General features: G+C 44.6%; 4 protein-coding genes, 1 pseudogene and 1 gene segment (V, D, J or C); 4 read left to right on the top strand and 2 right to left on the bottom strand.

Annotated features, from left to right (window-relative positions):
- Nucleotides 1-4985: 4985 nt before the first annotated feature.
- LOC114607972 (uncharacterized) lies at nucleotides 4986-16345 on the top strand. Its single transcript, XM_028751667.2, has 8 exons — nucleotides 4986-5068; nucleotides 8202-8251; nucleotides 9196-9294; nucleotides 10274-10550; nucleotides 11725-11871; nucleotides 11997-12126; nucleotides 13665-13857; nucleotides 16067-16345. Exons 1-7 carry the CDS (start codon nucleotides 5032-5034, stop codon nucleotides 13831-13833), a joined length of 909 nt encoding a protein of 302 aa, XP_028607500.2. The 5' UTR covers nucleotides 4986-5031; the 3' UTR covers nucleotides 13834-13857; nucleotides 16067-16345.
- An 8954-nt stretch (nucleotides 16346-25299) lies between these two features.
- LOC114582786 (histamine H2 receptor-like) lies at nucleotides 25300-35484 on the top strand. Its single transcript, XM_028704053.2, has 4 exons — nucleotides 25300-25518; nucleotides 27615-27937; nucleotides 30710-30886; nucleotides 33141-35484. The coding sequence occupies exons 2-4, from the start codon at nucleotides 27666-27668 to the stop codon at nucleotides 33802-33804; spliced, it is 1113 nt and encodes a 370-aa protein (XP_028559886.2). The 5' UTR covers nucleotides 25300-25518; nucleotides 27615-27665; the 3' UTR covers nucleotides 33805-35484.
- EIF2AK3 (eukaryotic translation initiation factor 2 alpha kinase 3) lies at nucleotides 34963-74326 on the bottom strand. Of its 2 annotated transcripts, none has more exons than XM_028702245.2 (17): nucleotides 73888-74326; nucleotides 66135-66264; nucleotides 60021-60215; nucleotides 58072-58202; nucleotides 56825-57059; nucleotides 56446-56608; nucleotides 54621-54758; nucleotides 52406-52528; nucleotides 50780-51000; nucleotides 49469-49578; nucleotides 47955-48077; nucleotides 47416-47565; nucleotides 42139-42913; nucleotides 40176-40343; nucleotides 38629-38730; nucleotides 36451-36513; nucleotides 34963-36005 (listed from the first exon to the last, which is right to left on the bottom strand). In XM_028702245.2, the coding sequence occupies exons 1-17, from the start codon at nucleotides 74184-74186 to the stop codon at nucleotides 35841-35843; spliced, it is 3291 nt and encodes a 1096-aa protein (XP_028558078.2). In that variant the 5' UTR covers nucleotides 74187-74326; the 3' UTR covers nucleotides 34963-35840. The 2 variants fall into 2 exon arrangements, with proteins under 2 accessions (XP_028558078.2, XP_028558076.2); XM_028702243.2 differs by having other exon boundaries at nucleotides 49469-49581; nucleotides 73888-74325.
- A 3430-nt stretch (nucleotides 74327-77756) lies between these two features.
- On the top strand, nucleotides 77757-97873 carry RPIA (ribose 5-phosphate isomerase A). Of its 2 annotated transcripts, XM_028702598.2 has the most exons (9): nucleotides 77760-78040; nucleotides 81225-81285; nucleotides 85279-85334; nucleotides 87893-87952; nucleotides 88782-88846; nucleotides 90570-90638; nucleotides 94132-94273; nucleotides 95011-95110; nucleotides 96729-97873. In XM_028702598.2, the coding sequence occupies exons 1-9, from the start codon at nucleotides 77861-77863 to the stop codon at nucleotides 96824-96826; spliced, it is 831 nt and encodes a 276-aa protein (XP_028558431.2). In that variant the 5' UTR covers nucleotides 77760-77860; the 3' UTR covers nucleotides 96827-97873. The 2 variants fall into 2 exon arrangements, with proteins under 2 accessions (XP_028558432.2, XP_028558431.2); XM_028702599.2 differs by lacking the exon at nucleotides 90570-90638 and having other exon boundaries at nucleotides 77757-78040.
- On the top strand, nucleotides 81715-82184 carry LOC144325151 (small ribosomal subunit protein eS12 pseudogene; annotated as a pseudogene).
- A 15001-nt stretch (nucleotides 97874-112874) lies between the features above and the next one.
- On the bottom strand, nucleotides 112875-124568 carry LOC144325150 (Ig kappa chain V region Mem5-like). The segment is given in 4 exon segments: nucleotides 112875-113259; nucleotides 116638-116675; nucleotides 124051-124345; nucleotides 124433-124568. Coding segments are annotated over 4 exon segments (708 nt in total).
- Nucleotides 124569-143183: the final 18615 nt, after the last annotated feature.

Here is a 143183-nt window from a genome sequence, read left to right as displayed (position 1 = left end):
TCAACCTCCAGCCCTTTTGCTCAAGGAGATAAGGGGAAATAAGCAGGCAGGATTCTACCCAGTTTGCTCAGAAAACCTGTCTGTGCTTTCCATTGTTCTGATACTCAATAAATGTTGTTGTTTAGTCGTTTAGTCATGTCTGACTCTTCGTGACCCCCTGGACCAGAGCACGCCAGGCACTCCTGTCTTCCACTGCCTCCCGCAGTTTGGTCAAACTCATGCTGGTAGCTTCGAGAACACTGTCCAACCATCTCATCCTCTGTCGTCCCCTTCTCCTTGCGCCCTCCATCTTTCCCAACATCAGGGTCTTTTCCAGGGAGTCTTCTCTTCTCATGAGGTGGCCAAAGTATTGGAGCCTCAGCTTCACGATCTTTCCTTCCCGTGAGCACTCAGGGCTGATTTCCTTAAGAATGGATGCGTTTGATCTTCTTGCAGTCCATTGGACTCTCAATAAATACAATAAATACAAAGGGACTCAATAAATACAAAGGGTGAAAAACAAGCAGCCTTTGGTACTTCTAACTCAACATTGAGCTACTGCCTTTCCTCTTCATCAACAGATATGGGCCGTCTGAAGGCAGCAGTCTGAAAGACAGCCTCCTGCCCGACAGTCCCTATCAGGTGTTAAGATGGGCAAAAGGGACCCTCTTGCGAATTCTGCCACCCTCAGAAGCTCCGGCTGGCAGTGGCCCAGGAAAAGGCATTCTCTGTGACAGTTCCTAAAGCTGCAGAAGTTCCTCATCGAAGAGGTTGATCTTCATTATACAATGGTACCTCGGGTTAAGAATTTTATTCGTTCTGGAGGTCCGTTCTTAACCTGAAACTGTTCTTAACCTGAGGTACCACTTTAGCTAATGGGGCCTCCCGCTGCTGCTGCTCCACCAGAGCACAATTTCTGTTCTCATCCTGAAGCAAAGTTCTTAACCCGAGGTACTATTTCTGGGTTAGCGGAGTCTGTAACCTGAAGCGTCTGTAACCTGAAGTATCTGTAACCCGAGGTACCACTGTACAGTTTTTAGCAGATGATGATATACCTCTTCACCCTCGCCAATGACAACTGCGATGAACATTTTTGTGGACCAACCCTAATTCTGTGGTTGCGTTTTCGCTTCTATTGTAAGCTTTGGAAACTGCTTTATTGATGTATTCTAGTTGGTTGTAACCCACACTAGAACCTTAACACGAAGGGCGGGTAACGTATATTAAAATAATAACGATGACGAAACAACAACAGCTTTTGTGCATTTATGTATTTGTTGTACCTAGTGGGCTGTATGCCCCCAACTTTGTTTGATTTTCAGCTCTACACAGAAATGGGTAACTTAAGCCAGTTTGAATGAGACCTGCCAAGGAAATTGAAGAACATTTTAATGCATGCAACAACGGCAGCAAGAGTCTTAATTGCACAAGGATGGAAGAACGAAGAAATCCCGACAAAAGAACTGTGGCAAGAGAAACTAATGGACTATGCGGAATTGGCGGAATTGACACACAAACTGTGTGATAAGGACAACTGTGACTTTAAAGAAGAATAGGAACCTTCTACAAAATACTTGAAGAAACAACAAACTGAATTGGACTCCTTGGCAGGTTTTGAATAAACATACACAAACTTATTATTGGTAACATAAGGTAAAGGGACCCCTGACCGTTAGGTCCAGTCGTGGCCGATTCTGGGGTTGTGGTCTCATCTCGCTTTATTGGCCAAGGGAGCCGGCGTACAGCTTCCGGGTCATGTGGCCAGCATGACTAGGCCGCTTCTGGTGAACCAGAGCAGCGCACGGAAACGCCGTTTACCTTCCTGCCGGAGCGGTACCTATTTATCTACTTGCACTTTGACGTGCTTTCGAACTGCTAGGTTGGCAGGAGCAGGGACCGAGCAACGGGAGCTCACCCCATTGCGGGGATTCGAACCGCTGACCTTCTGATTGGCAAGTCCTAGGCTCTGTGGTTTAACCCAAAGCGCCACCCGTGTCCCTCTTATTGGTAACATATAGATAGATAAATTAAGGATCTTTACAATTTTATAATATGCAGAGATTAACATGTGCTGAGAAACCAGAGAGAGGGAAGTCTAGGGGGTGGGTGGGTTTCTGGTTTGGGGAGGGAAAAATAGGGGGGGGGATGAGGATGATATGTTTTTGATAAATTGTTATGTCGATATTCTTAATTATTTTTTTAAGTCACTTTGAATGAAAAGTTCTCTGAAATGTGTATGTTTGTATATATTGGTTTCTGCATGTGCTGTAGAGGGAAGTGAGGGGCAGATGGGACTGGTCAATCTGAGAAGGTAACTCATCTAGGAGAAGGAAAACGCTTCTCCCCAACCTCTGCTGCCTTGTGGAACATCTTCAGCAGAAGAAAAGGCTAAGGAATAACTCCTACACAAATCGGGAGTGGAGTCCCTAAGATGGTTGGAAGGCACCTTATATGGCCTCCTTCCTGCAGCTCCTCTACCAAACATCTAGCTGTGGTTGCCTGAAGGAGTTTTCAGTTGGAGTCCCTAACACCTATCACAGCTTCCATTTTAACAACTGGTATTCAAGGAATTCTGCAAAGGAAGGAGGAAAATTCCGTTTTGTTGACGTGGGAATTTAAGTAGTACTCTTGGGGAACCTGCTTCCTTATAGGGTGTTTTTGGTTTACGGCAGGGGTTGGTTCCTAATTAATTGAGCGAACGCTTAAATCCCAGGCCTGGGGGGTTTCCCATCGGGGCCTTAGCCAGATTAGGAAGGAAGTAGATTGTAATCCCTTTAATGCGAGCTGAGATCTTTCTCCTGTTGTTTTGGGCAATCCTAGGCAACCGGCAGGATCCCAGATTTCAGAAAAACACTACTTTGTTGTTGGAATAGTAATATTAAGTAAAGAACACTGCAAAATGTCATTCCTTAAAGTTCCGCAGTGCTACATTTTCACTTGGGAGGAAGTTCTGCCAGCACCAGTGAAATTTACTTCCCAGTAAACACCGTGGAGTTTCCACAAATTAAAGATTGAAAGTACAGTGGTACCTCGGGTTAAGTACTTAATTCGTTCCGGAGGTCCGTTCTTAACCTGAAACTGTTCTTAACCTGAAGCACCACTTTAGCTAATGGGGCCTGCTGCTGCTGCCGCGCTGCCAGAGCACGATTTCTGTTCTTATCCTGAAGCAAAGTTCTTAACCTGAAGCACTATTTCTGGGTTAGCGGAGTGTGTAACCTGAAGCGTATGTAACCTGAAACGTATGTAACCTGAGGTACCACTGTATGGGATATATTGTATAGGATAAAGTTAATACACTCCAGGCATTAGTCAGAAACAATATTACTCAGATATTACCCATTTAAATTAATGCACCTGGTTCCTAATTTTAATGGGTTTACTCACAATGGGTTTACTTAGCTGAATGCCACGCAACGTGAGCTTCTGATAAAGCCGTAAAGGGATTATTTCTTTTACAAGCTTGAACTGTTTAGGGGTTCCAAGCAGTAAAAAAAAATTAAAAAATCAAAATCAAAGGGGGAAAGCCCAAATTTTTATTAGGCATAGCAAGCCCTCAACCAAGGCCGGCCCACCCATGAGGCAAGGTGAAGCGATCACCTCAGGTGGTAAGATCCACAGGGGCAGCAGATCTGATCTCCAAGGAAGGCATGGCAGCCATCCCCAGTGCTGCCTCTACAGCGACCTCTTGGGAAAGAGGAAGCACTGCTGGTCTCCTTTTTCCCTCAGAGATCTTCACTCACCCCTTCTTCCCAGGTGGAGGGTGGGGCGCCATTTTGTGGTTTGCCTCAGGTGCCAAAATGTCTTGGTCCGGCCCTGCCCTCGGCTATGCCAAAAGTACAGGTGAAACTCGGAAAATTAGAATATCGTGGAAAAGTTCATTGACCCTGGACTTAATGAAGCACAGTGGACCAACACCAGCCGATGACATGGCTCCCCAAATCTCTTTTCTGATGAGAGCAGCTTTTGCATCTCATTTGGAAACCAAGGACCCAGAATGGGAAGGCACACAATGCCAGATGCTTGAAGTCCAGTGTGAAGTTTCCACAGTCCGTGTTGATTTGGGGAGCCATGTCATCAGCTGGTGTTGGTCCACTGTGCTTCATTGAGTCCAGGGTCAACGCAGCCGTCTACCAGGAGATTTTGGAGCACTTCAAGCTTCCTTCCGCAGATGAGCTTTATGGGGATGCTGACTTCATTTTCCAGCAGGACTTTGGCACCTGCCCACATTGCCAAAAGTACCAATACCGGGTTCAGTGTCCATGGGATTACTGTGCTTGATTGGCCAGCAAACTCGCCTGACCTGAACCCATTGAGAATCTATGGGGCATTGCCAAGAGACAGATGAGAGACATGAGACCAAGCAATACAGAAGAGCTGAAGTCTGCTATTGAAGCATCCTGGTCTTCCATAACACCTCAGCAGTGCCACTGGCTGATAGCATCCATGCCACGCCACATTGAGGCAGTAATCGATGCAAAAGGGGCCCAAACCAAGTACTGAGTACATGTGCATGCTTCTACTTCTCAGAGGTCCAATATAGCTCTATTTGCAGTCCTTGTTTTGCTGATTTCATTTAATATTCTAATTTTCTGAGACTGTTAATTTGGGGTAGGCTTGACATATCTCGCTTTGCATGTCATGAGTCTATCTCATATCTTAGTTTCACCTTTTAAGTTGAATTACTGAAATAAATGAACTTTTCCACAATATTCTAATTTTCCAAGTTTCACCTGTATTTTGTAGCATACCATTTGTAACATACCAAACACATGTTTAAATCTGAACTCTCTCAAAACTAAGCCTCGCCTATTCCTTCAAATACTATCAGGAGGAGAATTTTTGACTTTTGTCATTAGGTGGTGTCTCTTCTGGCCTGAGGAACCATGGAGGAGGAAAGAGGCAGGGCCATTTTGTTTCCGTGGCATCAGATTGCTCTGGAACGTGCTAAGAGCTCCAATACCTCATAAAGGGCGAACATTCTTCTGCCTCTTCAGAAAGAGCCCAGCCTTATACTCTTGGCCTAGCAAAGCCCGGTCAAGCAATACCACCACAATGCCAGAACAGCAGCAGTCAAGACCCCAGCTCAGAGGTAACGGCTCTTTCACTTCCTTAGGTGTGAGAGCCAGCTAGCAACAAGGTGCTGAAGTGTCCCCAAAGCCCTCTTAGCTATAGTGTGAAGTCATTGGTGTTGACTCTCCATCGCCATACGCTCTACCATAGTCAACTTCTTTGTGGTGCCAAACCTTACATGGCCACAGAAGGCATGCAAGTGTTTGGCCCAGGAGGAATTCTGAAAGGGCTTTTCAGTTGAGGGTAGTAGACACCAAGAAGGGACACGGGTGGCACTGTGGTCTAAACCACAGAGCCTAGAAGGTTGGCGGTTCGAATCCCCACGACAGGGTGAGCTCCCGTTGCTCCGACCCAGCTCCTGTCAACCTAGCAGTTCGAAAGCACGCCAGTGCAAGTAGACAGATAGGTACCACTGCAGCGGGAAGGTAAACGGCGTTTCCGTGCGCTCTGGTTTCCATAAGTTGTTCCATTGTGCCAGAAGCAGTTTAGTCATGCTGAAAGTGAGATGAACGCTGCAACTCCATAGTCACCTTTGATTGGACTTAACCATCCAGAGGGCCTTTATCTTTACCTTTACCTTAGTAAGGTAAAGGTAAAGGGACCCCTGACCATTAGGTCCAGTCGTGTCCGACTCTGGGGTTGCGGCACTCATCTGGCTTTACTCGCTGAGGGAGCCGACGTACAGCTTCCGGGTCATGTGGCCAGCATGACTAAGCCGCTTCTGGAGAACCAGAGCAGCACATGGAAACACCGTTTACCTTCCCCCCCAGAGCGGTACCTATTTATCTACTTGCACTTTGATGTGCTTTCAAACTGCTAGGTTGGCAGGAGCAGGGACCGAGCAGCGGGAGCTCACCCCGTCGTGGGGATTTGAACCTTCTGATCAACAAGTCCTAGGCTCTGTGGTTTAACCCACGGCGCCACCCGCGTCCCATACCTTTACCTTAGTAGACACTACTCTTACCACTAACACTCCTCTCCAAGTGACCCTCCTCAACCTCCCGTTTTGGTCATTGTCTCCCACAGAGTATTTCCTATCAGAAGCAGGGCGAGTGCCGCCGCCACGACATCCATGCAGCACAGCACACAAGCCCTCCACCGTCCTGAGAAAAACCCCTTAATCCTGATTTTATTTTATTCTTTGATAGATTTACAGAAAGGAAAACACATACGAATAAATTAATTTTAAAAAGGCACAAGATTAGACATGGACACACGCAACATTTATTATTATTTAAATCAAGACTCATTGCGCTGTGCTCCAATCCTGCTTTCTTCCTGCCTAGGGAACAGTAGCATTTTTATAATGCATATGCATTTGGGTTTTTTCCCCCCTTTTTCAAAATAAATTTATTTAATTTTCAAATTTTCAAATTTTCAAATTTTCAAATTTTCAAATTTACAAACAACCATCGAGCAACCAAAACAAAAAGAGAATTCCATAAATTCCCATGGACTTTCCTCCTCCCCTTTGTAGGTCCTTATATTATCTTTTCTTTTCTCCTGCATCTTCTCTGTTGATCCAATTCAATTAAATCTCCATTATAGCCACAGTCCAACATTCAACTACAAGTGTCATTCTGGCCCTACTAATAATTTTAATTTCTTACAACGATTTTCAAGATAAATTATATATTTCTCCCGTTCCCTATTAAAATTTTGGTCTTCCCAATTTCTGACTCTTCCGGTCATTTTTGCCATTTCTGCATAGTCCATCAGTTTGACCTGCCATTCTTCTCTGGTAGTGACTGTGTCTTCTTTCCATCTCTGGGCTCATAATATCCGGGTATGTGCATATGCATTTCGGATCACATTGTGTGAACATAGATTAAAAACCTGTCATTGGAAACCTTGTGCGCACAGAGGAAACAGGACTGCGAAGGCGGCCTCAATTGCTCTCCTATTTGTGGTAATCTGGGGCCATTTCCACCATCTCTCCCATACACCATTCCCAAGGGTCTTCCAGCCCTCAGGAGCAAATTTCCCAGGAGCCCATGGGGACGCTACGGTTGTTTCTCTGTGTGTTTTAACTTGGAGCAAGGCTTCCCTCTTCCATTACATTTTCCCATCTAGAAGGCTTCTGTCTGTTGATCAGACAGAAGAGAGATCTGTATTGGCTCCCAGTACGTTTCCGAGCACAATTCAAAGTGTTGGTGCTGACCTTTAAAGCCCTAAACGGCCTCGGTCCTGTATACCTGAAGGAGCGTCTCCACCTCCATCATTCAGCCCGGACACTGAGGTCCAGCGCAGAGGGCCTTCTGGCGGTTCCCTCATTGCGAGAAGTGAGGTTACAGGGAACCAGACAGAGGGCCTTCTCGGTAGTGGCACCCGCCCTGTGGAATGCCCTCCCTTCAGATGTGAAGGAAATAAGCAACTATCTTCTTTTTAAAAGACATCTGAAGGGAAGTTTAGGGAAGTTTTTAATATTTAATGCTGTATTTTTTTTAACACTTGATTGGAAGCCGCCCAGAGTGGCTGGGTATAAATAATAAATTATTATTATTATTATTATTTATCAGGGGAAATTCACCAGCAAGGGGAAAGTTTTCCCCACCGCTCTATAGAAATGAGAGCTTATACTTGGCCAAGAGCCAGGGCCGTCTTAAGCATATCCGGCGCTGTGGTACAAAGCTCCCTCTGGCACACACACACACCTGTTTCCCAGAGTTTTTTAGGGAGGACAGCGCTGCCGGCGGGGCTGGAGGAGATGGGCAGCAGCTGGAGGGTGGCTCCTCCGGTGGGGAATAGGTGGAGACTTGGGGAATAGGTTGAGACTGGACGTGATGCCTCTTGGCTCAGCTGGCCACTTCGAGCCACAGTGGCCACAGCAGATGGAGGCTCCGGGCGTGGCGCTGCTTCGGCGCGGCACAGCAGAGGCGGGCGAGGGTGGCGAGCTGATGCCGGGAGGCGCCGCATCCAGCCTCTGCCTCTTCCCTGGCGCCCTTCAGAACTTGGTGCCCTGGCGCCCCGCGCCACTAGCCTCTATGGGTATGACACCCCTGCCAAGAGCTCTCATCTAATCCGACAGCGGCTAAAGAAAGCGCACATTCCAACACCAGCCGTGCAAAGTTCTGCAAACCATCACCAGGCACATTTTGAACTGTGGTAAGTCATACCTTTAATGGCTTCGTTGCCATTTTTCTTTGTTCCAGAGAACCAGTGCAACATGACGGACATAATGCAAAGAATTGCCCTTTCCAAGGTAAGACATAAATTGGTGTTTTTAGACCATGGCGCCAAGATTGAAGGTTCAATCTCTGTGTGGGACAGGTGCATCTTGCTGCATTGCAGGGTGTGATTCTCGGGGTCCCTCTATGATTCTGTGATGCTAAAACAGGCCAAATTTTCAAAACCTACTTTAGGGAGATTAAAGGTAAAACGCTTGCTAGGCATATATAAAACAGGGAATCAATCTCCTGGGTTGTTTCTACCCAATTTGCAATGGTGCTGCAGATGTGGGGAGCTCAGTCACAATTTTTCCCATGTGCAAAAAATGACACACACACCCTCCTGATTTCACCAAAATTGTTGTTTTTGTGCACTTGTTGCATTGCACATTCCTGTACATCAACCCCTTGCTTTTGATTATAGAAGGTAAGGTAATGCAATGCTATATCAGGGGGATAGGTGAATACTAAGGGGGAAATGGCTCAGTAATCTTATGTTGTTTGTTTACACTAGGGACCCCAATAGTTTGGCACCCTTGCTTTAGAAGCAGACAGCGGAAAATAGGGAAAATGCAAAATCCGTCACTTGTGTCTCAGGAATCTTTAGCACAAGCCTACCTGGCTTAAAATAATCAGGAAAATCGAGTGGTTTGGAATATGTGGCTTTCCCTTCCTATAGACTTGGACTGACATGGCTGCTACTGTTACAAGCGTCGCTCTTTTTCTCCATGGCTGCTTCTCCCACACCAGTCTAGGCATGTGGAAAAAGGCTTCTTTTACCCCGGTGGTTTGCCTTCCTTGCAAACCTTCCTTCCTATTCTCTCTTTGCAAAGGGGAAAGGGGGGAAAGGGGGGAAATTTGTGTGTCATGGAAGAACTTAGAACCTCTCCATTCTGCTGCTGCTTTAGTGAGCAATAATGGAAACCGTAATAATTTGAATGACCCCTTTCTCCCCCCCCCCTTCTCCCCCAATGCTCAGCCACCTGTGAACAAGGATATGTACAACACCTTGTACACGAAGGACTACATACACTATGATGACTATCACTACCAGGTGCCGACAATGGATGCCTCACAGGTAGGCAACGTTCTTCTCAACCATTTTCTGATTTGATCCCAGAATGTCCCGCTTCTCCTTAAGGTAAAGGTAAAGGTACCCCTGCCCGTACGGGCCAGTCTTGACAGACTCTAGGGTTGTGCGCCCATCTCACTCAAGAGGCCGGGGGCCAGCGCTGTCCGGAGACACTTCCGGGTCACGTGGCCAGCGTGACAAAGCTGCATCTGGCAAGCCAGAGCCGCACACGGAACGCCGTTTACCTTCCCGCTAGTAAGCGGTCCCTATTTATCTACTTGCACCCGGAGGTGCTTTCGAACTGCTAGGTTGGCAGGCGCTGAGACCGAGCAACGGGAGCGCACCCCACCACGGGGATTCGAACCGCCGACCTTTCGATCGGCAAGTCCTAGGCGCTGAGGCTTTTAACCACAGCACCACCCACGTCCCATCGCTTCTCCTTAGGACGTCCCTATTTTCATCAGAGAAATGTTGGAGGGTATGGAGTTATGTGACCCCCGGATCAAGGAGATATGTAACTACACAACATTTGGAAGACATCTGAAGGCAGCCCTTCAGTGGTACCTCGGTTTACAAACAGTTCTGTTTATGAACTATTTGGTTTACGAACTCTGCAAAACCAGAAGTAGTGTCCCGGTTTGAGAACTTTACCTCGGTCTACGAACGGAAGCCGAACGGTGAAAGGGCACTGGTGGCGGGAGGCCTCATTAGGGAAAGCGCGCCTCGGTTTAAGAATGGATTTGGTTTAAGAACGGACTTCAGGAACAGATTAAGTTCATAAACCGAGGTACCACTGTACAGGGAAGCTTTCTAATGTTTTGTTATATTTTTCTATATGTTGGAATCCACCCAGAGTGGCTGGGGCAACCCAGTCGGATAGGGCATGTCTATTTTCATCAGAGAAATGGTGGAGCATTGTGTCTGCAGGAAGTTTCTAATGAATCTTCCCAGCCAGATCCACAGCTTGTGTGAATTGTTTGTGCAGATGCTGAAACTGGAAGCCCAGCTGAAGGCCAAGGAGTTCCATACACCTGTTGAGCCTGAACCCGTGAAGTACGTTGAAGCAGCTGGCTGCCAAGAAGTTCGACCACCTTATCCTATGGACCTGGGCCGGAGGCTGACCACAAGCCAAGCAGCTCCACCACCATTTCAGCAGGTCCAAGAAGACCCACAGGTCTGTCACCTTCTTCCCAAACAAAGCGCAGTACAGAAGATGGAGGCGGAGAGACTAGCTCAACAGGCAGATGCATGTATTCCGCCAGGTAAAGAGTCCTGCAGTTCTTTGCCATGTGAGTCTTAAAAACTTAAGGAGGTCACTGTGAGATCTAGCCAAAGCCACATCTAGACCAGCAAGCATGACCTGAGCACTGTAGCATGCATTCTCACATTCATGATCTCCAGCGACTGCCTGTAATACTGGAGGCTATATCATTATGTATTATAATATTCATTTCATTTCTATACCACTTCATATTTTTAAGGAAAACCTTTTTAAATAAAAAAAATATTAATTGTTAAGTGGGGGTGGGGGGAACCAACACAATATATTTCGCCATTTATAGCCTCCATAAATTTGTCTACCGTAATTCTGTTTTCAACCTGTCCAAGTTGGTAGCCGTGACTACATCTTATACAGTGGTACCTCGGGTTACAGACTCCGCTAACCCGGAAGTAGTACCTCGGGTTAAGAACTTTGCCTCAGGATGAGAACAGAAATCGTGTGGCAGTGGCGCGGCGGCAGCGGGAGGCCCCATTAGCTAAAGTGGTACCTCAGGTTAAGAATGGTTTCAGGTTAAGAATGGACCTCTGGAACAAATTAAGTACGTAACCAGAGGTACCATTGTATTTTGATTATCCAACCCAAAGGGCAGATATTCTTTCCATTCTTTACCCACTCAGCTTTTGCAACTAAGGGACCCAACACTGTTAGCAAACCTTTCTTTTCTAGCATTTATTTTTTTTAAAGAGAAAGCTGTGGTTGTTTTCCCATCACCCAGCAAAACCTACAATAGCCTCTTAGCACAGGTCATTGTTGTAGTAGCAGATTCCATAGTTTAAATATGTTTTTTGCAAGAAGGGTAGGGTAAGTAAGATATAGGGTGGATCTACACAGGGAAAAAATACTATAAATAAGCCAGAAATTAAATTGCTGTAACAAAAGAAGAAAAAAAACCTATGTAGAAATTGCATAGAAAAATTATTTGCTCTCTGGCGCCATCTGGTGCTGCATGTTTAGAATGCATTCAAAGTGTTGTTTTTTGACTAACGTAGCTGAGTCCATAGAAATGAAGTCTTCCTGGGAAGCTAAACCTTTCCTCTGAGTATGACTGATTCTTTGGTGACTAACAGGCAATATAATCTGCCTTTTGGGCATGAGTGAAGAACAACTTATTTTGCAGTGCCTGTCTTACAAATGTGGATTTGCCCCTTCCCCAGATCAAGTACCGTCTCCCTGCATCTGCCCAGAACAGGGCCAGAATTGGAGCGACTATCAACAGTTTCTCTTGGAAACGCAGCGAGCTACTCAGATGCAACTTCGTGAAATTAAGAAATCACATGTGGGATCTACTGTGTTTCAGCCAGGTCAGTTCAGTTAACTCAATATTCCCAAAGAAATACAAGATGATGTATAATACTCTTAATGACAGCAGAAGACAAACAAACTGTGCCAACTCCACTTGGTGGCTGAATATTCTCTCTTTTCATAGAAGTTTATCCCAGGACCGAACCAAGTACTTACCAAAGAGATTACGTCCCCTGGCCCAGACTCCGAAGTGGGTTTTGTAGCGCAAATAGGAATTTCTCCAATCTTGTCTTTGATGATGGCTACTACACAGAGTAAGAATCTTTGCAAATACTTTATTGGTGTGGTGGTGGTGACTAAGGGAAGCTACAGAACAGTAACATGTACACTCATACATTACATTATGGGTCTCAGGATCCGTTCAATGCAAGGTCTCTTTTGTTGGCGGTTTGCGTGTCCCAAAGGATATCCAAAGGAGATGGACAATTATAAGATGTACAGTGGTACCTCAGTTTTCGAGTGTCTCGGAAGCCAAATGTTTTGCCGAAAACCTGGAAGTAAATGCTTCCATTTTCAAATGCGCCTCAGAAGTCAAATGGCTTCCACTGTGTGTTTTTCAATTTTCTCAATAGAACCTGCAGCCAGCCCTTTGGGCCTCGGTTTTCGAACGTTTTGGAAGTCGAACGGTCTTCCGGAATAGATTACATTTGAGAACCGAGGTACCACTGTCCTTTAAAATGCAGTAAATTCTTCAAACCACTGCATCATGAATGGTGGGCGTTTGTTCTTCCAAACTCAAATCATTGTACCCACAAGGGCATACACCAGGGGTCAGCAAACTTTATCAGCAGGGGGCCGGTCCACTGTCCCTCAGACCTTGTGGGGGGTTGGACTATATTTTGAAAAAAGAAAAAATGAATAAATTCCTTTGCCCCACAAATAACCCAGAGATGCATTTTAAATAAAAGGACACATTCTACTCATGACAAATCACGCTGATTCCTGGACTGTCCGTGGACCAGATTTAGAAGGTGATTGGGCCGGATCCAGCCCCCGGGCCTTAGTTTGCATAACACAGCTGTCAACTTTTCCCTTTTCTTGTGAGGAATCCTATTTGGAATAAGGGAATTTCCCTTAAAAAAAGGAAAACGTTGACAGCTATGTTGCCTACCCATGGCTTACACCGTATTTCTGAAAGAGGCGTTCTCAGCACTGTGTTGCCAGAATCCGTCTGAACTAGTCCATCAATTTGGCCTTAAAACTCTACTAAAAGGCTGCAGAAATTAAATAGCCCACTTCCAGAAGTTACTGGTGCTGGAGCCATTTTCTTCATGCAATGGGATTCCCATGAGCAACAATGCAACTGAGCAGAAGGCTACAAAGTTATCTGACTTAGTTGAAATATACTCAGAGTCAAGAGTGGATTTCATGCTCTTTATTCAGCTCATAGTGGTGAGGAGGAATGAATGTCCCCCTCAAAGTATCTGCTTTATATACATTATTTACACAATGGGCTGCATGTGATTGGCTAATTCCAGAATTCTCTTGTAGGCCAATCAGGTTGTGGATTCACTTCCATCTGGAGCTGGATTGGGTGGCTCCTGCAGACCAATCATACTGCTCCGTTGTTCTAGGACCAATCAGAATGCTGCATTCTGAATCCTATTGTTCTAGGACCAATCAGACTGCTGCATTTTGGATCCTATTCAACTCAGTACATAACATTAGCCATATGGCTTCTAAAGTTAAGAGGATACACACACACACACACACACACACACACCGGATTCTCCATTTTATTCTGCCATGACTCTCCCTCACTCTTTCTCTCTCCTCCCTCCCCCCAATATAGGAACCCTTGGGTATCAGAATACATGGACAACTACAATATTTTCTTGAAGAAACTGAACTGGAAGAATCGGAACCCTGTGTCATCTTTCTGCTCAGCAGTCAAGCCTGTAACCAATTTCTGTCACCGGATGCCCTCTCAAACACCAATAGCAGTGAACACAGCACCTTGAAAGTGTACAGCGATAGTTATTATGGTATGTTTTAAATTGGACCCTGTGGTATCAGGGGTGCCATTGCCAACAGTAATTGAATGTGGGGGTCCAGTCCACAGTGTGTGGATTTGGCTGTCGGGTCTACTTACAAAAGAGGGCACACACTTGCATAAAATTCTCGTGTTCTTTGCGTCTTGTGCAAATTTGTGTCCTCTTTTGCAAGCAGGGTGAAGGGCTACCCCCACCCCCCACCCGTGCCGGATTTACGTACTGTATAAGCTAAACAAGCTATACCTTAGGGCTCCACTCTCTTGGGGGCCCCCAAAAAAAAATTAAAGGGGAAAAAACTGGATGTACATTTCCAAAATACAGTGGTGCCCCGCAAGACGAATGCCTCGCAAGACGAAAAACTCGCTAGACGAAAGGGTTTTCCGTTTTTTGAGTCGTTCCGCAAGACGAATTTCCCTATGGGCTTGCTTCGCAAGACAAAATGTCTTGCGAGTTTGTTTCCTTTTTCTTAAAGCCGCTAAGCCGTTAATAGCCACTAAGCCGCTAAGCCGCTAATAGCCGTGCTTCGCAAGACGAAAAAACCGCAAGACGAAGAGACTCGCGGAACGGATTAATTTCGTCTTGCGAGGCACCACTGTATAAGATAAAAAACAAGTAAAATGGCTTTAGATACCTATTAGGTCCATAAATTACCATATAGCATATATTCAACATAAAAAACAGCAGCAATTTGTTGTTCACAAAGGACAGCTGGACATATAAAGGGCCCCATTACCTTCAGTACCTTAAAGGTAAAGGTAAAGGTACCCCTGATTGTTAGGTCCAGTCGTGACCGACTCTGGGGTTGCGGCGCTCATCTCGCTTTACTGGCCGAGGGAGCCGGCGTACAGCTTCCAGGTCATGTGGCCAGCATGACTAAGCCGCTTCTGGCGAACCAGAGCAGCACACGGAAATGCTGTTTACCTTTCTGCCACAGTGGTACCTATTTATCTACTTGCACTTTGATGTGCTTTCGAACTGCTAGGTTGGCAGGAGCAGGGACCAAGCAATGGGAGCTCAGTCCATCGCAGGGATTCGAACCACTGACCTTCTGATCAGCAAGCTTAGGGCCTCATCAAACCTAAATCCAGCCCTTCCCCACCCCCAACTAATCAGTGGCCACATCCAAGTTATAAAACATCGGACAGACAGTGTGTCACCAGGTGAAGCTTTTTCTAGAATTATTTCCACACTAGAAAATGGCTATTGTGTCAAATTTCTGCCTGTTTAAAGACATAATATCCCTGCTTTCTCTCTGTGCCAACCCTAAATCATGTAAAGAATTCTAGAAGTGGTAAAACAGTTGTGATATTGTAGATCAGGGGTGGGAAACCATTTTTTGGCTTTGCAGGTTGGGTAAGGCTATCCACCTGTCAGTCATCTAGCACCACAATCATGTGATTTGATGCTTTGAAGTCCCGAAGTCAGAGCTTCAAATCACCACACACAGCCCAGTTCGCCCTATAAGAACTGAAATGCAGCTAGCCTTTGAAATCCGCACGTCTCCAAATTTTGCAATGCAGTTCTCCAAACAATAACATGTGGGGGGAAATCTGTGAAACGGCATCTAAAAATGAACATATCAGTGAAAGTAACATGCAAAACATGGCACTTAAGGCTGGAAAAATCAGAAACAGAAAGAAAAGGGAGTGGACAAATATATCCATCTCTGCTCCCAAGTGAAACTTGCATAGGAGAATTTTGTAGTGAAACGTTCACAGAAGGTATGAGGATTTCTTATCTGGAAATGATCCAGCTGTGCTAAGATCATTTAAACTATTGCAGGATCAAAAGAGGTCTCAGCAGTTCTTAACACTTCAGTCTGTTGGCTTTGATTGTGAGGAGATACAGCAAGCAGATTATTTTATATTTAAGCATGTATGCCTTGCTGGTTCAAACAAATGCCCATCTATGCTAAAGTGACACAGAAAGAGATGGATTCATCAATCCCTGGCTCAATTTAGCTAGCACAAATTTGTCAAATACTGTATTGAAGCCCTCTATGCCAGTGATGTCACATCTTGTGGCAGTGGGTTCCATAAGTTAATTATGTAATAGGTGAAGAAGAACTCCCTCTCTTTCCTTCATAGAGCTCTGCATTTATTCCCATTGTGAAAGTTATTGTTTTAGCTTCTGGAAGCATCCATCCCTGAAATGCACCCTAAATATATTTATTTTATTTTATTTTTCTTTCTGGTTATAGTTCCGCAAGCAACACAGGATACCAGCCATGGACATTTGGACACAGGACCTTGGAGGCCTGAAGACCTGTTATATACCAGAGACAGTTGTTTATATTTAGTGTATTTATACATTTGTGTATATCATAGCAGGGATATGATATACCTGCATACCAAAGTAAAACCAGAGCCCTAATTTGAACGGTGTATTGAAATGGACAGTACCACTGCGCAATGCATATATCTTAGAATCAATAATCAAAGATAGAATTGTTCAGGTCACTGTGCCTTTTAAATAAACAACAAATGGACAAAACAAACTGGGATGACTTGCTGCACTCATTTTGCATAAGACTGTGTTTCGCCACCTGAATGGTTCTTCGTGGCTGGCTGGGGGTTTTTTTAAATGAAATTGTTCTGTTCTTATTTTTAGCTGTAAGTCACCTTGAGTCCTGGTCAGGGGAAAAGGTGGGGTAATACTAATACTAATAGTGTGTCGTCCCCCCCCCCAATTCAGCATGCTTCTAGGAGTTCTCTGAACCTTGCATGTTGGACTCTCGAAATCCATTTGGGATAAACATCCTGAGCAGTTTTGAGAATTAGATTCAGGTAGGTAGCCGTGTTGGTCTGACGCAGTCGAAATATATAAGAAAATTGTCCAGTAGCACCTTTGAGACCAACTAAGTTTGTTCTTGGTATAAATGCATGCACATGAAAGCTCATACCAAAAACAAACTTAGTTGGTCTCTAAGGTGCTAAAGGTAAAGGTAAAGGGAGCCCTGACCATTAGGTCCAGTCGTGGCCGACTCTGGGGTTGCGGCGCTCATCTCGCTTTACTGGCCGAGGGAGCCGGCGTACAGTTTCCAGGTCATGTGGCCAGCAGGACTAAGCCACTTCTGGAGAACCAGAGCAGCGCATGGAAATGCCGTTTACCTTCCCGCCGGAGCGGTACCTATTTATCTACTTGAACTTTGAGGTGCTTTTGAACTGCTAGGTTGGCAGGAGCAGGGACCGAGCAATGGGAGCTCACCCCGTCGTGGGGATTTGAACCACCGACCTTCTGATCGGCAAGTCCTAGGCTCTGTGGTTTAACCCACAGCGCCACCCATGTCCCTCCTCTCTAAGGTGCTACTGGACAATTTTTTTATAAGCTTTGAGAATTCTTAGCTAGGGTGGGGTGGAGGGATCAGGCCTTTACATTCATCTTAGGTTTCAAACAGAAAGACCTGGCGCTGTTCCAAATGCTCCCTCTCAGCCTTCCAAAATCCCAGCCTTAACTGCTGCCCTTGTCTAGCAACAAACTGAGTCACAGAGGAGCCAAACCAGGTGTACAATTTCTAGAATTGCATATGCTGCCTTCCTTCCTGCAGGTGGTGCTGTTTCCATGCTGATCTTTATATAACCAATACTAAAAGTTTTCAGAGAGGATAATTTCAATACAGTGGTACCTCTGGTTATGAACGCTCTGGTTACAAATGCTTCAAGGTTATGAGCTCTGCTAACCCGGAAGTAGCTGCTCCTGGTTGCAAACTTTGCCCCAGGTTGCGAACAGAAATCACGCACCAGAGGCCCCATTAGTGAAAGCGCGCCTCAGGATAAGAATGGTTTCAGCTTAAGAACGAACCTCCAGAACGAATTAAGTTCATAACCAGAGGTTGTTTAGTCATGTCCGACTCTTCGTGACCCCATGGACCAGAGCACGCCAGGCACTCCTGTCTTCCACTGCCTCTCGCAGTTTGGTCAAACTCATGCTGGTAGCTTTGAGAACACTGTCCAACCATCTCGTCCTCTGTCGTCCCCTTCTCCTTGTGCCCTCCATCTTTCCCAACATCAGGGTCTTTTCCAGGGAGTCTTCTCTTCTCATGAGGTAGCCAAAGTATTGGAGCCTCAGCTTCAGGATCTGTCCTTCCAGTGAGCCCTCAGGGCTGATTTCCTTCAGAATGGAGAGGTTTGATCTTCTTGCAGTCCATGGGACTCTCAAGAGTCTCCTCCAGTACCATAACCAGAGGTAACCAGAGGTACCACTGTATAAATAACCCATATTGCATAAGCCTTGGCTGCATCCCATACACCAATCTGCCTCCTCAGTGGTCTTACATGGGAGGAGAAAGACAAATACAGTGGTACCTCGGGTTACATATGCTTCAGGTTACACACTCCGCTAACCCAGAAATAGTGCTTCAGGTTAAGAACTTTGCTTCAGGATAAGAACAGAAATCGGGTTCCGGCGGCACGGCGGCAGTGGGAGGCCCCATTAGCTAAAGTGGTGCTTCAGGTTAAGAACAGTTCCAGGTTAAGAACGGACCTCCGGAATGAATTATGTACTTAACCCGAGGTACCACTGTACCTTGTTTAAAGGAATCACAAAGCTGCTTTTCCAACAGTTATTAAGGCATTTTCCGTGTAATAAGCAGCCACTTCTGCAAGTGATGCTAAGACAGGGAATTAACAGAGACTCACCTGGCACAGACTGAAATTCCCATCTCTTTCAGATTGAGCAAGTGCAGAGCAGGAGCGATTTGGATCAGAAACAGAACATTGGGGGAAGAGCTTGCTGCCACACAATCCCCCCCCCCCTGGCTGCTATTTTTAGAGAAAGTGTTTGTGTACCATTCTGAATGCACAGTCCTTAACAAGGCAAATAGTAGCTGTTTTGGCAGCAACCTTTACTGGAAAAATGGAATGGGGTGAAAGGGTTAAACTGCCCCCCGCAGTCGCAATGCAGCCCAGTGTAATTTTTTACTTGAGGAAGAGACAGCCATGGATTTGTGGTATCTCACATGGTTTGGTGCTTTGGCCTTGAGGTGTTTTTTTGTGAAGAGCAAAGATTCATACAATTACATCCCAAAATGTGGACAGGCTGCTTGGACAAGCGAAACCTGTCTCCTTGCCCATCCTGGCTCATGAAAGCGAGCCAGGAAGGGTTGGGCAATGGGCTCTGCAGGGTGGTGAACGCTTCCCTCTGTGAGGGAGTCTTCCCAGGCCCTCTTCAAGAGGCGATTGTGGTTCGAGGACCCGTACCCCGTGCAGTGGAATGAAACACAAGGACACGTGATATAAGGTTAATGGGCAAGAAAAGGCCACAACTTTATTGATTACAGCAAGTGAAAAGGTATTGGCTTAGGCATTGGATTACGTCAGCTGACTCCACCCCCTCAGAGAGGGGTGAGTCTGAAACAAGGGGGGTTTATTCACCAGTAGGTGGAGCCTGTTGATGCTAATCCAACTATAGGCTCTCCCCTGATGTCACCGAGGGTCGTGCCATGGCCTCCCGCCAAGCAGGCATCGGGCAGAATACACAACCACCAGATTCCTTTAACGGAATACCCAAAAATTGAAGGCATAGGCGATGGCCACACCTAGCTCTTCGACACCACAACACATTATTCCAATGCCTAACCTACCCACCAATGCCACGAAAGTTGTGACGATTGCTACGAGGTAGGCGAAAAAACCAAATAGCCTAATGCCAAATGGAAAAATTCCTACCATGCCCCCCGGACAACCAGGGCGACCAACCTAAGGTCCATAGCAAGGCCAAAAGAAAACTGGAACCCTGCTCTAAGGGAGTGGAGGGTGGGTGACTCGCGACGGGACAACGAAAAGTGAGGGCTGGAGGCTGGCGCCGCAGCAATTTAGGCTGCTGTACACCCCCCCCCCTTGAAGGCACCTGGTTGGGTGCCTGGCCGAGGGCGTGGGCGCCAGCCAGGTGAGTGGGAGGCAGGGGGCAAACGCCCCCTGCTTGAGGCAGAGTCCGGCTCCCGGCCACAACCACTCCCCTCTCTTGCAGGGAGGAGAGTCTTTATCCAACCGCTTCTTAAAAAAACATCTTTGGACCTGGCCACTATGGCCAACCATCGCTCCGTCTCAAATTTGTGAAGGGAGCTCTGTGGTGTGGCAAAGGTTCAAAGCTCTCATGCAGGGAGAGAGGGAGAAATCATTTTGTTTGACAAGGAAAGGGAAGGACTAAGCTAAACAACAATGGAAGCCACAACTACACTAGGAAGGCCAGGTCTGTTTTCAGTATTGCCGCTATCTCAACGGGAGAACGTTCAGGCCATTCGTTTTATCACCTTTTAAACACGGGACTATTTTCAGATGTCAGCATTCGGACATGCAGGTGGAACTCGGAAAATTAGAATGTCGTGGAAAAGCTCTTCTGCATTGCTCGGTCTCATGTCTCTCATCTGTCTCTTGGCAAATCTCTTTTCTGATGAGAGCAGCTTTTCATCGCATTTGGAAACCAAGGACGCAGAGTCTGGAGGAAGAATGGGGAGGCACACAATGCCAGATGCCTGAAGTCCAGTGTGAAGTTTCCACAGTCTGGGTTGATTTGGGGAGCCATGTCATCAGCTGGTGTTGGTCCACTGTGCTTCATTGAGTCCAGGGTCAACGCAGCCGTCTACCAGGAGATTTTGGAGCACTTCATGCTTCCTTCCGCAGACGAGCTTTATGGGGATGCTGACTTCATTTTCCAGCAGGACTTTGGCATCTGCCCACACTGCCCAAAGTACCAAAACCTGGTTCAATGCCCATGGGATTACTGTGATTGATTGGCCAGCAAATTCGCCTGACCTTGCCAAGAGAAAGATGTGAGACATGAGACTGAGCAATGCAGAAGAGCTGAAGGCTGCTATTGAAGCATCCTGGTCTTCCATAAGACCTCAGCAGTGCCACAGGCTGATAGCATCCATGCCACGCCACATTGAGGCTGTAATTGATACAAAAGGGGCCCAAACCAAGTACTGAGTACATATGCATGCTTCTACTTCTCAGAGGTCCAATATTGCTTGTTTTGCTGATTTCATTTCATATTCTAATTTTCTGAGATTGTTAATTTGGGGTAGGCTTGACATATCTCGCTTTGCATGTCATGAGTCTATCTCATATATTAGTTTCACCTTTTAAGTTGAATTACTGAAATAAATGAACTTTTCCACGATGTTCTAATTTTCCGAGTTTCACCTGTAATCAGCTCCGACATCACAAAAGAACGCTGTGATTTTGCCGACAACTAAATTGCAGCAACACGATAGCCCCCATCTTGCCATGTTTACCAAGACGGAAGTCCGGCTATGTTTTTTTAATGCTACTTCTGGCAGAAATGTGCTTAGGATAGACCTATGTCAAGTGTGTTTAGGAAGAGACCACCCTTCAGAAATCATAGACTTGCAGAGTTGGAAGGGATCTGTAATGTACTAAGCTTGGATCCTAGAACAATAGGCAAGTAGGATCCTAGAATGCAACAACTGATTGGCCTGCAGGAAAAGACCAATCAGGCTCCAGGAGGGAAGCAGACTCAGCCAATCAGACGGGACTCATTGTGTAAATAATGTATATAAAGGTTTGGGGGGCAATTCAATCACTGTTTTACAAGCTGCAATAAAGAGCATGAAATCACTACAGGACTCCGAGTACATTTCAGGGTCCCAAGAATCATCTAGTCCAACTCCCTCCAATGCAGCAATGAAAGAGGGGGGAAATATTTTGCCTTTTAAAACCCCATCATGGTTTCTGGTTCATTCCACACTGCCAGATGCTCTCAGCTTTCATCTTTTAAAATTATGAACCTTGAGAGAAATCAGGTTTGGAAGCCGTTCTATTAGATTTCTTCTGCTCCAAACATCCTGTCTTGCCTGCTTTATTTCAATTTCCTGTTGCATCGCTTTCGAGTTCATGCTATTATTCCTCAGACATGCTGGCATTTGTGCTATTCTTGGTTCTGTGAAGGTTTTTCTCCTCCACGATGCCCCTATTTCTGTTCCTGCCGCTTCAAAGTGGCCTTTAAATTATTGTGCTACAGTTTACGAAAGCTCTGTGCCAAGCTAACAGCTTTCTTCCTTTAGTTCTTCCTTCCACACGAGGGGTAGCTAACTTGCAGATTTCCAAGTAATGTTGGCTCCCCATTTCCCATCATTCCCGGAGCGTGGCCAGCTATGATGGGAGTTGTAGTCCAACAATACCCCTGTTCTACATAGAGTTCATGCAGTTCAACAAACAAACCCAAGTCTCCAATATTATCTCCATGGAGATTTATGTGGGATTTATTTCTGTCATGCTCGTTTATAAGCCCTGCTTTCCTTTAATGCAAAGGTCGCCGACATGTCATCTTCCGAGCTTTGTTAGACTACAATTCCCATCATCCTTGGTTGGTTAGGACTGAGGGGAGCTGAAGTCTGCAATATCTGGAGTATATCATGCTGGCTTCCCCCGCTCCATTCACCCCTTGCCAACAACAGCTAATTCAATTTCTTTTTTTAAAATGTATTTTATTGGCTATATTAAGAAGGTTGATTGCCAAAGAATTGAAGCATTTGAATTATGGTGCCGGAGACTCTTGAGAGTCCCATGGACTGCAAGATGCTATTACTATCCTAGCTGCGGTGACCTCATTTCAGAAAATTCTTTTCCCCCCCCCGATTTTGGTACTTCTTTTCCTAAAAGGCCCAGTAGGTAAGCCTCTGGTTTTTCTTATTAATGAGATTTTAAGCATTTTTTTCAACTCCTCAGCATCAGGTGTTTCTATGAGGTGTGATGTGATAGATCCTCTGATCCATGGGACCTCATCCCAGGGGGCCATACAAGTGCAGCTAAAAGCATTCTGTTTGAATTTCCCAATGAAAATTTCTGCATTCTATCATTTCCGACAGCTTTGCAGACCTTGATTTCTTTCTCTGTGATGATCTTTACATATGTAGTTGCAGTCTATCCCTGAATGAACCATGACGACCACATTTTAAAGTACAGTGGTGCCTCGCAAGACGAAATTAATTCATTCGGCGAGTTTTGTCGTCTTGCGATTTTTTTCGTCTTGCGAAGCACGGTGTCGGGAAAGTTTTGGAAAAGCTTCAAAAACCTCAAAAAGCTTTAAAAACCTCAAAAAAGGCTACCACACCGCGTTCTATGAGTTGCTCCTCGAAGTCAAGTCGCAACTGTATTAACGGTGTTAAGAAAAAGGAAACAAACTTGCAAGACGTTTCCGTCTTGCGAAGCAAGCCCATAGGGGAAATCGTCTTGCGAAGCAGCTCAAAAAACCCTTTCGTCTTGTGAGTTTTTTGTCTTGCGAGGCATTCATCTTGCGAGGTACCACTGTAAAAGATCCCTGTGCACTCAGTTTACAAACCGTCTCACGGACCATTCGGCTGCCCAGGTCCATCAATAGCAATTGGCCAGGTGCCACAACGAAGGATGGCGTTGCAATTCGGTTGGGAAATGGCCACAAACTGGGTCTTTTTTCCAATTTTTTTTGAAGAGGACAGCAAACCCATTGCCAGAACAAATGAGTGTGAGGAGAAGCCAGATGGAGAACAGTCTGTTAAATAAGGAAGAGAACAGTTATGTAAATGATAAAAAGAAATGGTTTGCTTGATTTTATACTAGTAGGGTTTCCAGTAACAGGATGAAAGTAGGTAGTTTTAGGATTCTAAATTATCGATTGTGTTCAGTGGGTCTTGCTTCCAGATAACTGCAAAGGACTGGAGCATCAGCAGGTTATTTCCTAGTAGTGGGTTTAGTTTAAATTTGTTATAAGAAACAGACATTAAAGGCAGCAAATATGAAGATGGCATTCCTCTCATATTTTCCCAATTTGCAAGGAGTGTCTCAGTAAGTGGGCACATTTTTCCATTATATTTTTCACCCCCCCCCCCAAAAAACCAGAATCATGCCCCCTCCTTATGGAAGTAAAGGTAAAGGTAAAGGGACCATTAGGTCCAGTCGTGGCCGACTCTGGGGTTGCGGCGCTCATCTCGCTTTTTTGGCCGAGGGAGCTGGCGTACAGCTTCCGGGTCATGTGGCCAGCATGACTAAGCCACTTCGGGTGAACCAGAGCAGCACACAGAAACACCATTTACCTTCCCGCCGGAGTGGTACCTATTTATCTACTTGCACATTGACGTGCGTTCAAACTGCTAGGTTGGCAGGAGCAGGGACTGAGCAACGGGAGCTCACCCCGTGGCGGGGATTCGAACCACCGACCTTCTGATCGGCAAGCCCTAGGCTCTGTGGTTTAACCCACAGCGCCACCCGCATCCCCCTTATGGAAGTAAAGTGGTCTATATTCAAGGGCCAAACTACATGCTATATACTAACAGTGCTGTGTGCAGCTTTGCCTCCCAATTTCCTTGAATTTCTAGAGGAACAGGAGCATTCAGGAAGGTGCAGCAGAGAAATGGGGTTCATTCCTTCCCATCAACAGCTCCTCTCTGAAATGTCCAGACACCCCAGGCTACAAGTGATGGGGAGGAGACCCTATTCTTGCTCGCTCCAGGTCTGACTCCAGTATCATTGGGGCTGCCCTTGAGACTGACCCAGAAACTCCAGCGGGTGTAGAATGGCGCGGCGAGACTCCTTACGGGGTCTTTGCTGCGAGATCACATTCACCCGGTGCTATACCAGCTGCACTGGCTCCCGGTGGAGTACAGGATCAGGTTTAAGGTGCTGGTTTTAACATTTAAAGCCCTATATGGCCTAGGACCCTCGTACCTACGGGACCGCCTCTCCTGGTATGCCCCAAAGAGGACCTTACGGTCTTCAAATAAAAACATCTTGGTGGTCCTGGGCCACAGAGAGGTTAGGCTGGCCTCAACTAGAGCCAGGGCTTTTTCGGCTGTGGCTCCAATCTGGTGGAACGCTCTGTCACAAGAGACTAGGGCCCTGCGGGACTTGACATCTTTCCTGCAAGACAGAGCTGTTCCACCAGGCCTTTCGTCAGGGCGCAGCCTGACTCCCTCCTTTGGCAATCTTCACAGATCTTTAGCCTAATGGTTGCCATCAATTTGAGTTGAATTAATTTTATAATGAAATGATTTTAGAATGTTGTACTATTTTATTGTTGTTGGGGAGGGCGGGATATCAATAAAATTAATTATTATTATTATTATTATTATTATTATTATTATTATTATTATTATCATCTATCGGAGTGAACAGGATACGGCCTTCAGGAGAGATCTTCAGACCCAGTAACCGAAAGTCAGCGCACGAATTTCATAATTCTCCTCCTCTTCCCATACTTTTTAGATATATAGTCTGTTAAAAGTACGAGCCATTGTTTTAAACTAAACTTCCAGTGTTGACAGAAAGACGGTCTTTGTGTGTGTGAATTCAGGGAAACCTTTTGTGGCAAGAGGTTGTACGTTTGAGGGAAACAGGTCCTCTTGTGATGATCTGGTGTGAGTCACTTGAAAAAGATGCTTGTATTTATACCTCCCAACCGCCTGACTCTTCATCTCTTCGATTCAGCTGCCGGCATAGAAAGTGTAGGCAGTGGAAGTTTTTTCCCCATCCTTTTTTCAAATGAGCGCTGGGAGAAATATCAGATTACAACAAACTCTGTTGCAGAGGAGGTGGATTAATCATGCACACTGGCTGAAAGAGACTCTGCTTTTTTCGGCAACCCAGAGAACAGCCTAGTGCTGAAATCAGATTTTTAAAAAATGTAATACCATCATTACCAAAGAGAGACGAGAGAAAGGTGAGTCCCTTTAGCATCAGACTTCCTTCATTGTCATTGCATTGCTGCATTTAGTTTCCTATCCAGTGCTGATTTTATCTGGGAGTGTATTGTGGATGTGTGTTTTCCTTCTTTCAAATTCCATCTGATTTTTACCATACAGCTTTAATGGCAAAGGAGGAAGCCGGTTTGTATCAGGAACGTTGTACATTACAGAAATTCGTGTATATGTTGTTTCGATGTATGTACTGAAAAGCAGAAGGTGAGCAGAGCTGTGCATTTTTTAATCAAATATCCGAAAATATTGGGCATTTTGACTGCTTCTAAAGTATATGGAAGTTTTGCAAACATGCAACTTCAAAGGCTGTCGTACGAGTCAGAAAAGAACAAAAAAGAGCAAAGCTTAGAAGCATACACACTCTCAAAGGTCCAGCAGGTTTGGTGGTTGGTTATTTTGGGGGGGTTTTTTGCATTGCTCTCAGTCACTAATGTATCCAGCAGTATTTCATTCGAAGGACAGAATCGTGTCTTTCTTTTCCATCCAAATCTTGGAGCCAGTCCTCCACGCTTCCCTGATCTGAAGGATAATCAACCATCTACAGCCTAGAAACACCCATTTTGATAGCCAAATTTTGATTTGGGGGGGGGGGGGATTTGGTCCTGTTATTATTTTCAAGTATTATTCAGTGTTGTGCCTGCTCTCCCTACTCTGAAGATGCTGTCCTCAAAGAGGACATTCATGGTGCCGTAGGAATCAGAGACGACGGTATTAAAGCACCATCTCCTTACCCACTACAATATCAACAAATTGGGAAAACAGGGGTTTCCTTGCTTATTGTGGCCGGTTCCTGCTGAGGAGGTGTGCCACATACAGTTGACTGATTGCTGTAATTTGAAGCTAATGGATGAAGTGGCTCATTCACCACAAAAGTCTTTCATCCGTTATCCTGTGCACACTATGAATGTTGTTGTTGTTTAGTCGTTTAGTCGTGTCCGACTCTTCGTGACCCCATGGACCAGAGCACGCCAGGCACTCCTGTCTTCCACTGCCTCCCGCAGTTTGGTCAAAGGAATAGATTTCTATGAATAAAAAGGTACAGTGGTAGCTCGGGTTAAGAACTTAATTCATTCTGGAGGTCTGTTCTTAACCTGAAACTGTTCTTAACCTGAAGCGCCACTTTAGCTAATGGGGCCTCCTGCTGCTGCCGTGCCGCCAGAGCACGATTTCTGTTCTCATCCTGAAGCAAAGTTCTTAACCCAAGGTAATATTTCCGGGTTAGCGGAGTCTGTAACCTGAAGCGTCTGTAACCTGAAGCATCTGTAACCCGAGGTACCACTGTAAAGGTAAAGGACCTCTGACAGTTAAGTCCAGTCACAGACGGCTCTGGGGTTGCGGCGCTCATCTCGCTTTACTGGCCGAGGAAGCCGACGTTTGTCTGCAGTTTTCCTGGGTCATGTGGTCAGCATGACTGAGCTGCTTCCGGCGAAACCAGAGCAGCACACGGAAACGCCGTTTACCTTCCTGCTGGAGCAGTACCTATTAATCTACTTCCACTTTGAAGTGCTAGGTTGGCAGGAGCAGGGACCGAGCAACGGGAGCTCACCCCGTCGTGGGGATTTGAACCGCCAACCTTCTGATCGGCAAGCCCAAGAGGCTCAGTGGTTTAGACCACAGCGCCACCCGTGTCCCCTTTCTATGAATAGATAATGACAAGTTGCTCAATACAGTGGTACCTCGGGTTACATACGCTTCAGGTTACAGACTCCGCTAACCCAGAAATATTACCTCAGGTTAAGAACTTTGCTTCAGGATGGGAACAGAAATTACCTGGCGGCATGGCAGCAGCGGGAGGCCCCATTAGCTAAAGTGGTGCTTCAGGTTAAGAACAGTTTCAGGTTAAGAACGGACCTCCGGAACAAATTAAGTACATAACCAGAGTTTGTTGTTGTTTATTTGTTTAGTCGTGTCTGACTCTTCGTGACCCCATGGACCAGAGCACGCCAGGCACTCCTATCTTCCACAACCTCCCGCGGTACCACTGTAACCCAAGGTACCTCTGTATATTGAATCACCTCTGTTAGTGAATAAAACAGTCCCCCCCACCCTCTTTTCACAGACTTGGCTTCGATGTCCTTGGTTTCTTCGGCTTTAAGCCCAACAAGAAGAGATGGATATAAATATCTCTTTACTATCCAATATCTGTTCAGCCACCTTGTCCTTGGTAAAAGCAGGCGCCAATCAAACAGAAGCGGGCATTGGATTCCAGCAGGTGGCAATCGGACTGATACTCGCTTTTATAGATTTGGCGACTCTTTTGGGAAATACAGTGGTGTTTCTCTGCCCCTTGATGGAGAAGAGACTTCGAACAGTCACCTATATGTTTATCATGTCCTTAGCAATGGCAGATTTTCTTGTGGCTTGCCTGGTGATGCCATTTAGGTAAGAAATCTGACAAAGGTAAGCTGTTTCCTGGGGTTTGGGATTTAATCTATTTTATTTTATAAAAAATAACGTTCATTAAATTTTCCATTTCAACAATCCAATCAAATCACATTAAATATTCCAAATTATACAAATACATATCATATAGTCCAAATATTCTGCCAAATTATAATTTTTTGTTGGGGCTTCCCATGCTTCAGGTTCAGTGCGGTTCTAATCATCTTATAAAAGGGACGCGGGTGGCGCTGTGGGTAAAAGCCTCAGCGCCTAGGGCTTGCCGATCGAAAGGTCGGCGGTTCGAATCCCCGCGGCGGGGTGCGCTCCCATTGTTCGGTCCCAGCGCCTGCCAACCTAGCAGTTCAAAAGCACCCCCGGGTGCAAGTAGATAAATAGGGACCGCTTACTAGCGGGAAGGTAAACGGCGTTTCCGTGTGCTGCGCTGGCTCGCCAGATGCAGCTTTGTCACTCTGGCCACGTGACCCAGAAGTGTCTCCGGACAGCGCTGGCTCCCGGCCTCTAGAGTGAGATGGGCGCACAACCCTAGAGTCTGTCAAGACTGGCCCGTACGGGCAGGGGTACCTTTACCTTTACCTTTAATCATCTTATGTTTCTACTGCCTTGAGTTTCCAATAGTTCCTTCTTTAAATCTTCCTGTTGTTATCCTTCCTTCTTTCGTAGCCTCTGAGTTGTTTGACAGGTGAGTTGAAATAAACAATAATGTGCTTCTGTGTGAAATTTGTATGACTCTCCTTCCCCCCCCCCCCAGCTGGTATGTTTGTTGTTTGCAGAATGTCCTCACATGCTGGTGTTTATGCCGAATCAATCCAAAAGTCCTTCTCTGGTGGCAGACGCCATCTTCACTCAGTTCCGATGAAATAAAATCTGGGCGTTTGCTCATCAATTTTCTCAGACAGGTTGCATCAAACATTAGTCTTTCTAGGGGAGATTTGCCAAATCGGACTTGAAGTACAGATATAATAACCAATTAAGAGCTCATCTCCCCCAAGACTATTTATCTCTGCAACTCGTTCTTTCCCATAATGGCGGATCCCAATTAAAGAACGCATCACATCACCCTTCTCAGAATCCGTCCAAAGTTTTTTGGTGTCTCTCCAGCGGCTAACGAGATCCTGCTTCTTTCTAATATCAATATTTGGAGAGTCTTTTATCTTCTTCCAAACATTTCAAAAAAACAAACGCTTTAGTTATATAGTATTATTATTTCCAGGGACGCGGGGTGGCGCTGTGGGTTAAACCACAGAGCCTAGGACTTGCCGATCAGAAGGTCAGCAGTTTGAATCCCCGCGATGGGGTGAGCTCCCGTTGCTCGGTCCCTGCTCCTGCCAACCTAGCAGTTCGAAAGCACGTCAAAGTGCAAGTAGATAAATAGGTACCACCCCGGCGGGAAGGTAAACGGCGTTTCCGTGTGCTGCTCTGGTTCGCCAGAAGCGGCTTAGTCATGCTGGCCACATGACCCAGAAGCTGTATGCTGGCTCCCTCGGCCAATAAAGCGAGATGAGCGCCGCAACCCCAAAGTCAGTCACGACTGGACCTAATGGTCAGAGGTCCCTTTACCTTACTATTATTATTTCCACACAGTTTATATTTTCCCATCTCACTTGCTGTAAATAATGTAAATGGTTCTTCGGGGGGGGGGGGGAGGTTGTTAGGTATTATCATAGTAGATTGGGGTTTAATCTAGCTGCACGTTGCTATTCCCTGTGCCATTGATGCTGAAAGCATAGAATAGATGGTTAGAAATAAGCTGGAAATATTTTACCAACACACAGTGTCAGGAAAGAGCTGGGCATCTTCTCGAATGCCTTCAGTTCACACAAGGTCAAAAATAAATCTGGCCACGCTCCTGTGTGCCATTGACCATGTTCGAGAATCCAGCTGGCAGGCAAGCCATTTCTTTGCAGACAAACCAAAGTGGAATGTTTTCCCTGGAGATGCAAAGCTTGAAAATCAGTCTTGGAGAAAAAAACCAACTCAATATTTAACTGATTGTAGAGCATGCTGAGTGAACTGGCTCAAAAGGAATGCCATTAGACAGCCCTGATGCTAGCATATCTGAAGGAGCGTCTGCACCCCCATCGTTCAGCCCAGACACTGAGGTCCAGCTCCGACGGCCTTCTGGCGGTTCCCTCATCGCGAGAAGTGAAGTTACAGGGAACCAGGCAGAGGGCCTTCTCGGTAGTGGTGCCCGCCCTGTGGAACGCCCTCCCACTAGATGTCAAGGAAATACAGTCGTACCTTGGAAGTCTAAAGGAATCTGTTCCGGAAGTCCGTTCGACTTTCAAAACGTTGAGAAACCAAAGTGTGGCTTCTGATTGGCTGTAGGAAGTTTCTGCAGCCAATCGGAAGCCACGGAAGCCCTGTTGGATGTTCAGCTTCCAAAAATCATTCGGAAACCGGAACACTCACTTCTGGGTTTTGATTGTTTGGGAGCTAAGGCAATCGAGATCCAAGGTACAACTGTAAACAACTACCAGACTTTTAGAAGACATCTGAAGGCAGCCCTGTTTAGGGAAGTTTTTAATGTTTGATATTTTATCGTGTTTTTAATATTCTGTTGGGAGCCGCCCAGAGTGGCTGAGGAAACCCAACCAGAAGGGCGGAGTATGAATAATAAATTATTATTTATTATTATTATTGGACCTATGTTCGGTATTCTCCCCGCATAGTTGTGATGTGAAGGCTGGGAGGAAAACAGCGAAGTGGCCCCAGCCATCAACTTAAGCTTCATCTCTTGGTCTCTCCTTTCAGCATCGTTTATGAAGTGACTGGCATGTGGATGTTTGGGAGAGAGTTCTGCAAAGTCTGGATCTCATTTGACGTCATGTTCTGCACGGCTTCCATCGTCACCTTGTGTTTCATCAGCCTGGACAGATACTGTTCTGTCGTAACACCCTATCGTTATTCAAAGAGGATGTCGCGGCAAAGGCAAGTATGTTTGGTCCCCCTTGTTGGAGCAGAGGTGCCGAAGCCTCTTTGGAACACGGACAAAGCTTCTGTTGCAAAACATGATTTGCAGGTTTTAAGGATTGAGAAATGAAAATGCCATTGTTGCTCTTGCAACTCAGGAGGAAATGAAAACATAGGAGCCATTTTATTAATACCTTTCAGCCTCAAAATATAAGCTGTCGTCAAATATACATATATGTAATTGTTTTATGGAGGGACGCGGGTGGCGCTGTGGATTAAACCACAGAGCCTAGGACTTGCTGATCAGAAGGTTGGCGGTTCGAATCCCTGCGACGGGGTGAGCTCCCGTTGCTCAGTCCCAGCTCCTGCCAACCTAGCAGTTCGAAAGCACGTCAAAGTGCAAATAGATAGATAGGTACCATTCCGGCGGGAAGGTAAACGGCGTTTCCGTGCGCTGCTCTGGTTCACCAGAAGCGGCTTAGTCATGCTGGCCACATGACCCGGAAGCTGTACACCGGCTCCCTTGGCCAATAAAGCGAGATGAGCGCCACAACCCCAGAGTCGGCCACGACTGGACCTAATGGTCAGGGGTCCCTTTACCTTCACCTGTTTTATGTATGAAATTGTAAATAGCTTCAGGATTCCTCATGGGACGCAGAATAATAATAATAATAATAATAATAATAATAATAATAATAATAATGTGCAGTCTTATGTCTGAAGGTGAATTGCATATATTTTACCTTCATCGCCAGCTGGAACTTGTATCGCCAGCTATGGGATCTTAAAAGGGTTCTCTGGTTGAGAAAAGGAGGCTGCGTATCACTTAACTGGTTCAAAAACATTAGGATCTTCTACAAAAATTGAATCCTAAAGCCAGTGAGCGATCTGCAACCCAAGAAGTTGGTGCTTCCAATCTTTCCTCTTCCAAGAAACAAACAGGTGGCTTCAGACAAACTACTAAGCCTCAGTCTCCCTTTCTGCTGTACTTACGCAAAATTGACTCATGTGCAACCGTGTATATGTGCAGCAGCAGGAAATACATAGATGCAAACCAGGAAGTGGTGGGAAAGGTGCAGAGTCTTTGTGGCTTGCAAGGGGACGACGACTCCTCCCCTGGAGCCCGAAGAGGACTTCAGTGAGGGTGGAGGAAGCCCCAAAGAGATGGGAGACGCAGCAGGGCTTTAGTTTACGCTGCTGAGCTTCCCTGCCTAGCAAGTGATGTGCGGGGTGACACAACAGCAGCAGTCACTTTTCTGCATGGCCTCCAGACGAGTTGAAAAGTGTTATGTGGGGAGTGGGAAAGCAGGGGGAGAATGCAAGTTTAGAGGCTTTTTAGAGGGTGCTCCCCACTCGAGAGGGACGCTGGTGGCGCTGTGGGTTAAACCACAGAGCCTAGGACTTGCCGATCAGAAGGTCGGCGGTACGAATCCCCGCGACGGGGTGAGCTCCCGTTGCTCGGTCCCTGCTCCTGCCAACCTAGCAGTTCAAAAGCACGTCAAAGTGCAAGTAGATAAATAGGTACCACTCCGGCAGGAAGGTAAACGGCGTTTCCATGCGCTGCTCTGGTTCGCCAGAAGCGGCTTAGTTCTGCTGGCCACATGACCCGGAAGCTGTATGCAGGCTCCCTCGGCCAATAAAGCAAGATGAGTGCCGCAACCCCAGTCAGTCAGGACTGGACTAATGGTCAGGGGTCCCTTTACCTTTTACCCCACTCGAGATTTCCACTTATGTGCGCAGGGGCCCAGAATGCGACCCCCGCTTCAGTGGAGAGAACGCCTGTACGGCGGTACCTCTGGATGAGAACGGGATGCGACTGTGAACGTAAGATGAACGTAAGATGCGACTGTGCGTGCCGCGCAGGATGTCATTTTGAGAGACTGCGCATGCGGCAAAACCCAGAAGTAACGTGCTCCGTTACTTCCGGGTCACCGCGGAGCGCAACCCAAAAATATTTAAGCTGAAGCGTATTCAACCTGAGGTATGACTGTATAGGATAAGCAAAGGCAGAGACAACTTTACTAAGATCATGTGAACATCCTTGAACATTCTAAATCAGTCTGTACATGACAAATATTCTACTGACAATAAAGCAATGTTTTCCTTTTGGCAACCCTGGAGCAGAAGCATGCATCGAAAATCCTGATCTTTCCTTATTTTCCATCCGCAAGGTGGCCAAAAGCATTGGCTCATCTTCAGCACCTGCGCACCAGTTACAGCAAGTGGGATGCAGAAGCAGGTATCCCAATAATTCTTTGCTTTTCATTCACAGGTGCGTCATAATGACCTGCGCTGTCTGGATCTATTCTTCCCTGATTTCCTTTTTGCCCGTCATGAAAGGCTGGAATGAGATACCCGGCGTGGATTTTGACGCGAGCAAAGAGTGCGTCTTTGTCACCAACTGGGTTTTCGCCATTGTAGCTTCAGCCCTGGCCTTCTTCATCCCCTTCGCCATCATGTGCAGTATGTACTTCTTCATCTACCGCGCATCCAGACTCAAGGCCTCCCGCATCGTCTCTCAGACCCTCAACCTTCACTACCACCCACAGAGTAAACGCCAGAACAGCCTGCAGCTGGAAAACAAGGCCACTCGCACCATCAGCATCCTCATCTCAGTCTTCATACTGTGTTGGCTGCCGTATTTTGTCTTCAACGTATGGTTGGCCACCAAAGGGGCCAATTCCACCAGCAAAGTTCTTGTTGGCACTTTCAAGATCATCACCTGGCTGGGCTATTGCAATTCCACAATCAACCCAATGCTCTATGCTTTCCTCAACCGGGACTTTCAGCGAGCTCTGAAGAAACTGCTGACCTGCAGGCGCGGGTCTCAAGTGGACATGGGCGAGGATATCGTTTCGATAGTGACGTTCACAAAGACGGCTCAAGACCCCAGAGCGCAAGGGGAAAGAAGATCTATGTTCTGCAACTCTGAATAAGTCTTCACACATGTGGGCAGGAGGAGAGTCACTGGAATCCTTCATCATCCAGTATGGAAACCCTAGATATAAAATGGATTTTGGGCTGAACTTGTATTGCAAAACATAAGCATGGTGAAGTTTTTTCTTGTCCAGCAGGTGAATAGCTACAGGGGGAAATAGCTAGAATATGCCGACAAAATAAGCCATTGATTATTCTAGCCAGGGCTGGATTCAAGCCTTTTCAGTGCCAAATGTAGCAGAGTACCAGTTAGATCCATTAAGCTACAGACCTGGGTTTTAGCTTTCTATAAAACACAGCCATTCTGAAAGGTTGTCTGCAACAGCCTTTGCCACTACTGTTATTCCCTTTGGCTCAGTTTCTCCACCGCTATTTTCGATGCTGTCTCCAGCTTAAATCACCGCTTGAATCAATGGCTAGGTAGGGTTGATATTCCTTTTGTCTGTTTTGGTTCCTCACTAGTGTCCTTCTTAAACCTCTGAAGGGACAACTGCAGTAAACGTTGAGAATCGGTGGTCTAGGATTAACCACAAAATCAAGACCTTTCTGGTCAACCCCCTGGTCTTAGTAGGCATGTTGGTGTTCAGCAGAGACTATATACCGTATTTTTTGCTCTATAAGACGCACCAGACCACAAGACACACCTAGTTTTTGGAGGAGGAAAACAAGAAAAAAAATATTCTGAATCTCAGAAGCCAGAACAGCAAGAGGGATCGCTGCGCAGTGAAAGCAGCAATCCCTCTTGCTGTTCTGGCTTCTGGGATAGCTGCGCAGCCTGCATTCGCTCCATAAGACGCACACACATTTCCCCTTACCTTTTAGGAGGGAAAAAGTGAGTCTTATAGAGCAAAAAATACGGTAAATTGCATTATACTTCATAAATGGCAGCAGAAATCAGAATATACTATCTAGGATCCAAAAGGTCATGTGTGCTACAGGATGTTTTCAGTTCTTCTTCCTATTGCAGCCTGCAAAAAAAGAGGTTAGTATGGCTTGGGTAACCCTTCAGAGTTAGGTACAAGGTGAAGGATGCGATCCACCTGTGAGACAGAGAAATATTTGGCAAAGATGCATGGCTCTTTGGATTGCAGCCAATGGAAAACGGCAAAAGGAGTTACACTGGTTATTATTTAAGGGGAGGGGGAAACAACTGCATCTAAATAAAAAAAGACTTTATTAAATCAGACTTGAAAAAAGTCACAGTAATTAAATGCACCTAACAATTGTTCCAAGTGCATACTGTACACCGCCAACCCAAATGGATTGATCTTGCCATTTTATAAATAAAATTAACATATTTACAGTGAGAAAAGGGTGTTATTAAGCAATAACATCCTGGTAAAGAAATGTGTCAGAATGATTACTACAAGCCTGCAAGATTACAGTGGATGCTACATCCAGGAAATACAAAAAAATAATAATGAATTAATGCTTAATTTGTTATTGTTGTAATTCGAACCCAGGTTCAACCAGATTTTTTATTACTAAATCTTCTTCCATCTTCATCTAAACACTTTTCAATAACTTCTACCGTGTAGAAACAAATCACCATTTGCTCTAGAACTGGCTACCAATAGTAAAACTATCCTTACTTTATCCTCCAGGGACAAAATATAGAGGGTTTTTATTATATATTTTAAGCTTGTTTTAAAGGTCTTCATGTCTTAAATGAATGTAATCAGGACCTAGATGTCAGAGTTAGAGAGACCACTTGGTTCTATAAAAATACAGAATTTAATTCTATTTACATAACAGGCATCCTTTCCAAATTCCCTAGAAAATATTAGCACAATCCAAACACCAAAGGGTGTATTGCAGCTAAGGTAGTTATGGTGTGAAAGTCATCTGAAAAGCGTTAAACAGAAACGATTAGCTTCGTCCCATGATAATTTTGTGCATAAAACTGAAATGAGAAAATAAAGCTCTGAGCAGGAATATTCCAGTGACATTGCTTGATGCTGGATTATCCTGCTAGGTGACCGCTCTGAGATCAGTCCAGTGTGCTCATAATAATTGTGCCATCTTGTTTACTCAGCTATCTTGAATGTTTCATTCCAGATGTACTCATTGTCCGTGACCTTTGCCTGAGCACTGGCGTTGCTGGGAACTCGACATCTTCAAATAAAGGGTTTTCGATGATGTCTGCAGCCTCTGGTCTTTCCGTGGGGCTTGGAGACAGCATGTGTTTTACCATTGCATACTAAATGGAAAATAGGGGGAATCTGTGAGATTTCAGACAGTGGAGATGTTTTCAGTTATCCTCAGCTCTAGTCTCCTTCCCGACTACAAAAGAATACATTCCTTTTAACGTGGTGCCAGTCTTAAATAAATGATTTAACGACACACAGTACTAATGTTAGGAGAGCAAGCATAAACCAGAAATGAAGCCCAAATAAGATGCAATGGAATTCCTTTCAACTTTAATTATCTTATGGACTTCTTTCATTAACATCAATTGACGTCCCTTTTGAAATCACAATAAGACATGTGAATTTTCTAATGAAGTGATGCACCACCATTATTTATTTCGGCTTGTTAAAATGTTATCCCCCAAAATAAAAAAATATTCCACAGCTTAAAATTATAATCCAAGCGAAGTTTGAAAATAAACCACACAACCAGACCAAAGTTATATTAAAACTTACCTCCTGTGGATATTTCTGAATGAAGAGTGGTGGGAAAGTCAAATTCCTTACTTCGCTCAATGTCTGTAACAAGAGGAAAAAAATTAAGCCTCTGTATTGTCATTTGAAACATTGTTCTTTACAAGCCATACACTTGCTTTAGCTTGAAGCCCTGAACTGTACTTCTTTAGATAACAAAAGCAGAAATCACATTTTCCACAGTCCACAGAATCATGCAGATCCTAAAACCATGTAAGCTCCCCCGCATTTCTAGCAGTGCCGAGGGCCTTCTGGCGGTTCCCTCCCTGCGAGAAGTGAGGTTACAGGGAACCAGGCAGAGGGCCTTCTCGGTAGTGGCACCCGCCCTGTGGAACGCCCTCCCATCAGATGTCAAGAAAATAAAGAACTATCTGACTTTTAGAAGACACCTGAAGGCAGCCCTGTTTAGGGAAGTTTTTACTGTTTGATGTTTTATTATGTTTTTAATATTCTGTTGGGAGCTGCCCAGAGTGGCTGGGGAGGCCCAGCCAGGTAGGCAGGGTATAAGTAATAAATTTATTATTGTTGTTATTGTTGTTACAGCACTGCCTCGGTTATTTATCCCATCACACATTGAGTTTTAGATTGAAAACCATCAGAGTAGGGCCTGTCAGTTGGAATTTTGTAATTCTGTGTGCCAAAGGGTCTGCCCTGCTACTGAAATAGCAAATATTTCACGGTATGGAGAAATTATAGAAATCATGAACGTTTCTATCTGCACAGTTGTATTAAAATACTCCAGTTATTTTAGGTCTTCCTAGATCAGGGATAGACAACCTGTCAATCCGGCCCACGGACAGTCCGGGAGTCAGCATGTTTTTACATGAGTAGAATGTGTGCTTTTATTTAAAATGCATCTCTGGGTTATTTGTGGGGCATAGGAGTTCAGTTTTTTCCCCTTCCAAAATATAGCCCGGCCCCCCACATGGTCTGAGGGACGGTGGACCGGCCCACGGCTGAAAAAGGTTGCTGACCCCTGTGTCCTGGATACATAAAAATGTAAGGTGTCATCACACTTTGCAGTTCATTTGACCGCCAATAGGTGGTCACAGTAACTGCCATGGCTGCTGTAGTTCAGATTCCTGCATTATAAGGGGTTGGACCAGATGACCCCTGGGGTGCCCCCAACTCTACAATTTTATGGATGGCCAGCCCAGGAGAGCTGTTTAATGAAGGGGGGGAGCAGGCAGTGTGCTGGATCCAGTCTCTCCCCCCCCCCCCATTGAATGCTTTTGGGCTTGGTACACATTTCAGGTTCCATGGAAGCTCGTATCCCTTTTATATGTAACATTTGGGGGTTTCCCTTTAGTGGACGAACATATTTTAAAAAGAATAATTTACAAAATCAAGACCATCAATTACCAGAGCAAAGGCCCACTGTTATGCTGCTTATTTTGGGGTGGTGATGGTGGAGAGATCATTACGCAGAAGCATTTAAAATGTACCGTGGGGGTAATTATGAAAGGTCACATCTTGCTTCTGGTGCAAGAAAGCTTCCCAAAATAGGTATTGCATCCATCATTCCCTTTATATTGTACAAGCTTTCAAAAGTGTACAATACAAAAAACTGATATGAAAACCAGCCCCAACTTGGACTCAGGGTGGCGCTGTGGGTTAAACCACAGAGCCTAGGACTTGCCGATCAGAAGGTCGGCGGTTCGAATCCCCGCGACGGGGTGAGCTCCCGTTGCTCGGTCCCAGCTCCTGCCAAACTAGCAGTTCGAAAGCACACCAGTGCAAGTAGATGAATAGGTACTGCTCCGGTGGGAAGGTAAACGCCGTTTCCGTGCGCTGCTCTGGTTTGCCAGAAGGGGCTTAGTCATGCTGGCCACATGACCCGGAAGCTGTACGCCGGCTCCCTCGGCCAATAAAGCGAGATGAGCGCTGCAACCCCAGAGTCAGCCATGACTGGACCTAATGGTCAGGGGTCCCTTTACCTTTACCTTACGATCTACATAGCAACATACTTTTACGGGTGTCCCTGCCTACAGTGTCTCCAGAACACCCAAGGTGTATTTAGTTTGCTTCTCCAGCGATATTATAAACCCACAACTCCATGCCAGTAGTATTTTGCACACCCAACTTTTATCTTATTACTAAGCTAAAATCTACTTTCTCACTGGGAAGAGATAAGGATATCTTCTAGCAGAAGGTACCTACCCTGACTCTCTCCATTTGAGTGCTGAAAGGGTAAAGGAGCTCAAACAAGATCAGCCCCAAAGAAAAGATATCCACTTTGTGTGAATAAGCGTTTCCATAGACCTAGAGAATTCAAGACAAAAAAAGTGGTGGTCAAGCAATTGGATCTTTTGAACTCATACAGGCCGTAATTATTCCTTCCTACACCTGTTTCTGACCAAACCCAACAAAATATACAGAACTGGAGCGAACTGTGTATCAACTGATATCTAATCATCTTTAGCTGGTTTTAATAAACGTTAATGGATAATAATTTCATTGTAAGACACCACAATTAGTTGAAGAGCCTGAAAATGGTACACACTTACTATGCCTGTAACTCAAAAATCTACTTCATAACAGCAGCCAACTAATACAGGCAACAAAACTGAGGAATGTGGGAAACCCCTTCACACATATACACCAAGCCATGAATGGTGTGTATTTTCGAATAAAACGTTATTCGCAACAGTAACCCCTCCCTCTAATAAACTGTAACCAAGTGGCACCAACTGAGAAGAGATTGGGATGTTCAGGGGTACCATGAGGCTGCAGAGATAAGCATCTTTAGAAAGAACCCTAAGGGACTCCAGCTCAAAACAGACCAATGAGGACAGAGCATCCACTAAGAGTCCCTTGAAGGGTGAACGGATAGCAGGGACAGGATGGACTATCATGCAAGAGGGCGTGGCTGGCTGGACAGGAAACAGGGGCACTTCACACTGCAATGTTTTATTGCAGGCCACACTTGCAAATATCTGTTCCTTGACACCCTATACAGTGCTCACTGGAAGGACAGATCCTGAAGCCGAGGCTCCAATACTTTGGCCACCTCATGAGAAGAGAAGACTCCCTGGTAAAGACCCTGATGCTGGGAAAGATTGAGGGCACAAGGAGAAGGGGATGAAAGAGGACGAGATGGTTGGACAGTGTTCTCGAAGCTGCTAACATTAGCTTGACCAAACTGCGGGAGGCAGTGGAAGACGGGAGTGCCTGGCGTGCTCTGGTCCATGGGGTCACGAAGAGTCGGAAACGACTAAACAACAACAACTGTCTGAAAACACGTAATGACACCCATAAATATTTTAAAACATTATTCTACATTTACAAAAAGTTGAAGTTATATGATTCTCCAGTGTACAGAATTTTTAAAAACCAGCCACCAATGAATGTAATGAAAGCCAATATAATATTTAAAGCCTGAAAAGGCTACATACACTCTCAGCAATCCTCACTACAACCTTGTAGAATGGAACAGAAATATTATTATTATTATTATTTGATTTTATATACCGCCTTATACCTGGAGGGCCCTATTCCCATATTCTAGAGGAGTGCTGAGACTGGGGAAAAAGAGTTGTTTGTCCAATGTCACTTAGTCAGCTTGTACCCAAGACAAGATTTTAAAAAACCAACAGCTTCTTGGTTCACAGTTCATATTTACAGTCAATAAGCTGCTCTAGCATCTAGGTTTTAAAAATTAAAGTGGCATTTAGCTCTGCTGAGAAAACCCAAGGCATAGGGCGCACCTGTTCTGGGCTCATGTAGAGCTTGGTCCCAACTTGCCCCGTGTGCCTGTCATAAGCTGGCATTGGTGTTAGAACAGAGTTGTCTTCTTCGTCTTGGTCCATTTCAGTCACGAGTCCGAAATCCCCAACTTTTACTATGTCATCCATTGTGAAAAATATGTTGGAGGGCTAGAAGAAAAACAGATCGAGTGAGCACGTGGAGGACCAAGTCAATATATTAAGACCTAGCTTGCTGTCCACATCTAGCAGGTCCTGTTCAACTGTGTCAATACATTTTCCTAATTTGCTGAGCCCTACAACATTTGGGACGCGGGTGGCGCTGTGGGTTAAACCACAGAGCCTAGGACTTGCCGATCAGAAGGTCGGCGATTCGAATCCCCGTGACGGGTGAGATCCCATTGCTCGGTCCCTGCTCCTGCCAACCTAGCAGTTCGAAAGCACATCAAAGAAGATAAATAGGTGCCGCTCCGGTGGGAAGGTAAACAGCATTTCCGTGTGCTGCTCTAGTTCGCCAGAAGTGGCTTTGTCATGCTGGCCACATGACCCAGAAGCTGTACGCCGGCTCCCTCGGCCAATAAAGCAAGATGAGCGCCGCAACCCGAGTCGGCCACGACTGGACCTAATGGTGAGGGGTTCTTTACTTAAGTGCATAAGCCAGAAATAAATACTCTAGTGCCCAATAAAATGGGGAACCTGCTATTACAAGTTTTGGGATTGTAGCCAACTTAGTTCTACTCAGAGAAGGCCCACCAAGTAAGGCATGCATTGAATGGGTCGACTCTGAATTTGACTAAGCTCCCTCTTAAATCAGACTGCCTTGAAAATACTCCTTCTCGGATTCTTTTCAGTTTATAGACATGCTAGAGGATGAAGGGACATGCGAAGATATACAAAGGGGAATAAGTGAAAGCTTAAGCTGCATGTGTAACACACATCTACAACTAATGAACAGGAAGGATGCTCTGATGCAGGTAGAATGCACAATAATCATATGGAGAAAGAAATCTAAATCGATGTAACCAACTGCTTCAGATCCTATCAAGTACATTTCAAAGAGAACAATGGTTTCTTAAGGTCAGGTCAGAACAGCAGTTCCTTGAAGCTGTACAGTGGTACCTCGGGTTAAGTACTTAATTCGTTCCGGAGGTCCCTTCTTAACCTGAAACTGTTCTCAACCTGAAGCACCACTTTAGCTAATGGGGTCTCCCGCTGCTGCCGCACTGCTGGAGCACAATTTCTGTTCTCATCCTGAAGCAAAGTTCTTAACCTGAAGCACTATTTCTGGGTTAGCAGAGTCTGTAACCTGAAATGTCTGTAACCTGAAGTGTATGTAACCCGAGGTACCACTGTATCTTAAATCAAACAGAGTGAAGTTGCACAAGGAAGATGTAGCAACTACTGTGGGAGCATTGTGCTACAGTTCCCAGTTTGGAGTCTGGGTCAGCCACACTAATCCCTCATTTGATACTCTGCTAAAGGGCAAAGGGACGCGGGTGGCACTGTGGGTAAAACCTCAGCGACTAGGACTTGCCGATCGCATGGTCGGCGGTTCGAATCCCCGCGGCGGGGTGCGCTCCCATTGCTCGGTCCCAGCGCCTGCCAACCTAGCAGTTCGAAAGCACCCCCGGGGGCAAGTAGATAAATAGGGACCGCTTACTAGCGGGAAGGTAAACGGCGTTTCCGTGTGCTGTGCTGGCTCGCCAGAGCAGCTTCGTCACGCTGGCCGCGTGACCCAGAAGTGTCTTCGGACAGCGCTGGCTCCCAGCCTCTAGAGTGAGATGAACGCACAACCCTAGAGTCTGTCAAGACTGGCCCGTACGGGCAGGGGTACCTTTACCTTTAAAGGGCAAAGAGCAATGAACACTATTCATGGGGTTCCCAAGCATGCACATGCAGACTCCTAACCAGCTTGTGCTAAGGAACTGAAAGTTTATAGTCAACGGTGTTGTTTTCCGGTACAAACCTTGAGGTCCCGATGCATTAGCCCTTTCCCATGCAGAAACTGAACAGCTTCTGCTATCTGTAGAAAGATCAGCAGGCAATCTGTCCTGTCTCTCTCCTCTATCGTACATCTTCTGTTCATCCAGTCTTTGAGGTTTTCTTTCCTACAGAGCTGCATCTGAATGTAAAGGTACACTTTTGGAGTGGTAGGCATGGCTTTTTGTGCAGAGTTCTTAGAGAAGTCTAGACTTAAGGTCGTTGGTCTTGGCGGAGAAACAGACAGAGGGCTTGTTGAAGAGGACTTCCTGTTACTGGATCCTTTTGTGCTTGTTGCTTTATCCTCACAGTGGCTATTGTCAAGTGAGCCGTCCGTGTTACTTTCTTTACTAGAAGTATTATCACAACCGGAGTCTTCAAAGACAATAGACGAAGAGGTCCTCTCCCTCACTCTCACTGCTGGCATGGCTGGAAGACAAAGTTCAAAGGAGTTTCCAGGATCATTTTCATCTACAGTACTACCCTCCATATCACAGTCGGCAAGGAAGCTGTCTTGCATGTTTGACACAGGATCTGCCAACTGGCTCAAGTCTCCGTTATCAATGGCAGAGAATTCCAAAGGGGAGAACTGGCTCTCTGATGAATCCGATTGGCCACAAGGTATCCCAACAGAAAGCAAGGTCTTCCTTTCTACAGATGTAGCAATAACTTCAATGTGTTCCTTTGCAGAGAATGGCTCAGTTCTAATTTTAAATGATGGCACTTCCATTGGGCTGGGAGAACTGAGTGGCCAATCAGTACTTAATTAAAAAAAAAAAAAGAACAGAACATTACAAAACTTTTGGTCATTTAAAAATGCATTACCTAAAGAACAGTATCAGCATAGCTTTGGATTTTCTTTCTCAAAGTACTGTAGAAGTATAAACAAGTTAAACTAACATAAAGAAAACTGTCACCAGCTACTGGGAACCACCATCAAATATTTTTTCACCATTATTTTTTCAACCATCAGTGTTTTACCTTTTTTTTACCTATGGACAGTATAACAAGGAATGTCCCCCTGAACCCTTTTGATACTTCCCTGTGAGGTGGCACTCCTACCACCAAATGTTCCAGAAAACCACATCACTGATTGGACAGGACACAGCATCAGGTTACATCCTCACCCCTTTTCTAATCTCCCCCTATTAAAGAGTCTAGGGCAGGTAATTCTTTAAAAAACAATATAATCAAAATTTTAACTTACTTTATGCAAAAACAAATTTGAGATAGCCCATGTTTGCTTATCCCTAGCCATCAATCTGTTCTAGGTTCCCTTGTAAGTCAATTCCTTGTACAGTGGTACCTCGCAAGACGAATGCCTCGCAAGACAAAAAACTCGCTAGACGAAAGGGTTTTTTGTTTTTTGAGCTGCTTCGCAAGACGATTTTCCCTATGGGCTTGCTTTGCAAGACGGAAACATCTTGCAAGTTTGTTTCCTTTTTCTTAACACCGTTAATACAGTTGCGACTTGACTTTGAGGAGCAACTCATAGAATGCTGTGGTAGCCTTTTTTGAGGTTTTTGAAGACTTTGGTGATTTTTGAAGCTTTTCCAAAACTTTCCCGACACCGTGCTTCGCAAGACGAAAAAAATCGCAAGACGACAAAACTCGCGGAATGAATTAATTTCGTCTTGCGAGGCACCACTGTAAGCCGTTTCTAAGTCTACGGTGTCCCGTATTCACCTCCTTCCCAAAACTATTGGAAATAAGTGCAGGTTACTTACCTGTAACACACATTCTTCAAGTGGCCTTCTGCAAAGGTACACATACAGAAACTGCAGCTCCACAGAGCAGCATCTTGGAAACTTCTAAAGCTAAAAATGGTGGGAGACTGTTACCCCTTCCCTGGAGAAAGAAGTTCACTACATTACGCCTGTGCCTTGATGGGCAAGTGAGAGCCTTCCCATTCCTGAGTACCCACTTCTGGAGTGTCAGAGAAGAACGCAGGAAGGACCAAGTCCCGATTCAAAAAGTGATGACTAGTTGCACTTGAGCAAAGAGCCTGCAACATTCTGCCAAAATGATAACAACCCAAAAAAGCAGTTTTGTGAGACATAACTGCGGTTCACAGGTAGCCAGAGGCTAAAACAGGCAGCTGCAAGTTAAGTCCAAGCTCCATAAAGGGATGGACACATAGGCAGGAGAATGGGAGTTACAAAATAATTTCAGAAGACACTTATAAGGGATGAGACCACACTGAGTAGTAATCAATTGAACAGCAATAGGCTGATAAGCAGAAAAGTGAAGAGGCAGGGAGGAGATAGCCAGATCCAGGGCATGTTCCAAAATCAACAGGGGCAACTAAAGGCAATGCATCCTGTGCAGCCATATATGATTTCTGAGTACCTAACTTTCACAAGTTCAATAGTACCATAGGTAAAGGTAAAGGGACCCCTGACCATTAGGTCCAATGCAGACAACTATGGGGTTACGGCGCTCATCTCGCTTTACTGGCAAGGCGTACAGCTTCCGGGTTATGTGGCCAGCATGACTATGCCGCTTCTGGCGAACCAGAGCAGGGCACAGAAACGCCGTTTACCTTCCCACCGGAGCGGTACCTATTTATCTACTTGCAATGCATGCTTTCGAACTGCTAGGTTGGCAGGAGCAGAGACCGAGCAACGGGAGCTTACCCTGTTGCGGGGACTCGAACCGCCGACCTTCTGATTGGCAATCCCAAGGCTCTGTGGTTTAACCCACTGCGCCACCCACATCCCTTCAAAAGTACCATACCCCAAGGTTAAATAGGGGCTGAAAGCTTCTACTGCACAAAGAAGTAGCAGCCCAGGTGCAAATGAGCACCATGAGTCGACATGCAAAGTTTTGGTGGGCCAAAGATACTAGCATTGTTTTTATACTTCTTGTTATGTGCAAATGATGCCACTCAGTAGCTTTGGAGCACTTTGAGATACAGTGGTGCCCCGCAAGACGAATGCCTTGCAAGATGAAAAACCCGCTAGACGAAAGGGTTTTCCGTTTTTGAGTTGCTTCGCAAGACGATTTTCCCTATGGGCTTGCTTCGCAAGACAGAAATGTCTTGCGATTTTTTTCGCTCCCCCCCCCTCTTTTTCTAAGCCGCTAATAGCCTTTTAGCTGCTAAGCCGCTAAGCCTTTAATAGCTGCTAAGCCGCTAAACCGCTAATAGCGCGAGACGAAAAAACCGCTAGATGAAGAGAATCGCAGAACGGATTAATTTCGTCTTGCGAGGCACCACTGTACTTGGATCCCATGTCCCAGTAACCACAGAAGCCAAAAATGCTCATTGTGCATGAAGGGGTGTATTCTCCCACATTCAGAGGCATGGTGCCCATTGCAGGCATGTCTTAAATATTTTTCCTGTCTTCTATTTATTAATCATCACTTCATTTGACATTCATTCAATGTTTTTCTTATCATTCCATCTGCGCTCAGGCTCCGATAGTGCGTAAGTGGGTTGTGCAACTGACTCAGCTTGCCCTTCTCCCTCTGAGTCAGTGTCCAAGCCACTGTCGGTTGCCTAGGTCACAGCTAAGTCCCTGGGCTTCGACTACATAGTTTTTACAATATTCCTTCAAGCCCAAACAATGCACGGAGCTTACAAGGGTCAATGATGCCGATAGAATCCCATTTGAGAATCCAGGCTGTGCTGAAAGTTGCACTAAAGAAGTCTCAGAACTCGAAGGCCTCAAACCTCAGAAAGCAGAAATGCCAGCATCAGGGTCAGGAGACAAACCCTGTCCAAAAGCCAGCAGATTGGGTCATGCCAGGGTCATGTGAGGTTAACATATGAGGGTGCTGGAGGTGAAATAGTTAAACAGGTTACCGAATCAGGACCCAGGGGGGGTGGAGTCAGAGGGACTATAAAACCAGCTCTGGGAGGGGCAAAGGGAGGAGTTCGTTGAGGAGTTCATTGGGAGTTGGGTGGCTGGTTAGAGTGGGAGTGAATTGGGATAGAGTTTGTGGGTAGGTTGAGTTATGTAGCGAAATAAGCTGAGTCAGGAACAGTTAGGGGCTAGGAAGACAAGTAAATATCTGAGAGGTGGTTTGGTGAGTGAGAGCAGGTAGCGGAAGTTATAGGTCTGGATAGGCACCCCATGAATGTAATTGACCGATACCGTTTATGAAACCGCACGCTTGTTAAACTGCAATAAATAAACAGTTAATGTTCCAGTTTAAACCCTGACTGGACTCAGTATTGTACCAGGTTGGGCCTGGGTGGTGGCAGCAAGAAATAAAGTGGTGGCACAGGGATCAATAGACGGTGAAACGTCCAGGGACCCTGTGCGATCGCCACACAAGGGTCAATGATGCCGATAGAATCCCATTTGAGAATCCAGGCTGCACTGAAGGTTGTACTAAAGAAGTCTCAGAACTCGAAGGCCTCAAACCTCAGAAAGCAGAAATGCCAGCATCAGGGTCAGGAGACAATCTCTCTCCAAAAGCCATTACAGGTTTTTAAAGCCCATTCCCACAAAGCAACAAAGTGCAGAGTACTATTTAATCAAGCCTGCTTAGTAAACCTGAGGCAGAAAACGCACAATACCACCCTTTGCTCCTCTCCCAAGAAGAAAGGCTTGTTGTTCCTGGGGACTGGGGACCTTCATCCCACAGCAATGAGAGTTTTAAAAGGTGCCATAGTACATGCAAGGCCAGGCAGTTCTTAGGCTACTGAAGGCCTAAGAAATAACTTACAGGGGGGAAAGCCCACAAAAGCTCAAGAGAAAATTCTCCATGAGGCTCCTCTGAAACTTCTCCTAAAGGGAGGGGGTGTAGTTTCTCCCACCTTTCTAAGCTCTAGAAGTGTCTGATTGTTTGTATTAACATCTCACTTTTCTTCCATCATGGATTTCAAAGTGGGGGTTCTCAGGTAAATCTTCCGCCCAGGCACTAGCCAGACCAAAGCCTGCTTAGCTTCTACAGGGTGGATGCATCATTTGCCTGAGACCATGTCCTGTTTCCTGTGCAGATGCAGGTCCTGTATGTGTACTTGCATAAAGCCCATAAAGAAAAAAACAGAAGTTTTGAAACAAAGCAGTAAGATGAGCCAGCCAAGAGGCTGTCCAAGTACATGCATATTATATTTTAAAAGCTAGTGCAAAACAAATCCGGTAGAAGATAGGGACAACTAAACAAGGACTCATAGAACAATATACAATTTTTATACAAACTAGAAGCTACAGTGCAGAAATATAGAGCTTTCTCATTTCTTGCAGTTGGAGTACAATACTTTCCAAGGAAGTATAATGCTTTCCTGAGACTTTCCAAGAACTGAAAGTAATACCTTTCGTCTTTTAGCCACAGTTTGTCCATTCTTTCCTGCCAGCTTTCAGGCGGCGCTTCCAGCCATGCATTGAAATAGCGAACAATACAAGGATGTTCAAGTTTTGCTAATGCTTTGACTTCACGCATCACCTTCTCACGAGCCAATTCCCTAAAATTGAAAGGGTCATAATGTAAATTAAAGAAGTCAGTTCTCTGCGGGGGATGAACTGGAACGACTTTTAACTGTCATGGTTATTTTAATTTATGAAAGACAAAATTCTACCTCGAGTCTCATGCTCTGGTGTGTGGACACCACACTAGAGGTACACTTTGTAAACAACAGGTAAGTGCAGCAACTTATTATTAACACAGTTTTTTCTCTTGCTTTGTTGGGATGAGAAAAAGTACCCAAGAAAATGTTCAACAATGCCCCAGGAACTCTTTTGGTGTGCAAGACATGTCCTAGGATGAGACCAAGTAGGACTGACATGTGGACCACAGTGCCACCTAGAGATGCATCACGGAAAGGAAACTAGAAAATAAAAGACATTTACTCACCTATTTGGAAGACGAATTCTTTTAATAGCGTAGTTGCAGTCATCCACTTTATTTCTGGCTTCAAACACTACTCCAAATCCTCCACGACCCAGACACTGAATTGGCTCAAAGTCGGTTAGATATCTGCAAAAGAAAGGAAGGAAAATGCTTGTGATTAAGATTTGATTATTATGATAATGACTAGCAGTTCATCTAAAATACTGTCATACGTCGAGTTGTGTTTGCTTCATGTTGTGTTTTTTCAGGTTACGAACGCGGCAAACCGGGAAGTGTTTGCTGCTTTGTGCATGTGTGATCTGTGCGCATGCGCAGGAGCGCTCTATCGCGTCGCGCGCATAAGCGACGGTCTACTTACGGACTTTTTGGGGTGCAAACGGCACCCTGGAACGGATCGCGTCCGTAAGTAGAAATACCACTGTACTAGAGACGTATTTTGGTTTACTTTTGAACACAACAGTGGTATAAGTACATTCAGCCAAATATTCCTCTTAAAACATAGGAAGATTCCTTACACCGTATCAGCCCATTACTATGTCCAGCTGGGTATTGTTGAAGTGAGATGAGCGCTGCACCCCATAGTCACATTTGACTGGACTTAATCGTCCAGGGGTCCTTTACACCCTTACCTGTTGACAATGACTCAGAGCACCTCTCCAGGGTTTCATACAGGAGTCCTCCCCAGCCCTAACTGGAGATACCAGGGATTGAATCTGGGGCCTTCTGCACACCGATGCATGTGCTCTTATAACTGAGCTAAAACCTACCACACTGTACTCCAATGTAACATCTTCTGGCAACTAGAGCATTTTATTTATTTATTTATTTATTTATTTATTTATTTATTTATTTAAACCCTTTCCACGCAAATGGCATCTTTTAAGTAAGGAAGCCTCCAACAGCACCAACTCCATGTTTCAGAGCCACAACAACAGAGAGGCATACACTTTCCACTTAAAGGTAAAGGACCCCTGACCGCTAGGTCCAGTCGTGGCCGACTCTGGGGTTGCAGCACTCATCTCGCTTTATTGGCCGTGGGAGCCGGTGAACAGCTTCTGGGTCATGTGGCCAGCATGACTAAGCCGCTTCTGGCGAACCAGAGCAGCGCATGAAAACGCCGTTTACCTTCCCGCCAGAGCGGTACCTATTTATCTACTTGCACTTTGACGTGCTTTCGAACTGCTAGGTTGGCAGGAGCAGGGACCAAGCAATGGGAGCTCACCCCATCGCGGGGATTCGAACCGCTGACCTTCTGATCGGCAAGTCCTAGGCTCTGATCGGCAAGTCCTAGGCGCCACCCGCGTCCCTATACTTTCCACTTATTTCCTCTTTAAAAAAACTGTACCTTGTGCTATGTAGGAGGCTGCTTTTAAAACTCCCCTGAGTTTGAGGGATGGCTTGTTGAGTTTTACAGAGAAGGAGAATTGCTTTTGGAAAGAGGGACTCAGAAAGAATGCAAGTCGATTACATTCTGAATGGTGCACAGAAGAAAGGGATAGAAAAGTAATTGCTTTTACCTTGACACATATCCAGAGTTCTGAAAGTCGCCCCAGCTGTTATCCTTAGCCTGTCCAACTGCAGGTTCATATTTACTGTCCGTCTGACATTGAGTTTCAGACTCCTTCCGCTGCTGAGATAGGAACAGATTGTTTATAACTGAGCCAGCTCAATACTAACTTTATTGACAAGGATGGCAGAACAAAATTTAGAAGGTAGCGCTACATCCTGGTCACCACACACAAAAATTGGGGGAGGGGAGAAAGAAAGGACATGATTTTCATAAGCTAGCATTTGGAAGTTGTTTTTGGTAACAGTAACATAGCAGGGAGTTGCTTTGAGGACAAAGCAATAGTTTGCCAACAACATTTTTCCACACCCTTCTAATAGTAGATGAGCTTTTCCACTCTGCAGTGACACAGCAGAGGATTGTTGAAGCCCTGAAAACCTTTAAATAATTAAAAGTAACTAAGCTGCAAGATGGAATAGGCACCGAGGGAGTGGTGTCATCGTTCACAATCATAACTGCACATGGCAATTGCCACGTGCTTGACACCTGGAATAAAATTATATCATTTATAAACTACCTCAGATTCTAGATGCTGTACAACCGTTTGTCAGATAATTAGAAAAGAGGAAGGTAAAAAGATCACTACGTCTAGAACTGCGAAAACATGATCATTGCAACTCATGGAAGCTTCAAAGTACAACTTCAAAGGGAAGTTCTTGCTCTAGATATAACTACAGTGGTGCCTCGCAAGACGAAAAGAATCCGTTCCGCGATTCTCTTCGTCTAGCGGTTTTTCCGTCTTGCGAAGCAACCCCATTAGCGGCTAAGAAGATTAGCGCTATTAGCGATTTAGCGGCTTAGCGGCTATTAAAGGCTTAGCGGCTAAGCTGTTAAAAGGCTATTAACAGCTTAGCGGCTTTGAAAAAGGGGGGGGGGGGAGCGAGAGAAAAATGGCGAGACTCGCAAGACGTTTTCGTCTTGCGAAGCAAGCCCATAGGGAAATTCGTCTTGCGAAGCGCCTCCGCAACGGAAAACCCTTTCGTCTAGCGGGTTTTTCGTCTTGCGAGGCATTCGTCTTGTGGGGCACCACTGTACCTGGTTGTATAAATTTCTATTAAAAGTAATGATCAGGACAAGTGCCTGAGACAATCTAGTAGTCAGTTCTTATGACAACCTATTGATTTATATGAAACCAAAGCAAGCTTGTATCAAGTTCGTAAGCGCTGCATTTCATTACTTGAATAAATGCAATCTAAAACATGAAAAGCCTCAAAAGGGAAAACATGCAGTTACACTTCAAGAATCGATTCACTCTACTTACTCGATTGCGAACATGCGGATGGAAAAGTCTACGCACAATAAAAGTTGTGGCCACAATGCATAATATGATGGTGCTAATGATTTCTTTCCACCAGTGCAGAAGTAGAACTGGATCTTTTTTGCGGATGTTCTGCGGATAGTTCATGTCAGCAAATCTCACGGTGATCTGGGTGCTTCGTCTGTGCCTCTCTCGAGTGTAGTAGGGCAAAAAATAACCATTATCTATATATTTAAAAATATGAACAAAGGGTATAAGGATGTTTTCGTGAATCTACAAACCACCAGGTAGTACTAATCTTTCGATAAATAAAATTTCCCCTTTCAAATGTTGTTGACCAGTGAAAAACCCATGTAGCGGCCAAAGACACTGGCTAGAATCTAAAGATTATGTCCAACTTTAGGCAAATCCAGTGAGAATTTTGATATTTTGTCCTTTGAACAGTGACTCTCTATACCAGGGATTTTCAAGAAGTCAATCGCGATCTACTGGTAGATCCCCATGGGGTTTTGGTAGATCGCGGTCGATCTCTGGCTCCCTTTCCTTAGCGTTGCTAAAACTGACTCCTGTCACGCCCCTGCTGTTCTGATCTATAACGATGTTTTTGTGAGTGACTTTGCCCCTTGCCTTTAACCCCCCCTAAAAGGGAACTCCCCCCGCAAAAAAGCTTTTTAAACCCCTTTTAAAAATGGGGCTTTCCTCCGCCCTAAAAAAAGCTCCACAACTTTGAGCTGAAACCCCCCCCCCCAAAAAAAAGGGGGTAGATCACTGCCAGTTTTTAATTCTGAAAGTAGATTGCAGTAGATTGCAGTCTCTTGAGAGTTGGCCACCCCTGCTCTATACCATACTAGAAGATTTTTGAAATCTCATAGAAAGCTACCAAGTCAAACCATTGGTTCTTTTGGTTCAGTACAGTCTACAGCAAGTGTGGGGAATCTTTGGCCCTCTGTATGTTTCTGAGCTACAACCAGCTAGCATGATGGGAATTGTAGTTCTGCAAAATCTGGAGGGCTAACGGTTCCCCACACTTGGTCTATGCTAAATGGCAGCGGCTTTCCTGGATTTTAGGTCTCTCTTAGTCCTAACTGGAGATACCAGGGATTGAACCTGTGGACTTTCCTCATGGCTCTCCTTCCTTTTGAGATGGGTTTTGCAATGGAGGCTGCTCTTCAAGAACGATGCAGAAAGCCTCCTTGGGCTGAGGTTCTCTATAGGGCTGACAAACTCTTCCAGTACAGTGGTATCTCGGGTTAAGAACTTAATTCATTCTGGAGGTCCGTTCTTAACCTGAAACTGTTCTTAACCTGAAGCACCACTTTAGCTAATGGGGCCATGCTGCTGCTGCACGATTTTTGTTTACATCCTGAAGCAAAGTTCTTAACCCAAAGTACTATTTCTGAGTTAGCGGAGTCTGTAACCTGAAGCGTCTGTAACCTGAAGCGTATGTAACCTGAAGTACCACTGTATTCAGAAGACAGCCATCTCAATTTATTTAGGGGCTAACAATTAGGGTTCCACAGATACCATGATTTATTTTAACTAGGTTTTGTTACTGTAAGTATAAAAAGGAGCTAGGGGTTTCACCTATCAAAACCATGGATGAAAACAAAGCATAGCTCTCACACACACCATAGGGATACTGCAGGACGGAAAGGGCACCATTACTGTATTCTTCATGAGAAAACTTGTCATTGCTGAGACATTTGTCAAACTCATCTGATCCCACCAGCACAGGAGTTCTAGAAGGAGAATCTAGAAACAACGCATAATTTTCAGAGTGAGTCTGTTTCACACATTACATTTGAATGAGCATTCCTGCATGCATAAAACTTTCAGAAATCCTAAATAGCGCTTCTAGAAATGGCTACCATCATCCAGAGCAGGGGTGAGGAACCTTTTGGGCCTGGTGGGCCAGATCTTCATCTTCCTCCACACTGAGGACCAACATAATAATAATAATAATAATAATAATAATAATAATAATAATAATAATTTATATCCCGCCCTCCCCAGCCGAAGCCGGGCTCAGGGCAGCTTACAACAATAAAATAGTACAACATACCAAAATCATTCATTATAAAATTAACTCAAATCAAACTGATGGCAACCACTGGGCCAGAGCTCTGCGAAGATTGCCAAAGGAGGGAGTCAGGCTGTGCCCTGACCAAAGGCCTGGTGGAACAGCTCTGTCTTGCAGGCCCTGAGGAAAGATGTCAAGTCCCGCAGGGCCCTAGTCTCTTGTGACAGAGCGTTCCACCAGATCGGAGCCACAGCCGAAAAAGCCCTGGCTCTAGTTGAGGCCAGCCTAACCTCTCTGTGGCCTGGGATCTTCAAGATGTTTTTATTTGAAGACCGTAAATTCCTCTGTGGGACATACCAGGAGAGGCAGTCCCGTAGGTACGAGTTTTAAAAGTTAAAACCAGCACCTTAAACCTGATCCTGTACTCCACCGGGAGCCAGTGCAGCTGGTATAGCACCAGGTGAATGTGATCTCGCAGCGAGGACCCCGTAAGGAGTCTCGCCGTGGCATTCTGCACCCGCTGGAGTTTCTGGGTCAGTCTCAAGGGCAGCCCCACGTAGAGCGAGTTACAATAATCCAGTCTGGAGGTGACCGTTACATGGAGTGGCTACAACACAGTGGCTAGGTCAGGGCAAGAGAGGTAAGGAGCCATGGAAAGGGAGGTGTCAAAGATTACACCCAAACTCTTAATGGACGGTGCTGGCATTAATTGCACCCCCGCAAGAGATGGGAGTTGCCCCCCCATTAGACAGGTACCACATCATGATGACAGGTAACTGATAAGTGGGTGGTCCTGCCCACCCTGGAAAGTTGACCTGACGGTGGAGAGAGACAGTCAGCTTTGCTAGCACATTCCCCACTGGGAAAATACTAGTAAAGCAGCACCAAGCAGGACTGAACCTCACCAGTCAGCTCACTGATTGACAGGTGGGTGTAGTTGGGGGCTTTTTTTGGGGTGGGGGGAACTGCCTTGCAGGCCAAATCTGGATCACCTGGCAGACAAATATTGGCCTGCAGGTGGAGGTTCCTTACTTGTGTTCTATGAATTTCAAGTTTTTCTATTGCCAGAAAAAATGTACACCTGACAATCGTTAAAACGCCTCAGCTAGAAAACTCAATAAGTAGTGATAGTTTTTCCGTGGAAAATCTTTCATTTTTAGAAATGGCTTATGTACTGAAATTAGTAATCTAATGAATAAATATAATGCCAGCTAAGTTGGCTCTCTGGAATGATCAGTATGCAGTCTAATATAAGAAATTAAAGTTGCAATTAACATTTTTCATATGGCTATCCTTAGAATGAATTAACAAATAAATAAATGCAAAGCACAGCTTTGCAGGCATGCTAAAATTCCCAGCACTTTTTCAGTGCTTTCACCCCCTCCCACCACTCAAAATGTAAACAAGGTTAGAAAATAATATGCCATGCTGTGTCATGTCTTAAAATATTTACAAGTATTCTGGCAAATGTAGCTTCTATGTAAAGCAAGTGTGGGGAGCATGTGAACCTATAGATGTTACTGGACTACAACTCCCATCATTCTTGGCCATTGGCCAAGCTTGCTGGGGCTGATGGGAATTGTTGTAGTAGAGCAATGTCTGGAGGGCCAAAGGTTCCCACACTTGATGTAAAGCTTTGAATTAGTTTCAACCAAACACTTGAATCCACTCGGAGTGCAGTTTCGTGACACCCCACCATCAGTAATCAGACATCTCATGCCAACTATGTTCGAGATATACTTTCGAAAACAGTAATAAAACTCTCTATCAATTTTATGGCCTATCAACTTTCAATCTGAAAAAAAGCTAAGGAACATCACTTACGAATCAATGGTTTCCACTTGATTACAGGCAAAGGGATAACAGCATTATCATTTCTGGACTCCAAAGCTTTAGGGTTGGTTGGGAATTTATCAGAAATTCTGACCGATGACTGAAGGTACAGCTGGCCTTTGTACATTCCTGCATAATAAACCACAGATCATTGTTTATCTCAGGGATTATCATTTTACTTGTGTGCACCTTTAAGAATAGAGGGGAAGAGACTACAAACGCCTAAGCCATGAATTCTAGAGCAATGCAAAAGATCCACTGCCTACATTGTAAGACGATATTATTACATCTACCTACCATATTTTCCCGCCTATAAGACGCCCCCATGTATAAGATCCCCCCTATTTTGTGGGACTCAAGTTTAAGAAAAGAGGGGGAGATGGTCAAGAGTATAAGACGCCCACTAATTATTGACATTATTTTTAGGGGAAAACCTAGTCTTATACACGGAAAAATACGGTACCTAGGAATCTGAAACATGTACAGTGGTGCCTCGCAAGATGAAATTAGTTCGTTCCACGAGTCTTTTCGTCTTGCGATGTTTTTCGTCTTGCGAAGCACGGTCCGTCGCAACTGCGCCTCTTCAAGTGGCTTTAAGAAAAAAGCGAACAAACTCACAAGACGTTTTCGTCTTGCGAAGCAAGCCCATAGGGATAATCGTCTTGCGAAGCAACGCAAAAACAGAAAAACCCTTTCGTCTTGCGCGTTTTTCGTCTTGCGAGGCATTCGTCTTGCGTGGCACCACTGTACTGTGCAATAAACTAATTAAGAAATGAAATCATTTTCATAACCTAGCAACTATTTAACATTCTTGCTCTATGCAGCTTTTAAGCAAGAAAATCTGCAGAAGTATAAAACTGAAGTAACCTCTGGAGATTCCACTTAGTTGTTAAATCCCCCCAAAATCCAATGGAAGGAATCACCCTATCCAGGATGTCATCCTCTTCCAAAGAAGGACAATCGGTGAGCTCACAACTTCATGACTCATGAGCTCTGAGGATTGGTTCATTAATTATAAGAAAAGCCAGAGATAAAAACTTTAAAGTACAAGTAAACGCTACTGCAATACTCCATGCTTCAGCCCAAGGCCAAATGAATTTTGACCGAAGGTCAAGAAGTTAGTTACAACAAAATCTAGCAGTCTCATTTATTAATTTTCAGGAATGTGCACATAGTAGTGGAAGGTTGGAAGCACAGACAAATATTTCTGAATTTCAATTCACTAGAAAGAATGTAAGCCACCCACTGTAGGAGTAGGGGAAACTCTGGAAAATCAGAGCGAGTGAAGGACAGATACTTTATAAGACTTCAAGTCTACAGCAAACATTAAGTCTATCAGCAATTCACCGACAACAGAGAAAAGGCCTACTCTAATCAAACTACTCTCTATTTGTGCATTTAGTTAAAATCGTACTATTTGTGTATGTAATGGGACAGTACTTTACACTGCTTAGTAACTCCAGCTGCAATAATAAGCTAAGGTTGTACTTAACCCCCAACACTTACTAGAAATGAGATCCCACTGAATTAAACAGAATTTACTTCTGAGTAAACATGCACAGGATCAGGATGAAAATGCACAGTTCATATTGATGCATGGCTTTTGTGTCAAGAACAATGCACTGATGAAACAAATATTCCACTGCCAAAGCAAAACACACAATACTTTGGATTTCTACCATGTTGTTTTTTGGCTTTTGCTGAAACACTTAAATTAATTATACCCACCTAAAACGAAAAGAAAAATCAAGAATCTATCTACTAAGGGTTTGGACAACGCAAAGATTATGTCTTGTGTTGAAAGCTGGTGCTGTACCTAAATAGACACTGGACTCTGTAGCTCCTCGCGCAGCTTCCACTATGTCTTCTTCATCTTCTAAGACATCACTATTGGAGGTGTAGCTTGTGTCATCAAAGAGGCTAATTGGAATTACCTTGCCATCCTTAACCAGCCAGGCGGAAGCAACAGGTGTGCAAAACTGCAGATAAAGTATGAATATTTGAAAGTCAGTTCAATGCATTTTCTCTGTAATACCAAATCTTTTAAGAGCACAGCTTTTCATGAACTCAAAAAGTGAACACATTACAAAAGAAAAACATTAAAAAACAAGCCTCAAATTTCAGAAAGATGCAAGGTATTTTTGGCAATGCTGTAATATTTCTAGAAAGCGTCAAAATGTTACCATCTATAGTACCTGGTATTCCCATTCCAGATGTCCTCCCTGCTTATTAAATGCCATCACCTTCCAGTCGGCTACTGAGACCTTTATCACTGTATCCTTCATTACAGCCTCCTGCTCTTCCACATCTGAAATTATTTTAGAATCTTCTTTGTTTAGATTTGGTTTTAAATTGCCTTCAAGAAATCCCATTCTCTTTTCAGTGTCTGGAACATAGCGCAGTTCAAAGTGACCAACACTAAAATTCCACCTTTAAGTTAAAAAAAGAGAAGATGACGACTGTGACTGCAAATCAATCCAGTTTTTGTAATATGTAAAAGGAGACAACATGGTATTTCTAAAGTAAGGTAAGCTTATTTTGCACTGTAGTAATAAAGCACGCTATCTTCTAACACAGTACATAAGCTTTTGACTTCACACAAATCTTATCCACAGACTGGGTGGTTGATAAAGAAAGAAGGGAAAAGCAGTACTTTTGAGCCAAAGGTAAAGGTAAAGCACCCCTGACAGTTAAGTCCAGTTGCAAACGACTGTGGGGCTCATCTCCCTTTACTGGGTGGGAGCTGGCATTTGTCCGCAGACAGTTTGTCCGGGTCATGTGGCCAGCATGACTAAGCTGCTACTGGCGAAACCAGAGCAGCACACGGAAATGCCGTTTACCTTCCCACCGGAGCGGTACCTATTTATCTACTTGCACTTTGACGTGCTTTCGAACTGCTAGGTTGACAGGAGCTGGGACTGAGCAACGGGAACTCACCCCATCACGGGGATTCGAACCTTCTGATTGGCAAGCCCAAGGCCAAAGCACGTTTGAAAACAAACAGCTTCTCTGCATCTTCAAAGGAGGTTGCTATAATGTGAATACAGTTACAGCAACCTCCTTTGAACTTTGACAAGTGTCAGTCACCTGACATCATCCTCAAGATTCAGTCCCCCACCCCTGCCTTAGGGCATCAATGCAGGCAGCATATGCCTCCAGTTCCTCCCAGCTGGTACCTGCAAAATACATCAGGACACTGGGCAAACCTTTTCCTAGTTACTACATTGTTGTGAAAATAGTAAAATCTATCAGAATTCAATGTCTTCTGGGTAAAGGAAAGAGAGAGCAAATTCAAGCATCTTCATAAGAACTAGACGTGTCAGATTCCTTCTAAATTGTTGGAGTAAGAAAGAACGTGAACTCTTCAAAGGGCAACAATCTGACAATGCACCTTCTGTTGCAGAAATTATGTACAAATCTCATATACTATGCGTGTCCGTACTTCTCATTGCCGCTGCGGGGCCCAACAGCACGAACAGTTTTCTGAGTTCGATGTAAAAGAAGAATATCTTCCTGTTCCATCTCGTCTTCATCCCAGCGACGACAGCCCATGGCAGAGCAGATGTACTTCACCTGAACATGAAAGAGAAGTCTTAAAGGATCAGACATAGTTTTTTCAGTATATCCTTCTATTTACTAATCATGCAAAAAGTGTGACTCCACTCCATTTTGCTCTCACCTTCCCATTATATTTGTACCCAGAGATGCACAAATGGATTCCATACACAAAACAATACTGAGGAAAAGTTGCCAACTAATCTAAAAATTCACTAAAATAATTCTTAGCATTAAAAACAGGCTATGCCCATCACATAGGCAATTATTGTTGCTATGTTTATATGCACGGAAGTTGGAGAGACCTACTATTTTAATGCTATCATTGGGTTTCTATTGTACTGGATGTGCAATGTGCTCTACATGGGGCTGCCCTTGAAGGCAACTCAGAAATTTCAATTGGTCCAAATTGCAACAGCCAATTCCTGGCTGGGGTTCCTTTAGATTGCACATAATCCTGTTTTAAAACAGCTGCATTGGTTGCCAGCACAATTCAAGGCTCTCAAGCTACCTTTTAAAAGCCCTAAATAATTTAGGCCCCAAATATTTGAAAAACTGCCTTCTTTTACTGCAGACCCCTCTTGGCCAGTGATGGCCAAATTAGGCCCTCCAGCTGTTTTGGGACTACAACTCCCATCATCCATAGCTAACAGGACCAGTGGCCAGGGATGATGGGAATTGTAGTCCCAAAACAGCTGAAGGGCCAAGTTTGGCCATCACTGCTCTTGGCTGTTAAGATTGGCAGTGGGTGGCTGTAGTCTGGGAGACTGCATTCTCTGTGGCAGCCCCAAGTTTGTGGAGCACCCTCTCGACAGTGGTGTGTCTGGCAACTTCACTGTACAGTTTTCGGTGAATGCTGAAGACATACCCCTTTTCCCTTGCCTTTGAAACCAGTGATGTCAATTTTAAGGAGTCACTCTATTTTTCTGGCTGTAGGTCACTTTAAGCTGCTTTTAATGTTGTATTTTAAATTGTTGTAACCTGTCCTGAGGCTCAAGGATGAAAGGCAAGTAATACATTTAAACAACCGCCCTGCCCCCTGGTGGCTTACTGAATTAAAGGGCTGTAAAAAAGTAAAGTAAAGTAAAGTAAAATACAGCTTGGAAGCAGAATAGAAATTGGTAAAAATAAGCCAACCTCTGTAAGACCTAGAAAACTTGCAAGGTGGGCCAACGTTATTACTCTGTATTACACATAGCGCTGAAATTCAGAGAATAGCTTGCCTAAATCCACCTTGTATGTGAGATTAAAAATGAGGCCTTATGTGAAATATGAAAAATGTTGGATCCAGACATCTGCTAGCAAAAGGAGCAGGTGTAAGCTGGCTTTCCCACCTCCTCTTGCCTTCTTCCTCAACTCCTGCTGAGCGGAGTGAGCTGTGGTACAGGGAAACTGCTCAGTCCCACTTCCCTGTGCAAGATCCCTGAGCAAGATCCAGCTATTCAGCCCTGCTCAGAGGATTCTGGTGGGAGCCCTGCCTGGTATGATACTAGGGAACCACAAGGGCAAGAAATGCTACTACAATAACCCTGGTTCCATACAGGGTATTCCATAAGAAATTATATAATAAATCATCTTTAAGCAGTAACTAAGTAAGTGCATAAGTGGCCTCATCAATTTCAGTGAAGCTTACCTTGCTCCATCTGGGCTAAGTGAGAATATCTTTCTGGGAAATTGCTAAATTTCCATATACATACAGCTTCTATTAAGAGTATGCAGCTGACAGCCAGATGTAAAATGGGTCAGTGCTATCTGGCGCTGAGCGCATGATGTATTTTGATGTGCTCTCTTGGAAATATGTAAGAAAAAGTCTATCATCAGTAAGAACCTTTTTACCTTTCCTGAATATGAGCTCAGCCCATATGTTGTCAAGGACTTTCCTCCAACCAGGACAACATCATCTCCAAATTTGTATGATGATTCGAGAAGAGATTCCACAGTGAAAGGGACAGCTTCCATGCTTTCTCTGTCACGATCCCATTGAAAAAGGTCCCCATCCAAGGAAGGAATTATCATCTTATTCCCAAATACCTACAAAGCATTAGAACAGAAATACATATAATGGCAACCAGGACACAAACATATTTTGTATCAAATGTGGGGCACAATGCAATAATAATTTGTAGCTTAATCTTCATAGTTTGTCTTTTACATGTATACTGTAAATGTCTACTATACATTTTTCATGTCTACTGTAAATGTCTACTATACATTTTACATGTCTACCGTAAATTGTGAATATTCATTTTTAGCTACCGGTACTTCCTCCACCTTTAGCTTGGCATGGATGGAAATGCCAGTTTGTGTGTTGTGTATTGGAATCTGCAATAGCTTTTATATGCATAGACATTCTCAATATTTATTACATAGCACTCAACAAGTGTTCTTTAGGCAGTTTACAGTAACAACACTATTTAGCAAACAAATAAAGCAAACAAAAAATTTAAAGCAGAATAAATAAAAAAGCTGCAGAATAAAACCAAAGTAAAACTAAAAAGGTAAAGGGTAAAGGTACCCCTGCCCGTTCGGGCCAGTCTTGCCAGACTCTAGGGTTGTGCGCTCATCTCACTCTATAGGCCGGGAGCCAGTGCTGTCCGCAGACACTTCCGGGTCACGTGGCCAGCGTGACAAGCTGCATCTGGCGAGCGGTCCCTATTTATCTACTTGCACCCGGAGGTGCTTTCGAACTGCTAGGTTGGCAGGCGCTGGGACCGAACGACGGGAGCGCACCCCGCTGCGGGGATTCGAACCGCCGACCATGCGATCGGCAAGTCCTAGGCGCTGAGGTTTTACCCACAGCGCCACCCGCGTCTCCCTTAAAGTAAAACAAGAAAGGGAAAAAACAATAGTGCAGTATCACAATGCCCCAAACATCTTTTAGGACTGAAAAGCCCACCCACAAGACAAAATAGGTGCTAGGTGAGCCTCTCTGACACCATTCATTTTGCAGAGGCACCCAGAGGAGAAGGGAATATTTATTCATATTTCACCTCTCCCCATGTTGTTCAACATCTTTATAAATGACACTGATGAATGTACTGAGAGGATGCTCATCAAATTTGCAGATGGTACCAAACTGGGAGGGGTAGTCAATGCCACTGAAGACAGAAATCAGGATTCAATATGACCATAACAGATTGGAGAACTGCTCTCAAACTAACAGAACAAATTCAAATAGAGACAAATATAAGGTTCTACGCATAGGGAATAAGAACCCGCTGCACAAATTTAACATGGAGGACACCTGGCTTGCCAGTAGTTCATGTGAAAAGGATCTAGGGAGTCTTAGTAGACAACAAGCTTAAAACAAGTTTAACAGTGTGATGCAGTAGCAAACAAGAACCCAACAAAACAAAACTAATGCTATTCTAGGCTGCATCAACAGAGGTATAATGTATTGAACAAGGAAAGTAATAGTCCCGCTCTACTCTGCCATGGTCAGAGCACACCTGGAGCGCTGTGTCCAGTTCTGGGCAGCACTATTTAAGAAGGGTATTGACAAGCTAGAATGTGTGCAAAGCAGAGCAGCCAAGATGATCAAGGGTCTGGAAATCAAGCCTTATGAAGCACGGGAAAAGAAGAGACTGAGCAGAGATAAGATAGTCATCAAATATCTAAAGGGCTGTCACGTGGAGGATGGAACATACTTGTTTTCTTCTGCTCTGGAGGCTAGCTAGGTTAGGGGGCTGTGACTGGCCCAACATCACCCTATGATCTTCATGAGTGAGTGGGGATTTGAATGCTGATCTGCCAGGTTCTAGTCTGACACACTAACCACTACACCACACTGCCTTCCTGGAGTCCTTCTGCTATGGGCAGCTATATAAATTTAGTAGGTAAATAAGTATGGGGAAAGCAAAATCTCACTTAGAGAAGCATCTGAAATATTTTCCTTGAAGCTTGAATTTGTTCTGTATTGTTTTATTTGATGTTTTAATGTGTTGTAAACCGCTTTGAGATTTAATAATAATGTTTGCTGCAGTAAAGGCACCTGGAGATTCCATTGTAGTGACTGTAACCTAGGTTTAAGGCACCATTTGCCGATTAGCTTATATATCAGAGTTTCTGACGCTGATCTTGACCTCTTCCAGCAATTGTTCCCTAGGAGAGAGAGTTGTTAACAGTGTCTAAAGTAGGGGTAGCCAAGGTGGAGCCCTCTTGCTGGACTACAGCTTCCATCATCCCTCTAAACTGGCCATGCTGCTTGGGACTGATGGGACCTGGCTACCCCGGTCTAAAGGAACTGGGAAGTTCCGTCTGTCTTAGATAGTGGTGTGAGTGACTTCCTTTTTAAAATCTCTGCTTAAACTGCCTTCTATGTTCTTGGATGATCAGATTTTAAAAAACAGAAACAAATATTTATCATTGCGCATGCACAAAGAATTCCCTGAGTATGTAGAAAAGCCTTCTTATTTTGGGGCAGCCTCATTTCATATCAAAACAGAAAGGCATTTGACTATATGAATTAAATATAAGACAGAATTATAATGATTTCTGTTCAGTGAAGTTGAACAAATGAGGACTTAAATTGACAGTTCACAAGGCATGTGTAAGTACCTTGTGATACCCTACATCCTTTGTATCAAGATAATTGGACACGACTGCCTGGATGACTCATTCTTGCATTAGATGAGATAATGCTTTAAGCAAAAAGGAAGAAGGGGGTGATGTCATGTCTTTACCTAACTTACATGCCTTTGCTGATTCTTACTGCCTCCCATGAAATCCCTTTCTACTTCCGCATGATAGTACACATTATTTGAGCCTCTTCCTAATTCCACTGGGAGCCCATGCTCCCAATCTTTCTGGAGCATGTGGTGATCTCATCACTTGATTTATGCATACATCAACCAGAAGAGTCTGGTTTTAACTTCACTTTACTTCCTGAACTCTGAATTGTCTCCACTGGCATTGATTTCTGCTATTACAATCCTTCCTCAAGACCTTTGAGCCCTTCAATTTATAGTATGGGTTTTCAGCTGGGAGATTCCAGGTGAACTTTTTAAATTATACATGGCAGGAATATCCCTATTTAGAATGTTCTAAAGCAGTATAACCAGTTTTTTTATTTCTATGTTCTCAAAAATTGATGGTTCTTTGTTCTCATGCATAATGTGATTTTTCACTAATTTCTATTTATATAATCTTAGCTGTAATATCTGTTCAGCTGTTTTGTATCAGCCATCCCAGAATACCATACAGGTGCACTTCCTCTTACTGAGTACTACAGGAAGCTTTGAACATGATCTGCTGTGGCAACTATAAGCAGACTGCTGACTTTATGTGCAGGCTATGCATAGGCAGCCTAACATGGAATATGTATAATCTGTGTGTCCTTGACTGTTTTTAGGGATAAACCCTATAAATAGTGCAAGATAGGCATATCCCAACTGAAACTCATTGGCTTCTTTCTTGGTTTCATCTACAGACTTCCAGTTCTCCTACACTGCTTCTTTAGAAGATCTTGGTTTTTCCCCTTAGATATAAACTTTGTCTAGTGCTGGAATGTTGATTTAGTTGGTTAATGTACACCTGCTGATTCATTGGTTTGTGGCCAAAAATACCAAATAAGTAGATCACCTGATTACCTAGTTTGCAAAGGTACGGAAGACAAGAGGTCAGAACAACCCTAACTCCTGCTACCTTAGAGTTTGAAAATTTAACCCTGTCTTGCCCACAGAGTACTCTGGTGAATTTGGTCACTTTTCTGTATAGTTATTTGCAGTTATTTGTAATCTACAAATTTAACTGTAATTAGGGTTCGCTCTTCCTTTCCACTGTCTACATGTTAGCCTGTGATTTCACTTAGGCTTGTTTTTTGCAGCACTGCGCTTATGTTTGCGGGGAAGGAAGTGAGAGAAGAGTGATTCCTTCCTTTAGGGAAAAGGCAGGCTGGTCATTCGCCTTTCAAAAGCTGCATGATATGAGATTGGACTCTGATGTTCCTGAGGAAATCTTTAGGGATTCTTCTTAAGCTGCCTTGAGTCCCGTCATGGGTCCCTGCAGGACCCCATGTGACACATATTCCCCAGGATGATGAGGAACCGTCACTGAGCATTCTTTAGGTTTGGTCAGTCAACCAGCTACAAATCCACCTACGAGTTATCTCATCCAGTCCACATTTTACCAGCTTCTCTGCAAGAATAATACCCCACTCTCCAGTTTAAAAGGCCTGTTTAATTTGCCAAAGGCCTGGGAGAAGAGGAATGTTTTCCTCTGGTGCCTAAAGATATGTAAGGAAGGTGCCAGGTGAGCCTCCCTGGGGAGAATATGTTACAAATAGGGAGCCACCACAGAAAAGGAGAAGCAACAAATGGCAGAAACGCATATAGAAAACAAGTAACACAATCCCAGTGAACCAGGATCTACAATAACGCTTTATCAGAAATATATTAAAAGCACTTGCAACCGTCTTTCACCTTTACTCCAGCTGGAGTAAATAAAACAATGAACAGAAAGACGTGTGACAATACAGGAAGATGAAATAGTCAGTAGCTATAGTATCTATGATAACTTGTCTGAGCAAGCAAGGATTCAGAATTAAAAACAAGGTTTGGAAGGTGAGAATGCAACTCAGTTCCCTACTTTGATCTGCAAAATGTTGTAATCACTAACTGAAGGTCTTTTACCTCAGTATCAACTCATCTTAACTGAAAGATTAAGAATTAAGTAATTAAGATTAAGTACAAGAATTATTAATAATTTTTAAGGTGTGGGAATAAGAATTAACCAAAGGATAAATACTTCTCTTTCTTTCTTTCTTTCTTTCTTTCTTTCTTTCTTTCTCTCTCTCTCTCTCTCTCTCTCTCTCTCCCTCTCTCGCTCCAAGTTCATACCAGCTGTTATAACCTTGGGTAATTATTTTGATATAGTACAACTTCATATGACTGCATTTCTAATTAAAAGTTAAACTCAAGTTGCATTTCAGCTGACTGAACAACCTTTAAGAAAATGCTCAGTGTGTTCTACAAGATGGAAAATAGATTTTTACTCTGAGGGAAATACCACTGATTTCAATACAACTCCCATGTAAATATATAAGGTCATGCAAGAATATTTTATAGTCAAAATTCAAAGACATGAAGTGTTTTAGAAGTACATATTTCGATTGTTTCTTTGCTGCCAAATGGATATAGGAATGCAGCCTAAAGATATTTTCTTCCATAGGGTTAATGCTATTCAAAATTAAGATACTAACTAGCTTATTGGAGGATTGTCAACCAGTGTGACTTTCAGTTCTGACAGGCTCTTAATGTTCAGGTCGCTAGAGAGGCACGGGGAAAAGGACTTTGACCTTTTTAATGCTGCCATTAATGGCCCTATTTGTTCTATTAATGGTCAGAAAAGGGGAGATTTGCAAAAGCAACTGAAGGAACTGCTACAATGGCATTCTATGATAAGGAAGAAAAGTATTCTTTATTCATTTATATGCTGCCTTTTGGCCAAGAAACCCAATAGATTTACAATTTAAAGTATCAGAGTCAACAAATAATATCCCCCCCATGCCAACTTTAGGAATTGATGGAACAGGCTCTCTCCCCTGGCGTTCCTCACAGTCTTACTCAGAAGTAAGTCCAACACATTTCATTGGTGCTTACTTCCATGTATTTTTGTAATAAATTTATTGGATAGAAAATAAAAGATTAGGACAGGATCAAAGCCATAATTTCCCCACATTTTGTGTTTGGTACCAGAAAAACAATGCAAGTATTTAATATATGAGTTTATATGGACACATTTGTGTGGTAAAGCGTAGTTTTAAAAATTAGAACACTGATATCCAAGTAAATACTAGTGAAGTTGATAACTTTTTTTTCTGGTCCTTACAACAGATGCAAGAGTCAAGAAAGCTTTTTGCAAATCTTAACTTAAATGAAAACAGAAAAAGATATTAAACTAGTAATAAACGAACTAATATTTTAGAACAATGCAATAATGTATTTATCTTACCTCTGGTTTACTGAGGCTAGATGAGACAAGAGAACCTGACCCCACATCCAGATCCCACTGCTTTCTACCTCTGTTCTCTGGGTCTAGAGCAGCAATCCGTCCATCCAAAGTGCTTATGATTATTAATGATCTGTAAATGGAAGACACATCCACAAGTCAGAACTAGAAATCACACTATTCCAGGGTTCATGTTTTTAAGAACCAAGGCCCACTTAATGCCAACTTTTGACAGGAAACCAACATCAACCCCAACAACAACAACAAAAAAAATAAGAACCCAAAATAGTCTGACCCACTCTTAATAGAGGCATAACACATGTGGGATCATTTTCACATCATGCAGCCTGGTGATGTGCCCATCCGTGTGTTCCCTTGACCCTTCGCCTCTTGGCTTATTAAAACATGCTGGTAATGGCTAGTTGGGTCCTATGTGGGATCAATGTGTTCTTGTGCGAGGGACTGGTCCCAGGCATCTTGAACAGGCAGCAATATGACTACTACTGAAAAAAACGACCTTGGAGCCGTTGCTTTGTGGCAATTATTGCCCAGTCATAAACACCCAGTTTGAGGGGAAGATAATGAAGAGGGTCATGGCAGGAAAGTTACAAGCACTCTTGGATAAAACAGATTACCCAGACCAATTTAAGTCTGGGTTGAAGTCTGGTTATGGAACTGTATCAGGTTTGGTCTCTCTGAGAAATGTCCTTTATCAGGACGACAGCAGGAATGTGACTCTATTATGTCACCTTGGCTGCAAGTCCTTGAAGATCTGCTTCCTGTCTTGCTAGCCTTTCCCCACCTAACCTGGGAGGGTGGAGCCCTGACTGACTCCAGCTACAAAAGCAGTTGGACACTCTTGGGCTGTTTTATAGTGTTTTGCTGAGGGAAGGGAGGTGTTGTTGTTGATATTAATTTTTGTATCTTTATATCTTCTTATGATTTATGTGGAAATTGTTTCAATTTGGTTGTCTACTTTTTAATGTGTTTTATCTATTGCCTGAGGCTTTCATTATGTTTGCAGTTAGGTAACTATTCTCATTGCAAGCATGGTTTTAACCATGGAAAGGGAGAATACAAATAAAATTATGATGATGATAGCTCAGCCACTTTTGATACCACTGCCCATGGTATGTTGATGAACCATCTCTGTGATGGGCACCAAGGGCACAGTTTTACCATGATTTCAACCCTATCTTCAGGGTTGTTGTAATAGAATATCACTAGGTATTCAGCCCCCTAACAGTTGTGCTGTGGGGTGCCAATTTAGTACCTAAATAAAACCATTGTCAAATAGAAAAACAACTACCAGACTTTTAGAAGACATCTGAAGGCAGCCCTATTTAGGGAAACTATTTATGTTTAATAGACTATTGTATTTTAATATTCTGTTGGAAGCTGCCCAGAGTGGCAGGGGGAACCCAGCCAGATGGGTGGGGTATAAATTATCATCATCATCATCATTAGGAATCATTAGATTTCCATTTTTCTGTAACAAGGAGAGGAGCTGTGCAAGACCTTGGTTAGTTTCTGAAGTCTGATGACTAGATGAAGGCCAATGCAGTTTGAATCCTGGCAAGACATAGCAGCTGTGGGTGAGCAGTTTCTTAATCTATTCTCGATAACTGGTCAAGTCCCTGCTTCAGATGGGGTCGTACTCCCGCTGAAGGAGCAGGTTTGTAGTCTGGGGGTTCCCATGGTTTCATTTCTATCACTACAGTCCCAGGTGATGCAAGCGCCTCGGAGTGCCCTTTTCAGCTTTGGCTGGGTCATTTCTGGACTGTAATAGCCTGGACACCCCAATATGCTTCATGGGGTGCTCCCTCCAAAGCTTGCCTGGAAGCAGCAGTTCAACTGTTCACTGGGGAAGATATTGCCATCACGTTATGCTGCTGCTGAAAGAACTCCGCTGGCTGCCAATTAGCTACCAGACCTCCTACAGATACTCTTACATCAGGAGGTTTATTCTATGTACCATGCAGAACTTGGGATGTTTAATGTGGCAGCACCTACCCTTTGGAACTCTCTTCTGTTGCATATCAGGCAGCTGCTGTCTCTACTGACTTTCAGCAGCTACTGCAGACCTTTTTCTAACAAGATATTTAAGTTGAGATTTTTATCCTAGCCTGCACAAGCACTGGATTAGAAATTGTTTTTCTTGTTAAATTGCCTTAGGACATTTCATAGGAAGCAATTCTTAAATGAAGTCAAATAATAAATAAACATTTCCTTCCCCATTTGCCACATATTTGTATTGGCACTGGATAATCTCTTGTCTTTTCAACCCCTTGGGGAGCGGGGACAAGAGCAAAGGCACAGCAAGATTAGTAGCAGGGCTGCAACCAAAGTAGGATATACTGTACTTTCACAGTACAATGCAAGTGGAACTGCAGTAGATCTAGATCCTCACAATTGTTAAGCAGTTGCATTGTACCTTACGCAAAGCACGTCCTGAATCTCATTGCTGCATGACATCCCTTCAACAAATGAGCCCTACTCACAAGCAGAGATTCGTCTCAGCAAAATTTTATAGTTTTAGACAAAGTTTCTTATTTTTGAAGATAACTCTTAATTATATCCCTGAACTCCAGTATGTTCAGAGTCCTCTTGAGCATCTCTTTGGAAAACCCTCAGTAGTCTAATACAGTGGTACCTCGGGTTACATACGCTTCAGCTTACATATGCTTCAGGTTACAGACTCCTCTAACCCAGAAATAGTACCTCGGTTTAAGAACTTTGCTTCAGGATGAGAACAGAAATCGTGCTCTGGCAGTGCGGCGGCAGCAGGAGGCCCCATGAGCTAAAGTGGTGCTTCAGGTTAAGAAGAAGAAGAGAAGAAGAGGAGTTTGGATTTGATATCCCGCTTTATCACTACCCTAGGGAGTCTCAAAGCGGCTAACATTCTCCTTTCCCTTCCTCCCCCACAACAAACACTCTGTGAGGTGAGTGGGGCTGAGAGACTTCAGAGAAGTGTGACTGGCCCAAGGTCACCCAGCAGCTGCATGTGGAGGAGCAGGGAATCGAACCCGGTTCACCAGATTACGAGTCCACTGCTCTTAACCACTATACCACACTGGCTAAGAACAGTTTCAGGTTAAGAACGGACCTCCGGAACGAAATAAGTATTTAACCCAAGGTACCACTGTAGTAGTGTAATTTCTTTCATAAGCCATACCTTTAGACAAACAATTCTTTCCAGAGCCAAAAGGTAGTGCTTTTGTTTGAACAATTATAGTCACAAGACAAGTCCAGCCTTATCATGTTCAAGGCTGATGCCATGTTTATTTAGAACAGAAATAACTACCTCAAGCAGGAGTTAATTACTGCTATGTACTCTGGTTTCATATTAAGAATGTCAAACAGATATAGGAAGCTGGAACACATTAATAGCTGTATTATAGTGATTCTACACCACAACCCCATAATACTAAAAAATTACTAAATTGTGTGTTGTGTACAGTCGTACCTTGGTTCTCGAATGGAATCCATTCCAGAAGGCCGTTCGACTTCCGAAAATGTTCAGAAACCAAGGTGCGGCTTCCAATTGGCTGCAGAAATTTCCTGCACTCAATCGGAAGCCGTGTCAGATGTTCAGCTTCCAAAGAACGTTCACAAACCAAAACACTCACTTCCAGGTTTGTGGCATTCGGGAGCCAAAACGTTCCGAGTAACAAGGCGTTCGAGAACCAAGACACGACTGTACACATCTCAGATGTTAACAAACACTTAGGATGAGTGAAGTATTTCTGATTTGACAATATATAATCTTAATTACTGATTCCAAATACTTGCAGATATTTGCCTACTTGGATGTCAGGACTTTATAAGGCATTTGACATTTGTTACCAACCAGTTTTCAGACATTTTTTTCTAATATCATCACTGTACTATTATATTTTTTACTATTTGTACACCACTTTGTATGTCTTATGTAAGTGCCATTTATAAATATTTAAATATATTACACATATCCAATGTGCATTTCTGCACCTAGAGGGTACTGCCATCTTCATTTATTATGAACCCCAGCCTGCCCCCTTTCTATGACCTCTCATGCAATTAAGAGATACTGACCTGTAAGCCCCATTGCCTTCAAAAAGGCTTACTGTATGTGTATGAGGTTGCAGCCTAAGCCTTTCATATGGTTGAGGCTGCAATCCTATGCTTACTTACCCAAGAGTAAGCTCCACTAAACGAAGGATATAATATTTATGAGTAAACATGTTCCATGAAGCAAGCTGATGTGGGGCGTCACCCTGAAGGGAGGAGAAGCTAGCGGGAATACAAGTGAGGTTGGTTGGGGGCTGCATCTCCTGCTGCCTGACCCCCAACAGCAGCCACCACCCACCACACCATCATGCCTCCCCACACACAGGTGGAGCTGGTGCCCCCGCAGCCACTTCCTGCTCAGCACCCAGCCGTCCCCACTGCCAGGGGCTTACTGCTCACCACTGCCGGACACTTGCTGCCTCCTGCTCCTCAATCCCAGCAGCTGCAGCAGAGCACTTATGGGTGGTGGTTCACTCCCCTACTCACCCCCCTGGGTCATCTTCCTCCTCCTTGCCCTCTTCAGGGCAGCCCAGGCGTGAGTAAAGGAGTGTGCCACTGCAGACAGGGCTGAGGAGCAGGAGGCAGCAAGCACCAGCAACAGTGAGTGCCTGGCATTGATGAGTGCCAGGTGCCAAGCAGCAGCAAGGGGCAGGAGGTGGTGGGCAGCGCCAGGGGTTTTGCCAATAGGATTGTTTTATAAATTTCATGAATATGCAATATGGTACAGTTTTATGTCCAAGTTATAAATAATTTCAATGCTGTTAAAGCCATAAAATAAGATTAAGTCTGAGCAGCAAGTATTGTTTGTACAGTACTTTGAGTTTTCACAAACCACTTTTTCTGCAGCTTCATATTTTATAAAAATGTCATATCTCTAGCCTTAGCTGGCTTGTGGAGCCAGCAGAGTCACCAGGCTACTACTGAAGCCCAGGGGATGCCTCTGACCCAGAGTTCATGCTGGGGGTACAGAAGCTAATGCTTCTGACGCCCTTGGGTTGAGACATCTCAAGTACCTTAAAATCAATTATAGAACCGGGGGCAGGGTGTGTGTGTCAGGCCTCCAAAACACTCATTTCCCCTTGTCCCCTTAAACCTCTCTCAATCACCCTATTGCTTTCGCCACCTCTGCTTTTGGGGCTGTCCCACTGTCCTATCTTTTGGCCACTGAATTCACTTTCAAAAGTGTGAAAAGAAAAAGAGTGCTTTGTGGGTGAAAAGAAAAAGAGTGCTTTGTGGGTGTTCAATGGTGTGGATGGTGATGTTGTACAAATATAAGGAAATGAGAGCTTTGGGATGGGAAAAGGGTAAATTTGATTCTTGGACATACAGTCCTGAACTTAAGACAAAGAAGAATCCAAGCAGATCAAAGGAAGCAGGTGCAAGTGCCAGATTGTACAGTATGAATAATAATCTGAGACAGAGAGGTGGACAGCATATAGGCTGTACTGAAAGGAGATGGATGACTATTTAATGGTAGTTGCTTCAAAAGTAAGTCTGCATAGGAATGAGCTATAAGGACTTTTTTGTGGCTGTGCAGTAGCTTGCATACACAAGATTCTTCAAATCATACCACTACCAGAGGCATGCAAATATTACAGTCGCAAAGTACTGTGATCATGGTTTAAACATTTTAATGCCTCTGGAGGTTTCAGCACAAGCATGGACTTTCCAAAATCTACCTTTGGGCTAAGTGATGACTAAAATAACATTATCTTCAACTTCAACATACAGTACAGTATTCATTTGCCATCACTCTCAATGGATCTACTGGGAAACTATTCACTTAACACTTTCGTTACTGGTGTGATCAAATGTATAGTTTGTCAAATATACCATAGAACATAAGGAATGTACCAATACAGGGCATGAAGGAACAATCTCACTAAACGATACAAGTTCTCAGAAACAGGAAGACAGCGCATTGAATGCTGTAAGCATCACACAGACTTTTGCATCTTTGCAAATAGGTCCACATAAGAAGGCAGATTTGTCTCCTAACACACACAGAGGTAGGTAGGAAAGATGAAAAATACCACCCTTTGAGATTAGAATGCTTAGAGAAAATTATATCTATCCCTGAACACAACATGTGGGCAAGTAACAGCCCATGCAGGGACCCAAGCTGCCCCAACTGCCAAAATTTTGCGTGACTGCAATAAAGAAAGTGCATTCAAAGGGCACTTCTTTTTCTGCTGGAGAGGCCACAGGCCTGCTAGTCTCCACCCCAGCAAGAAAAAAACCATGTTTGTGTGTGTATATGCGCAATCGTGTACCTGTCCAAGCCATGCTCGCCATCACCTCAGGCCACACCCACTGGGCATGCAACCCCAAGCACCTATCCCACAGCTCAAGGGCCAAATAAACGCCCACCTGTGGCTTTTCCAGCAGTCTGGTTTGCACAAACACAAGGCTCTCTCGCCAACTCGCACGGAAAAGGCCACCAACAGAAGTGGGGCGACGAAGACCCCAAACCCTATCCAGTTGCAGCGCAGTGAGAACAGGATGGTGGAGTTTTGATGTGTTGTGTTTAAACTCAAAACAAATAAATAAGAAAAAGGATGGTGGACCAGCAGCAGGTTGTTCTTATACTCAGGGTATCGCTGGTGAGTCAGGTGAGCGTTTCAAACCAGGGAAGGGTTACTGAGATGAATACCTTGAGCCAGTCCATTCCACACTTAGCCCACATCAATGGTGTGTTAACTGCAGGAACACAAAAACGAAGTTGGGTGGGCAGGGTTGCAGAAGAACCATGTGTGGGAGGGGCAGGGGGGGTTCTTGCTTCCTTTTGTTCTTGTTGTTAATCTGATTTGAACTGATTTTATAATGAAATATTTTAGAATGTTGTATCATTTTACTGTTGTTAGCCGCTCTGAGCCTGGCTTCGGCGGGGGAGGGATATAAATAAAGTATTATTATGCATTTCATATTTTATACTGCATTGTTATGCTGTATGCCCTGGGGTCTGCGGATGAAGGGCTGCGTACAAATTTAATAAATAATAATAATAATAATTCTTGGGAGGAAGTGGGAGAAGCAAATAAGTAAAAACCAAGACATTATAAAGCCCCTCTTCTAGTTGGAGTCCTGCATCATGAAGGGCGCTTGGGACAAGAGTGAGATGATTGTCAACAACAACAAGAAGAAGCAAGAAGAAATACCAACAACAAGAAGAAGAAGCAAGAAGAAATGCCAACAAAAGAAAAATGGAGGATGAAACTGATGGACTATGCAGAATTAGACAAATTAACAGGAAGAATTCGAAACCTGCGGGACCAGAGATTCATCACAGAAGACTGGCGTAAATTTACGGACTATTCGAAAAGTAATTGTGACGATCAGATTACGCTTGTAGGTTTTGTAAGGTGAATTATTTGAATTATTGCAAAAATGGCAAAGAGGAGAATTATTAGTTAAGATAATTAAAGGCAATACGAATTTAAGAAATGCAGAAGAAGTGGTAAGAATGGTGGATCATCAGAGGTGCTGATGGAAGTCCAAAAAGGTTGTATAAGAAGTGAAGTTTTGTTGTATGTATGATAATATGTTAAAATTAATAAAAAATTATTTAAAAACAACAGGAGCCTGGCAACAACAACAACAGGAGACTGGCCCGTGGCTAGCGATGGAGGAGAGAGCAGGGATCGCGGAAGCAAGGCAACCGGATCCAGGCCTCTGCCGAGGTCCCCGCCGCGCTCCGGTGCCTCACCTGCAGCTGCCGCCCCGCGCGGGCGTTTCCGCGCCTTCCTCCTCCTGCTCCCCGGAGGTGAAGGCCGCCGCTTGGGCCACTTCGCCGCCGGCCTCATCGTCCTCCACCGTCACGTCGGCCGCCAAGGGGAGCGCGGCGGCGGCGGCCCCGCCGAGCCCTAGCCCGGGCCGGCTGTCCTCATCCAGGAACGCCGCCGCTGCCGACCCCCTCACGGGGACGCAGAGCGGCAGCAGCCACAGGAGCACCAGGGCGGCGGCGGGAAGAAGAGGCCGAGCGCTCGGGCCTCGCGGCCCTGGCATGGAGCGGCCCTCCCCGCTCCGGTCGCCTCAGCAACACCGTTACGCTCCGGGCATAGGAAGCCAGACCCGCCGCCGAAAAGGGCTCGGTCGGTTTTACCTCAGAAGCCGGAGCTCGCCACTGCGCACGCGCGAGCGACGCAACGCAACTTGCCTACACACACACACACTTACTACCCGCCAGCCCGCCTTTAACCAATCCCCGCCTCTTCCTCGGCCACGTTACCAGAGCGCTTTGTTTCACAGAAACCGAGCTCGCTGTTTTTTCCCCCCTTCAGCCTTCGGTTTCATTCGTGAGGAAAGCTGTCGTTTTTGCGCGACCATCCAATCGGAGGTGCGGACGCCTTTTGTTCCCGCCCCCACAGCGGAAAAGGAGAAGCGACGCGCGATGTTTTGTCAACACGGTTCGATCCGAGCCAATGGCAGGGACGCCGCCGCAAATCTCTCCCGCCAATTAAAAGAGCTCGCTTCCCCATGTTTCCCTATGGTTGGTTTAAGTAACATGACCGCCCCGCCCCCTCTGCTATTGGCTTTCCGCGCTCTGATTGGAGTGCGGTGGCGGTTGGTGGAGCTCAGCGACTGGCTGCGGCTTTTTTCCCGCCCCTTCCTGATTGGGCAACGCCAATGCTTCCTACGTGGCCGATTCTGAATGTGGACCACTCTCCCCAGTGTCCAGGGCGTCAAGGGAGTTCGCGTCTTAAAGGGGCCGCAGCAGTAGAGCGCTTAGCAAGGCTGGTTTTTGCAAAGGGGAAAAGCATCGCGAATGTGCCTTGTGGAATCTGAAGGCTTCTTTCGCACGCGCCCAAGGCAGCAGCTGAGAATATATAATAAATAATAACAATGACGATGTGCTAAATTACATGAACATTAATCCCAGCAGCAAAAATAAAAAAATTAAGTGCCCTGTTTTATAATTAGGCCAGGTAGAACGAGACTTTGGGGACTCCTGAATGCACAGTGTGGTGGTGGCCTACACTTTAAAACTCCCTGCGTGTTATGTACTGAGTTGAATAGGATCCAAAATGCAGCAGTCTGATTGGTCCTACAACAAGAGGATCAAGAATGCAGCAGTCTGATTGGTCCTACAACAAGAGGATCAAGAATGCAGCAGTCTGGTAGGTCCTACAACAAGAGGATTCAGAATGCAGCAGTCTGATTGGTCCGAGAACAATAGGATCAAGAATGCAGCAGTCTGATAGGTCCTACAACAAGAGGATTCAGAATGCAGCAGTCCGATTGGTCCTAGAACAATAGGATCAAGAATGCAACAGTCTGATTGGTCCGAGAACAATAGGATCAAGAATGCAGCAGTCTGATTGGTCTGAGAACAATAGGATCAAGAATGCAGCAGACTGATTGGTCCGCAGGAGCCACCCAATCCAGCTCCTGGGGGAAGTGAATCCGCAACCTGATTGGTCTACAGGAGAATTCTGGAATTAGCCGATCACGTGTATAATGTATATACAGCTGACACTTTGGGGGAACTTGCATTCTTCACTTGTGTGAGCTGAATAAAGAGCATGAAATCCACACTTGACTCTGAGTATATTTCACTGCCTATTGAGATCAAGCAGGCATTTTGCAGAAAACAATCCTGTTTAGACAAGCACACCCAGATACTTAGGTAACTTTAATCCGTTTTAGTATATTAACTTGTGTATGTTTTAAAGTACTGCTGACCCCCCCCCCCCGATTTTTATTGGGGTTTTTTTGTAAATCATTTTGAGATATATATAAATATCAGTATTACAACTGAGGAATTTTATTAAATAAAGAAATAAATGGCGATGACTACCACTTCAAGAGCTACATTCACATATTTCATAGACACTGGAACATTTCCTGGAATTTGGGGGGGGGGGGAATTGCAGAGAATGGGGTAGAGCGATAACCTTTCTCTCCATTGCATTTGACAAGAAAGAATAAAGTGTTATGTATGTTGCGGGAGCGGGGCAGTCAAAAAATAAAACTGAAAACCCATCAACTGCTGCCTCGAGTTGCACAGTCGGCTTTATACCGCCTTAATATTCCGCTGCAGTCGAATGTATAAAATCAGTCCTGCACTCCTAAGTTTCCACAGGTCGCTTTGTTCTGCTCTCATCTGCTTAAAGGTAAAGGGACCCGTGAACATTAGGTCCAGTCGTGGCCGACTCTGGGGTTGTGGCACTCATCTCGCTTTACTGGCTGAGGGAGCCGGCATACAGCTTCTGGGTCATGTGGCCAGCATGACTAAGCCGCTTCTGGCAAACCAGAGCAGCGCACGGAAATGCCGTTTACCTTCCCGCCGGAGCAGTACCTATTTATATACTTGCACTTGACGTGCTTTCAGACTGCTAGGTTGGCAGGAGCAGGGACCGAGCAACAGAAGCTCACCCCGTCGCGGGGATTCGAACCGCCGACCTTGTGATCGGCAAGTCCTAGGTTTAACCCACAGGTTTAACCCACAGCGCCACCCGCATCCCTAAAGTTGCTTAGCTGTCAGCAATTCAGAAGTGTGCATGCACATGAAAGCTCATACCAAGAACAAACTTAGTTGGTTTCTAAGGTGCTACTGGACATTATGTAGGAAGAGCCTCTGTATAAGGAATTTCCGTTGGAAAACTGCCCCAAGGCGTAAAATAATAAATAACAAATAAAGTAAAACAAATTTTTTAAAAAACCTGAATAACCAACACAAAACTTCCATCTAGCAAGTCTGAATCATGCGGGCGTTGTCATGGGAGGGGTATTTTTAGGATCAAGGCTAAACTGTCAAGCCCCACCCTACCCCACCCCGCTGCTATTTTGCTATTGCCAGGAGGAGCAAAATTGTCAGTGTAATGAAAGGCAGTATATATAATTGGAATATTCTTTTTGAATAATGATATTGGAAAACTGCTGCATTTAATTACAAGGAAATTCAGATGGGAGGGACTGGAAGAAGTCAAGTTATATGTTCATAAGTTTGGAAGTTTAATTAATTAATAATTTGCATTGTATTTGTGTATTTGTTGTCATATCTTTTGTTGTTATTTGTTTTATTTGTTTTCTTTCTCTTTCTATTTTTTCTTTCTTTATTTTTTTAGTTTGTGTTATATTTGTAAGAAACTTAATAAACATTATGGGGGGAATGAAAGGTGGTATAGAACTTTAAATTAAATTAAGACATGACATGACATTAATAATATAATATAATATAATATAATATGATATGATATGATATGATATGATATGATATAATATAATATAATATAATATAATATAATATAATATAATATAATATAATATAATATAATATAATATAATATAATATAATATAATATAATATAATATAATATAATATAATATAAACATGACATGACATGACATAACAATTCAGCCACTGCAAGGACAGGCTACTGGACTAGACGGCCCTTCGACCTGAGGCAGCAGGCTGTTCCCCTGTCCTTCACATGAGGCCCTCTTGCGCCGGGGTGCATTGTGGGTGCTGTAGTTCCCCGGCCGCCTGCATCAGGCTCTCCGCGTGGCGGCGGCACTACAAGCCCCATGCGGCCGCGGGGTGGCGAGGCGGCTCAGGTGAGGAGGGAGAGGCCGGCTTCCCTCAGCGGCGGAGCAGCCAGCCCCGAGGTGGCTTCCATGGGGCCGGCGGCGGGGGGCCGAGGCAGGCGGAGCTGAAAGGGGGCGGAGGAGGGCGGGCGATGCGGAGCCGGGGGCAGCGCGCCGCCCTTCTCTGCCGGAGGCTCGTGGCGGAGGGGACGAGGCACGTGCACCGGCGCGCCCCGCGTTGCAGCAGCCAAAGCATTAGCGGCAGAAGCAGCGCGATGACGGAGGAGGCGAAGAAGCGGGCCGCCTGGGCTGCGGTGAACAACCACGTGCAGGTGGGGGAACCTCCTTTCGGCTTCTGCTTTTTGCAAAGTTAAGACCAGAAATGTAGGATCCCGTCTCAAATGTTGGGGGTGTGGATTTTGTGCACGTTGCCTCGGCTGGGGTTTTGGGGGACAGCGGTTGTAGGACTACTGCGAAGACTGTGTGTGTGTGTGTGTGTAAAAAATATGCACACACACGAACATGTATGTATATATAGTTAAATACACACACACACACACACACACACATATATATATAGAGAGAGAGAGATACGCACGCTCAAAAGTTTCACCCAAGAATTCATAGAATTTCATCCTATAGAATTGTTTTCATATATATATATATATATATATATATATATATATATATATATATATACTGTGTGTGTGTGCGTATATATATATATATATATATTCATTCTATAGAGTTGTTTTTATACATATAACGTAGGTAAAGGTAAGCTGCAGGAGGTAGTGGAGGACAGAGGTGCCTGGCGTGCTCTGGTCCATGGGGTCACGAAGAGTCGGACACGACTAAACAACTAAACAGCAACAAAAAGGTAAAGGTACCCCTGCCCGTACGGGCCAGTCTTGTCAGACTCTAGGGTTGTGCGCTCATCTCACTCTAGAGGCCGGGAGCCAGCGCTGTCCGCAGACACTTCCGGGTCACATGGCCAGCGTGACGAATCTGCTCTGGCGAGCCAGCGCAGCACACGGAAACGCCGTTTACCTTCCCGCCAGTAAGCGGTCCCTATTTATCTACTTGCACCCGGGGGTGCTTTCGAACTGCTAGGTTGGCAGGCGCTGGGACTGAGCAACGGGCGCGCACCCCGCCGCGGGGATTCGAACCGCCGACCATGCGATCGGCAAGCCCTAGGCGCTGAGGCTTTACCCACAGCGCCACCCGCGTCCCTCGCACATGTATGTATATATAATTAAATACACACATATATATATATAGAGAGAGAGAGATACGCATGCTCAAAAGTTTCACCCAAGAATTCATAGAATTTCATCCTATAGAATTGTTTTTATATATATACTGTACTGTATGTGTGTATATATATATATATATATATATATATATTCATTCTATAGAATTGTTTTATATATATACTGTACTGTATGTATATATTCATTTTATAGAATTGTTTTATATATATAGTGTACTGTATACAGTATAGTATATATACAGTGGTACCTCGGGTTACATACGCTTCAGGTTACAGACTCTGCTAACCCAGAAATAGTGCTTCAGGTTAAGAACTTTGCTTCAGGATGAGAACAGAAATCGTGCTCCGGCGGCGCGGCGGCAGCAGGAGGCCCCATTAGCTAAAGTGGTGCTTCAGGTTAAGAACAGTTTCAGGTAAAGAACGGACCTCCGGAATGAATTAAGTACTTAACCCAAGGTGCCACTGTATATATATATATATTCATCCTATAGAATTGTTTTTATATATATACTGTATTGAAACTTTTGAGCATCCGTATCTCTCTATATATGTGTGTGTATTTAACTATATATACATGTGCGTGTGTATATATTTCATTTTAATACATCACACACAAAAAAGAAATATAGAAGTAAACAAATATCCATCACCTCCTAGCAACTAAAAAGGAAAGAAAAAAGAAAAGAAAAGAAAAACAACAACAACAATACATTAAATAGTTCGCACAATACATTTAACATAAAAATGGCTTTTTTTTCTATATCCTATAGAATTGTTGAGTTGGAAGGGACTCTGAGGGTCATATGCATGCCCTTGTATTTCACAAAATTTATTCCCCACTTCATTATGGTTCTGTTCAGTTCAGTTTGTAGAGCTCAAGACTCTGAGCCCCACGTTGGGCGAAAAGATTCCTTCATTGCAGTGGGTTGGGCTAGATGACCGTGGGGGATCCCTTCCAACTCTACAATTCTATGATTCTGTTATTGGAACAAATCAAACAAACAAACAAAACCCTCCAAGTGGTTTATGAAAAGATGCAGCAAGAAAACTGAGAAAAATCCCCAACCACGCTTTAAAGAGTTCAAAAGTTAAAATCCTGAAATGTATTACGGCTTTCTAAGTATCTGCGAAAACAAGAGTGTTTTAGAAAGTGCTTAAAAGAATGCAGTGACTGAGGGCATTTGCTTGATCTCAGTCTTGTTAATATCCTAGGAATTGTATGTTCGGCTTGGACCTAAAGCAGTAAAGCACTCATAAGTTTTGTTTGTTCACAGCTAGGAACTTTGGCAATGCTTATTTGCTAAGTCCCGCTGAACTTCATGGGTTACTCTTTCAGGTATTTCATAATGTTGTTAAATACACACTTGAAACAGGAAATTCAAAATCTATACCATACAGACAGTCATCAGTCAAGTAGCAGAATTCTGTATTAAATACAATGGTGAAGTACAGCATTTAACTGTACATGTTAGTTTTTAATGTAAGGAAATTAATAAATATGACCTCATACTTTTCCCATTTGCTTAGTTTTTAACATAGAAGCATGCTTTTTAGCTTTTAAATCAAAGCATGTCTTATTTTACTGGGCCCTTTCTTACATGTGAAGGGACGCAGGTGGCGCTGTGGGTTAAACCACAGAGCCTAGGGCTTGCTGATCAGAAGGTTGGCGGTTCGAATCCCCACGACAGGGTGAGCTCCCGTTGCTCGGTCCCTGCTCCTGCCAACCTAGCAGTTCGAAAGCACACCCAAAAGTGCAAGTAGATAAATAGGTACCGCTCCGGCAGGAAGGTAAACAGCGTTTCCGTGCACTGCTCTGGTTTGCCAGAAGCGGCTTAGTCATGCTGGCCACATGACCCGGAAGCTGTACACCGGCTCCCTCGGCCAGTAAAGCGAGGTGAATGCCGCAACCCCAGAGTTAGCCACGACTGGACCTAATGGTCAGGGGTCCCTTTACCTTTACCTTATCTTTCATGGGATGTCTTTCTGCCTCCTTAAAAGTAATACTGTGGTTCAAGGATTGGGAACCTCTGGAACTCTGTACATGGCCCTGCTACTCAGTTTGATGGGAGTTGTGAGTCCAGCTGTACCTGGAAGGGTACAGGGTCCACTCCTGTGCCATAGATTATCAAGTTTTCTAGAAGTTGCCACTTTTTGCGTATGCTCAATACTCTCCAGTAAAATCAATCCATGTGGTTTCTAAGTTGACTGACTGAGAACAAAATATTTCTGTCTTTTTTCTTTAGAATAATCAAGTCCTTGGAATCGGAAGTGGGTCTACAATTGTTCACGCTGTGCAGAAATTGGGTATGCATTTCCGCTGTTCCTTTTGTCAGAAATTATGTTTCACTTATTTAAACATCTAGAGTCTGTTCTAAACAAGTGTACCTGGTTCTACTTGCCAAACAGCCAGCCCAGTGTGTGGAGTCTGTGTCAGGCCAAGGGCTAGGATATCTCTATCTTGGATGTGATCTTTGTACAGTGACTCCATGGATTAAATCAAACACATGTAGGCCCAAAACATACAGTTACTTTGTGGTTTTCATGTGTATATAGCACAGTTTTCTTCAGTCTGGTTATCTCCAGAGGCTTGAGTTGTTTATTAAATTTGTATACCGCCCTTCCTCTGAAGATCACAACACAAAATAAGTGCACAAAATACATAATAAAATAAACCAATAACTCCACCACCACAAACACACTTAAAAGGACACCTAGCTGCTTTTCACTATTGGTTCGTGGAAGCTGAGAGCCACCCCCGGGCGGGAGAGTCACCACCAACCATGGCCGAGGAAGGCATCGCTGCTGGAGGTGTAATGGATGTCAACACTGCCCTTCAAGAAGTGCTGTAGACCGCACTTATCCACGATGGCTTAGCCCGTGGAATTCGTGAAGCTGCCAAAGCCTTAGACAAACGCCAAGCCCACCTTTGTGTTCTTGCATCCAATTGTGACGAGCCCATGTATGTCAAATTGGTTGAAGCACTTTGTCCTGAACATCAAATCAACCTGATAAAGGTTGATGACAACAAGAAGCTGGGTGAATGGGTAGGTCTCTGCAAGATCAACAGAGAAGGAAAACCCCGTAAAGCTGTGGGCTGCAGTTGTGTCGTTGTCAAAGACTATGGCAAGGAATCTCAGGCCAAAGATGTCATCGAAGAGTACTTCAAGTGCAAGAAATGAACCCAAAAAATATATTTGTGCCTGGGGGGGGGGGGGGAAGGACACCCAGCTCTACCTCTCTTTTAAATCAGAACCAGTGAAGGTCCTGTGTGAGTGCCTAGAGGCGGTTGGAGGATGGATGGCAGCTAACAGATTTAGATTGAATCCTGACAAGACAGAAGTACTGTTTTGGGGGACAGGGGACGGGCAGGTTTGGGGAACTCCCTGGTCCTGAATGGGGTAACTGTGCCCCTGAAGGACCCGATGCACAGGCTGGGAGTCATTTTGGACTCACAGCTGTCCATGGAGGTGCAGGTCCATTCTGTGTCCGGGGCAGCTGTCTACCAGCTCCATTTGGTACGCAGGCTGAGACCCTATCTGCCCGTGGACTGTCTTGCCAGAGTGGTGCACGCTCTAGTTAGCTCCTGCTTGGACTACTGCAATGCGCTCTACGTGGGGCTACCTTTGAAGGTGACCCGGAAACTACAACTAATCCAGAACGTGGCAGCTAGACTGGTGACTGGGAGCGGCCACCGAGACCATATAATACTGGTCCTGAGAGATCTGCATTGGCTCCCAGTACTGCGCACAATTCAAAGTGTTGGTGCTGACCTTTAAAGCCCTAAACGGCCTCGGTCCAGTATACCTGAAGGAGCGTTTCCACCCACACCATTCAGCCGGACACTGAGATTCAGCGCTGAGGGCCTTCTGGCAGTTCCCTCATTCCGAGAAGTGAGGTTACAGGGAACCAGACAGAGGGCCCTTTCGGTAGTGGTGCCCGGCCTGTGGAATGCCCTCCCATCAGATGTCAAGGAAATAAGCAGCTATCCTATTTTTAAAAGACATCTGAAGGCAGCCCTGTTTAGGGAAGTTTTTAATACTTAATTCTGTATTGTTTTTAACACTCGATCCGGTATAGGGAATTGGTCCACTTAAGGACCAATAAGTGCAAAGGATTAAGGTCTCAACTACGGATAAGATTCCAGGATGATTATGTTAAACTTTCTGAAGTTTTCTCTGACCACCATCTTGAAGAGTTATTCAGAATCTAATTTCAAAGGTGCCTCGAGCTACAGTTTCACGTGATAACAGCCCACTCCCCTCTTTAGCACGGTTATTGTAGCGTTTTCATGTGAAGCAGTTGCCAAGCTGCAAGTTGCATGGTTGTGACTTGAATCAAATCTCTGTGTGGTCTGCTGAGGCCTCTGGGTTGTGCTCCTGGAGAGAAGCCAGTTTAATCTTGTGATATGGTACGCTTCCTCATGTTTCTCTGGTTACTGGAACATGCTAAGAGCTAGAGATGTGTAGCCTGCAAGGCATGCTTGGAACAGATGTATGATTCTGAGAGGCTGGAGGGCTCAAAATGCTGCAGTCTCATCCCCACCAATGAATGCAGTGCCCTTGTATTGCCCTCATGACAACAGGAAGGGAGCAGGATCCTGCACAATTGGGGCTAAATAGCCAGCAGTCCTAATTAAAGTGGTACATGGCTTTTCTGCCCAAGCATGCATGGTGCACAGGGACACGGGTGGCGCTGTGGGTTAAACCACAGAGCCTAGGACTTGCCGATCAGAAAGTCGGCGGTTTGAATCCCCGCAGCAGGGTGAGCTCCTGTTGCTCGGTCCCTGCTCCTGCCAACATAGCAGTTCAAAAGCACATCAAAGTGCAAGTAGATAAATAGGTACCACTCTGGTGGGAAGACAAACGGTGTTTCCATGCGCTGCTCTGGTTTGCTAGAAGCAGCTTAGTCATGCTGGCCACATGACCCGGAAGCTGTACGCCGGCTCCCTCGGCCAATAAAGCAAGATGAGCGCCACAACCCCAGAGTCGTCCGCGACTGGACCTAATGGTCAGGGGTCCCTTTACCTTTATGCATGGGCGGAGTCTCCTCTGACAGGTCCAGTTCCTCAGTTCTTTTAAGTAAAGCAATACCTCTGGATTGGGATTGGCTGAGCAGGACAGAGCGCTGATTGGCAGAAATATCTCCAGAGCTTCTCTCGAGTTCAAATGGAAGTACAGTGGTACCTCGGGTTACATACGCTTCAGGTTACAGACTCCACTAACCCAGAAATAGTACCTCAGGTGAAGAACGTTGCTTCAGGATGAGACCAGAAATCGTGCTACAGCGGCGCGGCAGCAGCAGGAAGCCTCATTAGCTAAAGTGGTGCTTCAAGTTAAGAACAGTTTCAGGTTAAGAACAGACCTCCAGAACGAATTAAGTACTTAACCCGAGGTAACACTGTTTAACATGTATGTGGGACAGGGAAGAGTATGTGGCCTTGAAATTTGGGTGCTCTTTTGTTTTGTTTTGTCCTTCGGAGTGCTGTTCCCCAGTAGCCCTGGTTGGAAGAGTCCCAACCATTGCTTTCGCTGAGTAGTGATGAATGTTAACACCAAACGGCAAAGCTCATGGATGAGAAAAGGGCCATCTTCAGAAGGACAGCAATGCTAGCTATTCCATGATAGCTGCTAACCAGAATGGACATAAATTTTCTTATTTGTTAACGGCTATCCTCCATCAGTTGTATCACCTTCAAGATGGTTTCCTCAATCTGTAGCAAGTAGTTTGAAGAGTCTTTTCTGAACTTGTAAGGTAGCAGCTTGCAGTTTGTTCGAGGCAGGAGCTGTAAAAGCTGGTATGTTCAGTAAATTTTGCGGCATTAGCTTTTGCTTCATTTGCTGCGCAGAAATGACACGGATAATTAGCTAACTGCTAATGTGCTGCTAACTGGATATACCTTTTCCTTCATTTGCTGCACAGAAATGACAGAGATTGAAAGTGGTAATTTTTCTCCTTTCGGCAGAAACCGTAAACTGCACCAGCAATGGGCATTTCCTTCCTGTTTCCTTTTGCAAGCGGAATGAAGCCCAATATAGTCGTACCTTGGAAGTTGAACGGAATCCGTTCCGGAAGTACGTTCGACTTCCAAAAATAGCTTGCAAACCAGAACAGTCACTTCTGGGTTTGCGGCATTCGGGAACCAAAACGTTCGAGATCTAAGCTGTTTGAAAACCAAGGTATGATTGTAACTGAAAAATAAATAAATGAATGCACTAGTTTAAGCAGGAATATTTTAATATGGGTGCATGACTCTTTCTGGTCTGAGTACGTATTTAACAAAGCAATTTCCCCCCACAGCTGAGAGAGTGAAACAAGAGGATCTCAACATAGTCTGTATACCTTCGTCTTTCCAGGTAAAATCTTCCCCTTGACACCTCCATTTTTTTAAAGAGCCAGATCTTCTGCTTACATCTTGATCAGGATCAAACATCCAGCAATAAGGGACCATGGGAGAGGTTTCTCTCCAGCTAACTATCTGTCAGGTCTTCAGGTACCCAAATACAGACGGTCTTTTACCCTCGCCAGATTTAACGTTCTCCCTTCTGCCTTACTTCAGGGCAGATTTGAGGGTAAACCATACACAGCACGGATCTGTCCTTGTGGCTCGTTGGAAGATGAAACTGCTTCACATGTACTATTACGTTGTCGTCTTTATGAGGATATACGTTTGACTTTTATTACACCTGTTTTGCAAAAGTCCAGGAAAGAATCGGAATACCATAGTTTAAAACTACTGCTAGAGGACAAGAATCCCAAGACTACATTAAATGTAGCTAAATTCTGTGCGTCTGCAATCAATCGCAGGAAGCAAGTGGTATCCCATAATGTCCAATCCCCTAAATGTTAATTACAGGGGGCACGCTAACAATTAATTTTAATTTTTATATTTAAATCCTTGTTATATTCATATTGTCCCTTGTATTTCTGATATTTTTTATGATCTGTGATATTGTGTGTGTTGACGCTGGTCTGTGACCGTATTAATAAATTCATTCATTCATCTTGATCAGCCACTCAACAGCTACGAGGCTGTTTTCCAGTATGTAAGCAGCTAAATTAGAAGGTTATTTGTAGGATAGCTTTCTGAACTGATCTCGTGTGGACCCCTGTCCCATTAGGACTCCACTTCTGACTTCCTTACGAAAATCTATATGCCACCACAGAGGTGTTAACAATACCCCTTGTGGTGTCTCGACCATGGGGAAACTCTCTTCCAACAGTGAGTTGTACTTGTCAGTCGTCAAGGCAGCACACTGGAAAGGCATTGCTAATTTGCCTTGTTTCTTGTTTCCATTAATTGTCTTCTTAATGCTCCTCCCGAGATTAGAGCTCCGAACATGACAGCAGTGCTACTTGCAACCCTGTCCATTTTTGAACTGCGTGCTGAACTCACCTGAGGTCACAGCCTAGCAACTCTTTGTTTCCTAGCAACTAACACCGAATTGCCTTCGTGCCTGGAGTCTGAATTTCCAAATCATTAGACCGTTGGTGCAGTAAGGCTACATTCAGCTGGGCAACATAATAATGTTCTTTAATGTTCATTCCCATAATAATGTTCATTTTCATGTGTGCGTAGGAAGTTTGAATGGCCACCTTAGGTGTTCCTTTTGGGACTGGAAGGTTGGGTTTGAGTAAATATCCAAGTTCTATTCATTCAGAAGATCTAGCATGCATTTACATGCTTCGTTATCCTGTTGAAACAGGTAATCTGACGGGTGAGACCTGCAAGGTGGCTAAACACTGGAAAAGTCAGTTTTGAAATGTGGCTTTCTTGGTTTGTGGGGTATATGGCTGTAGTTGTAAGAATCAACTGACAATATTTGGTTCGACAATATTAAGCAATTTCTTACTGGAAAAGGTGGCCTGTAAAAATACCTTTCAACTGCTTTAGGCCTTGATTTTACAAGAGTGTTTCCTGGGCCTGGAGTTACTAGAAGCAACAGGTAGAACCCCACACCCTCCAGATATTTTTGGGACTACAATTCCCATCATCCCTGACCACTGGTCCTGTTAGCTAGGGATGATGGGAGTTGTAGTCCCAAAACCTCTGGAGGGCGAAGTTTGGCCATGCCTGGATTAGGTGGTGCCCAGGTTGCTTTTGTTAAATATAGCATAGCTGTCAAAAAAGATGTGCTCAGAGGCGCATCAACTGTTGCTTATATCACTCAAAATGTACTGCTGGTATGCAGCGTTACAGGTATACATGCCACAGTGTGTTAATATCAGAGTCCAGCAAATCATTTTAAGAAATCCCAGCCTTTTCTAATCCTCATGGAATATGATCTTGCTTGCAGAGGGCGTCAGGCCACACCTAATAAGTACACAGGCTTAGGATTGCAGCCGTCGTTCAATCGGTGTGAACCTTGTGCAACGTTTTTAATGCGAGTATATTTCATAGTCTGTTGAAATACTAAATGGGTGTTCGAAGTCAGACCATTAGTCTATGTAGCTCAGTATTGCCTGCACTGGTTCGGCAGCATCCCTCCAGGGTTTTAGGCAAAGTTACGACAGATTAAATTTGGGACATTTTGCATGCAACGCATGTGCTCTGCTATTAAGTTTGTGCTGTTTTGACATCAGAGATTCCATGTTGCTTCTGAGAGGGCCATTCCTACCTCTTACAGAAGATGATGGATTTTATATCTGCCTGGCTCGTTAATGAAGATGAGAACTTGAGTGTGCAAAGGCTTTAACACTCCTTCATTGTGGGGGAAATGAGTCTTTTCTTGGTCGAAAACCCGCTTTCGTTGGATCAAAACAGCATGCTCCTGAAAGATTAACATTCACTCCATTATAGTGCAGTTTCTTAACCACTAATTTGTATTACAGCTGCTAATAAACATGTCGAAATGACTCTGATTTCTCCCCTATAAACTCTGGGAAACAATTTTGCCTTTTCCTTTCCGTTTAGGCACGTCAGTTGATTCTGCAGAACGGCTTAACCTTAAGTGACTTGGATCGACACCCTGAGGTAAAAGTTTTGGGTTTTTCTTGTGCTCTTCAGCAACTGTTCAGTTCCCATGCAACACTGCTCTGTCTTAGTTTTCTCAGTACAGTGGAACCTTGGTTCTCAAACTTAATCCATTCCGGAACTCTGTTTGACTCCCGAAACTGTTCAAAAACCAAGGCGCAGCTTCCGATTGGCTGCAGGAGCTTCCTGCACTCAAACAGAAGCTGCGTTGGACGTTTAGCTTCCAAAAAAGATCGAAAACCGGAACACTTAATTCTGCGTTTTCGGCATCCGGGAGCCGATTTGTTCTTCAACTAAGCCGTTTGAGAACCAAGGTTTCCACTGTATAAATGATTCTAATGGTTCTAATAATTGCAGATGATACAATGGTGGAACTCCCGCCGGGCTCCGCAGGCTTGCGGAGAGCTGCCCGAAGCCCGGGGTGCACAGCGCCGCACTCTTCGGGCTGCAGGCAGCTATCCTGCGGAGCCCGGCAGGAACTTCCCCTTCATTTTTGGAGGGGAAAAAGTGCGTCCTGTAGAGCGAAAAATACGGTACGTTCAAAGAAGATTGGAAAACATTTATTGAATATATGGGGGGAAGTTGTGTACACCTGAAAACGCTGGCAGCGTTAAGATAAATTCAACGGTGTAAATAATTTTGGATGGATGGAAAACGGATTGGTATAGTTTTTGTAAAACATGCAGAGATATAAGATATGCAAAATGAACCATGGAACGAGAAGGGAAGTCATTGATTTCTTAAGCATGTAAAATGTTGATCTGAAATTGGAAAACAGAAAAATTAATAAAAATCATATTTTTTAAAAAACCTGTTTTCTTTCCTGAAGTTGAATGTTGCCATTGATGGTGCCGATGAAGTCGACTTGGACCTCAATCTTATCAAAGGAGGAGGGTAAGAAATAATGCCTAATTATTTTACTTGCAGATGAAAGTACTCAGAACAAGGGTGGAAAGCTAATTGGAAGCTGCTGGACCCTGTAGCTGGTAGGCTGGTGACCAGGCAAGGCTATGGAAAGCAATCGTTCCCCTCCAGCTTTTATTTTTCTAGGCCTGCTTTTCAGAAAACGGAAACACTAGAATACCAGTCGCTGGAAAACTGCAGGAGGCTGATTTCCACAGAAGCAGGGCTGGGCATTCTCAAAACAGAAGAATAATTCTAATCGGCTTGCCAAATTGCCAAGGCCTTGGGGTCCCAGACATTTTGGGAATGTTTATTTCGGATGCCTGCTAATTTCTATGCCCAGATTGGCCGGATTGCCTATACAGATGCAGGTGGAGATTTAAAAAATGAATGAACAAACAGCAAAAAATGCCTGGGGGGGTGTGCCCTGGTGTTTGCTATGGGAATGTGTTTTTCTGCCTGGATGTGAGTGAGAGAGACCTTCAGGCCACAGCAATAGTTTTGGCTCGGGGTAATAATAATAATAATAATTAATAATAATAATTTATGATTTGTCCCCGCCCATCTGGCTGGGTTTCCCCAGCCACTCTGGGCGGCTTCCACCAAGACCAAAAATAAACTAAGATGTCACACATTAAAAGCTTCCCTAAACAGGGCTGCCTTAAGATGTCTTCTGAATGTCAGGTAGTTGTTTATCTCTTTGACATCTGATGGGAGGGCGTTCCACAGGGCGGGCGCCATTACCAAGAAGGCCCTCTGCCTGGTTCCCTGTAGCTTTGTTTTTCGCAATGAGGGAACCGCCAGAAGGCCCTCGGCGCTGGACCTCAGCGTCCAGGCAGAACGATGGGGGTGGAGACGCTCCTTAAGGTATACTGGGCCGAGGCCATTTAGGGCTTTCAAGATCAACACCAACACGTTGAATTGTGCTTGGAAACATACTGGGAGCTAGTGTAGGTCTTTCAGTGTTATATGGTCTCTGCGGCCGCTCCCAGTCACCAGTCTCGCTGCCGCATTCTGGATTAGTTGTAGTTTCCGGGTCACCTTCAAAGGTAGCCCCACGTAGAGCGCATTGCAGTAGTCCAAGCGGGAGATAACTAGAGCATGCACCACTCTGGCGAGACTGGGGTTGGCTGAGCAGTGGAAAGAGCTGATCGACAGAAATGGCTACAGCAGTTATAATGGAAGGCATGGGAGTGCTCAGGGACAGCAGGAAATAGTATGGTTTTCTTGGCGGAGTGGGGGTTATATTTGGGGGAATTTTGCGATGGGGCAGTGCCCCAGTTGTCCTAAGCCATGGGTGGGCAAACTAAGGCCCGGGGGCCCGACCCGGCCCAATCACCTTCTAAATCCGGCCTGCAGACGGTCCAGGAATCACCGTGTTTTTACATGAGTAGAATGTGTGCTTTTATTTAAAATGCATCTCTGGGTTATTTGTGGGGCATAGGGATTCGTTCATTTCCCCCCCAAAAATATAGACCGGCCCCCCTCAACGTCTTGAGGGACAGTGGGCCGGCCCCCTGCTGAAAAAGTTTGCTGACCCCTGTCCTAAGCTGACCAGTCTCCACTGGCCTGGATTAAATAGCTGCATTGATATCTACGGCTCCAAGATTCTATAGATAGACTTCCTTCCTAAGCCTTTAGTTGCTAAATCCTTAGTTGACTTCTGATCGGTCTGGGCAACAGGGTTTATATTCTGCTGTCTTTCCTCCTCCAGGGGCTGCCTGACCCAGGAGAAGATAGTCGCTGGCTATGCGAAAAGCTTCATTGTCATTGCTGATTATAGGTAAAATATGCTGTTTGGTGCTTTTTCCAGAAGAGAGAGAGAGAGCTGTATTCAGTCCTAACATACCTGAAAGACTGTCTCACTCAATCGACCATTGCACATTGCAGGGGAGGACCTCCCACAAGTTTATCAATAAGGCCCGTTTGGTAACATATTGGAATCGGGGATGTTAGTGTTGTGACGCCTGCCCTTTTGTATAGGTAAAGGGACCCCTGACCATTAGGTCCAGTCGTGGCCGACTCTGGGGTTGCGGCGCTCATCTCGCTTTATTGGCCGAGGGAGCCGGCGTACAGCTTCCGGGTCATGTGGCCAACATGCCTAACCCGCTTCTGGCAAACCAGAGCAGCGCACGGAAACGCCGTTTACCTTCCCGCCGGAGCGGTACCTATTTATCTACTTGCCCTTTGACGTGTTTTGGAACTGCTAGGCTGGCAGAAGTAGGGACCGAGCAACGGGAGCTCACCCCGTCGCGGGGATTTGAACTGCCAACTTTCTGATCGGCAAGCCCAAGAGGCTCAGTGGTTTAACCCCCAGCACCACCTGCGTCCCTTTTGTATAAAAGGTAAAGGGACCCCTGACCATTAGGTCCAGTCGTGGACGACTCTGGGGTTGCGATGCTCATCTCTCTTTATTGGCCGAGGGAGCCGGCGTACAGCTTCCGGGTCATGTGGCCAGCATGACTAAGCCACTTCTGGCGAACCAGAGCAGCGCATGGAAACGCCATTTACCTTCCCGCCGGAGTGGTACCTATTTATCTACTTGCACTTTGACGTGCTTTCAAACTGCTAGGTTGGCGACCTAGTTGGTTGAAAAATTTGGAGAGGTGGCTGGGTTCATCATAAATAGGAAAAAAACCAAAATTATAGCTAAGAATATGGAAAAAACAACTATGGAAGTATTGCAACAAAAAACGGGTATAGAAATTGCAAAAAAAGTGAAATACTTGGGAATATGGTTAACCCCAAAGAACATTGATCTGTTCCAAAACAATTATGTGATGGTGTGGAAGGGAATTAAGAAAGATTTGGAAATATGGAATAGGTTAAAACTGTCCCTTTGGGGAAGAATTTCAATGATCAAGATGTCAGTGCTACCGAAGATGCTGTTTCTCTTCCAGATGATACCAATATTAAAAGGAGTGGCGATTTTCAAAGACTGGCAAAGAATGATTTCTAGATATATCTGGCAGGGCAAAAAGCCGAGAATTAAGCACAAATTACTAACAGACGCAAAAGAAAGGGGAGGCTTTGCCCTGCCAGATTTGAAGTTATATTACGAAGCAGCATGCCTTTGCTGGCTAAAAGAATGGATAAAATTAAAAAATACAAAGCTCCTTGATTTGGAAGGATTCGATACTAGGTTTGGATGGCACGCGCATCTTTGGAAAGAAAAGAAGGAAGGTTATAAATCATTTGGAAACCATATCTTTCGTAAATCGTTACTGGAAGTATGGGACAGATACAAAAACATACTAGAAACCGGAGTTCCACATTGGCTATCCCCACTAGAAGTCATAGGCGTTAAGAAAACTAATATGAGAAGTGATTGGATCACCTATGCAGATTTGGTGGTGAAGGAAGGGGGAAAGTGGAGGTTAAAACCATACGAACAAGTAAAGGAACATGTCTATGATTGGCTACATTACCGACAAATAAATGAAATGTTTAAAAAGGAAGAGAAAGAAAAAGGTTATAAAGAAAAGGATTCAAAATTCCAATCAGAAATTGTGAATAATGACTGTAAAATAATTTCGAAAATGTACAAAATTTTATTGGAATGGCATACAATGGATGAGGAAGTAAAAGTAGTTATGATTCAGTGGGCCAAAGATCTAGGCTATAATATAGATTTAGATGATTGGCAAAAAATCTGGAATGAAAATCTGAAGTTTACGGCATGTGTTACACTAAAAGAAAATACAATGAAGATGGTATACAGGTGGTATATGACACCAGCAAAACTAGCAAAAATGTACAAAATTTCTAATAAATGTTGGAGATGCAGGGAGAAAGAAGGAACATTTATGCATATGTGGTGGGATTGCAGGAAAGTAAGGGGGTTCTGGGAGATGATACATATTGAGCTAAAGAAAATGTTAAAATACAGTTTCGTTAAGAAACCAGAAACCTTTCTGCTGGGGATAACAAGAATGGATATAAGTAGGAGAGATAGGAAACTATTTCAGTATGCAATCACCGCAGCAAGGACATTGATAGCTCAAAGGTGGAAACAAGAAGAGGTTCCGAATTTAGAAGAATGGAGGTCAAAATTAACAGATTACGCAGAACTGGACAAATTAACTGGAAAAATCAGATATCAAAAAGACCATAGATTTTTCGAAGACTGGGGAAAATTTACGGAGTATTTGGAAAACACATGTGAGGAGGGAACAACGCTAGTGGGTTTTAAAGAAGCTTTGTGAAAATATAAGGAAATATGACCAGTAGGTAAATAAGAACAGAAATATATAATACAATGGGAATATTGAAACAAAGGAATGTGTAGATAAGATTTGAACTACGAAAGATTGTCAGAGAAGTTGTGGGAGGTCCAATTAAGACAAATTTTGTGATATGTATATGGATATATTTTGGTGTTTTTAATGGAAAACCTTAATAAAAACTTATTGCAAACTGCTAGGTTGGCAGGAGCAAAGACCGAGCAACGGGAGCTCACCCCGTTGCAGGGATTCGAACCGCTGACCTTCTGATCAGCAAGCCCTAGGCGCTGTGGTTTAACCCACAGCGCCACCCGCGCCCCTTTTGTACCCTTTTGTATACAACCCCATTAAATATTGTAGGGGCACTGTCTCCTGTCCCTTCTGCACTGTACTTTTAAAGCAGTGTCATACCACTTTAAGAAGTCATGGCTCGCCCACACCGTAAAAAAAAGGAACCCTGGAACTGTAGTTTAAGGTCACTGAGAGTTGTTGTCTTTTAAATTTTATTCATTTTTCATTTTCATTCATTACATACATCTCAAATTCTTAACGTTTACTATATATTCTTCCCCCAACTTGCGTTTCTGGTTTGTTTCTATTTTCATCCGCTTTGCTATCTCTCAACAGAAAAGGTTATTAATAACATAACATCAAACCTATGAACATAGAAATAAAATTAACGACATCCTCTTATTTCACTATCTTCCAAACATTTCCTGATGCTAATAATGTGAATGTTTATTTAAACCCTGCCATCAAGTCTATTGCCTTTCCTTGTTTCTGCAAATATAATACGAATGGTTCCCAATCTTTTTCAAAGTCTCTGTTGTCTTTTTCTCTTGGTCTTTCTGTCATTTTTGCCAGTTCTGCATAGAAGGGCACAGAGAGTTGTAGAGAGAGACCTATTCCCTTCGCAGAGCTGCAATTCCCAGAGTGGTTCATCAACCAGTCCCTCTTCTCAGGAAACTCTTTCTTGTGCAACCAGCTGCAAAAGAAGTGTGCATTTGTACAATGTATTAATTCTGGTTTTGCTTTTAAACAATGTCCCTGTAGGAAAAAGTCTGAAAGCCTGGGAGAGCAGTGGAAGAAAGGTATTCCTATTGAAGTCATCCCAATGGCCTATGTTCCCATTTCCAGAGCTCTGGCCAAGAGGTTTGGGGGTGTTGCTGAGCTGAGGATGGCTGTGAATAAGGCGGTACGTTTTGATTTCTGGGCAGAAATGCACCTTCTAGAAGGTATAGAATTTATTTCAGCTTGGGCCTGTATGATTTTTCTCTTTGATCAACTTTGTAGGATTGTTGCTTGAGACAGTATCGCCCTATAGGTAATACTGTGCCTTTATAAATACCTTTATAAAATCTTGTACCCAGGCAATCTAAATCCTGTGATTGGAGAAGAGAAATTGAATTCTATTACATGTATAAATCATTCCTATTTATGTAATTGCTTGCTGCAATTTTGACAGGTTGGTTTTTGTTTGTTTTTTTGCTAGCTGTGGGCAAAGGATATAACGATCTAGGCCGGGTGTTGACATCCTTCCTCCACCCATTATAAATATTTTCACGATGTTCTGTTATTTATCACCTATATATTACAAGAATCATCTGAGGTCTGCCAGGAGATTTTTGTCGTCACAACAATTTTTAAAATACTCCTTAAATACTATACATTCTAATAGGAAGGCCTCCGGTCTTTATGTAAATGGGAATTTGAGTATCTTTTTTAATTCATTGTATATAATATCCCAGAACTCTCTTATTCTTTCACATTCCCATCACTTATGCATACATGAACCTGTTCAGGTTCATGATTATTCAGTTTTAGAGTGCTTAAGTTTTCACTTGGAAGTTGGGGTTTGTTTTGTTTCTGTTTCACCCGTTTTGATTTTTGTTTCTTAAAAAATGAGTCTCTACCTATTCTCTTCGCTGCTAGGGTCCTGTCGTGACTGACAATGGGAACTTCTTATTGGACTGGAAATTTGATAAAGTCCATAATTGGCGTGAAGCGAATGTGGCAATCAAGATGATACCAGGTAGGTAGTCTTGCGACAGAAGCGTATTTCATGAGGGTTTTTTTTAAAAAAATTCCCTTGTAGCTGGCGTATTAACAGCTGTACAACTGTGGAACTAAAAATTCTAAAAAGTTATTAATTAGAGAGTCCAGTCCTCTTCTTTATAAATGAGGAAAAATATATGCCTAATGCCTGAATAACACTAGAACAGAATTAAGTGCTTTGGAACTTATTTTTGCCCCTGACTGTACATCGTCTTAGTACAGTGATAAATATGAATTCTTAGAAATATTTCTTTTACTGAAAGCCTAGTGGAGGCGTTAATGCTGTATTTGCAACTGTTAGACAGCAGGTGGCGCCATTGGTGTAGATTGCTCTATATGTGGTTATCTCAGATCTCCTGTGTTAGGATATATTGTAGCATCATTTATTTTATTTTACTTTTTGTGACTTGATTAAGAGTTTCAAAACGAATATTTTGTAAATACAGTAACAGGAAAAACAAACTTGAGGTGTAGGACAGTGGCACATGTGGATAACATTGTTCTACCATGATATAAATTAGTGGTTCTCAAACTTATTTCTCTGGACCACACTTCCAGGAAAAATTTTTGCTCCTGCCACACCATTTATTATTATTATTACTATTATTATTGATAGGAAATACATTGGAAAACAGAAAGAAGCAGCTCCTAGCAGTGCTTGCTTCATAACATAGAATGTGACTGCTTTATAATATGAAGACGAGTCATCCAGAAATTGTAAAACATAAATCATTCCCAAAATATAATTATGAATGAGCCTCTTACATATATCTAAGTATGTATATGCACCTTAAGTGTGTATGCAAACTGAACAAAAGTTGTGAGCTCGCAGTATCGCCTGACGCTCATTCCCTCATTTTGAAAAGATATCTATCTATATTCTGCAAATAATAAAAAATATTTCGACGCTGTGCTACAATATACTGCACTGAAATGTTTTAAATGTTCCTGTTTTTTATTATTAATTTTTATTGAAGTTTTTATCTCTACAAAATAGCAGAAAGAAACGTTTACACATATGTACATGTTAGTAACACAAAGCATCCCACCACCTCACACCCCCCCACACACCCATTGGTTCGACATAACTTGAAATGTGAGTTAAAATCTGACTTGCTTCCATCGTTGCTTGACCTTGATTCTATAACTTATCTTTACAGTTGTGTTGTTCTATTGTATTTGACAAATATTCTGATTTTACTAGCATTTGTAACCTTTCCCCCTTACAAACTTTGTTCTTTACATAGCAATATTTCTGTACCGGAGCAGTGTTTTTTCATATATTCATTCATGCAACTCCATTCTTTTATTAAATTTTGATTTGTTTGACCTCTGATATCTGCCGTCATTTTGGCCAGTTCAACAAAACACCCACAATAATAGATTGGCAAATCAAACTTATTGAATTGGTTAAATGTTCCTTTGGTTGTTCTTGAATCTTCCTGCCATGCATGCCACCCTCTCCTCCCATACCCTTTGAGAACTACCAATATAAAGGATCAGTATGTTGTTGTGTGGAAAATACTAATAAAATTTATTTTTTTAAAAAAAAAACTTCTATTGCATTCAGACGTGGTTTTGCTATTCTGTTCTAGGGGTGGTGGAAACAGGCCTGTTTATCGACATGGCGGAACGGGTTTACTTTGGCATGGAAGATGGCTCTGTCAGCGTCCGGGAGAAGCCAGTCCACTGACCGCCACCCAGCCCCCAAATCTACTCTGCCTTCAGCCCATTGCATACAGTTTTATCACTTTGGTGCCAATTTGACATCTTGCCTTAAATCCTGTCCCGATCTTGGTGAATGTAACCAAAGGTCCAGCAGATCTCACTAATACTGGAAATGAATGTTGTTTTAAATTATATTTTTTACTATTTTTTCATGTGAATCGTTTTTTTAAAAAAAGCAAAATGTGATCAATCATTTTGAGCATTTTAAACTTTTTTTTTCCACTTTGGTTTTTATACAAAACATTGTACCAAAAAGGATATTTTATACAGTACTTGAACCATCGGGTTGCTCGGAGTGTGTCTAGCGGGGGGAGAAAATAGAAGTTGCAATTTGTGGTATTTGCATAAACACCCCCCCCCAAAAAAATGCATTGACACAGGAGGGTTTGTGCCCAGTTGGTACTCACAGATGCCTTATTAGAATCTTTTTCGGTTCTCTGATTTATGCCTTTCAATGATTTTTACCATAACTGTTTTTAACAGGGAATGTTTAGTCTCAGTATAGATAATTTGCTGATAATTTTTGCTGTTGGCCTCCATGGAATTTGTATGGCATGGGATCAGCCACGACGCCCATTCCACGCAAATAATTCATACCTTTAAAATAATATATGAAATAATAAATTAATATACTTTGGAAATGTTTCAAGCCCCCCCCCCCCAACTTCCCCAATAATGGATGGCTGAAATTCGAGGCTGCCTAGCCATCCGTACAAGTGAAGATGCACTGAGTTAATGCCCAGTTTAACAATTTTGGGCCCAGTTGGAGTTTCAGAAAGTTCCTATTCCTCCCTTTGCATGACGACATTTTCACAGAATGCTGCCTCGAAACACGTCCAAAGAACGAGCCTTACTGGAAGGATTGTATTAATGTAGCGAGAGCAAGGCACTTTTTTAAAAACAAAAAACCTGTTGTCTCTCATCTCTTAAGTGCTTTGCATGATAACCGTGTCAGAAATGTACGACTCGTCGTTTTTGTTTTAGGCACTGAAATTAAAGAGCTGTAACGCCAGCCATTTGTGTGTTCGGGTTTGTTCTTAAACGCCTTCCTGATCTGCCCTTTGGTCCCCGGATTGGGCCAAAGTGCCTCGTACTACCCCGCCCCAGATTGTCATGCAAGATTGGATCCTGACGCTTAACAGGATCCAATCCTGGGAAACAACATCAAACCTAGCGTTACGTAAAATACATTCAACAAACCCACAAAACGTAACGGGCTGTGCATTCACATAAACAATGCTCTTCTGTATTTATCGCAGTATCAAATATTTCTCTTGCACGTAATCAACACATAAAGTACAACAAAGTAAACGGAAATACCAATAGATCAGTTCATTCAGAGAGTCCAAATATTTGCTAGTTTCTGTTCCACGTAGTAATAAGAAGAAGAAGAATAAATTTTATTTATACCCTCCCCTCCCTAGGCAAGACCGGGCTCAGGGCAGCTAACACCAAATATAAAAATAATTAATTGAAATAGAGCTTAAAAACAAGATTAAAATACAGTGGTACCTTGGGTTAAGTACTTATTTCGTTCCGGAGGTCCGTACTTAACCTGAAACTGTTCTTAACCTGAAGCACCACTTTAGCTAATGGGGCCTCCTGCTACTGCCGCGGCGCCACCGGAACACAATTTCTGTTCTTATCCTGAAGCAAAGTTCTTAACCTGAAGCACTATTTCTGGGTTAGCGAAGTCTGTAACCTGAAGCGTATGTAACCCGAGGTACCACTGTACAACATTAAAACATTAAAATGCAGCCTCATTTCAGTGGAAACTCGATCAAAAACTTTTTGGGGGGGATAAAAACGTCAAGTCTACACCAAGGCTAACTATCCAGACTGGTCCTACGTGGGCGAGAAAAAACCCAGGGAAATCCCCAAATAGGAGGGGACAGAAGGAGAAAGGAAAAAAGAAAAGGGGGAGGGAATCAAATTGATTCCAAGCCAAAGTCCAGACAGAATAATTCCTTGTTTCGCCGTCCTGGGTTTCACCAACTTTCCACCATGTCATAAGTTCCATTATCTTGATATACTGCGTACGAACATGTACAACTGATGAAGCTCAAGGCATTATTCTGGAAATCCTTGTCAAGATTCTGTGGAACTGTAGTAAGCTCCCATTTGGATTTTGCGAACATACAAAGACATATGTGGAACAGAAACTAGCAAATCTTTGGACTCGTATGAATGAACTGCTCTATTGGGACTTCCGTTTACTTTGTTGTACTTTATGTGTTGATTATGTGCAAGAGAAATATTTGATACTGTGATAAATACAGAAGAGCATTGTTTATGTGAATGCACAGCTGGTTACGTTTTGTGTGTCTGTTGTTTCAGGGGGCAGAAAGGATAGGCCTGGCTGTAAAGGCATCCCTCTACCTTCTCCCACAAAGATGATGATGATTATTATATTTATTATTCTTCGGCAATCACTCGTAGCCGAGTAAGATTGTCTTCCATAAACACGGTTTTAACAACGAGTCCATAAGTGACTGTGGAGGCCAATTCTGGATCCACACGTCCTTCCACAGTGGGGACATTGGTTTACAGACGGGAGTTGATCACAGTGTGGATTTGCCAAGCATGCCTTCCTCTTAGCACGATTCTCCCTTGTGTCCTGAGTTCGAGTGTCTTCAAAGCCCATGACACCTTTGGTAAAGGCTGTTCTCCAATTGGAGCGCTTGCAGGCAAGTGTTTCCCAATTGTTGGTGTTTATACTACATTTTTTAAAAATCTGCCTTGAGACACTCTTTAAACCTCTTTTGTTGACCACCACCATTACACTTTCCATTTTTAAGTTAGGAATAGAGTAGTTGCTTTGGAAGACGATCATCAGGCATCCGCACAACACAACCAGTCCAACGAAGTTGATGTTGAAGAATCATTGCTTCGACACTGGTGATCTTTGCTTCTTCCAGTACACTGATATTAGTTTGCCTGTCTTCCCAAGTGATGTGTAAAAAATTTCGGAGACACTGTTGATGGAATCTTTCGAGGAGTTGGAGATGGCATTTACCATATTTTTCGCTCTATAGGACGCACTTTTCCCCCCTCCAAAAATTGTGGGGAAATGTGTGTACGTCCTATGGAGCAAATGCAGGCTCCTTGGCTTCAGCGATAGCAACGCGAAGCCTCCGAAGCGCAGAGGGAGCGCTCCCTCCGCGCTCCGGAGGCTTTGTGTTGCTTTCGCTGAAGCCTGGAAAGCGAGGGGTCGGTGCGCACCGACCCCTCTCGCTCTCCAGGCTTCAGGGATAGCCGCCTGAAGCCTCTGGAGCGCAGCGGGAACTCGCGCTGCGCTCCGAAGGCTTCAGGTTCCTTTTGCTGAAGCCAGGAGAGCAAGACTCAGTAGAGGACAGGTGTCACTAGACTTTTATGGTCCCAGCCCTGGGTGGGTGGATGAGAGAGGGGGGTCGCCACACATTTTCGATTCAGATAAATGTCCACTATAACCCTGAACGTTAAATTTATAGTGTTTCTGGACTGTGACATTCTGGTGTGCAAGGCTATCCAATTTTTCACCCAACGAAGCAAAGCAAAGCAAAGCACATCTCCTTTCACTGTAGGCCAGGGAACCATTTTGTTGTGGTTCTAGTCAGAGAGAACCATCAGCTCCCAATCTGTACTTCCATTTGTAAAGGGGTGCTGGGAATTGTAACGCTGTGAGGGCTAAACTTCAGCGCCCACAATTCTCTGAGGAAAACAATGTGCTTGGAATGTGCTTTAAAAGGTATATTGTATGTGCACTGCCAACATACGGTGATTTCTCCAGAAGCAGCTATATTACTGGGTACTGTGAAGTATTTAAAAAGGTGGGAAAGACTTTGGCATATAGACATTAGGTTCGCCGCTTGTTATGTGATAAAAGAGAATTTTAAGAAGATGTTTTTCAGGTGGTACCTAACACCATCTAAGCTTGCCAAAATTTACAAACAGAAATCCAACCTTTGCTAGAAATGCAGGAAAGTAGAATGAACATTTTCCCCTGCCTGGTGGACTTGCGAAAAATCTAAGATATATTGGGGTACGATTCACGAAGAACTTTTAAAAAATGCTAAAAGTGTCTACAGAAGAAACCAGAAGCATTTCTATCAGGGCCACTGGGGAAAGATATACCCCAGAAAAAGAAATGAATTTTCCTATATGCTACAGCAGCTGCCAGGATTGTGTTTGCCAGCAAATGGAAGAATGAGACAATACCTACAAAAGACGGCTGGTTACATAAATTAAGTGAATTTATGGAAATGGCAAAGCTAACAGCATACATAAGAATGCAGTCAAATCAAAAACTTAGACAATGCTTCGAATAATATATGGATAAACACTGTTCAAAAAAAAAATGCTGATATGTTTAGATTAAAGGAGTAAAGCAGAAAAGAAACCATTAATAAGTTATGTCAGGGGCTCAGGAGCAGAGGCACAGGGGAGAGAGGAAATGGAGAGCGAAGGGGAAGAATCTGAGGGCAGCGGAGGGGAGAATGACAGTGACCCGAGAGATTCCATGAGCCTCTCCAGTGAATCAGAAGATTCCCAGAAGGGGGCGCCGATGGTCAGGGCAAGGGGGGTCCCAGGGGGGACGCACCAGAAGCAAGGGGCCAGTGGGGACTCCCAAAGCAGCAGCGGGAGATCAGGACCAGCTTCCCCACCAGAGCGTAGTGGGGGGGAAGAGTCCCATGTGTCAGGGCCAGCATCTCCTCCAGCAGGGAGAGAAGATGAGTCAGGGCTGACCACGCCTCTATCGGAGAGTGGGGGAACGGAGGGGAGGTCAGATCCAGCTAGCCTCCCCGAAGGGGGAAGCAGTGACAGGAGCAGTGTAACGGTCAGGAGGAAGGTGACCGGCTGGGCGCGCGCGCCAAGTTCGAATGTACAGGCGGCGGGACAGCAGAAAACCCGGATTGGGAACCAGGTCCTAAAGCCCGCCGGAGGCAGGGGGAAGTCTCAGGGGACTCAGCGTCAGAAGAGTCTAGGAAGGGGAAGACCCCAGCGGACAGGCGGACCCAGAGGAGGAAAGAGCAAAGGAAGAGGTGGAGCAAGGCTAGAGTCTTAAACTGGTGTCTGGGGGGAGGAGACTCAGACGGAGCTTCGGCGGTCTAGAGTTTGAGACGTAGAGCTGCGCGCCGCGGCTGTGAAATAAAGACTGTTTTATATAACAACGAACTGGCGTTGGTCCTTTGTGAGCTGGGACCTAGGGCAGCTCTGACAAGTTATAAAGAGATTAAAATACAAAACCCAAAAGATTTGGGTTTTGTACCAAATTGAAAATATATGGATATCAAGGTGGAGGGGAGCAGTGGGGAGTGGTGATGGGTTGTCACAGGGATGGGGGAAATAAATGGTGCTTGTGTAAATAGTAGCCTATTTCTGTTTGTTTACGTATTTTTCTTTTTTCTGTATCATCAAAATTCAATCAAGAAAATTTATATCTAAAAAAAAAGGTAACCATTATGTGTTCTTTGAATGCCCTTGTCTTTCCCCCCTTTTTTGCAGCAAACTGCAATCCTAAACATCAATCAACCTTTATTGGCGTACAGAGAAGAAAGAGCTCTACAAATCGACAAATAAAACTTGGCATCTGCTCATGGGAGAAGATGCTTTGGGACAAAACCACACAGGCTTAGCAGAGTTGTTAGCGACATAGTTTCATAGCTTTTCTTTTCTCAGATAGTATGCTATACATATTTACCAGGGTGTAAGCGCGTTTCTGTGTGCTGCTTTGGTTCGCCAGAAGTGGCTTAGTCCTGCTGGCCACATGACCCGGAAGCTGTACGCCGGCTCCCTCAGCCAATAAAGCAAGATGAGCGCCGCAACCCCAGAGTCAGTCACGACTGGACCTAACGGTCAGGGGTACCTTTACCTTTAAGCCCCATTGAAGTCAATGAGCTTCACTTCTGAACTGGCATGCATAGGATCATGCTGTTAAATTTGGAGAGTAGGCCTTTCGTGCGCTACACTCTAGGACAGGCACCCCCAACCTGCGGCCCTCCAGATGTTCTCCTAGTCTTGGGTAGGGGCCTGGGTGTCCTACCTCAAAGGACAGGGCAGGGCTGATTACCCAACCATAATTTGTGTGATGGGGCTCCAGTAAATGGGCCAGTATGAGCCCTCAGGAAAGAGCTTCTGTATCTTCCACCCTCTCCTGAATAGGTAAACATCCATGCTCCTATGTCTCTCTTTTCCTAAGTTCCTTGGTTTATTGACTTTCTCTCATGTTCCTTGTGCATGATCTAAGTCATTTAGATTTTGAGTTTGGCTCAAGTGCACTCAGAGCTAGACCACTGGACCAAAAAGGACTCCATAGCCCAAGGTTCCCAGTAACCCCTGCCCAGAGAGTGGCAGGTGATGAGAGCAGGCCTGCCATAAGCATGCCAAGCCCTGTCAGAGCTGACACTGGTCACTGCAAAACCATTTCTGTCTTCTCCTCCTCCTATTGTTTTTAAAGGACATTTTATAGTCAGGAAAGGCAGGCCTGTTACAGGTGATCGTTCCATCATTTTTGCATTAAAATATATTATCCTTCTCTACAACAAAATGGTGCTTCCTCCTTAGGCAATGTGCTCAGCTTCCGGCCAGCAGAAGCAATCCTTATTTTATTCCTATCGGCATGATTTGTGCTGTGATTTCAGTGAGTTTAAAAGGTGAACTGTAATGCTCAGTTCGAAAGCACTCTTAAGTGCAAGTAGATAAATAGGTACCACTCTGGCGGGAAGGTAAACGGCGTTCCGTGTGCTGCGCTGGTGCTGGCTCGCCAGCTGCAGCTTCATCATGCTGGCCACGTGACCCGGAAGTGTCTTCGGATGGCGACGGCTCCCGGCCTCTAGAGCGAGATGAGCACGCAACCCTAGAGTCGGACACGACTGGCCCGTACGGGCAGGGGTGCCTTTACCTTTACCTTAATGCTCAGCATCCTCCCTCCCCAAATAAAAGAAGGACTGGCAAACTGGTGGTGGTTGTTGTTGTTTTACTCTAACATGTAGGACATGTAAAAGTATGGAATGGAGGGGGTGTTCATTGTCCGCTTTGCAACTGAAATAATAATGCTCAGAGCCAATGTTGGCAAGGCTTGGTTGTGGTGCCTTGTGCAAAATACATTTTGGGTGGGGCTCCCAATTTAGTTTGATTATATACCCAGTTACATACCTCGTGTTCAAAGATGAAAACAGTAATCTGAGAAAGGGAAATTTAATTAACTATGAAGTACCTATCTTCAGCTTGTACAGTCGTACCTTGGGTTACATACGCTTCAGGTTACATACACTTCAGGTTACAGACTCCACTAACCCAGAAATAGTACCTCAGGTTAAGAACCTTGCTTCAGGATGAGAACAGAAATCGTGTGGTGGCGGCTCGGCAGCAGCAGGAGGCCCCATTAGCTAAAGTGGTGCTTCAGGTTAAGAACAGTTTCAGGTTAAGAATGGACCTCCAGAACGAATTAAGTTCTTAACCCGAGGTACCACTGTATATACATTACAGATGCATATCTATATGTAATATTAATTGACACAATGAAGTCATATTAGAATACGTTTGCAGGAAGTTGCATGACATAAGACGATGATGTCAATGCATCAGTGCATGCCGTAGCTTCTGGGAAATTTCTAACAACACACAGCACCCTTAACAAACTGCAATTCTGAGGATTCTTTGGGAAAAATTATGACTGAAGTAGCAGGACACTAAATTAGGGTTGCCATCAGTCTGAGATTCAGCCCTGCATGTCGCGTCCTGGAGCAAATCTGGACGTACGCCAACCAATGTTGTAAGTCTAGATTTTGGCGGATTTAAAAATAGCTTTTTTTGAGAGTTTGCAATAAAAGCTCAACAACTTCAGGCAAAACTAAAAGAAAAAAGGTCGAACAACTTTGCCAAAAAAAGCTCTTAACTCTCAACTTTTGGGTCCGGATTTTGACTGTTTGAAATATGGCAGCCCTATTTAAATGCTGAGACTCCAATACTTTGGCCACCTCATGAGAAGAGAAGACTCCCTGGAAAAGACCCTGATGTTGGGAAAGATGGAGGGCACAAGGAGAAGGGGGCGACAGAGGACGAGATGGTTGAATAGTGTTCTTGAAGCTACCAACATGAGTTTGACCAAACTGCGGGAGGCAGTGGAAGACAGGAGGGCCTGGCGTGCTCTGGTCCATGGGGTCACGAAGAGTCGGACACGACTAAATGACTAAACAACAACAACAACAAATTTAAATGCTCTGTCATCACATCTAAGCAGGCTTCAGGGTAATCAATACATTGAAAGACTCACAAATCTGATCTTAGTACCCATTTTGCTGAATTGAGCTAGCAACTGAAGCAGTGGGGAAAATAGCACCATAAAAATGGTTGCCTGGCCTGCAATGGAAGGATATTTGTGTTGCTTTGCAAGAATAGCCTTAAACACCAGAACGCCGCATCTCGGAAAAACCTATAACAGTATAATGTTATATCTGAACTGAAATGTGTGGGGAGCTCTCTCTCATCCAGCCGGTAGTGAGAGCCAAAAACTCCAGTGACATCTGTCCCGTACCGAGAATAAGAAAACCAAATTTTCTACAGGTTACGGTTTCAACCTGACTTGTTTCGGAAGTCTAAACAGGCCTCAGGGGAGTAGCTGCAGCGGCCAATTTAGAGATCACCAAGGCAACAGTATCAGTCGGGGCCCCGTTATGAGGAACCGAAACTCCAAAACCGCAACGCACCTGGAGGTATCACAAACAGCACACCAGTCTCGGAAGCTGATGGTTGCTCAACCAGAAGAAGAAGAAGAAGAAGCATTTTAGGTGCTCCAAGCATGTCACAAACATTATTTCATATTTACCCACAGAAAAGCAAAGCTAACACTACAATGCTATCAGAAGTTAGTCCCATTGAGTGCAATGTAACATACAGTGGTACCTCGGGTTAAGTACTTACCGTAATTCGTTCCGGAGGTCCGTACTTAACCTGAAACTGTTCTTAACCTGAAGGACCACTTTAGCTGATGGGGCCTTCTGCTGCCGCTGCGCTGCCGGAGCACGATTTCTGTTCTCATCCTGGAGCAAAGTTCTTAACCTGAAGCACTATTTCTGGGTTAGCGGAGTCTGTAACCTGAAGCGTCTGTAACCTGAAGCGTCTGTAACCCGAGGTACCACTGTAGAAGCTGAAGATAGGTACTTCATAGTTAATTAAATTTCCTTTTCTCAGATTACTGTTTTCATCTTTGAACATGAGGTATGTAACTGGGAATATAATCAAACTAAATTGGGAGTCCCACCCAAAATGGGGCCTCCTGCTGCTGCCGTGCTGCCGGAGCACGATTTCTGTTCTCATCCTGAAGCAAAGTTCTTAACCTGAAGCACTATTTCTGGGTCTGTAGTCTGTAGTCTGTAACCTGAAGCGTCTGTAACTTGAAGCGTATGTAACCCGAGGTACCACTGTACTACCAAGTAAGTGGGCATAGGATTGTTGCTTGAAGCATTATAATGTGTTAGTAGCAATTACTTTTTTGACCAGGCGAAAGGAAGATCTTGAAGAAAATGGTTCTCCTATGCCTGAGATCTTCAATGGATTGCCTCTTACTTTGCCAGGCAGTATGACTCAGAAATATTACTGTTTATTTTTTTAAATCTATGCATCCCCTTTCAGACATGCTCTCTCTTTTTTAATCAAAATGGAAGCACAATAGAAGCAAAATATTATGAAGACCACAATAAAAGTTTAGGAACAATAAGAACTTTTATGGCCTGGAAGAATTTTTAAAAAAGGAATTTGCCTGGAGCCAAAAAATGTGAGTGTCTTGGCACCAGGTGAGTCTGCCTGGGGGTTGCCACCACCAAAAAAGATTTGGTCAGCCCACTGCCCCCTGCAACCTGACTTCGTTTGGTAGGAGCACTCAGAAGAGATCTTCTGAAACATACCTCAATATATGGGCATGCTATTAGGGTGAGCCTAGGGCTTGCCGATCAGAAGGTCGGCAGTTCGAATCCCCGCGACAGGGTGAGCTCCCGTTGCTCAGTCCCTGCTCCTGCCAACCTAGCAGTTCGAAAGCACCTCAAAGTGCAAGTAGATAAAGAGGTATCGCTCCAGCGGGAAGGTAAATGGCATTTCCATGCGCTGCTTTGGTATCTCCAGAAGCGGCTTAGTCATGCTGGCCACATGACCCAGAAAACTGTCTGCGGACAAACGCCGGCTCCCTCAGCCAATAAGGCAAGATGAGCGAACCCTAGAGTCGGCCACAACTGGACCTAATGGTCAGGGGTGTTTTTTTTTAATAGGGTGAAGGTATTCCTTCAGGTTCCCAGGTACCAAACAGCAAAGGGCTTTAAGGTAAGCACCAGCCCATTGAACTCAGAAACAGACCAGAAGATCTTCAAGTACCTGGAAGGTATCTGCCCAATGACTGGTCACAGTTAGCAGCCAAGTGCCTTGTTGCTAATCAGATGCAGTGCTCAAGCAGTCTTCAAAGGAAGCCCCACATACAACACTGTGCAGTAGTCAATCCTGACAGTTACCAGAGCATGGGTGACTGTGGCTAGCCTTGCCTAAAATAGGTTAGTGCACCAGTCTAACCTGATGGAAGGTGCTCCTCGCCACAGAGTCTACCTGGGTCTCAGGTGATAAAGCCAGATTTTGGACAACCTTCCCCAAACTGGTGTGCTCCAGATGTGTTGCTGAACTTCCAAAGATCCAGTCAGCTTGGCCAGTAGTCAGAGAATAATACTAATAATACTGATGCCAATACTGCTACAGTACTAATAGCCTTATTAGTGTGGACTTTAGGAAATATAAATTGAATATTCAGCCACTCATTATTGAGGTGAAGTGTGTGGAACAGGTCTCGGTGTTTCGATTTCTGGGAATGGAGTTGAGAGATGACCTAACCTGGGGAGAAAACAGCAAAGACCTGATGAAGAGAGCACAGCAGAGGTTATATTTTCTGAGAATCCTTTGGGAAAATAATCTCTCAAAGGACCTGTTGATGGCATTTGACCATTGTACTGTGGAGAGTGTATTAACTTATGGTCTGTGTGTGTGGTTTGGGAGCTGCACGGCCAGGGAAAAAACAATGCTGTCCAGGGTTTTAAAGACTGTGGAGAGAATAATTGGGTGCACTCTTCCCACTCTGGATCAAATCTATGCTTCCAGGTGTCACAAGAAAGCTGCAGAGATAGTGCAGGATAGTGCGCACCCCGGAAATGATCTCTTTCAGCTTCTGCCTTCTGGAAGAAGGTACAGGGTTATAAAGACTAGGACTAGCCGCCTAAGAAACAGTTTCTATCCAAAAGCGATTTTGGTTTTAAACGCAGTGTAAGGTAGTCTCTATGGGAGTATATTGTATTTAATTATGGGGTATCAGAGTTTTAGGGGGCTAAGCAGGCTGGGATAGCAGGCTTGTTGGTTTTTTAATGTCTTATGTAGATTTTTTCAATTTCGTTGTTCTGTATAGGACAATGACAATAAAGATTATTGTATCGTATTAACGCCGGGGACACGGGCGGCGCTGTGGGTTAAACCACAGAGCCTAGGACTTGCCGATCAGAAGGTCTGTGGTTCGAATCCCCGAGACGGGGTGAGCTCCCATTGCTCAGTCTCTGCTCCTGCCAACCTAGCAGTTTGAAAGCACGTCAAAGTGCAAGTAGATAAATAGGTACCGCTCCGGTGGGAAGGTAAACGGCGTTTCCATGCGCTGCTCCGGTTCACCAGAAGCGGTTTAGTCATGCTGGCCACATGACCCGGAAGCTGTACGCCGGCTCCCTCGGCCAATAAAGCGAGATGAGCGCCGCAACCCCAGAGTCGGCCACGACTGGACCTAACGGTCAGGGGTCCCTTTACCCTTTACCTTTACCTTAGCTTAATGCCAAAATGGGGATAATGGGTGTTAATGGTACCAGCTTGAGGAAGGGGGTTCTGAAACACTGAGCCCTAGGCAGTGGCTGTGATCCTACAGTTGGAGTGCAGTCTTTTCAAGAACAGGTTGAATACCATCTCCCTGAGCAGGAGCAGAAGAATTGTCTCCCCACATAACCGCCACCTTGCTGGGATTAAGGCCACTGGCATACGAAGGGGGGACAGGGGAGTGCGCTGCACCGGGTACCATTTGGGGGAAGGGTGCCATCGCAACCGCTCCCGAGACGCATCCTGCTCGCCACGCGCTCCTGGGATGCATGCCACACACCGCACAACCCCGGGACGCATGCCACGCCTCCACGGCACATGCCACGCCCCTGGGACGCGTGTCAGCCACGCCCCCATCTGTTTTCCGCTCCGGTGGGTGCAGCATGTTGCTCCGCCACTGATTAAGGCCCCATGTACATTTTACATCTACCTTAACAGCATCATCTTTTAAAATTTTAAATACCGTATTTTTCGCACGATTGGATGCACCGGACCATAGGACGCACCTAGTTTTTTTGGGGGGAAATAAAGGGAAAAAAAATTCCCTTTATTTCCCCCCCAAAAGCAGGTCAGGGAAACCGAACCAGGTCGAGGAACAGCGGGATAGTGGCGCTGCGCCTCCCTGCTGTCCCCCGAGCTTGTGGGGCTGGCTGATGTCTGCCTAGCGCGCCCGGCGGCAGGCTGCTATCCACAGCTTGGGGAGCCTTGCGGGGAACTGCTGCAGGGCTCCCCACGCTGCGGATGTATGCCTGGCGCGAGGGGCGCTCTGCTTCAGGGCGCCCCACCCGCCGGGCGGCAGGCTGCTCTTCATTGGCAGAGCATCTTTTTTGAAGTCAGTAGGTGTGGCGATCACACAGGGTCCCCGGACGTTTGACGGTCGATTGAGCTCCGCACGCCCCAAGCTTCGGGATTAATGCAGCGCTCCGCTAGCCGTGGGAGAGCTGGGTCTCCCACGGCTAGCGGATAGCTTCCTGAAGCCTGGAGAGCGAGAGGGGTCGGTGCGCACCGACCCCTCTCACTCTCCAGGCTTCAGCGAAAGCCTGCATTCGCTCCATAGGACGCACACACATTTTCCCTTGCTTTTTAGGAGGGAAAAGGCGCGTCCTATGGTGCGAAAAATACGGTAGTGCAGCTGGAATATCATCACTTCCACTGGCCTTGTTATTAGCAGTGCTTTCCAAAGCCCATTTGACTTCACTCTCCAGGATGTCTGGCTCAAGGTCAGCAACCACACTACCTGGGGTATACGAGACATCCATTTCTTTCTGGTATAGTTCCTCTGTGTATTCTTGCCACCTCTTCTTGATGTCTTCTGCTTCTGTTAGGTCCATTCCACTTTTGTCTTTTATTATGGAAATCTTTGTACAAAATGTTCCTTTCATATCTCCAATTTTCTTGAACAGATCTCTGGTTCTTCCCATTCTGTTGTTTTCCTCTATTTCTTTGCATTGCTTGTTTAAGAAGGCCTTCTTGTCTCTCCTTGCTATTTTTTGGAAATCTGCATTCAATTTCCTGTATCTTTCACAATCTCCCTCGCATTTTGCTTGCCTTCTCTCCTCCGCTATTTGTAAGGCCTCGTTGGACAGCCACTTTGCTTTCTTGCATTTCCTTTTCATTGGGATGGTTTTCGTTGCTGCCTCCTGTATAATGTTACGAGCCTCCATCCATAGTTCTTCAGGCACTCTGTCCACCAAATCTAAATCCTTAAACCTGTTCCTCACTTCCACTGTGTATTCATAAGGGATTTGACTTAGATTGTATCTTACCGGCCCAGTGGTTTTTCCTACTTTCTTCAGTTTAAGCTTGAATTTTGCTATAAGAAGCTGATGATCTGAGCCACAGTCAGCTCCAGGTCTTGTTTATGCTGACTGTATAGAGCTTCTCCATCTTTGGCTGCAGAGAATATAATCAATCTGATTTCGATGCTGCCCTGGTGATGCATCTGGTGATGTCCATGTGTAGAGTCGTCTCTTGTGTTGTTGGAAAAGAGTGTTTGTGATGACCAGCTTGTTCTCTTGACAGAACTCTATTAGCCTTTGCCCTGCTTCGTTTTGAACTCCAAGGCCAAACTTGCCAGTTGTTCCTTTTATCTCTTGACTCCCTACTTTAGCGTTCCAATCCCCTATAATGAGAAGAACATCCTTCTTTGGTGTCAATTCTATAAGGTGTTGTAAGTCTTCATAGAATTGGTCAATTTCAGTTTCTTCAGCACCAGTGGTTGGTGCATAAACTTGGATTACTGTGATGTTAAAAGGTCTGCCTTGGATTCGTATTGAGATCATTCTATCATTTTTGAGATTGCATCCCAATACAGCTTTTGCCACTCTTTTGTTGACTATGAAGGCCACTCCATTTCATTTACGGGATTCTTACCCACAGTAGTAGATATGATGGTCATCCGAACTGAATTCGCCCATTCCCATCCATTTTAGTTCACTGATGCCCAGGATGTCAATATTTATTCTTTCCATCTCATTTTTGACCACATCCAACTTACCCAGGTTCATGGTTCTTACATTCCAGGTTCCTATGCAATATTTTTCTTTACAGCATTGGACTTTCCTTTCGCTTCCAGGCATATCCGCAACTGAGCGTCCTTTCGGCTTTGGCCCAGCCGCTTCATCAGCTCTGAATCTACTTGTACTTGTCCTCCGTTCTTCCTCAGTAGCATGTTGGACGCCTTCTGACCTGAGGGGCTCATCTTCCAGCGTCATAACTTTTACATGCCTGTTGCCTTTGTCCATGGAGTTTTCTTGGCAGGGATACTGGAGTGGCTTGCCAGTTCCTGCTCCTGGTGGATCACGTTTGGTCAAAACTCTCCACTATGACCTGTCTATCTTGGGTGGCCCTACATGGCATAGCTCATAGCTTCTCTGAGTTATTCAAGCCCCTTCGCCACGGCAAGGCAGTGATCCATGAAGGGGAAATGGATATAGGTTGGTGCTATAAATGTACCCTCTACCCCAACTAAAGAATCATGGCAAGAAAAATTGATGGACTATGCAGAACTGGCAAAACTGAGATATAAGCTACGGGACAAGGATAACTGTGACTTTAAAGATGAATGGGAACCCTTTACAAAGTATTTGAAGACGCAGCAAAGCGAATTGGACTCCTTGGCTGGCTTTGAATAAGCATTCACAAACTCTTTATTGATAATAATCAGCTAAATAGTTTGAGGATCTATACAACTGTGTAAAATGCAGAAAACAGCATTCATAGAGAAATCAAAGACTGGAACTGAGGGAAGCCGGGGGGTCGGGGTGAGTGGGTGGGTTTTGTGGGGGAGGGTGGAAAAATGGGGGGGAATAAGGATGATATGTTTTTGGATGATATGTTTTGTTTTAATTTTGAATAAAAAAAAGTTTTGTTTTTTTAAAAAAAGGATATGTACCCTCTAACTGTGCACCATGGCAACCAACCAACAAATTCTCACCCGTTCAGTAGTAACCACAGGCAGCCATATTTGCTGGGACTTGAAAAGTCGTTTCAGAGCAGGTAGAAGTTAGAAGAAGAAGAGGAGGAGGAGGAGGAGGAGTAGTTTGGATTTGATATCCCGCTTTATCACTACCCGAAGGAGTCTCAAAGCGGCTAACATTCTCCTTTCCCTTCCTCCCTGACAACACACAGTCTGTGATCTGAGTGGGGCTGAGAGACTTCAGAGAAGTGTGACTGGCCCCAGGTCACCCAGCAGCTGCATGTGGAGGAGCGGGGAAGCGAACCCAGTTCACCAGATTACGAGACTACTGCTCTTAACCACTACACCACACTGGCTCCCTAAGATCTTTTACCAACCACACCTACGGTTACCATCATATTGATTCCTTACGGTTGATTCATTATGCCTTAGGATCAATAGCAAGCAGCAACCTGCCCTCTCCCCTCAACCCACCGCCCCATTAAGTATTATAATTAATCTGATTTTGCTTGATTTCCATTGATTGCGACCCTGAAAACAAGAAGCAGAGGGAGGCACATTGCTTTTCAAGATAATGCGTTTATTTCTGCATTTATATCATTTCCCAAGGTTAACGTGATATCAGTAAGAGAAAAAAGGACGTGGAAGAAGTTACAGACTGCAGAGAAAGGACATGCAATATGAGATATTTCCTACAGTCATAATACTAAGGGGATTTCTGATAGGCGTGGTAAACAGGGGAATGACCATAAATGACCAGTAAAAGAAGAGCCTGCTTTATAGAGGGGCCTATCTGGAAAGCTCAGACCTCCTAAAACTCTTCACAAGAGGACTGGACAATGTTTTGTGCGTCACTTCACAACTGTATAATTTGTGGGTGTTGAAATCTGATGTAGGGAGTGTCAGGGTGCTGCTCAGCTTATAGGTGTTGTCTGTATCCGACGCTGGGGGGCTGGTTTGGACGCCCTCAGTGACAGGAATGCCGTCCACTTTCCAGGCCACGGTCAGGCTGCTTGGGTAGAACGTGCTGACCAGGCACACCGCAGTGACTGAATCCGTTTTAAGTTGCTCCGGCGAGGGTGGATAAATGAGTGCCGATGGGGTGGAATCTTCTCTTCCTGCGTAAACAAACAATAACACGGAATATTGCATCATTCAGGTGTACCAGAGGGCCATTGAAAGAACACAGTGATAGTACAAAACATTTTGCTGCAAATGGCGCTGCTGTAAAATTGTGAAGGTACCAAGTGCCTGAGGCAACGCAAATCCACAAGTTTCCCCTCTACTTCTTCACCCCCCCCAATAAATAAGTGAAGTATTTGCTGCTGTTTCATGACACCCCCTAGTTGGACACCTTGATCAGACCAGAAATGCAAATAGCATTCAGGCTCAGATTTGCCAACATCATCACCATCATCATCATCATCATCATTATTACTGCTTCCCCCACACATTTAGCGTCTCCACCCTCATCATTCTACCTGGACACTGAGGTCCAGCGCCGAGGGCCTTCTGGTGGTTCCCTCACTGTGAGAAGCCAAGTTACAGGGAACCAGGCAGAGGGCCTTCTTGGTAGTGGCACCCGCCCTGTGGAACGCCCTCCCACCAGATGTCAAAGAGAACAACAACTACCAAACTTTTAAAAGACATCTGAAGGCAGCCCTGTTTAGGGAAGCTTTTAATGTTTAATAGACTATTGTATTATAATATTCTGTTGGAAGCCACTCAGAGTGGCTGGGGAAACCCAGCCAGATGGGTGGGGTATTTTTTATTATTATTATTATTATTATTATTATTATTATTATTATTATTATTATTTAGGAGCAGCCCAACATTCTGAAACTGATTGGAGGTGTAATGCTTTTATTCTTGCTGATGATGTCCGCAGATTAAACAGCTGTTAAAGGTACAGAAAAGACTTCAAGCCGCAACCCTACGTCCTCTTATCTGGAAGTGAACCCTGCTGAATTGAGAATGTCTCATTGCCGTGCAAACATGGACACGGTTGCTCTGAAAACCATAGAAATTCAAAATCCTACAGTGTTCGTGACAGTGTCTGTACTGCAGGAAAGTAAAATTTGGGCTCAGCAGACCCTCAGACAAGACACAGTGCAGAAAACTGATCTAAAGTTTGGCAGATGTCGTTGTAAAAGAAATAGTTCAACACATTTTTAAAGTGAACGTTTCCTAGTCGTATCTTTCAGTCTTTACTGAGTAAAGTTAAAACAGGAGAAAAGACTCCACAGGCCAATTTTCATATCTGGGTGCTGCAAAGGGCATTACAGCCCTGTCCTAATGTGGGGCAGCAGGCACAGAGAATTTGAGCTCGTGGGGAGAACACATACAGAAAGCTGCAAAATTAGAAACATTCTGCATTACTTTGGCTTGGATAATTGGTGTGTGGTGCATTGTTATAAATTTGGCTAGAGTGTAAGTGCAGATATTTCTTTACTTCTTCATACATGGTTCTTACATTTTATATCCTATAAATGAAACGTGCTGTTTAAACCGTTCGCTAAGCACCAATGCATAAATCACATAGGAGAGTTAAATTCTATATTCCATCTTAAAACTTACGTTTTTACCATATTTTACATTGTTTCTCCTTTCTTGATTACTTCAGAAATGCCCAAGTAACTAACAATGGCCCAAACCAGTAAAATGTGAAGTCCCCCTATTAATTTCAACAGCAAATAATTAAGCATGTGCTAAGCATTCAGTGGGCTTAACATTGATCAGCTTGTGCTCTAAGTTTCGTAAAGGACATACATTTCATTTTACTTGCTGTAAGTGATCTGTGCAAAGTATTGCACCATCAAATTGGTAGGGACAAAATAAACACTATATTCGCTTTGAAAATAGCCTTGAAATTTCACTCTTTTTCTTTCCCCCCTAACTTTCCTTATTGCAGAATTCTGTCTCTGCTCTAAATTAATAGCATCTTCAATCCCAGTTGCCTTTGACAGAGCGCATTGACAAAATTCCTGCTTATTTTTATTTTTTTAGGTTCCTCCTGACTTATCTGTGATAGAACAGATTTTGATTTATCAAATGTATTTGTTGATCAATCAATATATTTGCACCGCACCATCAATATGCATGGTACGCCACAGCCAAAAGAGAGAGAAAAGGGCTTTACTGTGCCATTTGGGCAAAGGTCCTCCAATTACGGTAGTCTATAGAGCTATATCTATATCTGTTTCTAACATAGGTTTTTTCAGAACAGTCAGACTAAAACCCCTGTGAAAATCAATGATAGAGTATTTCTAGCAACTTAGTTACAATGCTAGACTTAACTACAAATAGGATCTCACCTAGAAATACCTGTATTTTCAGATTAATGTATTCTCAAATTAATGAGTCCAGAAATCATCTGTTGTGTTCTTGCTACTTTATCAAGTGCATAAATCACTGTTCACTGCTCCGAAGGGATTCCTTTCCATTCATTCAGATGAATGTGTGCTAAATCGATACCCAGTGGTGCCATACAAACCAATCCTATGCAGGTTTAATTGAATTTCCCTGCCCCCCCCCCAAATAAGTTTACATATGATGGCAGGTTTGGTTCTATGCAGTCAAGCGAGGAGTTACCTAACTTTTATCACCCAGCCATCCATTGGGACTTAAGGGTACCAAAATATTCCAAATTGTGCCCATTTACATTGAAATAAATTCCCCTGAAATGAACAGGGCTCGTTTCCAAGCGCTTGATAGTGCAAAAAAACCACCTTCCCTCCCCACTGTAATTTATTTCAAATAAAGCACTTTCTATGAAGGTTACATGTTTTTATTAGCAACTGCTGAACACCCAGTGTAAAAACCTGGTAAAGTGTAGAAAGGGGAATTTTGTTTCAACTGAATATTCAGTTCTTTTTTTCTGCACTTCTCTGTCTGTGATCTGGTTTCTTCATCAAGTTTTCAACAATTAGCAGTTTTTTAAAACAGTAAGTCTGTTTTTGGTTATTGGTTTGTCTAGAGGCAACCCGATTTAGCTTCTGGGACGACTCCCTACGTTCTGAAAACCTTTAAACTGTTTCTTTAAATTGGCTCTCCATTGGATATCACTTGGCTCATACCAAATTAAACCAGTTAGAGATGTTATTCGCATCTTTACTGCAGCTTTGGCTAGAAATTCTGCTAGCATCAATTTCATGCAGAGCTCAAGACATTGTGGGGAACGAGGCAGAGGTGACACAAGAGAACAATAAAATACTCACTCTTTTATCTCCCGTTTGGTCCCATTGCTGAGAGTGAATTGCAGCATTTTCCCGCACGATGAAGTTTTTTACTGACCACCCTACGGAGCTCTTAGCAGCTTCAGTTAGGGAAAAATACAATCCCAAACCCTACCTCAGTTTTCTGTCATCATCGTCCATTCCCCAGCTTGTGTAGTTTTTCTCCCAATGCCCAGATGCTTGCCAACACTCAACAAAAATGAAAATATAGATTTCCGACACACTGTACCCCAAAGCAACAGAGAGAGAAAACAAACGTACGTGTGATTTCTAACTTGGTCCCGCCACCAAAAATGAGCCACAGTGGTTTGCCATTGCTCATGCCCTCGGCAGAAACCCAAGTCCCTCCCAACTGTGGCTACTGAAGGGAAGATTTGAAAGTTTTTGCGAGTAAGCAAAGCGGTTTCACTCCTAGAGATCTGGAAACAAGGTACCAGTCTCACGACAAACTGAGTGCCTACAAAGTGGAACATTAAGCGTAGTCGTTAACAGAGAAAAACGATGTCTATTTTCTTCACTTAGGTGGCAGTCTTAAGCTCACCTACCTGGAAGCAAATGGCATTGAACGGAAAAGTAAACCCACAAAGGGTTCCAAACATATCCCAGCAAAATCTGCACAATTAAAGCTGATTTGAAGCTGTTGCAAAACAATCCCCGTCCCAGAAAAGATAGGGCCTTTTCCTGCAAGGTAAATGCACAAATGACACAACACTGTCTAAACTTACAATGGGTTTAACTCTGACCACTTTTGTCCTCAGCTCCTTGAAGGACTTACACGTTTTACCTGTTGCAACGTACACTTTCAAATGATTACGACATCAGGTTGATATATCTGACACCACAGGGATAAGAGGCCCACTGTGTACCCTTTGAAAAGAACTTCACCGGTTTACGATTTTTATCTGAGGTCCAGCGCCGAGGGCCTTCTGGTGGTTCCCTTGCTGCGAGAAGCCAAGTTACAGGGAACCAGGCAGAGGGCCTTCTCGGTGGTGGCACCTGCCCTGTGGAACGCCCTCCCACCAGATGTCAAGGAAATAAACAACTATCAACTTTTAGAAGACATCTGAAGGCAGCCCTGTTTAGGGAAGCTTTTAATGTTTAATAGGTTATTGTATTTTGGTGTTCTGTTGGAAGCCGCCCAGAGTGGCTGGGGAAACCCAGCCAGATGGGTGGGGTATAAATAAATTATTATTATTATTATTATTATTATTATTATTATTATCCTTATCGCACCAGTGATCAGAATTCTGCCTCTGACAGAGTTAACTCTGGGCAAACATGACATTCCCTGGAAATACCTGATTCGCAAATTAATGTATTGCTGTAGAGTCCAGAATTTCAGCTGTGGTCTTCTCATACTCATAGAATCATAGACTTGGAAGAGTTGGAAGGGACCACGAGGGTCATCTAGACCAACCCCATGCAAAGCAGGGATCTTTTGCCCAATGTGGGGCTCTGACCCACCACCCTGAGATTAAGATACTCACGCTCCTCCAACTGAGTCAGGTGAAGTCTGCGTTTCTGTGCGCTGCTCCGGTTCGCCAGAAGCGGCTTAGTCAAGCTGGCCACGTGACCCGGAAGCTGTACACTGGCTCCCTCGGCCAATAAAGCGAGATGAGCGCTGCAACCCCAGAGTCGGCCATGACTGGACCTAATAGTCAGGGGTCCCTTTACCTTACTTTTTACTGGTTGGTGGCAGTGGGGAAGTGAGCACAGTGGTGGCACAGGGATCAATCGACCGTCAAACGTCCGGGGACCCTGTGTGATCGCCACACCTACTGACTTCAAAAAAGATGCTCTGCCAATGAATGCCGCTGATGCAGAACACCCACTGTCATTCCTTCCTGCCGTCTTAGGCCACCAAGCTGGTTTTTGTACTGAATTGTCTCACTTTGGAGAGGGAACTTTTGGCGCTGGAAACAGTAGTATTCTGCCTCGTCCTCAGCATGGACACCGTTGATTGTGAAGGAGAAGTCAGTGTTGCTGTGGCTGCCACTGAAACGATCCGGAGTCTCTCCAAAACGGCTTGAACCTGAATAAATCAGCACCTTGGGTTTCTGCCCTGGTTTAAACTGATAGAAGTCCATATTGCTGCTGACAGAAGAGGAAGCCCTGCACAGGATGGTGACTCTGTCCCCAGGACTTGCCTGTAGGGAAGCTGATGTCTGAGTGATGACAATCTGCCCCCTGGATTCTAGGAGGAAAGAAAAGAAGATGGTGAAGGCAGCCCATTTCCCAGAGAAACTCAGGAAGAACAACACTTCCCTTAAAACAGGGGTCAGCAACCTTTTTTAGCCGTGGGCTGGTCCACCGTCCCTCAGACCATGTGGTGGACCAGACTATATTTTTTGGGGGGGGGGGGAATGAACAAATTCCTATGCCCCACAAATAACCCAGAGATGCATTTTAAATAAAAGCATACATTCTACTCATGTAAAAACACACTGATTCCTTGACCGTCCGCAGGCCGGATTGAGAAGGCGATTGGGCCACATCTGGCCCAAGGGCTTTAGCTTGCCTACCCCTGCCTTAAAACCTACCCTCAAAGAAACTTGAGACCAGCCAAATCAAACAAATCTGAAACATGATGCTGCTGTTCATGAAACCTTTCCCTCTGGGATATTCTCACCGCCAGACAACCCCTCCAGAACGACGGGGATAAAACTGGGGGGGTTATGAAGTGTCAAGGATGGAAATCTATGCAAACGAGTAGAAGAATGTCCCTCCCTGTGGGATCATGCTTCAGGGCAGAATAAATGTCTGTGGTGGATGTTGCAATGCAAAAAGCAGAAAGAAAGCAAGGGAGATTTCAAGCAAACTTAATGAAACAAAGAGAAGTTCTCACCTCCTCAGATACAATCATCTTCATTAATGGATAATTTTTGGTCCAAGAATTGTCTAGCACTGTCTATAGCATACTTGCACTCATATGTAGGATCGATCATGCCAATACCACGCTTAGTCTCCGTTGCCTCTCTTCATTCTTTCATGTTTCCCCATTTTCCCGTCCATTAAGCGCATGCATTGTAAATATACACAACTAGGTGTGAAACCTTTGTTCTATGTGCATGCCAAGAGATTAGCTTTCTCATAAGCGCTCTGCAAATATGAACCATTGTGAAGTCTAGAACAGGCCTGGGGAACCAGAAAGGTGAGGGAACACAGACCCTCCAAGGGTCCCTTCCTTTCCAGGGACAGTCCTGGATTTCCAGAAACCATCTCAGTTTTTGATTTGATGCTGGCATGTTCCACTTTTCCTTAGGATGTCCCTGTTTCCATCAGAGGAATTTTGGCAGTTATGTGACCCCCAGAGCCATGGAGATAAGTAACTATAAAAGCTTTAGAAGACACCTGAAGGCAGCCCTGTATAGTCTTGTTTGATGTCTTGTTATGTTTTTGTGTACAGTGGAACCTCGGTTGTCGAACATAATCCGTTCAAGAAGACAGTTCGACTGTCTCTTCATGACCCCATGGACCAGAGCACGCCAGGCACTCCTGTTTTCCACCGCCTCCCGCAGTTTGGTCAGGCTCATGTTTGTAGCTTCGAGAACACTATCCAACCATCTCATCCTCTGTCGTCCCCTTCTCCTTGTGCCCTCCATCTTTCCCAACATCAGGGTCTTTTCCAGGGAGTCTTCTCTTCTCATGAGGTGGCCAAAGTATTGGAGCCTCAACTTCACGATCTGTCCTTCCAGTGAGCACTCAGGGCTGATTTCCTTAAGAATGGATACATTTGATCTTCTTGCAGTCCATGGGACTCTCAAGAGATGGTTGGACAGCGTTCTCGAAGCTACCAGCATGAGTTTAACCAAACTGCAGGAGGCAGTGGAAGACAGGAGTGCCTGGCGTGCTTTGGTCCATGGGGTCACAAAGAGTCGGACACGACTAAACGACTAAACAACAACTATAGGAGGAAAATATGGGTTGGTAGTATTACTTGAGGCAGAGCATGGTTTTTGTCTCACCAGAAGGAAGACAGGCGTAGTTTAAGGTTTGAACTGGGTATTTTGCTTAACAGTACAGTGGTACCTCGGGTTAAGTACTTAATTCGTTCCGGAGGTCTGTTCTTAACCTGAAGCACCACTTTAGCTAATGGGGCCTCCTGCTGCCGCCATGCCGCCGGAGCACGATTTCTATTCTCATCCTGAAGCAACGTTCTTAACCTGAGGTAATATTTCTGGGTTAGCGGAGTCTGTAATCTGAAGCATATGTACCCCAAGGTACCACTGTATCAGCCATCAGTTGTTATAGCAGAAGCAAGGAGGTAAAGGGGAGGAGACACTAAATTCACAGTTCAGGAACGCTGTCCTGTAGTGGAGAGTACCTTAACCCCTCAATGGCTTTCTCCTCTCAGTTCAGTGGATCTTGATTAAAGGCTGTTGCTTGTTCAAACATGATGAACTATAAAGGTAAAGGTAAAGGGACCCCTGACCATTAGGTCCAGTCGTGACCGACTCTGGGGTTGCGGCGCTCATCTCGCTTTTTTGGCTGAGGTAGCCGGCGTACAGCTTCTGGGTCATGTGGCGAGCATGACTAAGCCCCTTCTGGCGAACCAGAGAAGCACACTGAAACCCTGTTTGCCTCCCCGCCGGAGCAGTACCTAGTTATCTACTTACACTTTGAGGTGCTTTTGAACTGCTAGGTTGGCAGGAGCTGGGACTGAACAGCAGGAGCTCACCACGTTGCAGGGATTCGAACCGCCGACCTTCTGATCGGGAAGTCCTAGGCTTTGTGGTTTAACCCACAGCGCCACCTGTGTCCCTATGATGAACTATAATCCACTGTAATCCCCTCTGATGCCCTTGAGAGAAGCAGTGAGCTGTCTTGGCAACCCAAGCATCTCACAAAGTTACCCCTCTTCTGTCTTTTCAGGTCCTTAGTTCTCAGCTTAGGTCTTTCATTGATATATTTTTTGTCTAGTTCTTGTTGAAATCTCAAATAATGTGTGGATTTCTCCATTAGAGCTGTATCTCATCTCCTGAATTGATATCCAGAGAGCCAGGGCACTGTAGCAGTTAGTGTGTTGGAATGGCACGAGCCAACCAGGGTCCAAATCTCACTCAGCCAAGGAGTTCTCAGGATGAGCTTGAACTAACCACACCCTCTCACACCCCAACATACCTCACAGGGTTGTTGTAACAATACAATGGGAAAGGGAGAATTATGTAAGCCAGCCTGAGCTCCTTGGAGCAAAGGTGGCATTGATTGATTGATTGATTGATTGATTGATTGATTGATCTGTTGATCCATCAGTTGATCTAATTCCCCCCCCCCCCCTCCCACAATGCAGAGCTCAGCCAGCTTCTGAATATACTCTGGGTGGTGGAGCAAGGTTTGGATCCCCCTCAGCAAGGGGGTTCAGTGGGTCAACTTGGCCATTGGGAGAGTGGTGTGTGTGTGTGTGTGTGTGTGTGTGTGTGTGTGTGAGAGAGAGAGAGAGAGAGAGAGAGAGAGAGAGAGAGAGAGAGAGAGAGAATGGTAGAATCACAACTTGAATTGCCCTCCAAGACGGCGCCGAAGCTGTGCCATGTTGGAGAGACTGTTGGAACGATGGGAGTTGTGTCAAGACATAGCAATTTGGGGCCACGGGAACCTGTGACGAGGACTGAATATCAGTTCAGAAATTTGACAGCTGCACCAGCACCTGCCCAAGTGGCAACGCTAATTCTGCCATCTGAGCGGGTGGCCACAGGGGATTTCAGTGGGGCATGGTCGAGGTGCCAGCTGGCAATTGCTAAAGTGCAGTCAATAGAGTTTTCTAGCACATTGGTAGGCAGCATGAGGAAAAATATATATGAAAAGCAGCAGTTTGAATATGAAGTGATACTTGCAGCTACATACCTAGAACCTAAATATGATGCTGTTTGACATGGACAGAATTAAAGTGTCGTCACATGTTGTCTTGGAGGAGGAAGGGAGTTGTTCTTCATGCCAATAATATGGATATAGAATCACCATCCCATAACTCCAGTCTTCATATTCCATGTACAGAACAGGAACAAGGGTGAGCTGGAATCATTCCTGAAGTCAAGAGATAACTTGAAGTAGCATGACCTTCTGAAACTCTTGTTAAGATGAGCTATTGTTGAATAGAGGGATGTGGGTGGCGCTATGGTTTAAACCACTGCGCTGCTTGGACTTGCAGATCGGAAGGTCGGCGGTTCGAATCCCCGCGACAAGGTGATCTTCCATTGTTCGGTCCCAGCTCCTGCCAACCGCGCAGTTCAAAAGCACGTCAAAAGTGCTCACCACGTCATGGGACTCATGAGCTGTTCCAGTTGGCTCAACTAACTTTGTCAGTGTTATGAACTCAAATAAGCACTGAATGGGCATTTCCAATTTAAAATGCACATTGTCTTCAAAAAGCCCAATATGAAGAAGGTAACATTGGAGGATATGTTGTTAGTGAGGCTGAGTGGGAATTACGGAAAGCTCTAATGTGGAATATAAAATAACTGTGTATGTTGGAATATGATAGGCCAATGTCAACTCAGGGCCCTTCGTTTACGGTTAATACTTCTTTGCTTCCAGTTTTCTTAACTGTGTTGGAAAACGATACAATTTAGGATTTAACCAATCAGAGTGACAGTTATGTGGTGATTTACCATGTCATGTCTTTCCCTCCCTCCTATAAAATTGATTTGGTTGCTTCTTTCTTCCCAGATGATTTTATTGTGAAATCAGAGTGCAAAACACAGCCCAAATCCATGGGTACTCCATTGTACTTGTTTCACGCATCCTACACAGCACTTGCAGACACTTAGTCGCAACAGTTATCGATGTATTGACTTCCTCCACCCCACTCTGGAAATGTGATCCTTACAAATCATATTCCTTATTTGGAAATGATTTCATGCAAACCAGAAATGAAGTGGTCAGTTATGTGTACTGACATGGTTACAGAGCCTTTATTGGCCGCAAACACAACGAAACAGAATAATGTCAGTTGCAGCTGAACATGGGTTGAACCCAGCATGTCCTTATCTTAGGTAAAGTAAAGGACCCCTGACAGTTAAGTCCAGTCGTGAATGACTCTGGGGTTGCGGCACTCATCTCGCTTTACAGGCCAAGGGAGCCGGCATTTGTCCGCAGACAGTTTTTCTGGGTCATGTGGCCAGCATGACTAAGCCGCTTCTGGCAAACCAGAGCAGCACACGGAAACGCCATTTACCTTCACGCCGGAGTGGTACCTATTTATCTACTTTTGAACTGCTAGGTGGGCAGGAGCTGGGACCGAGCAACAGGAGCTCACTCTGTCGCAGGGATTCGAACTGCCGACCTTCCGACCGGCAAGCCCTAGGCTCAGTGGTTTAGACCACTGTACCGCCTGTGTCCTTATCTTGCTTAGTGGTTAGTCTAGCCCTGGGCTGGGTGGACCAATAGTTTGACTCAGTGCAAGGCAGCTTCTGATGCACCTGTGCCTCGGACTCAGGCTGAGGTGAAGTTGCCGCCTCTTTAACTGTGCACAGCTTCCCTGGAAGCAAAGTTCTTAGAGAATCCAAAATCCTGGCTTTCTTTTGGTTGATCTGCATGGGCTTTCAGTTGTTCTCTCACCCTCCATTCTAGCAAGCTAGAAGGGTGGTGGTGGTGGTGCTGCAAAACACCAGTTCCATTTCTCTCCCCTGCCTTAATTCACTGAGGTGGTTTTTGTACTGAAGTGTATCACTGTGGAGAGGAAAGCTGTAGTTTTGGACACAGTAATAGTCTGCTTCGTCCTCGGCACGGACGTCGCTGATGGTGAAGGAGAAGTCAGTGTTATTGTAGGTACCATTGAAGCGATCTGGGGTCCCTTCAAAACGGCTCGTAGCATCATGAATAAGTAGCTTGGGTCTCTGTCCTGGTTTAAACTGATATAAGGCCATATCATCAACCACGGAAGAGGAAGCTTGGCAGTCGATGGACACTCTGTCCCCAAAACGTGCCTCTATGGAAGCTGGGGTCTGGGTGACGACAATCTGTCCCATGGATTCTAGGAGGAGAGGAATAAAGCACAATCGTAAATCCATTACATTTACCTTAGAAGCTCAGAGAGAACAGCACCACTCTTAAAACTTACCCTCCAAGAAACACAAGATGAGCCAAATGGAACAAATCTGTAACATGATGGTGCTGTTAACGTAACTCTTTCTGTTGCCTCCCAGTTATTATCGCCACCAAGCAGCCCAGCTTCAGAATGATGGGGATAAAATTGGAGCAGTAATTACGTGTCAAGAATGGAAATCGATGCAAATGAGTAGAAGAGGCGCAAGGGATTTAATGCCCCTTCCTGTCGGGATTGTGCTTCAAGGCAGAAGAAGTGTCATGGAGGAGGTTCTAGCTCATGATGCAGAAGGAACTCAAGGAAGACACGGACAGAAATCTTACTGAGATCAATGAATGACAGACCCTATTTTCCAGGGACGTCCCTGATTTAGAGAAGCCGTCCCGGATTCTGATTTGATACTTAGATTCCTAAGGATGTTCCTATTTTCATTGGAGAAATGTTGTCGGGTATGGAGATAAACGACAGCAGAGCTGTCTGAAGGCAATCCTGTGCAGGGAAGTTTTTTTTTAAAAAATGTTTAATGTTTTATTACGTTTTTATATATGTTGGAAGCTGCCCAGAGCGGCTGGGGCAACCCAGTCAGATGGGTGGGTAGTAATAGTAATAGTAATAGTAACAGTAATAGTAAAAGAAGTGATAGTAATAGTAATAGTAATAGGATAGGATATCCTTATTTTCATTGGAGAAATGTTGGAGGGTATGACACACAGAGATCTGTTCAAATCTGCTGTTTACTGAAAACAGCACTTGGGGGTGAGGGGCACAAATAGAAACCAGATCGCAGTCTTCAGTGGGTAACTGGTAGAGCCCTCATCCAGTTCAGGACCCTCTTTGACTGCTTTGCCTTCAAAATGAGTATGCATGTTTTTTAAAACGTGTGGTCAGTACAGTGGTACCTTGGTTCTCAAACTTAATCCATTCTGGAAGTCCGTTCCCAAACCAGAAGCGTTCCAAAACCAAGGTACGCTTTCCTATAGGAAGTAATGGAAAATGGATTAATCCGTTCCAGACTTTTAAAAACAACCCCTAAAACAGCAATTTAACATGGATTTTACTATCTAATGAGACAATTGATCCATAAAATGAAAGCAATGAACAATGTACTGCAGTCACATAGTCAATCAATCAATCAGTAAGTAGCTGAACTGGGTTCCACACAGTCACAAAAACAAAACAAAAAGAGCCGCAAGAACAAAAACACAAAATAAATAGCAAAAACAGACAGCCCTCAGCGTAACACTCAAAACGGAACACGTTTGGCTTCTGAAAAAGGTTCACAAACCGGAACACTTACTTCCGGGTTTGCAGTATTTGGGTTCCAAGTTGCTTGAGTACCAAGGCGTTTGAGAACCAAGGTACTACTGTATAGCATGTATTTTGGTCCTTAATAAACCAGCCATTTAATCCTCACGATTCAAAAAATCAATTGCTTCTTATTTTTGATCCCTTAGAGATGAGAAGTGGATGATCTGGTTTCTGCTGGTACCAGTGATTCTGGCATCTGAGTCACCACAAGCAGACCACACCACATCAGTGTGTCACCACACCTATCGCCAGGCGCGCCCTCTAGGGGCGGCTGAGGGGCTGAGGACCCCCCAAAATTTTCAAGGAAGCGCACAGCCTCCTCAATATTCCACAGCAACATGCTCACGCCATGCGCACACACCACGCAAGGTGCTCACGTCACATGTACAAGCCACTCGGTGCGCACGCAACACATCAGCATGTGGCGCTGGCCTTCTCAATCGTGGGGGCAAACTGGCGCATCACTCTGTCCCACAACTTCCTAATCCATAGATGCATCTAGGAAAACCAACTGCTTCTATATTTATAAGACATTCAGCTTGCCTTGTCGCATGGCTGCTCTGTTGGGATTTTTTAATATACTTCAACTCAGAAGAGGAATGCTCAGCAGTGCAATTTGTGATCATTAATGTAAAAACCTGGCAATGAGATATTTCTGTGGTGCCCCCATTCTCTTGATGCCCTAAGCATGTCCTTATCTTAGGTAAAGGACCCCTGACAGTTAAGTCCAGTCGTGAACGACTGTGGGGTTGCAGCACTCATCTCGCTTTACAGGCCAAGGGAGCCGGCATTTGTCCGCAGACAGTTTTTCCGGGTCATGTGGCCAGCATGACTAAGCCGCTTCTGGCAAAACCAGAGCAGCACACGGAAATGCCGTTTACCTTCCCGCCAGAGCAGTACCTATTTATCTACTTTTGAACTGCTAGGTGGGCAGGAGCAGGGAACGAGCAACAGGAGGTCACTCTGTCGCAGGGATTCGAACTGCCGACCTTCCGACCGGCAAGCCCTAGGCTCAGTGGTTTAGACCACTGTACCGCCTGTGTCCTTATCTTGCTTAGTGGTTAGTCTAGCCCTGGGCTGGGTGGACCAATACTTTGACTCAGTGCAAGGCAGCTTCTGATGCACCTGTGCCTCGGACTCAGGCTGAGGTGAAGCTGCCGCCTCTTTAACATTGTGCACAGCTTCCCTGGAAGCAAAGTTCTTAGAGAATCCAAAATCCTGACTTTCTTTTGGTTGATCTGCATGGGCTTTCAGTTGTTCTCTCACCCTCCATTCTAGCAAGCTAGAAGGGTGCTGCTGCTGCTGCTGCTGCAAAACACCAGTTCCATTTCTCTCCCCTGCCTTAATGCACTGAGGTGGTTTTTGTACTGAAGTGTATCACTGTGGAGAGGAAAGCTGTAGTTTTGGGCACAGAAATATATCCCTTCGTCCTCGGCATGGACACCGTTGATAGTGAAGGAGAAGTCAGTGTTATTGTAGGTACCATTGAAGCGATCTGGGGTCCCTTCAAAACGGCTCGTAGCATCATGAAGCTTGGGTCTCTGTCCTGGTTTAAACTGATATAAGGCCATATCATCAACCATGGAAGAGGAAGCTTTGCACCCGATGGTGACTCTGTCCCCAGGATTCGCCTGTAAAGAAGCTGGGGTCTGGGTGACGACAATCTGCCCTCTGGCTTCTGGGAAGAGAGGAGAAAAAAACAACAATAGGTTACTGAATCCGTAACGCCTGCCGGAGAAATTTGCAAGGAATGACATCTCTGTGAAAAGTTACCCCCAAAGAAACTCAAGATGAGCCAAATCAAACAGATCTGTAGCATGATGTTGCCGTTGGCGGAACGCTTGTCTCCCAGGTATTATCACCACCAAGCAGCCCAGCTTCTGCATGATGGGGATAAAATTGGGGAAGTTATTAAGTGCCAGGGATGGAAATCTATGCAAATTATCTAGACCGTAGACTTACTCAGAAGATCTCACGTCATGAATTACAAGATACGTTTGGGGTTTTTTTCAACAAGCACTTATTACCTAGGGATCTTTTCAGTCCCGACTTTCCACATTACAGATATTTTTGTTTGTTTGTTTGTTAGAGCGTTTATTAATTTTCCAATAAAAAACATCCAATTAACATATCAAATCATAATCCAATTAAAAAAAAAAAAGATCAAATTGTCTTCCGAATTGTAATTTTGGTTTTACGACTTCCCACAGTTTGAACCTCAAAGCGTATCAATATCTCAGTCCTGCCTCTCACGAGATTTTCATATTTCCATATTTGATTTTATCTCTCCAGACCTCTTTGCCTCTGGCTCTGCGATCCCCAATCACGTCCGAAAAACAGATAACCCCCCCATCGCAGATTTCTTATCTTCTAACTGTCTCAATTAGAAACCAAGGCACAATACCAAATTCAATGGCACAAATGTAAAATATTTGCCAGGCATCAGAACACAGAAAATCTGCACATAGCAAAATAAGGTACATATCTCTCCCTTTTTGGAGAAAATACGTCTTACCGATAAAATTCATTAGGTGAACCACTCCTTGTGATCTCCTGCAACCTCTTCCTTTGGAACTTCTTCTGTGTCACTCAAAAGGTTTCAAAACACCAAAAAGGTATTAAGAAACACACAGAGAACGGTTTTCCCCAATCTAACGTGACAGGCACACTTTGTTCAAGAGCAGTTAATTCGTTAACAACACAACCATGAGCAACATGTCCAGGCCCCACTGATTGGTTGTGGACTTCACCAGGCCCCACCACAGAAGCCTGAAGTTATGGGGTGCTGAAGGGACCTAGCAAGCCAAATGGCTGACCCAAATGATTCCTCACGTGTTTCTTGACTGGTTTTTCAAGGAAACAAACAGGAAGGGGGTTAGTTTTGGTTGAACTTCCTCATCAACGCAGAGTGTGCACAGCGAATGGCGCATAGGAATAAACAGTTGTCCACAATACCTTTTCTTAGATTTATTTTCGAAAACGTAACAACCAAACGTTGCAAGCCATCACTCCTCCTCACCAGCAGCTAAGCAGGTCAAACTGCAAACATACCGTATTTTTTGCTCTATAAGACTCACTTTTTCCCTCCTAAAAAGCAAGGGGAAATGTGTGTGCGTCTTATGGAGTGAATGCAGGTTGCGCAGCTATCCCAGAAGCCAGAACAGCAAGAGGGATTGTTGCCTTCACTGCGCAGCGATCCCTCTTGCTGTTCTGGCTTCTGAGATTAGAATATTCCCCCCCTTGTTTTCCTCCTCCAAAAACTAGGTGCGTCTTGTGGTCTGGTGCGTCTTATAGAGCGAAAAATACAGTGCATCTCTGAAACCAACTTGGGTCCTGAGTAGCATTATTGACCACTTTAAGATAAAGAAAAACCAACAGTTTTGGTCTGTGTGTCTGTCTGAGTGGCAAAGAGAGAAAATGTGTGCACATTTCAGGTCCACAAAGCATGAAACCAAAATTGGCCATTCTTTGTTCCGTGAAACATTGGCTATTTGATTGGGCACTTTAATACCCAGCTGGTCTGAAATTTGCATACATGCACACGGTGATGAATTTCCCCCCCCTAGTGCAAGTATTGGTAATTTCTTTTCAGAACAGAATGCATACCTTGATAAATAAGTGTATGGGGTTCAGAAAGGGGAGTGATGATGATGATGATGATGATGATGATACTTTCTCTTAAGCATGACTTGATAGGTTCTGATACTGCTGACTGGCATTATGAGTCTGCTAGATAAGTTTTTTTCTGAACTGTATCACTGTGCCATACTCATCGCCTCAGCCGAATTCCTTGCACCATCAACTAAAAGTGAACGTGGAGCCATTGCCACTAAAGTTTGCAGGACCAGCGCTGTTCTAAGGTCTCAAATATAGAATAAATATTCATAAATGCTCACATATCTAAATATATAAACCATGTGACTGAAAGGAGAGCAATCCTGAAGCCATTTGGACTCTCCCAATGACCTCAAATATTCCTCTGCGGTAAGGGAGGCAAATGGGGAAAGCCTTCCCATTGTCTTTTTGCTTGCAAATCCTGTCTTAAGGGCCTATTTGCGTATGAATAGGGTGAGCCTGTGACCTGGATTCAGGAACTAAACTTGCAGGGGTCAGCAAACGTTTTCAGCAGGGGGCCGGTCCACTGTCCCTCAGACCTTGTGGGGGGCGGGACTATATTGGGGGGGGGGGAATGAACAAATTCCTCTGCCCCACAAATAACCCAGATGCATTTTAAATAAAAGCACACATTCTACTCACGTAAAAACATGCTGATTCCTGGACTGTCTGCGGGCCGGATTGAGAAGGTGATTGGGCCGAATCCGGCCCCTGGGCCTTAGTTTGCCTACCCATGAACTAAAGTATTAACTGTTATGTACTGAAGTTCTCACCCTCGGCCAGCAGGGAGATACTGTAGATAGTTTCCACTCAGGCCCACATATGTAAATAAGGGAATGAAAGTGACGTTCAGTGATTGGATAGTTACAGAAAGTGGTTACTGTTGCGTTGTAGTGGAGCTCTATATAAGCAGGCTGGCTGAATCCTTCAGTTCAGTTCTGTTCTGGCCTGTGAATAAACAAGAGCTGTTTGAAGAAGCGCTGTGTTGTCTAAACTTAACATTAACCATCACCAAAGAATGGCCAGGCTGCCCAGGTAATACAACCAATGACCATTATCAGGTATCCTGGCAGACAGGATTTCTGCTGTAGACTACCTCCTATGATGATTTTGGGGTGGTCTTTGGCTAAGGGGCTGGGCAATGTCGAGTCTTACAAGGTTCCTGCACACTTTGGTTCAGGGTCTCTCGCTACTTGGAAGGAGGAAAATAAAGATCAGCCTTGTTTTCCACTGGATCCTGCCTCCATCCATTCTTCTCTGACCGATCATGGGCTTTGCGGACTCAGAGTCCCATGGGGAGTCAAGTACAGTCATACCTCGGAAGTCGAATCCCTTGCGAGTCAAACATTTTGGCTCCCGAGTGGAAGTGAGTGTAACGGTTTGCGAACGTTCTTTGGAACCCGAACGTTCCGCTGCAGCTTCAGCGGTTTCCGGTTGGCTGCAGGAACTTCCTGCAGCCAATCAGAAGCCACGCCTTGGTTCCCGAACGTTTTGGAAGTCGAACGGACTTCTGGAACGGATTCAGTTTGACTTCCGAGGTACGATTGTACCTCATGCAGTTAACAAGTATAGTTTGCAAAATGACAAAGAGCACCCCCTTTTTTGGGGGGGGGGGTCTTATTTTTTTAAAAAAATCTGAATTAAAGCAAGTTTATTTGGATTTGCTGAAAACTACCCCAGAAGGCACCCGATGTGTCCCCCACCAGAGGTACTACCCCTCCTCAAATACATTGCCATAAAATTCTGTGAAGACCTTTAGATGCAAAGCTGAAATTCCCCATGCTTTTCTTTTCTTTCTTTCTTTTTCTGAATTTGCATTTTATTTATTTGTTAACATTCTTCTATAACATCGGTAAACGTTGTCATATTACATTACAGGACTTACTATAATATAATTTCCAACATGTATACAAAAATTATATAAAAATTTTATATACCTAGAAAGAAAATGAAACAAAAGAAAAAGAAAGAACAAAGAGAAAAAAACAAAAAAAACCCAAAATCATATACATACCAACACACTAGACTTCCTGTCTTTCGCGTTGTATATTCCTTTTTTCCAAATGAATGTACTCTTATTATTGTATATATCTTTACATATTATCTAATACATTCCTATATCAATATGTGCTCTTAGTCTTATTTCTCAACTCAGTCTCACTCCAACATCAATCAAATGTTAGCATAGATAGCGAACCTTCACTGTATTCTTGAGCATATGTTTTATATCTATCCCATTTTCCATAAATTTTTGTTTTGAATTGCTTGAAATTCCCCATGCATTTCCAGTTGTGGACACGCAGTGGCAGTATTGCCTACCGTAACGTCTAGGCCTAGCAATTTAGAGGAAGCTTACTACCGTAAGCTAGTTAGACTGCCTTGGACCAAGCAGATATATTTCAATTTTGCTAGCTTTCAGGGCTTCTGATTGTTTCCTCACAATATTAAGTTTAGGCAGCATTTAGTAGTGTCTGTGCATGTGCAGGTTTCTTGTGAGGTAGTCAGTCTCCCTCAGGGGCAGCAATAAGAGGCTTTTGAACTCGGAGCTCCTCGGTCCACAGCAACCTTCCTCACCAATTTGGTGCCCTCCAGATGTTTAGGACTACAATTCCCATCAGCCCAAGCTGGAAAGGCCCAGGGGTGATGGGTTTTGTAGTCCGCTGGGCTTTGCAAACTGTATCTGTCATGATATCCCCTCATTCCCTGTACCTGGTTTACTAAGGTAAAGGTAAAGGTACCCCTGCCCGTACGGGCCAGTCTTGACAGACTCTAGGGTTGTGCGCCCATCTCACTCAAGAGGCCGGGGGCCAGCGCTGTCCGGAGACACTTCCGGGTCACGTGGCCAGCGTGACAAGCTGCACCTGGCAAGCCAGCGCAGCACACGGAACGCCGTTTACCTTCCCGCCAGTAAGCGGTCCCTATTTATCTACTTGCACCTGGGGGTGCTTTCAAACTGCTAGGTTGGCAGGCGCTGGGACCGAACGACGGGAGCGCACCCCGCCGCGGGGATTCGAACCGCCGACCTTTCGATCGGCAAGCCCTAGGCGCTGAGGCTTTTACCCACAGCGCCACCCGCGTCCCTACCTGGTTTACTACCTGTGCCTTAATTTCTGCATATTTGAGGCCACACATCTGCTTCTGAGCCACATGGCTCCCCTATGCCCCCAAATCGAGACCAAACCCTGAAAGTTTTAGAGGTGCCATTTAAATGTTTTTTTGCGCGGCTATTACTATTGGGGGGTTTTCTGTGATTGTTTTATTTATTATTATTATTATGGTATGCAAATTATGTCTTTTAATTATTATTTTATTTATGATTTTCAGTTTCATACATTTCAATAATTTTACAACCATTTTAACATTTCAGCAATCGACTTCCTTCCCCTCCTTTCTGCGGTTCCTTAAATTTGTCCCCCCCCCCCCGCATATTCCAAATTAACTTAATTGACTCATTTATTCATCTACTTTAAATATATACTCTTATAAAACTACAGGTTATTGCAATAATCCTGCCCACGTTCTTATCTGTTTACAATTTATTTGTAAATATTCAATAAACCATTTCCATTCTTTTGTAAAAAGTTTGTTATCTTGATTTCTTATTCTTCCGGAAAGTCTCGCCATTTCTGCATATTCCGTAAGTTTTTGTATCCGTTCTTCTTTCGCTGGGAGTTCTTCTTTTCCATTTTTGGGGAAAATGGAAGAAGAGGAAAATGTGGTTGGGTTTGTAAATTGCGTTTTTAATGTACACCGCCCAGGGATGTTCCAATGAAGGGCAGAATAAAAATTTAACAATATGGGTATGTCTTTGAGTTAACATCTTACATCAAAAACCTGACAGTACCTAACTAGCGAAGGCTTTTCACCAAAGCCAGACTAAATGTTTTCCCCTCTGCAGTGCTGGATGGCAGGTTGAGAGGAGTTCCCTACCAGGACAGACTTTGCTCGTGTGCTCAAGACATCGATTCCATAAATCATATTTTGTTGCATTGTGCGAAGTATGAGCAGGCCAGGGCTGAACTGATACTACCCTTGCTGGTGCCTTTCCCGGGAAAGTCAGAGGCTCACTATGTCAGGTTCCTACTGGAAGACCGGACAAAAGCTAGAACATTGGCAGTGGCAAAGTATTTATCGGTGGTTGCAAGAACAAATGAGCCCTATATTCTAAACAAAATGCTTGATTAACCTGAAGGTAGGCTGTATGAACTGTGTATTGATCAGTAATGTTTTGTTGGGTCTCTGGACTGTAATAAAGATTGTTGTTGTTGAAATTTAACAACAACAACAACAACAACTAGAGCATTTCTGCCCCCCTGAACTTGCTTGTGGCTAAAATTGCGAAATGAGACAACAAATCCCTTGTGGTACAAGCTGATGGGGGGGGGGGTGCAGAGAAACACCACCTCATACTTTTCCATGGTGAATTAGAGAAAGGAGCAAAGCATTCATCTTTAACCCCCCCCCCCCAAAAAAAATGGGTGACCGGCTAATCCTGCACTGCTGGGGAGAAGATGTCTGTGTTTAGAGGGAGACTGAGAGCTCACAGGTTGCCAATTTGCTTCACATTGAGAGAAGTGTGAGGGGAGATGTGAGCACATGAAATGCTCTGTGTAGGTCATTTGGCCATGTGGGTCACTTTTGGTGTGGTGTCAAGGGGGCAGATGTGAGCAACTGCTTTGGCACTGATTTAAAATTGGGGTTTGGTTTTTGCTGCCCAACTCCCCATGGGACTCTGAGTCCCCAAAGCCCATGATTGGTCAGAGAAGAATGGATGGAAGATCTACCACAAGAGTGATAATCTATGTTGGAAATGTAAAGAAAAAGAAGGTACCTTTTACCATATGTGGTGGACTTGTCCCAAGGTGCAAGACTTCTGGGGAAAGATTTATAATGAATTGAAAAAAATGTTGAAATATACATTTATTAAGAAACCAGAAGCCTTCCTACTTGGAGTAACAGGTTTGGAATTGCCCAAGAAAGATGCTAGATTGTTTTTGTATGCCACAACTGCAGCTAGAATTTTGTTGGCCAATTACAGGAAGAAAATTGGAAATTTCAAGAAGTACCAACAGTGGAGGAATGGCAGATGAAGATGATGGACTTTTTGGAGCTAGCCGACCTGACCGGAAGAGTCGACGACCAGAAGGAGGAGGGGTACCAAGAAGAATGGAAGAAATTTAAAGACTATTTAGCTAAATATGTTAAGATAACTTAAATAGAATTACTTGTGAGTATCAGATTGGCCTAGGATTTAAATAAGTGATGTTGTAGAATATTATGGTAAAAAAAAAATTGAAAAGAAAGATGTTAATTGACCAAGTAAATTTTATGTGAAAATAGTTTTGGAAAACTGCTACAATGATTTATATGGAAACTCAGCCAGGGGGACTCGAGGAAATCACCCAACAATGTTAACAAAAGTGGAATTATTACAGCTAGGATAAATGTTTGTTTTTTGATTTTTTTTCCTATTTGTTTGTCATAAAGTTGGAAAACTAATTTAAAAAATTGAAAAAGAAAAAAAAGAGAAGAATGGATGGAGGCAGGATCCAGTGGAAAACAAGGCTGATCTTTATTTTCCTCCTTCCAAGGAGCGAAATACCCTGAGCCAAAGTGTGCAGGAACCTTGTAAGACTCGACATTACCCAGCCCCTTAGCCAAAGACCACCCCAAAATCATCATAGGAGGTAGTCTACAGCAGAAATCCTGTCTGCCAGGATACGTGATAATGGTCACTGGTTGCATTACTTGGGCAGCCTGGCCATTCTTTGGTGATGTTTAATACCGTATTTTTGGCCCTATAGGACGCACTTTTTCCCCTCCAAAAATGAAGGGGAAATCTGGGTGCGTCCTATGGGGCGAATGCAGGCTTTCGCTGAAGCTTGGAGAGCGAGAGGGGTCGGTGCGCACCGACCCCTCTCGCTCTCCAGGCTTCAGGAACACATCCGCAGCCTAGGCAGCCCTGCGGGAGTTCCCACAGGGTTGTCTAGGCTGCGGACAGCAGCCTGCTTCCCGGAGCGCCGTGCGAGCTGAAAGCAGAGCGCCTGGCGCTTCAGGAACACACCCGCAGCCTAGGCAGCCCTGCAGGAGTTCCCGCAGGGCTGTCTAGGCTGCAGATAGCAGCCTGCCGCCCAGCGCGAGAAGCACCCTGAAGCAGAGCGTCCCGCGCGCCGGACAGACATCTGCAGTGTGGGGAGCCCTGCAGGAGTTCCCCGCAGGGCTCCCCAGCTGCGGATAGCAGCCTGCCGCCCAGTGCACGGGGCACCCTGAAGCAGAGCGCTCCGCACGCCAGGCAGACATCGGCCAGCCCCACCAGCTCGGGGGACAGCAGGGAAGCGCAGTGCCGCCATCCCGCTGTTCCTCGACCTGGTTCGGTTTCCCCGACCTGGTTTTGGGGGGAAATAAAGGGGGGGAATTTCCTTTATTCCCCCCCAAAAAAACTAGGTGTGTCCTATGGGACGGAGCGTCCTATGGGATGAAAAATACGGTACTTTAGTTCATGGGTAGGCAAACTAAGGCTCAGGTGCCGGATCCGGCCCAATTGCCTTCTAAATCCGGCCCACGGACGGTCTGGGAATCAGCGTCTTCTTACATGAGTAGAATGTGTCCTTTTATTTAAAATGCATCTCTGGGTTATTTGTAGGGCCTGCCTGGTGTTTTTACATGAGTAGAAGGTGTGCTTTTATTTAAAATACATCTCTGGGTTATTTGTGGGGCATAGGAATTCGTTCTCCTATTTTTCAAAATATACCGTATTTTTCGCCCCATAGGGCACACCGGCCCAGAGGGCACACGTAGTTTTTTTGGGGGAAAATAAAGGGGAAAAAATTATTTCCCCCCCCCAGGCGCGGGGCTGGGGCAGGGGAAGCCTGAGCTTCCCCCTCCCCCAGCCCCCAGAACAGGCTGCTATCTGCAAGCCTAGGGAGCCCGGTTGGAAGTCACGCCGGTCTCCCCAGGCTTGCGGATATCTGCCCGAAGTCACACAGCTCTCCCACGGCTTGCGGAGAGCTACGCGAAGCTCGAAGCCTGGGGCGCGCTGAGCTCAGCACGCCCCAGGCTTCAGGATGCAGGCAGCTCTCCCCAAGCTGTGGGAGAGCTGCGCCACTTCGCGCCGGGTTCCCACGGCTTGCGGATAGCTTCCTGAAGCTTGGAGAGCGAGTGGGGTCGGTGCGCACCAACCCCTTTCGCTCTCCAGGTTTCAGCGAAAGCCTGCATTCGCCCCATAGGACGCACACACATTTCCCCTTCATTTTTGGAGGGGGAAAAGTGCATCCTATAGGGCGAAAAATACGGTAGTTTGCCCCCCCCCCCACAAGGTCTGAGGGACAGTGGACCGGCCCCCTGCTGAAAAAGTTTCCTGACCCCTGCAAGTTTAGTTCCTGAATCCAGGTCACAGGCTCACGGTATTCATGCGCAAATAGGCCCTTAAGACAGGATTTGTAAGTGGAAAGACATACCCCATTTGCCTCCCTTACCGCAGAGGAATATTTGAGGTCATTGGGTGAGTCCAAATGGCTTCAGGATTGCTCTCCTTTCAGACACATAGTTTATATATTTAGATATGCGAGCATTTATGAATATTTATTCTATATTTGAGACCTTAGAACAGCGCTGCTCCTGCAAACTTTAGCGGCAATGGCTCCACGTTCACCTTTAGTTGATGGTGCAAGGAATTTGGCTGAGACGATGAGTATGGCACAGTGATACAGTTCAGCACAAAAACCTATCTGGCAGGCCTCGTAATGCCAGCCATCTGTATCGGAACCTATCAAGTCACAAAGAATTTATTTATGTACGCTACAACGGCGGCAAGAGTCTCGATGGAAGAATGAGGAAAGAACAGTGGCAAGGAAAATTGATGAGCTACGCAGAGTTGGCTAAATTGACATACAAATTGCTGGACAAGGACAATTGTGACTTTAAGGAAGAATGGGAGCTTTTTACAATTTATTTAAAAGGACAACCAAATGAATTGGACTCCTTGGCAGGTTTTGAATAAACATACACAAATTTATTGGTTGATAACATGAAAGATAGATAAGGCAAGGATAAGTATTTGTTATGTTGAAATTGTTAATAAAAACTAAAAAAAAAAACCTATCAAGTCATCCTTAAGAGGAAGTATCTTCATAATAGTAGTAGTAGTAGTAGTAGTAGTAGTAGTAGTAGTAGTAATAAACCCCTTTCTGAACCCAATATGCTTATTTATCAAGGTATGCACTCCCCTTTCTCTTTATATCCTGAGAACAGTGTCTTCTGCTGTGTTCTGAAAAGAAATCACCAATATTTGCACTAGAAAATAAATGTTTTAGCACCGTGTGCGTGTATGCAAATTTCAGACCAGCTGGGTATTAAAGTGCCCAATCAAATAGCCAATGTTTCACGGAACAAAGAATGGCCAATTTTGGTTTCATGCTTTGTGGACCTGAAATGTGCACACATTTTCTCTCTTTGCCACTCAGACAGACACACAGACCAAAACTGTTGGTTTTTTCTTTATCTTAAAGTGGTCAATAATGCTACTCAGGACCCAGGTTGGTTTCAGAGATGTACCGTATTTTTTGCTCTATAAGACGCACCAGACCACAAGACGCACCTAGTTTTTGGAGGAGGAAAACAAAGGGGGGAAATATTCTAATCTCAGAAGCCAGAACAGCAAGAGGGATCGCTGCGCAGTGAAGGCAGCAATCCCTCTTGCTGTTCTGGCTTCTGGGATAGCTGTGCAGCCTGCATTCGCTCCATAAGACGCACACACATTTCCCCTTACTTTTTAGGAGGGAAAAAGTGAGTCTTATAGAGCAAAAAATACGGTATGTTTGCAGTTTGACCTGCTTAGCTGCTGGTGAGGAGGAGTGATGGCTTGCAACGTTTGGTTGTTATGTTTTCAAAAATAAAACTAAGAAAAAGTAGTGTGGACAACTGTTTATTCCTACGCACCATTCGCTGCGCACACTCTGTGTTGATGAGGAAGTTCCACCAAAACTAACCCCCTTCCTGTTTGTTTCCTTGAAAAACCAGTCAAGAAACACGTGAGGAATCATTTGGGTCGCCCATTAGGCTTGCTAGGTCCCTTCAGCACCCCATAACTTCAGGCTTCTGTGGTGGGGCCCGGTGAAGTCCACAACCAATCAGTGGGGCCTGGACATGTTGCTCATGGTTGTGTTGTTAACGAATTAACTGCTCTTGAACAAAGTGTGCCTGTCACTTTACATTGGGGAAAACCATATTCTGTGTGTTTCTTAATACCTTTTTGGTGTTTTGAAACCTTTTGAGTGACACAGAAGAAGTTCCAAAGGAAGAGGTTGCAGGAGATCACAAGGAGTGGTTCACCTAATGAATTTTATCAGTAAGCTGTATTTTCTCCAAAAAAGGAGAGATATGTACCTTATTTTGCTATGTGCAGATTTTCTGTGTTCTGATGCCTGGCAAATATTTTGCATTTGCGCCATTGAATTTGGCGTTGTGCCTTCGTTTCTAATTGAGACAGTTAGAAGATAAGAAATCTGCGATGGGGAGGTTATCTGTTTTTTGGACATGATTGAGGATCGCAGAGCCAGAGGCAAAGAGGTCTGGAGAGATAAAATCAAATATGGAAATATGAAAATATCGTGAGAGGCAGGACTGAGATATGGATACGCTTTGAGGTTCAGACTGTGGGAAGTCGTAAAACCAAAATTACAATTCGGAAGACAATTTGATCTTTTTATTTTTATTTTTTTATTTTTATTGGATTATGATTTGATATGTTAATTGGATGTTTTTTATTGGAAAATTAATAAATGCTCTAACAACAACAACAAAAAGAAATCTGTAATGTGGAAAGCTGGGACTGAAAAGATCCCTAGGTAATAACTGCTTGTTGAAAAAAACCCCAAACGTATCTTGTAATTCATGACGTGAGATCTTCTGAGTAAGTCTACGGTCTAGATCATTTGCATAGATTTCCATCCCTGGCACTTAATAACTTCCCCAATTTTATCCCCATCATGCAGAAGCTGGGCTGCTTGGTGGTGATAGTACCTGGGAGACAAGCGTTCCACCAACGGCAACATCATGCTACAGATTTGTTTGATTTGGTTCATCTTGAGTTTCTTTGAGGGTAACTTTTCACAGAGATGTCATTCCTTGCAAATTTCTCCGGCAGGCGTTACGGATTCAGTAACCTATTGTTGTTTTTTTCTCCTCTCTTCCCAGAAGCCAGAGGGCAGATTGTCGTCACCCAGACCCCAGCTTCTTTACAGGCGAATCCTGGGGATAGAGTCACCATCGGGTGCAAAGCTTCCTCTTCCATGGGTGATGATATGGCCTTATATCAGTTTAAACCAGGACAGAAACCCAAGCTACTTATTCATGATGCTACGAGCCGTTTTGAAGGGACCCCAGATCGCTTCAGTGGTACCTACAGTAACACTGACTTCTTCTTCACTATCAACAGTGTCCATGCCGAGGACGAAGGGGAATACTACTGTGGCCAACTCTACAGCTTTCCTCTCCACAGTGATACACTTCAGTACAAAAACCACCTCAGTGAATTAAGGCAGGGGAGAGAAATGGAACTGGTGTTTTGCAGCAGCAGCAGCAGCACCCTTCTAGCTTGCTAGAATGGAGGGTGAGAGAACAACTGAAAGCCCATGCAGATCAACCAAAAGAAAGCCAGGATTTTGGATTCTCTAAGAACTTTGCTTCCAGGGAAGCTGTGCACAATGTTAAAGAGGCGGCAGCTTCACCTCAGCCTGAGTCCAAGGCACAGGTGCATCAGAAGCTGCCTTGCACTGAGTCAAACTATTGGTCCACCCAGCCCAGGGCTGGATTAGCCACTAAGCAAGATGAGGACGCGGGTGGCGCTGTGGTCTAAACCACTGAGCCTAGGGCTTGCCGGTCGGAAGGTCGGTGGTTCGAATCCCCGTGATGGGGTGGGCTCCCTTTGCTCGGTCCCAGCTCCTGCCAACCTAGCAGTTCGAAAGTAGATAAATAGGTACCGCTCCGGCGGGAAGGTAAACTCTGGGGTTGTGGCACTCATCTCGCTTTATTGGCCGAGGGAGCCGGTGTACAGCTTCCGGGTCATGTGGCCAGCAGGACTAATTCACTTCTGGCGAACCAGAGCAGTGCATGGAAACGCCCTTTACCTTCCCGCCAGAGCAGTACTCCTCCTCTCCACAGTGATACACTTCAGTACAAAAACCAGCTCAGTAGCCTAAGGCAGAAGGATGAGATGGCAGCAGGTGTCTTGCATCAGCACCCTCATTTCAGCTTGCAGAGTGGGAGAAGACTGGAAGAGAGAATAGGAAAGGGGGTGAGGACCAATGGCCTCTGAAGGAGGAAGGCTGCTTGGACATGGCTGTTGAAGAAGACCACACTTTCTTCTCTGTTGAAGGCACATGAACTGCCTTATAGTGAGTCAGACATGGCGTCCAGAACTCTGTATTTTCTACACTGACTGGCAGTGGTTGTCCAGGATCTCAGTCTTGAGTTTTTCCCACTATACTTGGAGAGGTCAGGAACCCGGGACCTTTTGTATGCAATGCAGATCATGTGGGCCCTTCCAAATGACAGAAGGCAAATTGGCAAGGAGTGGAACTGCATGAGGGCTTGATGTGTACCAGGTTGGAAGGCCATCTCTCACTTCTTCCAGGACTTGGGACAGAGACCCATGGCACAAAGGTGCTGTTCTGAGAACTAAGATTTCATGTGGCTGGCCCATTGCAGTCCAGCATATCCAGCCTGTAAGAAAAAGCTTTTTTGGGTTGTAAAATGGTTAAAAAGAGTGGGGGGAGGGCAGGATAATAATAATAATAATGATAATAATAATAATAATAATAATAATAATAATAATAATAATAATAATAATTTATTTGTACCCCGCCCATCTGGCTGGGTTTCCCCAGCCACTCTTGGCGGCTTCCAACAAAGATGAAAGATACACTAAAATGTCACATATTAAAAACTTCCCTGAACAGGGCTGCCTTCAGATGTCTTCTGAATGTCAAGTAGATGTTTATCGCTTTGACATCTGATGGGAGGGCGTTCCACAGGGCGGGGGCCACCACCGAGAAGGCCCTCTGCCTGGTTCCCTGTAACTTGGCCTCTCGCAGTGAGGGAACCGCCGGAAGGCCCTTGGAGCTGGACCTCAGTGTCCGGGCAGAACGATGGGGGAGGAGACGCTCCTTCAGATATACTGGACCAAGGATGAGATCTGTGGCCCAGTGCAAAAGTCCTGGGGCCTGGACCTCATGGACCATCCCGTGACAACAACTCTCCTTGCCTACCTGAGCATCTGGTGAAATGAGTGGCGTTGGCAGTGATGGTCTTGGTCTCTGCATGGTGGAGAGTACGAAGGGGTAGAACCTCGGCTTTGCATGCATACGGTTCCAGGTTCAATCCTTGGAATTTTTAGGTATGGCTGGGGAAGAGAACCCTGTCTGAAACCTGGAGACCTGTTGATGATCAGTGTTGACACTTCTTAGCTAGATACGCCAATGGTTCAACTTGGTCAAAAGCATCTCCCCTATCTTTCTACTACAGGAATGACGTTAGGCCAAGAAGTGGCCCTCTCTGCCTAGTGAAGGTGCTACAAGTGTGGGCATCAAACAAGAGCATTTGGATTCAAAGGTCTGAAAGCTCATTGGGACAGATCTTGGGAATGGAGCACTGAGATGAAGCCAACCAGCCTGGGACCTCTACTTTTGGAATACGAAGTCAATGCATAACCAGTGCTTTTTTTCTGGGGGGACGCAGGGGTATGCATACCCCTAAACATTTTGTGAATCTAGGTTTGGCCTCATTGAGGGGCAATATATCAACATGAGTAGGAAAATGAGAAGGGTCGTGAGTGGCACTGTGTGTTAAACCACAGAGCCTAGGACTTGCCGATCAGAAGGTCGGGGTTCGGATCCCCACGACGGGGTGAGTTCCCGTTGCTCTGTCCCTGCTCCTGCCAACCTAGCAGTTCGAAAGCACGTCAAACTGCAAGTAGGTCAATAGGTACCGCTCCGGTGGGAAAGTAAACGGCGTTTCCGTGTGCTACTCTGGTTCGCCAGAAGTGGCTTAGTCCTGCTGGCCACATGACCCGGAAGCTGTACGCCGGCTCCCTCGGCCAATAAAGTGAGATGAGCCCAGAGTCGGTCACAACTGGACCTAATGGTCAGGGGTCCCTTTACCTTTACTTTAGGAAAATGAGAGTACCCCTAAACATTTTTTTCGGCAGAAAAGAGCACTGGGTTCAGCTGCAACTGACATTATTCCGTTTCGTTGTGCTTGCGGCCAATAAAGGCTCTGTAACCATGTCAGTACATGTAACTGACCAGTTCATTTCTGGTTTGCAGGAAATCATTTCCAAATAAGGAATATGATTTGTAAGGATCACATTTCCGGAGTGGGGTGGAGGATGTCAATACATCGATAACTGTTGCGACTAAGTGTCTGCAAGCGCTGTGTGGGATGCGTGAAACAAGTACAATGGAGTACCCATGGATTTGGGCTGTGTTTTGCACTCTGATTTCACAATAAAATCATTTGGGAAGAAAGAAGCAACCAAATCAATTTTATACGAGGGAGGGAAAGACATGACATGGCAAATCACCACAAAACTGTCACTCTGATTGGTTAAATCCTAAATTGTATCGTTTTCCAACACAGTTAAGAAAACTGGAAGCAAAGAAGTATTAACCGTAAACGAAGGGCCCTGAGTTGACATTGGCCTATCATATTCCAACATGCACAGTTGTTTTATATTCCATGTTAGACCTTTCCGTAATTCCCACTCAGCCTCACTAACAACATATCCTCCAATGTTACCTTCTTCATATTGGGCTTTTTGAAGACAATGTGCATTTTAAATTGGAAA

Source organism: Podarcis muralis, chromosome 13 (genome assembly GCF_964188315.1).
Source record: "Podarcis muralis chromosome 13, rPodMur119.hap1.1, whole genome shotgun sequence".
Classification (NCBI taxonomy): Eukaryota; Metazoa; Chordata; class Lepidosauria; order Squamata; family Lacertidae; genus Podarcis; species Podarcis muralis.
Note: the sequence above shows the minus strand (reverse complement) of the source record. Positions and strands in the feature narration are given on the sequence as shown.

What these genes read in the sequence shown, in the direction of transcription:
- LOC114607972 (XM_028751667.2), top strand. Translation starts at nt 5,032, where the DNA reads ATGCCAGAACAGCAGCAGTCAAGACCCCAGCTCAGAG. An exon ending in GTCAAGACCCCAGCTCAGAG is followed by an intron (nt 5,069 to 8,201) that starts GTAACGGCTCTT and finishes TCTTTGTTCCAG; the next exon opens with AGAACCAGTGCAACATGACG. An exon ending in CGACAATGGATGCCTCACAG is followed by an intron (nt 9,295 to 10,273) that starts GTAGGCAACGTT and finishes TTGTTTGTGCAG; the next exon opens with ATGCTGAAACTGGAAGCCCA.
- RPIA (XM_028702598.2), top strand. Translation starts at nt 77,861, where the DNA reads ATGCGGAGCCGGGGGCAGCGCGCCGCCCTTCTCTGCCGGAGGCTCGTG. An exon ending in TCACGCTGTGCAGAAATTGG is followed by an intron (nt 81,286 to 85,278) that starts GTATGCATTTCC and finishes TTCCCCCCACAG; the next exon opens with CTGAGAGAGTGAAACAAGAG. An exon ending in ATTGTCATTGCTGATTATAG is followed by an intron (nt 90,639 to 94,131) that starts GTAAAATATGCT and finishes ATGTCCCTGTAG; the next exon opens with GAAAAAGTCTGAAAGCCTGG.
- EIF2AK3 (XM_028702243.2), bottom strand. Translation starts at nt 74,186, where the DNA reads ATGCCAGGGCCGCGAGGCCCGAGCGCTCGGCCTCTTCTTCCCGCCGCC. An exon ending in CAAGTGGAAACCATTGATTC is followed by an intron (nt 52,529 to 54,620) that starts GTAAGTGATGTT and finishes CGTTGTTTCTAG; the next exon opens with ATTCTCCTTCTAGAACTCCT. An exon ending in CTGTGGCTAAAAGACGAAAG is followed by an intron (nt 42,914 to 47,415) that starts GTATTACTTTCA and finishes TTTTTAATTAAG; the next exon opens with TACTGATTGGCCACTCAGTT.
- LOC114582786 (XM_028704053.2), top strand. Translation starts at nt 27,666, where the DNA reads ATGGATATAAATATCTCTTTACTATCCAATATCTGTTCAGCCACCTTG. An exon ending in TGCCTGGTGATGCCATTTAG is followed by an intron (nt 27,938 to 30,709) that starts GTAAGAAATCTG and finishes CTCTCCTTTCAG; the next exon opens with CATCGTTTATGAAGTGACTG. An exon ending in AAGAGGATGTCGCGGCAAAG is followed by an intron (nt 30,887 to 33,140) that starts GCAAGTATGTTT and finishes TTTCATTCACAG; the next exon opens with GTGCGTCATAATGACCTGCG.